The 144,179-nt window shown below is 43.3% G+C and overlaps 1 protein-coding gene and 2 pseudogenes across 1 annotated transcript; 2 read left to right on the top strand and 1 right to left on the bottom strand.

The window, feature by feature from the left end:
* Positions 1-13,430: 13,430 nt before the first annotated feature.
* LOC143674103 (uncharacterized) lies at positions 13,431-98,557 on the bottom strand. The gene is made up of 7 exons (XM_077149423.1): positions 98,453-98,557; positions 94,906-95,043; positions 74,736-75,582; positions 40,479-40,631; positions 37,557-37,619; positions 29,657-36,368; positions 13,431-29,353 (listed from the first exon to the last, which is right to left on the bottom strand). Exons 3-6 carry the CDS (start codon positions 74,819-74,821, stop codon positions 36,161-36,163), a joined length of 510 nt encoding a protein of 169 aa, XP_077005538.1. The 5' UTR covers positions 74,822-75,582; positions 94,906-95,043; positions 98,453-98,557; the 3' UTR covers positions 13,431-29,353; positions 29,657-36,160.
* Positions 30,192-34,739, top strand: LOC143674102 (golgin subfamily A member 2 pseudogene; annotated as a pseudogene).
* A 6,396-nt stretch (positions 98,558-104,953) lies between the features above and the next one.
* Positions 104,954-122,314, top strand: LOC143657664 (large ribosomal subunit protein mL65-like; annotated as a pseudogene).
* The last annotated feature ends 21,865 nt before the right edge of the window (positions 122,315-144,179 follow it).

Raw genomic sequence — 144,179 nt, forward strand, 5'->3', positions numbered from 1 at the left:
GCCATGGCCTTTAATCCTCATTCAATATTGCTGGGTGGGAAGATTTTTGACTGCGTCCCTGGAGATGTGATCCACCCAATTGTGGGTGGTAACTTTTGATTAGATGGTTTCCATGGAGATGTATCTCCACCCATTCAAGGTGGGATTGCTTACTAGAGCACTTTAAGAAGGAACAATTTTGGAAAACACTTTGAAGCCTCCAGAGCCGAGAGAGCCACAAGAGCCCATGCAGCCAGAGACTTTGGAGATGAAGTAGGAAAATGCCCCTGAGGGAGCTTCACGAAGCAAGAAGCCTGGAGCGAAAGCCAGCAGACATCGCCATGTTTGCCATATGCTTTACCAGTTGAGACAGAAACCCTAAACTTCATCAGCCTTTCTTGAACCAAGGTATCTTTCCCTGAATGCCTTAGATTGAACATTTCTGTAGCCTTGCTTTAATTTGGCATTTTCACTGCCTTGGAACTGTAAACTTGTAACTTATTAAATTTCCCTTTAAAAAAACCATTCCATTTCTGGTATATCACATTCTGGCAGCTTTCAAACAAGAATAATGTGGAATTGATGTTTATATTGTGATAATGAGTCTGAGAAAGCTCTCCAAAGGAACACAAATGCTACACAAAGATAACAGAATCACAGGTAGGATGAGCACCTACTCTGTAGATTAACCATGCTGCATGCATTTTTATTAAATTAGTGAAGTTTGGAGGAGGGGTTTTACTGCATTATCTCCAAACAGCCCAATGCTAGTGAATAAACTAAGGCATGAGAGAGTTAAATCAGGAGCCCATAGAACTGGAAGGGACCTCAAGACAGTACTGCTCTTAGAACCTGAAAGCTGGGGTCCCTTGCCTCAGAGGCCTTTGTGTTTTGGAACACCTTCTTCTAAATTTTCCAAGTTCTCCTTTGGTACCTAGGACTGGTAGGACAGGCAGCACCATCCACGTAGGGTGCTGCAAGCTTGGATCATAACCAATGTGGTTTCCTGTTCTTTTTCTCCCCTTCAGTGCCATCCCCAACCCACAAACCATCTCCCACATAGCCCCTGGAGTTGACCAGATGCTTGAGGAGCTCCAGGACCATTCCTACGGAGCATCTCACATTTCTAGGTGGGTGATCACTCTTACTGGCCAGCTCAGTGTTTCTTTCAAAGATTGGGCCAGCAGTGTGCTCATTTTGGGTGACTCTCACAGTCTTCTGCTGACCATTAAGCTTGAGTCATTTGTGTGGGTTCATGCCTACCCTTGCCTGCCTGTACTCCATAGCACTCGGGGGTGAAAAGGTGGTGCAAGTATCCTACTCCCTGTGGCTCCCTGCTTCTGGCACCTGGGCTGGTTAACCCAGATCCTCTGCAGCCTCCACATCTCATGTCAGGTAGTCCTCCAGGGTGACTGTCCTCCCAAAACCTTTGCTGCATTAGTCAATGGTCCTTTGATAAATACCCTCTCTTGCCTCAAACTAACCTAGTGACACTGTGTTCTGCAGGTTGGTTTTCTACAATTCCAGATGAGAGAGGGACATTCCTTGGATGAGTGAAACTGTTCTTTTCACTTGGCACCTTGCCCATCCTACCCACTGGTGTCAGTGTATGGAAGGCAGGGGTTGACCAACTTTGAAAGAGATCATACTCTTGGAATGCAGCCACCGTGGCCTAAAGGGATCAAGAGAAGACAGGGTTGGAAGATGTGCTGTTTTACATTTGTGCTATAAAAATTTCAAACAGTAAATTTAACCTGAGCAGAAAAAGAATTACAACTCACGTTTACTTACCAGTTTAGACTTACACTTATGGCCATCATCAACAAAGCACAATAATAGCCTTTGTGAGAGTTATTGGAACCCAGTATTCATGGATGGCTTGCAACTCCTGATGCAAGGTCAGGAGTAGTGATGTACCCCGCATTAAATACATGGTATCAGGGAGCTGCAGAGGCAAAAAGCTCTAAATCGTGTCAGCACAAACAGAGCCATGGCATAACCTCAGCAACAGAAACGCAATTATCCAGGAATGGCACAATTGACAAAAAGGAATGTGAAGAGATGGTTCCTGAGTTTGAACAGGAAGAGATGGGGCCCAGACACCAGAAAGAAGTTTTACATTTACTGACTGGACAATAAACACATTCATTAACACATCTTTTCTATCAATTATTCTAAATCTTCACAAAAAGAATCACTCTATCTCACCTAAGTCTATGAATTCTGTAATATATTTTTAAGTTGATGTTTATAATGACAGGACCCCACAAAAATTACTTTCCTGGAGCTCTGCATACCTTAGGGGTGGCCTTTCCTCAAGAGATCATCAAATGTACCCCACTACACACACACACACACACACACACACACACACACACACACACACACCCCTAAGTGGATTTCCCACGGTTTAGGGTCTGTGCTATTAGATGGAACCCAGGAGGCCTGACCCCTATACCTGACTCCACCAGTAGCCAGGTATGTGACAATCAGCAAGCTGTTTAATTGCATTAAGAAGCAGCCTGAGCAAAGAATGGGAGAAGTGAGAATCTAATACTTATGGGACACCTATTGTGTGCCCAATCTTTTAGTATTTTAGCTTTTTAAACCTTCAGAATTTCATTCATTCATTCACTCAACAAATATTTACTCAGCTCTCTTCCAGGTGCTTGGGATACATCAGTGAACAACACAAAAGATCCGTGTCCTCAAAGTTTCATTCTGCATAGGGGTGAGGGAAAGAGAGACAATAAATGAATAACTGATATGCTAGGAGGCACTAAGTATTATGTAAAATAAATAGAGCAGAAAAAGGACCATTGGGAATATGGGGTGGGGAGGGGATGAGTTGCATTGTTAAAGGGCAGCATAGTTGTCATTCAGAAGGTGGCAAGTGAACAGAGACTTGGAATTGTAGAGAAAATGAGCCATGCCAGTATCTGGCTGAAGAGGGGCAGTTATGAAGACAGGGGTTGTCTGTGGCTGTTCCCTGTCTATACCAAAGCCCCCCACTCCCTCAACCACACACACAAGGATGTTCTCATACAAAAATGAGATGGGAGGGGGGATGCAAGGGTAGTTCGATGGTAAAATTCTTGCCTGCTGTGCAGGAGACCAGGGTTCGATACCTGGCCCATGTGCTTCCCAAGCAAACAAACAAAACACCAAACAAACAAAAATTCAACAAATGGTGCTGCGATAAGGGGATACTTTCATGGAAAAAGAATAAACTGTGAGACCCGCCATACAGCACACAAAAGAGATAAATAAATTAAAGTTGTTGATATTAAACAGCAGGATTAAGGGGTAGGGGAGTGGTTTTTATTTTCTTCTTTAGGGAAACTTGTTCCCCAATTTTTCTTTTAAACAATGATTCTATTTACTCTTGCAATCTTGCAACAAAAACTATTTGAAATTTTATTTTAAAAATAAAAATAAATAAATAGTCCATATAGCATGTCTGGGAAAGGTTATGAGGGATGATGGGAAAGAAGATGAGTGTGCTGTGGACCATGAGAATGTTAACTATTGGGAAGTGGGCAGTGCTTTTCCTCTGAGAGGCATGACTCAGTACCACATGGTACTGAGTCATAATGAGCTTGCTCTGACAACCTTTCCTCACAGAGGCCCAGGTAGGGTCACATTGCAGGGGAAGCAACCTGCATCTTGCAAATCAGGGAGCAAAGAAATGTCTGAGTTAAAATAAGTAACCCGTGTGTAGGCAATTGAAAAGTGGACGAGGGGGTGGGCCACCATGGTTCAGTGGCAGCAGAGTTCTCGTCTGCCATGCTGGAGACCCAGCATCGATTCCCGGTGCCCTGCCTGTGCAAAAACAAACAAAACCGGAAGAGGCCTTGCACAGGAAAGCTTCGCAGTCTCTTCCTCTGGTCCCCGAGCTGTCCTCCCCAAGTTCCTTCAGGAGCTGTTCATCATGGGGGTGGGGGTGGGGAGTGGCAAAAGCTGGAGCCAGTGGGGCTCTAAGTGTTTCTCCTGCACCGCCCTTGCCGATGCTGGATCCTCGCCCAGGCAAGGCAGAGCCAGGAGAAGCAGAAAACTGATTTCATGTCCTCAGTAGACATTTCTTTGCACCCTGGTTTCCCATTTTTCTGATTTTTGCCTGATTTGGGTATGATTGTGTGTCAGTCCATGTAATGGATTGCCCTTTCTCTATTCTGGTGACATGATTTCAAATATAGCTTGTCCCCTGCTCTCATTCGAGCTGGAAGCTTGCCCATGGCTTGTGGTCAAATGTTAGTCCTGTCCATCAGTTTGTGTTCCTTAGACATTTATCTCACATTTGTCAGCCACCTACCACATGCATACTGGCCAGACGTTGGAAACATTTTGCATTCCTTCTTTAATAATTTGTTGCAATCCCAGACCTAATCCTCAGAAAACAAACACAAGCACATGCCTACTCAAGTTTACTCATAATTGCAGGGGCCTCAGGTACCCTCTGGGTCCATGCATGTGTAACTGAGAACCCCTGCTGTGGAAATAGAGTTGAACTAGATATTTTTTTCCTTGGAGGAAAACTGTTGATGAATGGTGTGTGTGGTCTGGGAGAATGGTGAAGTGTTGGGGGGATACTAAGTCATAGCTACTGATACTTCCAGATCCGCAGAATTATCCTCTGCATCTCTCCCATGAAGTAAATAGGACATATTTACCCCTGGGTTGCTGATTTGGATACTTGGGGCTCTATTGGCCTTTTGAATGTATTGCCCCTCTTTCTAGTCCTTTCTATAAGCTTAAATGGTTTTGACATGACTTGGCTCAATTCCTTCCTATTCAGGACTCATTGCCTTCCCTGGGGCGCCCACAACTGAGTCCTCCGTACCCCCAGGCCACTGTGCTCACTGAGCCTTCAAGTCTGAACTCCTGGCATGCCCTTGGATCAAATGTTCACCTTCTGACCCTCCACTCTCCACAAGCTCCACCCATTCCCTGCACCCAGGTCAAGGCCCACTTCATCCATTTAACTAATACAAGCTATATGTCATAGAAGTTTACCCCTTCTATTCCTTTGGCCCTGAGAGTCACTATCACAGTTGATATATCTTTTAGTATATTTTTAAAGTAACTTCTCAGTAATTTCAATACATGCCAAAGTTCAATTTAAATTTATCACCAGGGTATTATGGCCCCTAATAGTAAGCAATTTCAAAATTTCTCCTTTGGTAAAGACATGTGCTTGGAAAAAAGGGAAAGGTAAATAATCGTTTGATTGGATGTGAAAAAGAATGTCTACTTAAATTTTTTGCAATACAAGATTGGTTAAAGGCCCTTGATCAACTCCCAAGGCTGACAATCAGCTAGATGGGTTTTCTATGAGAGGTTTTTAAGCTCATTAAAATAAATCAGAAAATTGCTAGAGCATTTTGTCAATAATGTAAATTATTCCCAGAAGGAGCAGCTGCTCATGGCAGACCAGGAAGTTCTGCTCCAGCTCAGATTTAGGACAACTCCTTTTCCCACAATAAAAGTTAGGGCCAGAGTTTATCTGTGGCTCTATAATGGTGGGTAAAAAAAAATGCTGTTCAATGAAAAAATAAATGTTCAGTCTAGAAGCTGTATGAGCCATTGCTCCAGTCTGGATGGATGGAACTGGGTGTGTTTATAGAGGCCATCAGAGTTAGCCAACTGGGAGTATTTGCTCAATCAGAGGCCCTTCAAGCTGATCAGGTTTGGAGGTCTTCTGCCTTGTTGGGAATGCACAGATGAGGCTTGGCCTGCAAAACTCCTACTTTCTGATGTCCTGTCCAACCAAGTACTAATGTGACAAGCATACACAAATTCCTACTTCAAACCAAACCCGAAGAAGAGGATTTTTTTACTTATGGATATGATGCAAACTTGGAACCAGCTAGAACGAGGCAAAGAAAGAACAAGAAGTAAACAGGACTTGAGTCTCCATTTTTGCTTCTACAACAAAACAAATGGTTTCACTGGGAACTTGCTTCTGCTGGATCAGAATGGCTGTCATGTGAACAAGCCACATGCAGGGCATGTGGACATTAAAGACTTCATTTACAGGAAGCCAGAGAGATAGAGGGAGGGGAGAATGAGCTCACTGCTCTATAGCCTATGAAGAAACCCAAAATTTCAAGTTTTTCTTTTTATAAAGAGGACACTTGTGCACTATTCAGGAACCACTTTGAGTTCTCACTGATGCATGCCTGTATAAGGAGAGCTGAACAGACCCCTGCGGCTCCTTGGTTATCAGTTACAGTTGTGTAAGTAATAAATGGGTTATTTGCTTCTATCAATTTCAACATTAGCTGATATAATTAAGTTCAGCTCCATGTTCTCCTGAAAAGGGGTAATAAACTTTATGCCAAACACTGTTGGGAGCTGAACCACCCTCCAATCCCCAACACTTTCTCCTTTGTCCACCTCCATATAAAAATTTTTGAGAAAATTGAGAAATATTTTTTTTACCTCCTTTGTCGCCATTACTGGACAAGTAAGGTAGCTCAGGCCAATGAGACATAAACACAAATCTACTCTGGGAGTACTTTGGCTTTCTTCATTTCTTTCTTTTTTTTAATTTTCTTTTGTTTTATTGCTTTCTTTTTTATTAGCAGAGTCTGTGGCTTGGACTCTACCTCTACTTCCTGCCTCAGGTGGAATGTCTGAAGACAGAGCAGCCACCTTACAACCATGAGACAACAAATGTAGGGACAGGAGGCCAATAAAGAGACGAATGGTGGAGAGGAATGACATGAAAAACAACATGGGTTTTTGATTGGCATGTAGAGCTGCTAAACTTGTATGAATAATTGCCTGTTTCTGGACCTCTACTTATTAAGCACTATTAGTAGAGTTTTCAGACAGATATGTGCAGCTACAAACATTCCTATGTAACACAAACTCAGAGGCCAGAACTTGCTGCTATGCCCAGATGAGGTTAATGACTCTAGACCTTGGATTAATGAAAATATTAGTTTCAATTTTTGCATTGCTATTAGTTTTTATTTTATTTTCTAACAATATATTCCACATATATGTTGTGGTTCTGAGTGATACCTCTCTCTGCCTCCATTTTCAAGAATGCAGAAATTTAATTATCTTCTCTAGAGATTTTATAATTCTCCATATGTCTGCATATTTTTGAGCTGCTCTAAGAAAGCTCTGTATAACCCTGATGAGCTACACATCAAAATGCACATTGTGTGCTTTATATCATAGCTGTGATCCTAAAAAACTGAGTGAAAATAAAATCATTTCCAGTGTGCACTCCAGGAGTCCTCTATTGACAGTATTCCATAGTCAAGTAAAGGCTATCTCTATAAAATAAATAATAGAGTTAACATTCATACCTTCCAGTGATCGGTAAACTACAGCCCACCAGCCCAAACTGGACCACTGTCTGCTTATGTAAATAAAGTTCCACTGGAATCTAGCCAGGCCTATGAGTTTACATTTACTCTATGGCTGCTTTCATGCTACAATGTCAGAATGGAGAAGCTGCGTATGACCTGCAAAGCCTAAAATATTTATTACCTAGCCCTTTACAGAAAAAGTTTACCGACCCCCCAGTTATGCTATTCATTCAGACTGTTAATGCCAGAGGTGATAGATCTATGCTTGCATATTGTCTGTTTATTTAAAAATTTATTTTGGAAACATCTGCATTTAAAGCAATTATTTTATTATTTTTTAAATCTTGATAAACATACAAACATAAAGCAACTAGTTCATATATAATTTTATCATTGCTTTCCTACATGGGGGATGACTATCCAGGGACTTCTGAACATAATGATGCAAAAAACTTAGGCAACATATTTTATCTATTCATAATGAATATTAGGTAGAAAGTACCACACAGCCAATCTTGGCAATGGCTAGAACTGCCCATTACAAGCTTTGTCACTAACTGAGAAATGATAATAAAAATATATACTGTTGGCAAAATTTAGATCTGCAAAATGTAAACTTGAGACATTGGAACTGACTACAGAAGAAAACCCCAAAAATCATTAGCATAAACTTTAGACCTGATCATAAAAGAAAACTTTCACTTGTAGAAGCTACAGTCAGTAAAATTTGATGCAAAAAAAGCTAATTGATTAATCAGCTCTTCATTATGAAATTTAAGTGGAAAAGAATTTATTCTGATTAAAATTAATTTTGAGAGATAAAAATGGAAAATGTTTCATTAAGTTTTCAAAAAATAAAAATGATTTAACTATACTATAAAGAAATTAAGGAATTAAATTGGCTTGTTGGATTTTATTCCAGAAAATACTTTTACAAAGAATATCCATTAGCAGTCATGCAAATCTGAATAAAATATTCTTATTTAAAATGAAAAATTCTCAGGGTTCCTCAGATGGTTCTGTGGGTGCCTCACAAATTCAGGGATGGCCCTGAACAGGCCTAGGGTGCTATTTCCTTTGAAAACCTGGGTGACAATGAAAGCATTTATAATGCTCATTCCAACAGTTCTCTAGTCACAATATTTCACAGTCAATCCCATCAAGTAAAGGATATTTTTATAAAACAAATAATAGTGTAAATATTTATTTAGTCCATCTATTGTCTGTAGGGTCTATAAGGACTTACAAAAGTAGAAACAGAAAATATTGTTTGTGAATTTATTTTCTCCATTCAGACTTACTTGTACCTATCCTTCTGCAGAACTCTGGCACTGGCCCTAACTCTTGTGTTTGCTTTGGCGCCCACGGTTGGGGAAAGTCTACAAAGAATAATTGTGCTCACCCTTTAATAAGTTTAGATAAGGAATAGCTGTCTAAATGGAAAAACGCTGTAACCATTTTCCCACCCAAGCCCCTGGTTATGATGATTTAAATTGTGTCCTTGTTGAACTGAGATGCTATCTCTTACGAAAACTGAGTTCCAGAAATAACAGTTATTTGAATGTTCAGTTCTTCTTCCATGGAAAATATTGCAAAGGACTTTGGAAAGAAAAATATTAGTTAGTGCCTTCCCATGAGAGAAGAATTCAAAGTAGAACAAGGAGTTCAGTTATAGTAGAACTGCTGAAAAGGACTGTCAGAGACAACATTATAGTCGTTGGTTTGAATTCCTCAATCACTGTTAGAGCCTCATGCCAGCCATTATTTACAGAATAATTCATCCTGTCCTAATATCTGTGGGAAGAATATCCAGGACAGTTCATTTTTCATCTTATCAATGAAGAGCATCAGCTTGCTCATAAATGGTTCAATGACAAATGGTCATGCTAATTTGACACATAGACTTGGGCTAAGACATCACAATACTAGCTAGGGTGGGAGAGGGCCCTGTTTGGTTCCACTAATAATGTTAAAACACACACACACACACACACACACACACACACGCACATTGAGTTTGATCAATCATTTACTTTGTTTTATTATATCTTTAATCAACAGTAGGGAGGCTAATGAGTGAATTAATCTATCATTCTTCCTAAATATTCGTGCTCCATAGTTTAATGATAGATCTTCTGTGTACATTGTACAAACTTAGAGAGTCAAAAGGTTCCAGATAACCTCCATCATTAGTCACTTCATTCATTCTCCAGTCCTCACACTTTCTAAGAAGATATCTGTGCTGTCTGAGTGTTCTAGTTTGTTAGCTGCCGGAATGCAATATACCAGAAATGGAATGGCTTTTAAAAAGGGGAATTTAATAAGTTGTTAGTAAACTTTTACAGTTCTAAGGCTGAGAAAAAGTTCCAATTAAAACAAGTCTATAGAAATGTCCAGTCAAAGGCATCCAGGGCAAGATACCTTGTTTCAAGAAGGCCGATAAAGTTCTGGGTTTCTTTTTCAAGTGGAAGGCACATGGCAAACACAGTCAGAGTTTCTCTCTCATCTGGAAGGGCACATGGTGAACAGGCATCATCTGCTAGCTTCTTCTCCTGGCTTCCTATTTCATGAAGCTCCCTGGAAGGCATTTTCCTTCTTCATCACCAAAGGTCTCTGGCTGGTGGACTCTGCTTCTTGTGGCTATGTCGTTCTGCTCTGCTCTCTCTGAATCTCTTATTCTCCAAAATGTTTCTTCTTTTACAGGACTCCAGAAATGTATCAAGACCCACCCAAATGGGTGGAGACATGTCATCACCTAATCCTGCTTAACAACCACTTTTTTTTATTAATTTTTAAAAAAATATAACAAATGTAAATATTAACTTTTGATCATTCTGTTCTACATATACAATCAGTAATTCACAATATCATCACATAGTTGCATACTCATCATTATGATAATTTCTTAGAACATTTGCATCAATTCAGAAAAAGAAAAAGACAACAGAAAAAAATTCATACATACCATATCCATTACCCCTCCCTTTCATTGATCACTAGCATTTCAATCTAAATTTATTTTAACATTTGTTCCCCCTATTATTTATTTTTATTCCATATGTTTTACTCATTTGTTGATAAGGTAGATAAAAGGAGCATCAGACACAAGGTTTTCATAATCACACAGTCACATTGTGAAAGCTTTATCATTATACAATCATCTTTAAGAAACATGGCTACTGGAACACAGCTCTACATTTTCAGAAAGTTCCCTCCAGCCTCTCCATTACATGTTGACTAACAAGGTGATATCTACTTAATGCGTAAGAATAACCTCCAGGATAACCTCTCGACTCTGTTCGGAATCTCTCAGCCATTGATACTTTATTTGGTCTCATTTCACTCTTCCCCCTTTTGGTTGAGAAGGTTTTCTCAATCCCTTGATGCTGAGTCTTCAGCTTATTCTAGGATTTCTGTCCCACGTTGCCAGGAAGGTCCACACCCTTGGGAGTCATGTTCCACATAGACAGGGAGAGGGCAGTGAGTTTGCTTTGAACAATCACTCTTGATTAAATCACATCTCCAAAAAGATGATCTGATTACAATTTCAAACATACAGCACTGAATGGGATTATTCTGCCTTTATGAAAAAAGGGACTTCGATGAGAATATGGCTTTTCAAGGGGCCATACATCCTTTCAAACCAGCACACTAAGTAAGGGAGAAAAGTGGGAGAAGTTCTCCCCTTCTCCCTCTCTCCTAAGTGGTTATGCTACTGATGACCTCTAGAGACAAGATGCCACTTCCATTGTCTAGGTGAGAACATGATTAATGGTGGGACTTGCAGGCAATGTAGCATGAAATCAGTGCCTCTGCAACTCTAAGGGACACATACGCCTTGAAGAACTCTAAAATTACATCAGTGGTGCTCAGGTATGACCTTGATACCCAGAAAGGAATAGCTCTTCTCATAAAGCATTCTAGACAAGAAAAGAACACAACTTCATGCAGCTACCTGCTCCAGAAATTAATGACCCTGCTTGCCAGGGAATGTTCTTTGTACCTTAATGCTGTTTGGGTGGCCCCACAGAGCAAGGCAGAGAGACTGTTTCATGACACCAACCATCCAAATCATGAATGCTTGATGTACTCCCCAGGAGGCAAATATCCAGCTGCCTTCACTAGGTTATTCTGTGATCTTAAACTAAAACTCTCAATTACACTCTCACTCAACAAATATTTACTGAGCACTTGTTTTAGTTTCCTAGGTTGCTCAAGCCAAGTACCATGAAATGGATTGGTTTAAAAAATGGGAATTTATTCAGTTACAGTTTGAGGCTGGGAAAAAGTCCAAATTAAGGCATCAAGACCATGCTTTCCTCCTGAAGACTGTGGTATTCTGGAGCTGGCTGCTGGTGATTGTTGGTCACATGGCAAGGCACATGGTGGCGTCTCCTGGCCTCTCCCTCTTTTTCCAGGCTCCACTGATGTACAGCTTCTTGTTTCCTGTGGATTTTTCTACGTCTATCTGAATTTCACTTATAAATTATAAAGGATTCCAGTAACAACCCATCCTGATTGAGGTAGGCCACACCTTCACTAAAGCAGCCTCATCAAAAGATTCTACTTACAATGGGTTCACACACATGGGAATGGACTAAATATACTAACATGTTTTTCTGGGGGTACAAACAGCTTCAAATTACCATAACTTATAATCAGCATTAGTAATGTAAGAAGGAACATGACTACAGATACAAAGAGGACTAGAAAATTGTGAGAGAAGACAATATACATCTTTATGCTATTAAGTGAAAGTTCTCTAGCAAAATTCTAACGATCAAAATTGCCTCGAATAAAAAAAAATTACCCCAGATGAAAACAGAAACCACAAGTAAACAACTTGAGGAGGAGATATAAAGGCTAGTCAAAGTTCTACCCTGCAAAAGCTATAACACCTAAGTGAATATAGGCCAAGTTCTATTGTCCTATTTTCATCTTTTGTGGATAATTATTGAGCATTTACTATGCAGAAGGTCCTGACATAGAGCTGTGAGACATAGAATACACAGTTTTCCTGCCTTCAAGTTGAAGAGGTAATATTTATACAACTAGCAAAATAATAGCAACAATGATAAATGCCATTTCTTATTAAGCACCTGGTATGTATAGATCTCCCTATCAGGCACTTTATATATACTATCCTCTTTTTCATTCTTCATAACAAGATAAGTAGTGGAGCCTAAGAAAGGAAAAGGGTTTGTAGGTACTATCTGCACTTAGCTCTTTGAGTACATGCATTATTTTGCTATTGGATTATATGTTCCTTAAATTCAGGGAACACAATTTACATATCTATATATTCCATACAATTCCCAGTAGAAAATTCCTAACTCATAGATTGTTGTGAGGATTAACTGTTCAGATATGAAAACATTTAGAACAGAGCTTGTTTTTTTAAGTATCAGCTATTCTCATTTGTGAAAGATCTCTGGGGATATGGTTGTCAGCCAATAGACTGGCCAAGAGGGTTAGGTAACCATGGAAGTGACTTATCTAGGCTAATAGGCAACAAAAATACAAAGTGAACGTGTTCAAGGTGCTGAATATAAGCTTCTTCTCCAACCTCTTACATGTGACAAATCTATTTCCTATTTCTCTTTTATAGACTATCCTATATGAAATGGGGTCCAGGGCACATATTAAAGTTTGCTTGTGTATATGTGCTATATTTGTTTCATTTTAATTCCCATATTCAGGGTAAAACCATTTAGGACCCCAAGGTAGGAAATTCTAAAACGGTTTCACCTACCTCTAGTGAAGAATTTTACTCATAGCCAGTAAATACAATTGGCTGTGCCTATCCTCTTTTTGTTTTGTTTTGTTTCTTTTCATTCTTATCTATCCTCTTTTTTCAGAATGCAATTTTATTGAGTGATACTATATATTCACATACCATATATCATCCAGAGCGTGCAATCAGTAGCTCATAATATCATCATATAATTGTACATTCATCACCACAATTTTTGAACATTTTCATTACTCAAAAAAAATACATATAAGAATAAAAATAAAAAAAAAACACCCAAAACATCCCATGCCCCTAATCCCCCCATCATTTATTTATTTTTTGTCTTTATTTTCTTACTTTTCTATCCATATACTGGATAAAGGAAGCATCAGTCACAAGCTTTCCACAACCACATGGTCACACTGTAAAAGCTATATATGTATATATACAATTTTCTTCAAGATTCATGGCTACTGGAACACAGTTCAACAGTTTCAAGTATTTCCTTTTAGTTATTTGAATCTACTTAAAACTGAAAAGGGATATCTATATAATGCAAAAGAATAACCTCCAGAATGACCTCTGAACTCTATTAGAAATCTCTTAGCCACTAAAACTTTGTTTCATTTCTCTTCCCCCTTTTGGTCAAAAAGCTTTCTCAATCCCAGATGTTAGAGCCAGGCTCATCACTGGCAGACTTGTCCCACATTGCCAGGGAGATTTACACCCCTGGGAGTCATGTTGCACAAAGCGGGGAGGACAGTGAGTTTATCTGCAGCGTTGGCTTTGAGAGTGAGGCCACATCTGAGCAGTAAAAGAGGTTCTCTGGGGGTGACTCAGGCATAATCATAAGGAGGCTTAGCTTCTCCTTTACAGGAATAAGTTTCATAAGGGCAGGCCCCAAAAGTGAGGGCTAAGCCTATTAAATTGATGGTCCCTACTGCTTGCAAGAATATTGGAATTCCTCACGTGAGGAAGTTTAATATTTCTTCCCGGTCCCTTGGGGGGGGGTGTTGCAAATAATTTTTTATTCTCTGTGCAGATAACTCTGAGATGTACTGAGGCAGCACTCTAACCTGTACAAAGCAACAAGATCTCACTCCCTATTCAAGGGTCCATGTAATTATGGTGTTTGCATATACTATCTAATTTTAGATAGTGGGCTACAGAAAATATAAATTTTGCACCAAATAAACATCTCTTCCTTTATTCTTACACAAAAGTTGAAGTTTTAAAAACCGTCAATATCATCCTTTGCACTTTAGTCTGATTCACCTTACTCCTAACCAGATCTTCTTCATTCATATCTCTAACCGAAGTCTGATCTCCTTTTCATCTTTTTTTTTTTTTTAGAGAGATGTCTTTTCAGCATTCATAAGAGTTGCTTTTATGGGGTAATGCTGACTTTCAGAGTTCTATGTTCTCAGATTCAATTCTCAGACTTTGTACATTATTGTCATAATTAGTCCATATTAGTAAATCATTATGTTTGTCTTTTCTTTTCTGGCTTATTTCACTCAATAATCTGTCCTAAGGTTCATTCACCTAGTTGCATGATTCACAACTTCATTCCTTCTTGTGGTATATATACCACAGTTCTGCCCTTACCTTCATCAGTTGATGTACCCCTAGGCCACCTCCATCCATGCAAATACTGTCACCATAAACACCAGTGTACAATGTCTGTTCATACTCCTGCTTTCAGTTCTTCCTAGTATGTAACTGTTAATGGGGTTGCAGGATCATATACAAATCCTACGCTTAGCTTCCTGTGGAACCACAACATGCCTTCCAGATGAGCTGCATCATTCTACCTCCCTACCAACAGTGACTAGAGAACAGTACATCTCCCTCCACATTTTCTCCGGCACTTATATCTTTCTCTTTATTTTTTAAACAGTTTTATTCACACAGTATACCATCCATCCCGAGTAAACAATCAATGGTTCCCAGTATAATCACGTAGTTTTGCAATCAACTCCACAATCTATATGAGAACATTTCCCTTTCTTCTTCTTCAAAGAGGAAGAAGAAGAAAAAGAATAACAGAAAATAAAATAAAATAAAAAGGAGAGACAACGCCAAGAACCCTATACACCTCTTTTATACCCCCCTTTTATTGACATTTAGCTTTGGTATATTGTCATTGTTACATTTACTGGGAGCATATTACAATGTTACTGTTAACTATAGACTCTAGTTTGCATTGATTATATTTCTTATTTATACCATCCCATTTTCAACACCTTTCAAATACTGACAGTCATTTGTTCTCCTTCATGTAAAAGCATTCTTATATTTGTACATTTAATCATCATCATTGTCCACTCTAGGTTTTGCTAAGTCATACAATCCCAGTCTTCATCTTCTATTTTTCCTTCTGGTGTCATAATGGCCCTAGCCTTCCTCTGTTAACCATGCTCTCATTTATCTTTGTTCAGTGTACTTTCAATAATGTGCTACCATCAGATAGTATTGCGCTATTCATTTCTGGATCTATACAATCAATCCTGTTACACATTCTGCACTCCTTCAGCATCAAATGCCCAGTCTCTACCCTCTTTCTATCACCTGAAAATCTGTGATTTCAACTTTAACTCTCAAAGTTCATTCATTAATGTTAGTTTGTATTAGTAAGACCAAACAGTATTTGTCTGGCTAATTTCACTGAACATAATGTCCTCAAGTTTCATTAACATTGTTACATGGTTCATGACTTTACTCTGTCTTATAGCTATGTAATATTCTTTTTTTTTTCACTTCAACATTTTTGTTGTTGTTGTTGTTTTGAAATATAACATCTATACAAAAAAACCCAATAAATTTCCAAATACATTTTGGCAAGTAGTCATAGAACAGATTTTAAAGATTGGTATGGGTTACAGTTCCACAATTTTTCATTTTTCTTCTAGCTGCTCCAAGACACTAGAGATGAACAGAAGTATCAATATAATGACCCAGCAGTCATACTCATTTGTTAAATCCCGTCTTCTCTGTTATGCTCCTCCTTCTCTTTAAATAATATTTATATATAAGGCAATAAATTTCAAAGTACATCACAACAATTAGTTGTAGAACAAATTTCAGAGTTTGGTATGGGTTACAATTCCACAATTTTAGGTTTTTATTTCTAGCTGCTGTAAGGTACTGGAGGTACCGGAGGTTAAAAAAAGTATCAATATAATGATTCAGCACGCATACAAATTTGTTCTACCAGAACTTCTCTGCATAACTCCACCATCATGTTCTAGGTATACTTTATTTTTTAACGTTTTTTATTGTACAACATAACATAATACAAAGCAAAGAAAGAAAAAAGAAATACTTTTCAAAGTACTCTTCAACAAATAGTTACAGGACAGATCCCGGAGTTTATCATGGGCTACAATACCATCATCTCAGATTTTTCCTTCTAGCTGCTCCAGCATATAGGACACTAGAAGGAATAAATACTTTTATCATCACAATCTACTTCCTTTTTCTTTTTTTTGTGAAAAATAACATGCACACCAAAAAAGCAATAAATTTCAATAACAACAACAATTAGTTGGACAACATTTCAGAGTTTGGTATGGGTTACAATCCCACAATTTCAGGTTTTTACTTCTGAAATTCACTTCTAGCTGCTCTAAGATACTGGAGACTAAAAGAAATATCAATTTAATGATTCAGCAATCACATTCATTTGTTAAACCCTACAATCTTTGTATAACTCCACCATCACCTTTGATCTTTCCCCCACTCTTTAGGGGTATTTGGGCTATAACTATTCTAACTTTTTCATGTTGGAAGGGGTTGTCAATAATATGGGGTAGGGAGATGGAATTAGCTGATGTTCTGGAGAGGCTGAGCCCTCTAGGTTTCAGAACTTATCTGGTCCAGGGACCCATCTGGAAGCTGTAGGTTTCTGAAAAGTTACCCTAATACATGGAACCTTTGTAGAATCTTATATATTTCCCTAGGTGTCTGTTAGGATTGGCTGGAATGGCTTTGGTTGGGGTTTGGCAAGTTATGAGAGGTGGCAATATCTAACTGAAACTTGCTTAAGAGTGACCTCCAGAGTAGCCTCTTGACTCTATCTGAACTCTCTCAGCCACTGATACTTTATCAATTACACTTCTTTTCCCCGTTTTGGTCAGGATGGAATTTTAATCCCATGGCGAAAGCCCTGACTCATCCCTGGCAGTTATCTCCCATGCCACCAGGGAGAGTTTCACTGCTGGATGTCATGTTCCATGTGGTGGGGAGGGCAATGATTTCACTTACAGAGTTAAGCTGAGAATGAGGCCATGCACATAAGCTTTACAAGAGTAAACCTCAAGATCAAGGACTTGGCCTATTGATTTGGGTGTCCCTAATATTTGACACAGTATCAGGGGATTCCCTGATGGTAAAGTGTAATAGTTCCATATTTTTTTCTCTCATCCCTCGGGGGACTTTGTCAATACTTTTTGATTATCTGCTTAACATATTCCAGGATGTATCAAGGCATTACATTAAATTATACAGAATTAAAGGTCCTCATTCTTATTCTGGGCTCCCTGTATTTCAATTGTTCAAATGAGTTATCCAGATGGGTTGAGTTAGATTATGTGTTACAGAAAATTTAGGTTCCGGACAAAATAAACCTTTCTTCCTTTGGTCCCCAAAGTAAATACGGTTCTAAAATATAGACAATGTTTTCCTTACAACTGTGTTCTGAATTACCATAATCCCAATCTGATCGTCTTCATTCTTATCTCTAAATACCAGGTTATAGTTATATAAAAATCCTCTCAAAATCCAGAAATAGCAATTACCACTCTGAGCTAAATGTGTTTGCTATAAGAGCTTACAATCTAGGTCCTTGTTTTCTCATAAGCATTTTCTAAAGGAGACCATACAACAATTGTTCTTTCATTTCTGGCTTATGCTGCCTCACCAAATGCCCAACAGATTCATACACATCGATGCATGCCTCATGACTTCATTTCTTTTTGTAGCAGGACAATATTCGATCACATGTATACACCACTGTTTGCCAATTTACTTCTCAGTCAGTGCATCCTTCAGCCATCTCCAATCATTAGGCACCATGTATAATGTGCAAAGTCCACAGTCAATCAACACTCTCAATTTTAGATAATTTCATCATTCCCAAAAGAAAGATAACAAATAAACACACCCTCACCTAATAGGAAATCCAAACCTCCCCTTAACTCTTGTCCACCCCCCATTATTTACCCTTGCTGTTGCTGTGGTAGTGCGGATGTTTTCCTGTTAAACATAGCCCATAGCACACAACAGCAGTTTTCCCCCTGTACCCTGGACTTAAATACTCTTTGTACACAAATCATACCTTTGAAGTAGTTCTTGCAAGAACTTATTTATATTTCTAATGTTAATCAGTAGGACACACAGATCTATACAACCCCTTTCAATCTTGTTCACCTTCAATATGGTAATATTACTCATAGGTCCACTAGAAAACCACCTCCACATGAATCTATTCCCTTACATTGGAGTTCAACCGCATTACCTAACCGTTCACCCATACCTAGCTTCTATGTATCTCTCACGTCCCCTATATTCTGTAATATAAGCCTTTTAACCATGGTCATAAAAGTGGAGTCATACTGCATCTATCCTTTTGTCTTACTACTGAATAATATTCCATCGCATGTGTATACCACATTTTGTTAATCCACTTGCCTGTGAATAATACTGCTACGAACATCAATGCACAAATGTCTGTTTGTCACTACTTCAGCTCTTCTGGGTATATACCAAGTTGTACCATTGCTGGGTCATAGGGTAACTCAATATTTAGTTTCCTAAGGAACCACCAAACTGTCTTCCATAGTGGCTATACCATTATACATTCCAACTAACAGTGTATAAATGTCCCAATTTCTCCACATCCTCTCCAACAGTCATAGCTTCCTGTTTGTTTAATAGCAGCCATTCTTATAGGTGTGAGGTGGTATCTCATTGTAGTCTTGTCTGCATTTCCTTATAACTAATGAAAATGAGCATTTCTTTATGTGCTTTTGATCCATCTGTATTTGCTCCTCAGAAAAATGCTTATTCTTATCTTTAGCCCATTTTATAATTGGGTCATTTGTTCTTTTGTTGTTGAGTTGTATGGTTTTTTTTATGTACACAGGATATCAAACCTTTGTCTGATGTGTGATTTCCAAATATTTTCTCCCATTGAGTTGGCTGCCTCTTCACTTTTTTGACAAAGTCTTTTGAGGGACAGAGCATTTAATTTTGAGGAGTTCCTAATTATCTATTTTTTCTTCTGTTCCTTGTACTTTGGGTTTAAAGTTTAGGAAGCTACCTCCTATTACTAGGAGTAGGCCTGGCAGACATTCTGTTCTGCACACAGATATTTTTGAATATACCTGAGTAAGCCTGGACAAAATTAACCACATGGCAGACATCCTGTTTTTACTTCCTTCAAGAAAGTTTGCATTTATATACATTTATGAGTGCACAAATTCACAGAGTGATGCAACAAATACACAGAGTGATACACATAAATGCATAAAGTGGTACACATAAACTCATAAAGCTATACAGCAATAAAACTGAGGTTAGACTTATGAACTACCTCAGTTCCTCACTTTGCTTCTCTGGGCCTGGCTTACATCTCTTGACTTCCCTGGGCTCTCTGGCTTATTTAACTTCTCATGGCAACATCTGCTGGGCTCCAAGCATCTCCAAACATCCATGTCTCTGTTCTCCATGTATATGCATCTGTGTCAGCTCTGCTCTGATGTTTCTGTTAGCTCTCTTTATCATCCCATCAGCTCTGTTATTTCTGACTCTCTCCAAAATGTTTCCTCCTTTAAAGGATTCTAGTAAACTAATCAAGACCCACCCGGAACAGGGGAGAAGCAAAAGTTAATACCCACAATTGGGCGTGTCACATCCCCATGGAGATATTCTAATCAAAAGATTCCAACCTACACTGTTAAATCAGGATTAAAAAAAAAAGAGCTGCCTCCACAAGATTGAATCAGGATTCAAGTATGGCTCTTTTGGGATACATAATATTTTCAAACTGGCACAAGGGGTTACTGGAGTGGCTGGAGGGAATTACGTGAAGCTGTTGAGCTGTGTAGTAGTAGCCTTGATTCTTGAAGACAATTGTATAAAGATATAGATTTTTACAATGCGACTGTATGACTGTAAAAACCTTGTCTGATGCTCCTTTTCTCCACGGTATGCACAGATGAATAAAAAATATGGATACAAAATAAATAATAGGGGAGTGTATTAGCTAGGGTTTTCTAGAGAAACAGAATCAGCAGGAGATATCTGTAAATATAAATTTGTAAAAAGTGTCTCACGTAACTGTGGGGAAGTAGAGTCCAAGGTCTATAGGGCAGGCTGCAAGAGGGCAGCTACGATGAAGGTCCTCAATGAACTCTCAGGAGAGGCTGACTGGATGAAGCAGGAAATCCTTTTCTGAATCCTCCTTAAAAGCCTTCTGGTGATTGGATTAAGTACCTCTCATTGCAGAAATCACTCCGCTTAGCTGTCTGCAAATGCAAACAGGTGTGGATGAAGCCAACATGGTCATGATTTAAGTCCATGAAATGTCCTCATATAGCAACAGTCAGGCCAGCTCTTGCCCAAGCAGACAACCTGGTATACCACCTGACCAAGTTGACGCATGAACCTGACCATAACAGGCAGATAAGGTATAAAAAATTGGGTAGACTGAAACACTGGTGGTCAATGAGAGGGAGAGGTAAAGGGTATGGAACGTATGAGTGTTTTCTTTTTATTTCTTTTTCTGGATGATGCAAATGTTCTAAAAATGATCATGGTGATGAATACACAACTATATGATGATATTATGAGCCATTAATAGTACACCATGTATGGGCTGTATGTGTGTGAAGATTTTTCGATAAAAATATTTTTTTAAAAAGAACAAAAAAATCACAGCAAGATACCATTTTATACTTTCTAGAATGGCCATTATTTTTTAAGAAAAGGAAAATGATAAGTACCAACAAGGATGCAGAGAAAGAAGAACCCTCATACACTGCTGGTGGGAATGTAAAATGGTGTATCTTCTATAGAAAACTGTGTGGTGATTCCTCAGAAAGTTAAAGAGAGAATTCCCATATGAAGGGTAATCCCACTTCTAAAAATATTCTCAAAAGAATTGAAAGTAGGGTTTCAGAGAAATATCTGTATACGAATTTCATAGCTGCGTTATTCACAAAAGGCAAAAGATGGATGCAACTTAAATGTTCATCAACAGATGAATGATAAAATATGATATATACATATAATGGAATATTATTCAGCTAAAAATAAATGAAGTTCTAATACATGCTATAACATGCATGAACTTTGAAGGAATAATGTGGAGTAAAATAAACCAGACATAGAAGGAGAAATATTGTATGATCTGACTTATATGAAATAATTAGAATAAGCAAATTCACAGAGTCAGAAATAAGGATACAGTTTACCAGGGGCAGTGGTGGGGTGAGGAATGGGACATCAATGCTTAACTGGGTAGAGTTTCCGTTTGGGGTGATGGAAGGTAATGATGGAAGCACAGCATTGTAGAAGTACTTAACACCACTGAATTGTAAATTTGAAAGTGGTTATATTGTCTATATGCTACCACAATTTACAAAAACCTATAGACCCGTACAATATAAAGAATGAACACTAATGTACACTATGGACTCTAGATTATAAACAAGAATATTTTGGTTCAATTGCAACTAAGGTACCACACTAATGCAAAATATTAATAAAACAGGAAAGTGATTATGTGGGAGATTATTTGTAAACTAATTTTTGCATGATTTTTCTGTAAACATACAATTGCTCTAATAAAAAATAAACGTCAAGCCCCCCCCCCCCCCAAATCTCATTTGTTATCTAGGTTTCATGCCACATAAAGCTGAATTAGGCTGTTTAAATAAACTGACCATACAGGTTAAATTAGATAATGTGCCACAGAAAATTTAAATTTTTGACCAAAGAAATATATCTTCCTTTGGTCTCACACAGAAGCTAAAGTGTTAAAATACAGACATATCATTTTCTTAGGCAGTATTCTGATTTACTAGTCCTAATCAGATCAGCTTAATTCACATCTCTAATTGAAGTCTAATCTCTTTTTCATCTTCTTTAATGGCTGCTGAATGGAGTAATGTGACTCTCAGAGCAGGAGAAGTCTAAATCTGAGTCTCAGGTGTCACACAGATAACCAAAGTTCCAGGACCCCCCCCACGTAATACCAAAGAGCACAGCATCTTAGAATTTAGAAGTAGCAGTTAAAGCTCAGGAATGAATGTGACTGCTGTAAGAGACTACAATCTAGGTCCTAATTTTCTTATATGCCTTTTCTAACAGAAGATATTTTCAGAAATAAAAACATTTTACAGTTGATTTATATTGAAGTCATCAACCAGAAACCATAGCAGAAGTTTTGTCCTGTCTCACCTTTACACACTTACCAGGTGTTTCGGTTTACTGAAGCTGTCAGAATGCAATATATCAGAAATGAATAGGCTTCTACAATGGGGATTTATTAGGTTACAAATATACAGTTCTAAGCCCATGAACATGTCCCAGTTAAGGCATCAACAGGACAATGGCTTCCCTGGAGAAAGGCTGCTGGTATGTATGGTTCCTCCATCACAGGGGAAAGCACATGGTAGGCATCTGCTGGTCCTTCACTCCCGAGTTCCTTTGCTTTCAACTTCTGATTCCAGTGGATCTCGCTCTCAGCTCTCTAGGCATTTCTCTCTCATCTTTCCTCAGGTGTTTCTCTCTGTGCTATCTCCTAAAGGACTCCATTAAAGATTATGACCCACGTTGAATGGGGTGGGTCACTTCTCAATTGAAAGAACCTAAACAGAAGATCTCACCCACTGTAGGTCTGAACCAAGAATGGATTAAAAGAAGATAGCGGGCGGGCCACGGTGGCTCAGCAGGCAAGAATGCTTGCCTGCCATGCCAGAGGACCCGGGTTTGATTCCCGGTGCCTGCCCATGTAAAAAAAAAAAAAAGAAGATAGCCTTTTCTGGGGTACATAACAACTCCAAACTACACCGGGGTTATGTTAATTAACAGGTAGAATATAATTTACATACTTGCCTTGTTTCTGTTTTAAAGTCCCTGCATGTTGAATATATGTGCTTTTAGAGAAGCATTAGAGCAATGTAGTATAACTGACAAAGAAATTGGTTGTTTCCACAATCTATATCAATATCAGAATATAAAATGGACAGTGGGAACATTGTGAAGTCTTCAGGAATTTTGTACAATTTCTACATATACGATTAATATTTTGCCCATACAAATTTAGCTAACTGAAAGATAGAAAATCCATTTTAATTATTGGAATACCTCTCAAACACTTCCTATGTGTTTGACATTATCTTATGCAATATCACCTGACTTTTACAAGGAAAAGAACAAATTCTAAATACTAATAAGAAAATTGGGGCCTAGACTGTAAGCTCTTACAGCAATCACATTTAGTCCATAGCTGTAAATGTTATTTCTAGATTTTGAGATGTTATGCTATATATGTATAACCAGGTATCTCCCCGGAACCTTGGCAACCTATGTGACACCTAAGACTCAGAGTAGGAGTTCTGCAGCTCTGAAAGTCAGCAATGCTACATACAACAACTGTTAAAGAAACTGAAAAAGAGATCAGGCTTCAATTAGAGATAAGAACAAAGCCAACTGTGTCAGGGCTAAGGTAAATCAGAATACAGGTGTAAGGAGGACATTGTCTGTATTTTAGTACTTCACCTACTATATGAGACGAGAGGAAGAGAGGTTTATTTTGCCCAAAATCTAAATTTTCTGAAGCACATAATCTAACTCAACATGTCTGGATAGCTCATTTAAACAACCCAAATACAAGAAGCCCAGAATGGGAAGGAGGGCTTACAATTCTGTACAGCATAATGTAATACCAAGATACATGCAAGACTATGTTGAACAGATCATTTAAAAATATCAACAAAATCTCTTGAGGAATGGGAGAAAAAACATGGAACTATTAACCTTTACCGCCAGGGAAATCCCTGATACTGCCTCAAACATTAGGGACTCCCAGGTCAACAGGCCAAGCCCTTGATCTTGAGGTTTGCTCTTATGGAGCTTATTTCTGTAGCAAAAAAGCAAAGTCTACTTAGAGTTGTGCCTAAGTTACTTTCAGAAAACCTTTCTTGTTGCTCAGATGTGGCCTCTCTCTCTCTAAGCCCAAATCTACAAGGAAAATCATTACCCACCCCCCTACATGGAACATGACATCCAGGGGTGAAGGTCTTCCTGGTAATGTGGGACATGACTCCCAGGGATGAGCCTGGCCCTGGAACCATGGGATCGATAACATCCTCCTGACCAAAAGGGGAAAAAGTAATGTAACAAAACAAGGTTTCAGTGGCTAAGAGAGTTCAAATGGAATTTGAGAGTCTATTCTGGAGTCTACTCTTATGACCGCTTCAGTTAGATATTGCTAATTTCCAGGGTTTACCAAACCTCAACCACATCCATTCCTGCCAACCCTAAAGAACACCTAGGACTTTATCTGAGATCTATTAGTATCTGAGAAACAAAGGTTTCACGCACTAAGATTACTTTAAAAAACCTGCAATCTTCAGAAGAATTGCTAGTCAAACTAGCTCTTTAAAAAATTAAGATGGACTAGAAGATTGTTTTCATGTTCTCCCAAAATCCTCCCCAAGAAATGGCATGTTAACTCAGGGCCACTACTTATGCTTAAGATGGCAGCACAGGAGTGCAACTGGTACAGTTTATACATTTGGATAATATTTGACAAACACCCATTGCTGAATTAGTTTTAAGAAAACTTGAGACTGACAGAAATATTTCAGAGAATTAGAGGATACACATTTATACAACATCCACATGAGATAGGAAACTCTCCTGATTTTTGAAAGCAAAATGCATGAAGAAGCATGATATTCCTAAGAATTAAGCTGAGAATTAGTAAGTTAAGAATTAAGAACTAAGCTGAGAATTAAGAAGGCTATTAAAGAAGAATTGCCACGTTAGACTTTTGTGCTGCTTTGAAAGGATGTATGTACCCTAAAAAAGCCATAATTTAATGTTAATACTATTTTGTAAAGGCAGCCATTTCTTCTAATCCTTATTTAGTATTATATGTTTGAAGCTTAATTAGATCATCTCCCTGGAGATGTGACACATCAAGAATTAAGCTAGATTAGGTGGAGTTGTGTCTCCACTCTTTCTAGTTGGGTCTTCATTAGTTTACAAGAATCCTATATGGAAGAAAACATTTTGGGGGAAGTTTGAAAATTTCAGAAAGCAGAGAACAGCACAGCACCATGAAGCAGAGAGTCCACCAGGCAGCGACTTTTGGAGATGAAGAAGGAAAATAACTCCTGGGGAGCTGGAGAGGAAGCTAGCAGATTCCATGTTCACTATGTGTCTTTCCAGCCGAGAGAGAAACCCCGACCATGTTCACCATGCACCTTTCCAGATGAGAGAGAAACTGACCATATTTTACATGTCCCTATCCACTTGAGAGAACTTCATTGGCCTTCTTGAGTCAAGATATCTTTTCCTGGATGCCTTTGATTGCACATTTCTATAGACTTGCTTCAACTGTGACATTTTCCTGGCCTTAGAACTGTACACTAGCAACTTATTAAATTTCCGTTTTAAAAAGCCATTCCATTTTTGGTATATTGCATTCTGGCAGCTAGCAAGCTAGAAGAGATTTTGGTGCCAGAAGTGGAGTAATGCTGTGCTTTGCAAATACCAAACATGCTGGAATGGCTTTTAAAACGGATAAAGGAAATATTTTGGAGGAGTTGTGAGTGGCTTGACAGAGGACACCTGGAATGCTTTGAAGAGACTGGTGGTAGAAATGTGGACTCTAAATATACCTGTGATGAAGCTCTAGACAGAAATGAGATATGTGTTATAGTAAACTGGAAGGAAGGTGATCCATATTTTAAAATGGAAGATAATCTTGCAAAATTGACTAATAGCTTTGACTGAAAAGCAGATTTTAAAAGCCATTAACTTGGATACTTAGCAGAAGAGATTTCCAAATTAAATGTGGAAAGTACAGCCTGGTTTCTCCTTACAGCTTATAGTGAAATGCTACAGGAAAGAGATAAGCTAAGAACTGAACTTAGTACAAGGAAACTGGAAATTGATGTTCTGGGAAATTCTGGGCTTCCCAGAGGGGAAACCCCAGAGAGCAGTGCCCCACATGAGGATTTGTTCAAATGCAATACAGTCAGCCATTTCAGAGAAAGCCAGGATTGGACATGGAGTTATCCAGGAAGGATTTGTGGAAACTCCTTATGTCTGATGGGCATGATCCAAGGGTACTGCATAGAAAACCAACAAGAGTGCTGTGGGATCTGTATAAACAGAGCCACTGCCAGTTTGGACTGTGGAGCTCAGAGAAGAGACACATTGGGGGAAAAATAACTTCAGAGGCAATGCCATGGAGGCTGAGGTCTGAAGTCAAGAAGCCTCGGGCCAGGAGAGCACACCCACCCAAGCACATGCAGAGAGTGAGTTTGCCTCAAAGACAGAGGATGGGCCTTCCACCTCATCACAGTGGAAGAGTCATGTCTCCTCAGGGCTTCGAGAGGGGGAGGTACATTCCTTGAGATTTGGGGAGAGCCTGGCTGCCACCAAATGGAGGGGTTAAGCACATGTCCCGGAGACGGCAGACAGCCCAGGTGTAGCCAGAATCTTTGGAGGGTGGAGCGGAGAAAAAGGTGGTCTCCCCAATGTCTGCCAAGTAGCACTGGGAGAGAGGCATAGGCCGTTGGAAAGGGTGGGACTGCTGCTATCTAAAGCCCTGAAGATAAATGAATCTCAGACTTTGAAATTTAGTGGAATTTGCCCTGTGCGTTTTTGAAACTGTATGGATCCAGTGACCCCTGTGTTCCTTCCTCCCTATGGAAATGGATATATGTATCCTATGGCTGTTCCTCCTTTGTATGTTGGCAACAAATAACTTGCTTTGAATTACACAGGTCCAGAGCCAGATGATGATTTTGCCTTAGAACAGACCATGCATGTTAATTAACTGTGATAGGATTTGTACTGTTTCAAATGTTGTATTTCATTTGTACTGCTACTGAAATGGTTTAAGGACTTCTTGATATTGTGATGGAATGAATGCATTTTGCATATGGGGAAATATGTCTTTTGTAGGTGCAGAGGGTTGGAATGTGCTGGTTTGAAAGGATGTATGTAGCCTAGAAAAGCCAGGTTTCAATCCTAATCCCATTTTGTAAAGACAGCTGTTTCATCTAATCCCTATTCCCATATTGTATGCTTGAAATTTTAATTAGATTGTCTCCCTGGAGATGTGAATCAATCAAGAGGGTTTGTTAAATTGGATTAGGTGGAGATACGTCTCCACCCATTTGGGTGGGTCTTGATTAGTTTCCTGGAATCCTATAAAAGAGGAAACACTTTGGAGAATGTGGGAGATTCAGAGAGAGCAGAGGACAGACAGGAGAAGGTGAGAGTCCACCAGCCAGCGACCTTTGGAGATGAAGAAGGAAAATGCCTCCTGGCATTTTCATTTCATTCATGAAACAAGCAGCCAAGAAAGAAAGCTAGCGATGATGCCATGTTTGCCATGTGCCCTTCCAGCTGAGAGAGAAGCCCTGACTGTGTCCACCATGGACCTTCTCACTTGAGAGAAAAACCCTCAACTTTACTGGCCTTACTAAATCAAGATATTTTTCCCTGGATGCCTTAGATTGGACATTTCTATCGACTTGCTGTAATTGGGACATTTCCATGGCCTAAAAACTGTTAACTTACAACTTATTAAATTCCCCTTTTAAAAGCCATTCGATTTCCAGTGTGTTGTGTTCTCGCAGCTTTGGTAGACTAAAATAAGTTTATACTGCATACGGATGAATAGAATCTAAGAGATTTGAATAGAAAATGTAATGAAGTTCAAAACTGAAAAGCTAAGATTGAACTACTTGGGAGCCATGAGCCACAAAAACAACTCACTGACAATGCCCTATTATAGGAATGACCCCTACCTTGAGACTATGCACCTGCAGCATCTTAGGGGCAGCAGGCACTTTTGGAGAAGTCACAATAAAGCTGCTTTATTGCTGAATGCCAAGAATGATAATGCATGTTGACTTCTGTGTGTTAACACTTTTTATCAAACAACAGCCAAAACCTCAGCCTCATAAATTTCTGCCATCCTCCAAAGGAATATAGTGCAATTTAACATGAAAACTGTGAAATACCACAAGTTAGTGCTTTTTAGGATAACCAACAAACACTGTGATGTTTTCCTTGGAAATTTAAAATATCCTGTGGGTCTCCTTTGAGTTCTCAGGGGTGCCTCAAGGGTACTCTGGTGAATGGTTTGAGAATTGTGGGCACAAAGTATTTCTGCGGCATATCAAAGCAGAATGGTTGTCTTGAGGAAAAGCACTTTATGATAATTTGGGTCGCAGGCTGAACAGCCACTTTTCTCACAGAACTACTTTGATTTGAAAGATCAGCTGGCTGCTACAAACAATGGCTGCTTGGTCTTGGGTACATGGGTAGATATTGATGCCAAAATGAAGGAAATCAGCATGTTACATGATGGACAGAATTCTTACCCAGTGATAAAGCTGAAGCTTTCAGGAAAATATTGGAATTTGTAAATCTTGTGTGTGCCGCCATAACCTTGAAACACTGATATGAAGAAAGGTGATTTTTAAAATATTGCTTAACTGTGTCAATATTTTGAGCATCCACATAACTCGTTAACTAATATTTTTCAAATAACAAGTACAAAAAAGATGTGTGAGTTAAATGTCCATCGAAGTACAAAGTCAACAAATAGATTTCAATGGATTGGATTACAAAAACTTCAATTCCACACTGCATCTAGCCTTTCCAACTATATGCGCGGTGAGGCCATGTTTTCTCCATGTCCTTCAAAGAAAGTAACATATGCAACTGATGAAATGCTGAAGCAGACATGAGAATTTATTTTGTTTTCTACTGTTAGGCAATAAAGACATTACCAAAAATGTAAAAGAATGCCATTTTTCTCATCAAGATTTTCCAGTCTTTTCATTAAAATATTCAGACATCATCTAATCCTAGCAGCCACTGTGGAATTGCCTGATAAGGGCTGAGAGGAGATCCACTGCCATTGAGGATGGCGAGGATGGCAAAAGGTAGGTGTGTGTGAGTGTTGAGGGAGCAGGGAGCAGACATTCTGACAGGGGATCTGAAGGTCCTGTGGCAACTTATGGAAAGTCCTGGTTGAGTCCTGGAGAGGAATCTGAGGAAAAAGTCTAGTTAGGACTCAAGGCTGCTCTGGGAGGAAAGGGGTGCCAGGAGGCTGCGGGAGGAGGAGCAGATGGGAAGTAGAAGCGACTGGAACTGGATCCACAGGTGAGGGGTGGTAATGTACTTGTGAGATTATGGTAGTTATGGGCAATCGAAGTAGGGGTGTGGGGCGCTCAGAGGGGAGGGAGTGTCTGGTGGGACGGTGGAGCAGGGCTTTGAATGGGCGAGAAAGTTTGGAACCCTTGCAGAGTCAGGAGAAGGACTGCGAGGGGCTGAGCTGTCCCATTACGCCTACCTTGAGCCCAGTAGCCAGGGGTTCCCATCTCGGGGGAGTTTGCGGCAGAGGAAGGTCCAAGGTAAGAGCAAGGAATGGGCCATAGATCTGTGGAGTAACTGAAACCCTGAGTGGGAAATAAAGAATTGCACAAGGAGAGGGCAGGTCCACACCATACACCTCCCCGGAATACAAGGAGGAAGTGGCTGTGCCCCACACCCCCACTGGTGTGGAGGAGACAGCTATTGGGCCCCACCCCATCTGAGTTGAGCTGAGAGAACCGTCATGCCCCTCCCCCCAAGTAGGCGGAGACCTGAACCCACTGGAGTCCTCCCTGTCAGGCCCACAGAAATCTGATCCCGCCCACCTTTCTTTCATCTTTCTCACTGCCCAATGGGCTGAGAGATTTAGGCCACGCCCACATTCCATGCTGCCTAGCACCTCCCTGGTCCCTCCCTTCCCTGGCTCAATCACACATCAGCCTGGTAGCTAGCGAGGCAATTTCACAGTGGTTGCTGAATTAGATGATGTGGCTTCCCTGTTCCCTTCCCCTGACATGTCAGAAGAAAACTGACAGCAGAAATTGGCTTCAGCCAGAAAAATTTACTGGAATTTCAGCTGAAAAACAATCTTCCCATCCTTCCCAGGGTGAAAAAGGAAGAAAAGATCAAAAACGGCCCTGAAAGACCAACTTCTGGTGGCCATGAGCCTGATGATGTGCCCTAAGACCGCACCACTCTTGCTTCACCGGCCGATGACACCATCCCTCTTGGCACTGGACATCTCACCTGTGCTGGTTCCCCATGTACCAGTGGCATGGCATCACCTAAGAACTATCATGCTGAAAACGGTCCTCTTACCTTGGATGAAAGTGAGACTGTGTTATCTACTGGGGGTCTGCAACAGACTCCACGACCCCTCAATGGGCTCGTCTCTGAGTCCTCATCCTACGTCAACGGGAAGGACCAGACATCCTCCAACGACACGGAGAACCTCGAGAGCCGATACCGAGAGCTATCACGAGCCCTGGATTCCGGCGGTCTTACAAACGATCAACTCACTAACAAGATACAAGAGTTGAAACAAGAAAAGCAAGATGCCCTGAATCAACTGGACCAAGTCAAACAAGAGTTCGAACAAAAGTTGAGAAAGGAGCAAGGAGCTGTAACACAACAGCTACAGATACACATTCAGACAATCAGGATTCTAGTATCTGAGAAGTCTGAGTTACACACAGCCCTTCTGCATCCTCAACAGGCTGTCAGGCAGAAAGCAGGAGAGGCAGAGGATCTGGTAAGTCGCCTGCAGTCTTCAAGGCGATGTGGAAGTGAGCTGGAGCAGACGCTGTCCGCTGTCTCTGCTCAGCAGAAGCAGGTAGACAAAACCAACCCAGAGCTAACTGAAGAACATGATAACCTGAAAGCAGAGTTATCTAAGCAAAGTGAAAGCAATGAGGCCCTGAAGCAACACAACTGGGAACTAGAAGAGAAGCTTCGAATTTTGCTCTTGGAGAAGTCAGCCATGCAGTGAGGGATGGAGGAGCTGCACAGGAAGCTGGAGATGATACAACCTGTAAAACCACCACCGCTGCAGCCTGGAGATCTTAACGGCAACCAGCAGTTACAGCAGGCCCGGGAGGAGCGGGCACAGCTGGAGCTCCATGTGGGACAGCTGACAGAAACTCTGAAAGCTACACAACTAAAGAGAGACAGATTTGCAGAGTCTCTGAGAAAACAGCGTGCCATTTGACAGGAGCAGGTGCAGCAGTTTTCAGAATAGACAAGAACACTGAGAGAGGAAAAGGAGAGAAGTGTGAGTCAAGTGCAGAAACTGGAGGACGATTTGATGAAACTGAAGAACGAGATAGCTGCACCCCCACCCCACAAGCTCCCAGCCAGGCCCTCCGAGATGAAACAGCAGCTGCAAGCAGAAGTTAGCAAGCTGCAAAAGGAGCTGCAGCACCTAGTAGGGCACCTGCAGGCCTAGATTAAGAACAATGAGGGCCTAAATCATCTGAATCAGGAGCAGGGGGTGAGGCTGCTGCAGCTGGAGCGAGAAGCTGAGCTCTGGGAAGAGCAAGCCGCAGAAGGGAAACAGATTCTGGAGACCATGCAGAGCGACCGCATCACCATCAGCCGTGTGCTTTCCCCAAACCGTGAACTCAAGGAGCAACTGGTTGAACTGCAGAACGGCTTACAGCTTTCTCAGGCTGAGCAATGAAAATACGGCAGTGACCGGTGCCCTGCATTCAGAACAGTATGTCAAGAAAGAGCTGGCCAAGAAGCTGGGAGAGCTGCAGGAAAACCTGGCAGAGCTCAAAGAGATGATGGAATTCAAGAGCAAAGAGGCTCAGGGCTTGCAAGAGCAGCGTGACCAGTACCTGAGCCACCTGCAGCAGTATACAGCCGCCTGCCAGCAGCTAGCCACCGAGAAAGAGATTCTGCAAAAGCAGTTAGTGCTGCAGACCCAGCCTGCGGAAAAGCTGCAGCATGAGGAGGTTCAGAGCAAGGCCATGGCTGAGACGACATGGCAGGAATTGCAGGAGACACAGGAGTGCCTGGAAGCTGCCAATCAGCAGAACCAACAACTACAGGCCCACTTGGGCTTCATGACCCTGCCTGGGGAAGGAGATGCTCCTGAGAGTCAGCAAGAGGCACAGCATCTGGAGCTGAGCATCCCTGAAGACCTAGACAGTTGAGGGGCCACGGTGGCAGTTTTGAAATCGGCCTTAGCCGGTGCTGAAGAAGAGGGGGCATGGCTGTGGAGGCAGCTGAAGGATCAAAACCTACGCTGCCAGCACCTGGTATGCCAAGTGACCTTATCTCAGTGGGAGCCAGAGGCTCTCCCTCCCCCTGGGACTGGAAGGGAAAGTATATCAGGGGACATTCATCAGGCTCGGAAAGGGGCTATGGAGAAGCTGCAGCACTGCTTTGCAGACATTATGCAAGAGAAAGTGAATTTGAAGGATCAGGTGGAAGAGCTGGAGCATCGCTGCATCCAGCTATCTGGAGAGACAGATACAATCGGTGACTACATTGTCCTCTACCAAAACGAGGGGGCAGCAATGAAGGCGGTCACCGTGCACAAGAGGAGTACATTAACCACTTAGCAACAGACAAGGAAGGTATGAGGGTGAAACTGCTCGGGTTGCAGGAGCTCATCAAAATACCTGTTGGTGAGTGCAACAAATGGCATGAAAATTTCTGGCAGCTGCCCAGAGCTCTGCTGGTCGGGCTACAACAGCATCCCCAGCTCCCCAGGAGCTCAGAGCAGCCAATGGCCAGCACCTTCCCGAGGTGAACCTGGCAAATAATGTGGGATCTGTAAAGGGAGGGGCCCTCCAAAGCCAGATTGTTCCAGAGACTCCCACTGTCCAGCAGAGAATGCAACTGCTACATGAGATTCAATACTTCCAGGATCACCTTGGACTGGGCAATACGCCCTGCATCCCCTTCTACCGGACACATGAGAATGAAGAAGTGAAGGTTCTGATCATCTAATGCCTGTCTCTGGCAGGCAAAACCCGAGGAAGCAGGGCTGGGGGTTAGGCCCCCACTTACTCCCTACCACTCCTTCTCCACCTCCTTCCCGGCATCCCCCCTTTTCTACCACCCTTTATCCCTAAAGTAGCAAGGTGGGGTCCTGAGGGGCTATGTTAAGGCACGAAAATAGAACCCTTGCTACTGTGGCCAGGATAGGACTAAGTTGTAATTTCTAGGCTATGATTGTTTAGTTTCAATAAAACAAAAAAACCCAACCAAACAACAACAAAAAAAAGCAGACCAAAAGCATCTTAAAAATTTGAAAAATAATTAAAAACCAGACTAAAAAAATACATTATAAAAGGCAGGATATTTTCCTGCAGAAATCTGCTTGGCGAAAATAAAGTCATTTCAATTTCCAGGTAGAAGTATTACTGAGGTACAATTCAAGAATGATTGGGGATGAGCTGTAGGATTCCTTCCACAGCAGAATGAGCATAATAATTTTGTCTTTCTAGAATAAATAGGAAGACTTGAGCTCGTTAACTCTCAAGCCCAGAACTACCAGTCTGTGACCTTGGAACAAAATGCAAGACTGCAGCTACCCAGAAGCTCATATGCAGCCTTTAAGGAACACCAAATGCAAAAATATAGAATATTATTATAATGTTTTCATTCTTTGAATAGGAATAATACTATGTCTTTTGAGAAGACTAAGGTATAGCTATAAAGGAGAATAAAATATTTTCAATACAGATAAAAAATTTTCAAAAGACAAAAAAAACAAAAAGCAAAAAAAAAATTAAAACTCACAAAGACCAAAAAAGTTAAAAGTTAAAAAAAAAAAAAAAAAGAGCCACAGGCTCAATAAATGTAGCTTATTTGGAAGAACTGCCTCTCTGAAGGAGCCAAGGCTCACAGGTGGCCTTCACACCCTCTACCAAGATAGTCCCATACACATAGGGACTCATACATCCCCTATGTAGAGGGGCGAATTCATCCTTTATTTTGAGGGGCTCATATATTCCCTCTTCAGAGGCACTGGTGGGGACACTGGTGCCATTTTCTTTAGCTTCCCTATGGGGCAGTATTTACACACTGATTTAGGCCAGGGCATTGGCTGGTGGTGAGATTGATGTTCCCTCAAACTGTAAACACCGTAACAGTGTTAACCTTTTGTATATCCTGGAGGCAGGACAGCCCACTGTATAATAGTGGAGGCTGGGGCTGGCTAATGGAGTATGGCACTCTGTATTACAGGGATGGGGAAACTTATTTAATGGTATATAGAAAAGCACAGAGGAAGAAGGTGGGAATAGGATCTGTATCACCTTAGTGATAACAATATCTCTATTTATTGATACATAGAAAAGCACAGAGGAAAGAGGGTGGATAGTTTGTTGTACCTTAGTGGTAACAACAGATATTTTCATTTTATTTTTAATTTCTGAATGAATGGATTCAGCCATCAAAGAAACGTTAAGTGAACATGTAATAGACTTATAATTCAATTTTAAAAAATTTGCAAACAATTACGCTCCCTTTCCCATTCCTCCATCACACCCTTCCCTGGTAATCTGTAATCTGCTAACTCTGTGAATTTCCTATTGCTAGTAAATGCTTATAAGTATCATAACATTGTTGTCCCCATGTGTCTTCCTTGTCTCACTGAACATGATATTTTCAAGGTTCTTCCATGTTGCAGCACATCTCATAGCTTCATCTTTTCTTACGGCCAAACAACATTCTGTTGCGTGTATGTACTCATTCTGTTTATCTGTTCATTTATTGATGGACATTTGGCAAAAGGACATATTCCACCTTTTGGCTATTGGGAATAATGTTGCCATAAACACTGGTGTTCGAGTTAAAAAAAATAATGAAGGAACCAATCCTTTGCAATAGTTTTCAATAAAAGACAGCCTTTAGGGTTTGATTTGCGGAGGGGAAAAAATGTCAAAAGTTGTCAGGTTTGAACACGATATGAAAGAGGAAAATGGGTTATTGTGAAACAATAGTTGGTCCCTTATTTAACCAAAGTGACTGCAAAATGTCTTCTGAAATAAAGGATGATAAGGTCAACCTAACCTCCACAAGGAATTTTCTTCTGAGATGGCACAGAACCTTTGTCTTCTAGTCGGAGTACTCAGACGGTTAAGAAAAGCTTTTGATAATTTTTCATTGAGAGCAGACCGATAATCTGCATTATTTTAGCTGAGAAAACGAAACTCCAGATTTGTAGGAATACGGACGTTGATGCAAAGAACTCTCACAAAATACTGCAAGCAAGCCTTCAGTTTTTTGCTTAGCACTGACCACATCCAACAGAATTCACTTTCACAACCTTCTACAACTTTCCATATCAATTCAGGTCTTGTCTAACACATTGAAACCAGGCATTTACGAAACCACACTCCCTTAGACAAGCTTATCAATTTTGAGTCAGCATTGACCACGACAAAAAAATTCACTTCAACAAACTTTCACAAATTTCCATGTTAACCCAGGGTTTGCCCTCCACATTCTCAAGTATAAAGCTACACACCCTTCTTTAACAAAGGACATCCTGAATACTTTACATACCCACATACCTTAAGTTACCAAAAAGACTTTCAATACCGTCTTTAGACAACCTATAAAATATCATTAGTTTTAAAAGTAGCTTATCAAAGTAATAATTTCATTATACACAAAATTACATTGCTTTACCACCGTAAACATTTAATAGACATAATGCTCCTTTCCCTTTTGGAAGTTAAAGAACAATCTCTCTCTCACTCTCTCTCTCTCTTTTTCATAATATCTGAAAGTTTTGAACAACTTCAGAGGCATCAAACTCTGGAAAATGTACAACTGCTGTTTTTGTACAAAGCATAAATGCAGGAAACTTTTCCATAGATCCTCAAAGGCAATTTTTCTCTTTACTTAACCGAAATTTGACAGTTAGATATTATTCAATTCCCCCAACCTCAAGACTATCTGATTTTCATAATGATTTTTGTTTACTGTGGTTACTATTGCAAAAGCAATACCGGCAACATTATTATAAATGGGGAATTCTCTCAGAACGAACATGGTCTACTCCACAGCATTTCCTCTGTGCCAAAATCTCTGCCACCCACATGTCAGGAAGGGCTTTCATACAAAGCAAGGGGTCCTCTCTCCAACGACTCCATTGTTCCAGACTTGGTGACATCAGCTGAGGCTCAGCCAAGCTGTTAGTGCGAACAGAGCAGGTCTCGCCACAGGAGCTGGAAGTTCAAAACCAGAGTCTAACCGAATGCCCAAAGCCAGCTTCGTGGGGCTCCCCGTGGCCCTTTACATCTCAGTGCTACCTTTCTGCCCCAGCTGACCTGCCTCCTACCTTGTTCTTCCCAGGGAAGTGGGGGTAGAGGGAGGGTGAGAAGGATGTCTGCTTGTGTTGGGTGGTGGGCTAGAGTCTGGGGTGCTTAGTCCAAAGACCAGGCTGGGCAGCTCAGACTCTTTGGGACATGCAGGCTTTGTTTGTGGAGGTGGATGTCCAGGACAAGATGGGGTGGTCCAGCTTGGACTGCCCGGTGCCACTGTCCTCCATTAGATGTGGGGCTGGGACCCTCTGGCTTTAGGGGCTTTGCTGTAGCGGCAGCATGATGTGGGGTCCAGTGAGTGGGCTTTGTAGTCACACACAGCTGTATGACTCTGGCCAGATGTGTCACCCCTCTGGGTGTCCGCAGGCTGCAAGTGCCCTGAGATAGGTGCCATCCCTTCCTGCCACCTTCACAAGGAGGCCACCGGGAGTGGTTACCACAGAAATCCTCCCTCCCCCAACCCCCAGTGTTCTCCCCAGGGGGTGACAGAGATCTGGGACTTCTAGAAATACACAGTGGACCCCATTCCAGCTCTGCAGTCGGAGCCTTTTCAGGCAAAAGCTGGGTTTGTCTGTCATCTCTCCATTTGCTGAGAAGCAGGTGCAGTGTGGAGGGTCTGGAGGGAGCAAAAGTCACCTCAAGATACTTCCCAGGGGGCGTGGCATGCATTTTTAATCAAATGCTTGTCCCAGTGGTGGAAATGGGGCAGGTGGTGGGCTGTTGGGCTGAGTGAGTTGTTCTGGGCAGCTCAGAGTGGGCTCCGGGAGTTCACCTTGACAGGGACACTTGTGTCATGGGGGGCCCACCAGGTCTCCCACCAGCTGGGGACCCCACCAGCTCAGGGCTGGGAAAGACATTTAGATGAGGACTTGATCTCCTGGTTGGGTCATTAATACTGAGAGGCGAGACAAAGCCTGTGGAGACAGGCAGGCCTGGGTTCAAATCCTGGGATACCATTAAAGTGGCCATGGGGCACTGGGAGAGACACCTCATCTTTCTGGACCCTCATTTTCTCATCTCATGAAAAGAGAGATAGAGACTATTCTCAGCTTTCAGGGCACCTGGAGGTGACAGCCAGAGTCTCGTACTCACCCATGCTCCTGTCCTTCAGCCAGTGAAGCTGACCGGAAGTGCTTCAAGGGTGAGAAGACAGACCTGGTGAGACAGATGCAGCAGTTGTACGCCATGCTGGAGAGCCAGGAGGAGCAGCTCTGCAACTTCATCTGCAACTATGAGCTGCACAACAAGGTCAGAGGGCAACCCCTGCCCTGCTCTTTCCTCCCTTCCCCTCCCCTCCACTCCCATTTTTTCCCCTTCCTTCCCCTCTCCTCTGCAAATCCATCAGATCCCCAGGCTCTCCCTGCTTACAAGCCACCTCCTAATCCCAGCACAGGGTCAGGCCTTCCGAATCCCAAAATACAGACATGGTGCTCCTGCCACCTTAGTGCTTGCCTGGTGTAGCCTCCCACATGCTTGACCCCACTCTGGACAGAGATGAAAGTGGCCAAGCCCTGTTGGGGGAGCTCTGGCCCTCCTGAGCAAACAGCATGGGTAGAGGAGGGCAGGGGTATACAGGGTAGACCTTGGAATCAGGTTGGCCTGGGCTCAGGTGCCAGCTCTCTGAATGCGCCCTTGGGCATCTCAGCCTCTTAGAGCCACTGCTTTCCCTTCTGAAATCTGTGGTGCAAAGTGCACAAAGTTGCGATGAGGATTGTATCAGATGATGAATGCAAAGCACTGAGCCTGTGAAAAGTACTCAGCAAACAACTAGTAGCCATGAGTCATATTATTAGTTGCATTCATTCTTACTGATTTCAGAATGAAAGTGAAGAGAGAGTTATGAGCACAGTATCAGATAGCAGAAAATTTCACCAACAGGAGTGTGAATCTGGGAAGACTTCTCAGAGGAGGTGACATGAATTGGGCTCTGTGGGATGAGCAGGAGTATATGGCTAAGATAACCTGAGGAAGTTGATTCAGCACATATTCACTGGGTGGATGTGGTGGGAACATGCCAAAGAACTGAACAAAACATAAGGAAAGAGTCCTACAGCCAAACAGGCCTTAGTGAGCCATAGAGTTGCAACCTTCTGCTGTATAGGGAAGAAATACTATTAAAGCCACTGTTCAAGGTCATGACCCTGTGTGACAGAGGCTGTGACCAGCATTCACATGCACATAGGGGCGCATCACAGCTGCTGTCCCCGGTGGGATACTGGCCCCTGGTGGGGTATGGGCCCAGGGCCCAGGGCCAGGGGCCTGTGGGGTAAGGGGTCACCAAAACAACCACAGGTTTGGAATTGAAGATTCTCAAGCTAAGAAGAGTGCCCAAGGGCCAGGATGGCCCAGAGTGCTAGCCCAGGGGTGGGAATTCCTTGACTTCTCATGAGCCGGCACACTGAGGGAGGGTCTCCTGAATGGAAGTTTCTGGGATCTGCTGCCTGCACACCAGGCCTTCCCACAGCAGCTCAAGCTTAAGTCAGGCAAGGTGAGCTGGAGCCCTTGAGTGAATGCAGTGGTGCCTCCAACTGAAGAAGTGGGGGGAGTCTTCCCAGTAGGGGGGGGGGCGGGTGTCTCCCTAGGGAGGAGGGGTCAGGAATGTCCCCAAGAAGGAGGGGGGGGCATGTGTCTGCACAGGAAGGAGGGGTTGGGTATCTCCCCAGGGAGGAGGGGGTTGGTGTCTCCCCAGGGAGGAGGGAGGCAGGTGTCTCTCTATGGAGGTGGGTGGTGGGTTTCTCCCCAGGGAGGAGGGAGGTGGTTGTCTTATCCCCCACCGGGATCCTCCCAGGCAAGTGTGGGCAGAGGGTCTCTAAACACGAAGGTCAACATCAGGGCTAAGGAGTCCCGGCGGGGCTGGGAGGACCCTGGTGGGAGACAAGGTTCTCTGCTCTATGAGGATCTGGACATTGACTTCAGTCCAGTTCCCTGGTGGAAGGCAGAGGTGGCGCAGGCAGGGTGGAAGGTGCTCACTGGCCCTGGCTGCACCTCCCCTGCCAGCACAAAGCCCAAGGCTGGCACGAACATTCACTTCTGCTGGCAACGAGCAAGTGCGCAGCAGATGTCACTGTTCTCCGGTGGATGCAACTGAGAGAGTGTGGTCAACACAGGGACGACCAGGCCAGGGGGGCTCTCCTTGGGCCGAGTTCCCACGTCCCCTGCCACAGTGGCCAAGGCCAGCAAAGCAGTGGGAGCTTGGGGGTGGGGGTGGAGGGAGAGAGTTTACTTCCCAGCTTGGCCTCCTACGACCTCTGGATGGTGGCATCTTGCTTGGAGAGGGTCGTGGGAGCACCGTCCCAGGAGCTGTGCCCATGCAGCACCCCAACCACAGAACCCCAGGCAGGTGGACCCTGAGGCAGCACAGACCCCTAGGCATTACGGACCCCCACCAGGAGAGTCAGCTCCCTGGGGTATGGTACAAGGGTCCAGTGAAGATGGCTCTGCCCTGCAGGTGGACAGGACAGGCCCTCGTGCACCCTCACTTTCAGGGCTGGTGTCTGCAGAAAGGGGTGTATGTGAGGATGTCAGGCTCAAGCCAGCCTAGCCATGGCACTGTGTCAAGGGGGGCCCTCAAAGGAGGTATTAGCTCCATTCTGCAGACAACATTGAGACTAGAGCAGATGAGCTCCTGCCACTGGTCAGACACTTGTTCCTCCCTTCAGTCCACACCTATCGCATCTCTTTCCGGCACCTACCCTGGGGTGGCTGTCCCCACCACCGACGTCACTTTCAGCGCCAGGCCCGCTGCTCACCCCTTCCCCAAGAGAAGGTGTTTTCTCCATAAACACCAGACACCACCAGGTGTTAAATCAAAGCAGGAAGGGTCTGCCTGACACCGGCCACCCTTCCCCAAAGCAGGGGAAAGAGGAGTAGGGATATTCCTGCCCACTGTGCCCACATGCCAAGTGAGCTCCAAGGCTCCAGGCGGGAGCTTCGAGAGAGTGGGACTCCCCAGGCCGGGTCGCTCTGTCTCCTCCGCCAGGAGATAAACAAAGGTACCCCCATCCTCTCACTTACGGTAAGCACGATGCTCTGAAGTCACTCTTCACACTGCGCAGAGCCAGGCTTGACTTGACCACGGAGCCACTGCCCAGCAGCACCAGCTTGAAGATGGAGGGCTTGGCCAGGGAACCCCCAGGGATGGGGTGTCTCCTTGGCCTAAGCCACGGCCTGCAAGGAGACATAAGCAGGGTCACAGGGGGAGGGTCAGAGGCCAGATGACCCTGACAAGCTCAGCCCCTGGGGGCCATGTCCACTGTTCCAATGCAGATGGCCTGTGATGTGCTCTGGGAAAACCAGGCTGGCACCCAGCTCTATGCTGCTCTGGCCTCATCTGTAGCCTGTGGTCAGAGACACCTGTCGTAAGAAAAAAAAGGAGCAGCCGACTGACTGGGACCTTAAACACTTCTGCAAACATCTCGGTCCCTTTGCCATAGAACGTAACCGAACTACAGGTGGACCATGTATCATCATGCTGCATTCCTGCTCACATACAAGGGGACAGGACTCTATGGGGCCCATCTTACGATTCTGGGACCAAAGTGTCCAGGCTCCCAAAACCTACAGGGCGGGCACTCCCCATGCCAGGTGCCTGGGGTGGAAGGCTGCCTGCTGGCATGCTGCCGCCGGAGCAGGGAACACCCGCGAGCCTCAGGCTCGGAAACGATAGGAGCCCTGGTGTTCTGGCTGAGCCCAAACGAGCCGACTCGGGGTGTTGAGAGGCCAGACCCAGGGCACAGAGGGGCTGGGGCCGTATCTTTTCTCTGCCAATGGCACTCTGCAGGAAGGGGCTCCCGGCAGGCCTCTCCTTGAGACTGCAGGGCTCTACCGCAGGGATCCCGGTCAAGCCTGCTGGCCGCTTCCTGTCTCAGAAGGCAAGGCAGTCAGGCCATTCATTGGTTCCAAATCCCATTCACCTCAGTGGCATGATGCTTTGTGAGCCGCGATCATCATTGCTTCAGTAGGAATCAGACAAAACAGTGCATAAACACTTGCCTCCACTAACCATAGCCAATATGATTTTTATATGGTCACACTAATTTTTAACCTTCTCTCTGGGCATTGTGTCCCCTGCATTCACAGGCACAGTTTTCACTGCTACCATGCAATCAGGTCACCTGCAGGGGCACAGGTACTCACCTGCACATAATGAGCTTGCAAAAGTTAGAGAATCACAAAATTGGAGGTCCTTGGGGCTCATCTGTTCTGAGCTCATTCAGCATTTGAAAACCACTCAAATACCCCCACCACCTGATCCTTCAATCTCTGCCCAAATATCTGCAGGGACAGGGGACTTTCTGCTCCCCAAGACAGCCCATGCCCTTTGGATTCTTTTCCAAACACATCAGCCTTTGGCAACTGCCCTCCTGAAGCAGTTGTCAGGGCAGGTGGCAGATATGGGAAGTGCAGACCCCAGACCCATACCCTCCTTACTGCCTCTGAAGCACCCCAAGGTTGTTCAGATTGTCGGTGCATCTGCATCTCCTTCCTGGTGGGAGCAGCCAGTGACCCAGCTCTGGCCAGGACCTGTCCCGCCCCACTCCACCCCCACCATTGAACCTCTGTGCACTTAAGGAAAGAACTTACACTCTGACCCCTATCTTAGGTATGGTTTTTCCAGAAGGTTCTTATTGCCTGAGGCCTTTGAGATAAGCTAGGATGGTCCTGCCCACCGGAGAAGCCTTCTCCCTCCCTTGATCTCAGTGGAAAAGCCCATGGGAATTTCTGAGCACCCAGTTCAATTCCTCAGCTCAGCAATCATCTTGGTCAGTGGCTGGCCCCGGGCTAGATAGTGCGGGGGAGTTGGGGGCAGCAAAGGAAACAAAGAAACAAAGCACATCCTGCCTGAGGTGCCCAGAGCCCGGTGGGGGCAGGAACGGCCTACAGAGGGTAGATGGGAGCCCTGGCCTTCTACGAGGGACACTGGATGCAGGTAGAACGACTGCCAAACATTGGCCAGAAGGAGAAAAGGATCAAAGACAAGTCTCCAAGGAGGAAATTTTGAGACAGGGAGGAGGGATTGCTGGCTGGACAAGAGGAGGAAGGGTTTTCTGAGCCCAGAAAGCTATAGGAGGATCTTGTGGGAGGCCGGCCCACTGGGAGTGGGGTCAGGGGACACGGTCAGCAAACACAGGGTCTGAAGCAGGTGGAAGGAGGCTGATGGTGGAGAGGCGGGCAGGGCCCATGGGGGTCGTGGGAGGCCATGCCCAACTTAGTAAGAACCTCTCTAGAAAACTAACTAATGAAAGTAGCCGCCTTCTTCATGCACCTCCGAGGCAACCAGGCTCTGTGCTATTGACACCGAAGTGGTATTTCCCTGCACGAGGTGCACGGCAGCCAACCCACGACACCAGGGCTTCAGAGACAGTAAGTGGTGATGGCTGCTTGTGAAGCAGGAGAGGTGACCTATCGGCCCCAAATCTGTCACCCTAAGTCTGACGACTTCAGGGCCTTTATGGATGCAGACAAGTGGGGATGAGGTTGCGACCGTTACACCAGCAAACAGAAGCAGGGCTGAGCCTCACCCCACAGCTCCATACAGGCCTGAGACGAGAACTCAACAGCCCTCGCAGCTTGAGTATAAACAACAGTGAGGCTAGTTGTGTTCCAGTAATGTCAAGTATAAACTTCTGCCTATTCCACAACACAGAAAGAAAAGCATCGATAGAAAGTTTCAGAAACCATAATCATTTCTTAATTCTTGGTTTCTTGGTTACAGCTCCTCCCTTTAATGTTTGTCCAGTCCTCAATCCTGAGGGAGAGCTAGGTGATGGCCACTCTGGCTTCTTCATGCTGAAAAGGAGTGTTGGCATGAAGGGGTGGAGGAATGAAACTACCCATTGTTCGTGGACAGACTGGTACCTTTGGGTTTCAGGGCTCAGCTGGCCGAGGAACAAAGCAGACTTGAAGTCTCTGAAAAGTAAACTCAGTAAGTCAAACTTTTCTAGAGTCTCAGATGGAGCCTCGGGGATTCTTTAGTGTTTTCAGGAATACTGTTGGTTGCAGCTTGGCAGACCACAGCATTTTGGAATGACTGGCTGAAACCTGTGTAACCGAGAAATCAGGATTCAAGGGAGTATTTGATTACGGATGATTCCATAATGAATGAATCATCATATAGATAGTCCTTTTTGCTTTCTGGTATATTGGAGCAGACAGAGGGAAATTCTGAAATCTCTCAACTGCAATACAGCTGCCTTGATCTCTGTATAGCCCTTATCTTCTGCCCGTGATTGTAAAAACCTTGTGTCTAACCTTCATTTGTATCCACTTATATAGTTTTTCAACTTTAGAGTGTTATGATCACTAAAGAGAGCCGAATGTTTATTAATGAAGGGTCTTGGGTCAACCCAGAACTAACCCCCGCCAAGTCCAAAGTTACCTTGAGAACTGAGAGTGGAGCTAACCAAAACGCACCCACCTGACATGCACAGTAGCTTAGACTTAAACCTACAAGTCCCTTAGATCTCACTCTGTCTTCTTCTTACATACGTTCTTTGACTAAGCATGTGATCAATCTGTGTGGGTTCAGTAATTCCACCACCTCTAATTGCATCTGGGACCATGGTACTCATTATCCAAACCCTATCTTTTCCCTAATAAAACTGTCCAAGTGACCGAAGTTCAGGGAAACAAGAGTTTGGTCCCACAGGCCATCTGCTCTCCTATCACACACCCACTAATAAATTCTTCCTCTCTTCGAAACCTCGGTGCCTCAGGAATTGGCTATTGAGCACATCGGGCAAAAGAATCCACGGCCTTTGTCCAGGAACATGTGCATAAGAGGGTCCAGAAAGACCTCTCAACTCTACCTGAAATCTCCTAGCCACTGAAACTTAATGTTATTTATTTCTTTTCCCCCTTTTGGTCAACCAATCCCACAATGCCAGGGCTAGGCTCATCCATGGGAGTTCTGCCTCACACCACCGGGGAGCCCTTCACCCCTAGAGGTCACAACTCTTGTAGGGGAGACGGTAGTCAGTTTATCGGCAGAATGTGGCTTAGACAGAGAGAGCACATTCTGTTCACCCAGCAACATAGCATCCTTTCATTGATTTTAGGATTCTCTCACATTCTCTATACTCAAAGCACTCTTTCTCGAATTGTTTATTTTCTTCATATGACTCTACTACATTTAAGGTTTTAGGTATTAATTCAATGCCTATTTTTTTCTATTCCCTGCAGTTTGTTTTTTCTTTTCTAAAAAAAAAACAGGATTTTAACAGTTAATTGCTTATTAAATAGTTATTAAGTATTTCAGGCCACATAAAGTGGAGTGTGGCGAACAGAAAAGAGAAATACACTGGTTCTGGATTATTTCTACTAATATAGCTTATAAGTAGAAGAAGATTCATTTAAAACATTTTTTTGTGCACTGGTGATGCTTCTAATTAAAAAAAAAGTCTTTTCACTTTCTTGACAATGTCCTTTGACACACAAAAGGTTTTAACTTTGGTGAAGTCCTGTCTATTTTTTTCTTTCATTGTTTGTGCTTTGGGTGAAAAGAGTAAGGAAACATTGTTTAACACAAGATCCTGATGAGGTTTCCCCATGCTTCTTTCTAGGTGTTTTATAACTTTAATTCTTACAGTTATCTCTTTGGCCCGGTTTGAGCTAATTATTGTATATGATTTAAGGTAGGGGTCTACTTTCATTGTTTTCTGTATGGTCAGTGTTCTCAGTACTATTTGTTGGAGAGATTATTCTTTTTTCATTTGGTGTACTTGATACACTTGCCAAAAATCACTTGACCATAAATGTGAGGATCAATTTCTGAGCTCTTAATTGGATTCCATTGGTCACTATGTCTGTCCTTGTGCCAATGCCATGCTGTTTTGGTTTCTGTCGCTTTGGAACACATATTAAAATAGGAAGGAAGGTCTTAATCATCCATACTTGCTTGCTTTTTCAACATAGTTTTGGCTATTCATATTCCATATGAATTTGACTGGCTTTCCCATTTCTGAAAAGAGGGCTACTGGATTTTGATTAGGGTTGCACTGAATCTGTACATCACTTTGGGTAGAACTGACATCTTAACCATATTTAGCCTTCCCATCAATGAACACAAAACATGCTTCCATTTATTTAGGTCTTCTTTAAGTAACGTTCTGTGGTTTTCTGTTTACAAATCCTTTACCTCCCATGTTAGATCGATTCCTATACATTTGGTTATTTTAGTTGCTATTATAAATGGAATATTTTTCTTGATTTCCTCTACAAAATGTTCGCTACAAGTGTATAGAAACATTGCTGATTTTTGCATGTTGATCTTGTTGTACCCTGACACTTTGCTGAATTTATTTTATTTATTAGCTCTAGTGGCTTTGTTGTGGATTTTCAATATGTATGATCATGTTATTTGCAAATAGGGAAAGTTCTGCTTCTTTCCAATTCAGATGCCTTTTATTTCTTTCTCTTGCCTGAACGCTCCAGCTAGAACTCTCAACAGAGGGATGGTGACGGTGGGCTCCTTGTGTTGCTCCTGATCTAAGAGGGAAAGCTTCCAGGCATTCACCCAACATTGGTGGTGGACTTTTCATATGTGCCCTCTATCAGATTGAGGAAGTTTCTCTCTATTCCTAGTGTCCTGTTTTTATCAAGAAGTGTTGCTGGCTTTTGTCAAATGTCTTTTCTGTACCAACTGAAATGACTGTGTGTGTGTTTGTTTAATTCATTCTAATAATGTGGTGACTACATTAATTGTTTTTCTTATGTTGAACCACCCTTGCATTCCTAGGGTAAAACCCACATGATCATTGTATATAATTATTTTAATAAGCTGTTGGGTTCAGTTTGCTAGTGCTTTCTTTAGCATCATTTAGTTTATACTTTTGTTTGGCCATACAGAAATTTCTAATTTTCATGCAGATAAGAGTCAATTTCTTTTTTATCTATGACTTAGGAAATCATGTCTTTTATTGGAAGTTCTTCCTCACTCTAGATAATTTCACCATTTATAACCCTCTCTTCTAAGAATGTTATTCCTATTCGGTTGCTTCTCACGAAACAGAACTGTTATAAGTTTCACAAATGAATAAACAGTATAAATCTATTTATAGTAATATAATTAAATATTTATAAGACTTATAAATGTATAAGGTTCTTCAATGAGCATAGTATTCCCATAAATTTTTGGTGTTTTTTTTTTGTTGTTGTTGTTGACTCTAATCTATGTGGAATTTATATTTCCATGTAATGTGAGGCAAGAATATGTCTTCACTTTTGCTATATGGATAACTGCTTCTCCTTATATCATGTTTCTGTACACTCTGAAATTCTTGTCTTGAAACACCACATTGATCAGAAACTACCTGATTTTATGTGTTTGAGGGTTCTCTATGCTGTTCCATTAATTCATTTATACTTCCCTGTGCCACTTCCACTTGGTTCTGTTTTTATCAAGAAGTGTTGCCAGCTTTTGTCAAATGTCAAATGTTATAAGTTAATGTCTTATAACTCTATAGTGCATTTTGATAACTGGAAGGACATATTAATCATATTATTCTCCAACTTTTCCCAAGTGAGCTGTAGAATCAGCTTCAATGTCTTCAATAATCCCATTCTATTTTTGTTTTCTCTTTGAGACTTTGCAATTTACAGGTGCACATGGGTAGCAGGGTGCCCTTCCACCCTGAGAGCTGCACCCGCCCACCCGGGACGCCGAGGCCTCTGGCACCTCTCCACACATCATCTTTCCTGGCTCCCCACTGGTTGGGGGGCTGCCCCACCGCCTCGCCTCCCTGTGTCCCTCCTGGTGGCCCTGTGGAGACACTCAATCCTCCACAGTCCCCATCATGACCTTTCGGACTCCCTCCTCCCAGCCCCTCCCCGGGCATCCAGGCTCAGGAAGACCCACCCAGGCACCATCAGTCCATCGACTGATCTGTTCATCCGTTCATTCTCCCCAGGAGGGTCAATCTCTGTGCTGGGGGACGTGTTCCCAGAGACTTCTCCCAGCTGAAGCCCAAGGGTGGGATGCTTCAGGAAAGCAAAGTAGCTTTCCAAGTGGGGCAGGCCACCGGGGACGGATGCCAGGCCAATGTCCCTGTTCCCACAAGCTCCAGGCGGGACTTTAGCCTGAGGCCACGTGCCTCCCAGGGACCCATGCTTTTTTTTTTCTGGGGAGAGGAAGGCATACAGGGATATGCTGGAAGCCAAGCAGTCTACACATGGAGGGACAAAACAACCGGCTATAGGCCTGGACTGGGTCTCTGTGGTAGGTCCCTCCAGGAACAGGAACTGGAGGGAGACACTCTCCAATGCCCCACTAGATAGGGTGTCTCCGGGGCTGCCCTTCCACCCACACCCCAGGTCCGGGGTTAATGCCATCATCAAAGACTACAACCAAAACAGAGGCACAACACCTGGGTGGCTTCTTTGGATTTGTATAGTATACCCAAATGAGTAGTACACTTCATTTGGGTGTAGTACTCTGGCCCATTTATTTACCTAGTGACAAGAAAACCTGCTAGTTTGAGTGGGGACTGGAACAAGAGGAGGCCCTGTAACAGGTTCAGTCTCTTGTGCAAGCTGCTCTGCCACTTGAGCCGTATGATCCAGCAGACCTAATGGTGCTGGAAGTGGCAGTGGCAAACAGGGATGCTGTCTAGAGCCTTTGGCAGGCCAGTATAGGAGAATCACATGCCAGAACCTCAGGATTTTGGAGTAAAATCTTGCCTTTGCAGATAACTACACTCCTTTTGAGAAAGAGCTTTTGGCCTACTACTGGGCCTAGGTAGAGACCACATGCTTAACCATGGGACCTGAGTTGCCGATCATGAGCTGGGTGTAGTGTGACCCACAAGCCAAAAAGTTGGGCGTGCACAGTAGCACTCCATCATAAAGTGGAAGTGGTTTATATGAGATAGGGCTCAAGTAGACCATGAAGCTACAAGAAAGTTACACAAGGGTCAAACATGCCCGTGGCCCCACTCATACCACATGACCTTCTCTTTCCCAGCCTGTAGCTATGGCTTCAGGGGAGTTCCCTACCATCAGCTGACTGAGAAAGAGAAAACTCAGCCTTGGCCTGTAGACGGTTCTGCACAATATGTAGATACCATCCGAAAGCGGACAGCTACAGCATTATAGCCCCTTTCTAGGATGTCCTCAAAGGACAGTGGTGAGGGGAAAGTCACTGAGTGGACAGAACTTCCAGCATGCATTTGATTGTTCATTTTTCTTGGAAGGAGAACTGGCTGGAGGTACATCTGCATACTGACTCATGGGCCACTGTCATGTTACTGGATGGTCAGGGACTTGGAAGGAATAAGATTACAGGTCTGGGAGAGGTCTGGGAGAAGGGGTAAGTGGAAAGACCTTTCTGAATTGATGAAAAACACAAAGATATCTACATCCCATGGGAAAGCTTACCAGGGGGGAACTTCAGTAGAGGAAGGTTTAAATAACCACATGGATAACATGACCTGTCCCCTGGGGATACCAGCCTGCCTCCTTCCCCAGCTACTCCTGCCATTCTGCAATGGGCTCATGAACGGGCATGAGGTTATGCATGGGCTCAACAACATGGACTTACACTTCAAGGCTTACCTGGCTAGGTCACTTCTGAGTGCCCAATTTGCCAGCAGCAGAGACCCACATTCAGTCCCTACTACGTATGGCACCACTCCCCAAGGTAATCAGCCTGCTACCTTATGGTAGCATTGGATCACTTCCATCATGGACGGGGCAGTGATTTGTTCTAACTGAAATGGACACATACTACAGCTGTGGGTTTCCCTTTCCTGCAAGCAATGCTTCTGCCAAAACATTCATCCATGGACTTACAAATGCCTTACCCACTATCACGGTATTACACACAATATTGCTTCTGATCAAGGACCACTTATGGCTAAAGAAGTGCAGGAATGGGCACATGCTCATGGAATTCTCTGGTTGTACCATATTCCCCATCATTCTGAAGTAGCTGGATTGATAGAATGGTAGAATGCCCTTTTAAAAACTCAATAACAGGCAATATAGGGGGAGAATTCAACTTCCCCATTTGGAGAACTCCTCATATTCTCACAAGCAGTGGAGAAAACCAAATCAATAGGCTGAGCCCTCAAACTTGGGGGTTGTTCATATGAAACTTACCCCTGCAGAGCTTGGACTCAACCTCCTTAAAATTAGGCCCAAGACCTCAGTCTCTCTAAGCCCAACTCTGCAAGTGAAATCACTGCCCTTTCCCCTACATGGGACACGATCCAGGGGTGAAAGTCTCCCTGGTGATGTGGGAGATGACTCCCAGGGATGAATGCAGACCTGCCACCATGGGATCAATAATTCCATCCTGACCAAAAGGGGGGAAAGAACTGTAATTAATAAAGTATCAGTGGCAGAGAGAATTCAAATGGAGTTGAGAGGCTACTCTGCAGGCTGCTCTTATGCAAGCTTCAGGTAGACCTTGCTACCTATTATAACCTGTCAACCCCCAACCAAGACCATCCCAGCCAATCCTAAAGAATAGCTAGAGCAATATATAAGATTCCATAAGGGTTCCATGCATTAGAGTAACTTTCCAGAAATCTACAAGTCCCAGATGGTCCCTGGTCCAGATAAGCCCTGAAATCTACCCTAGCCTTTCCAGAACATCAGATAGATCCATCTCCTTACTTAATATTAGTGACGAACCCTGCCAATATGAAAAATTTAGAACTGCCAAAGCCCAAACACTCCTAAAGAGAGATACGGAAAGATCAAAGGTGGTGGTGGAGTTATACAGAGAAGAAAGGATTTAACAAAAGAATATGAATGCTGGGTCATTAAGCTGATATCTCTTTTAGTCTCCAGTAGTTGAGAGCAGCTAGAAACAAAAATCTAAAATTGTGAAAATGTAACCCATGTCAAACAATGAAATATGTTTTACAACTAATTGTGGTACTGTGCTTTGAACTTCATACCTCTTTTTGTATATATGTTATTTTTCACAAGAAAAAAAGAAGGAAAAAAAAAGTCGATTGTAATGGGCCACGGTGGTTCAGCAGGCAAGAATTCTTGCCTGCCATGCCAGAGGACCTGGGTTCGATTCCTGGTGCCTGACCATGTAAAAAAAAAAAAAAGAAAGAAAAAGAAAAAAAAAGTCGATTGTGATGATAAAAAAAATATTTAAGCCCTCTAGCCTCCTAAATTCTAGAGCAGCTAGAAGGAAAATCTGAGAGAATCATATGGTAGCCCATGACAAATGCTGGGATCACTCCTGTAATTACGTGTTGAAAAGTGCTTTGAAAACTATTGCTTTTTTATTTCTCTGCTTTGTGTATTTGTTATACTCACAATAAAAAAAGTTAAAAGCCAAAAAAAAATTAAAAATAGTATTGCATCAAGGTTAAAAAAAGAATTAGGCCTAAGATTTACCCAGAGAACCTCTTTTCATGCTCAGATGTGGCCTTTCTTTCTCACCCAACACGGCAAGCAAACTCACTGCCTTCTCTACACGGGACATGACTCCCAGGGGTGTGAACCTCCTTGGTGATGTGGGACAGAAATCCTAGAATGAGCTGGGACTCGGCATCAAGGGATTGAGAAGACCTTCTCAACCAAAACAGGGAAGAAAGAAATGAGACAAAATAAAGTGTCAGCGGCCGAGAGACTTCAAACAGAGTTGAGTGGTTATCCTGGAGATTATTCTTACGCATTATATAGATATACACCTTTTACTTTAAGTTGTATTAGTGAGGCTAGAAGAAAGTGCCTGAAACTGTAGAGCTGTGTTTCCACAGCCGTATTTCTTGAAGATGATCATATAGTTTTCGCAATGTGACTGTGTAGTTGTGATTACCTTGTGTCCGATGCTCGTTTTATCTATGGTATGGACAGATAAGTAAAACATATGCACTAAAAATAAATAAATAATATGGGGAACAAATGTTAAACTTAAAATATATATATACTGGATAGATGGAAATACCAGTGGTCAATGAGAGGAAGGGGTAGGGGTTATGGTATGTATAAGTTCTTTATTTCTTTTTCTGGAGTGATACAAATGTTCTAAAAATGATCATGGGGATGAATATACTACTAAGTGATGATATTGTGAGCCACTGATTGTACATCATGTATGGAATGTTTGTAGGTTAAGAACGTATGTGCTTATAAGTTGTATAGATAAAAATAGAATAAGAAAACACAAACTCAATTACAGGGGGTGCAAGGGTAGTTCAAAGGTAGAATTCTCACCTGCCATGCAGGAGACCAGGATTTGATTCCCAGCAGTGTACTTTCCCTTCACCAAAAAAAAATTTTTTTTTTCAACAAATGGTGCTGTAATTACAGGGTACTCATATGGTAGAAGAATGAAACGCGACACCACCATACAGCATACAAAAAAGCCAAACACACAAAAACCTCAGTTATGGCACCAACTGAGCGGCAATACCTTACAGGGCTGAGGCAGTGTTATCCAGAAGGCTGTGTATGCTGTGAATCGGCATCCTCTCTATGGTGCTGTTTCTCCCATAGGCAGGATTCGTGGGTTCAGGAATCAAGGGGTGAACATGGGAGTGGCACCCCTTCTCTATGATCTACTAGAAAAAGTTTTGCTTTCTGTCCCCATGACCTTAAGCTCTACTGGTCTACAGGTTTTAGTTTCAAAAGGAGGAGTGCTTCTATCAGAAGACAGAACACCACACCTGGCCACTTTGTGCTCCTCCTCCCTCTGAGTCAACAGTACTTCCTAGGCTGAATGATCCTGATTAACAAGGGGAAACAGGACTGCAACTAAACAGAGGTAAAGAAGAGTTTGAATGGAATACAGGAGATCCCCTATCTATTAGTACCACCAGCCCTGTGATTAAAGTCAATGGAAAAGTACAACCCAACCCAGGTAAGAATATTAATAACCCAGATACTTCAGAAATGAAGGTGTGGGTCACCCCCCCAGGCAAAGAACCACAGCCAGCTTTGGTGCCTGGAATGGGTAGTGGAAGAAGGGAATGATAAATACAAGCAAAACCGCATGAAACCATTGTATAAATGAGGACTGGAATGGCTATGAGTGTTTCTTCCTTGTTTTTTTTCTTTGTTTTTTTTTACATGAGCAGGCACCGGGAATCGAACCCGGGTCCTCTGGCATGGCAGGCAAGCATTCTTGCCTGCTGAGCCACCGTGGCCTTCTCGTCTTCCTTGTTTTATTATGAATATGTTAGAATACGTAAGTAAAGCAAATACCTTTGCTTTTCCCTATCTTGTCGCCTCACCATACAATGTGTTCTACTAGTTTTATGTCATTGCATTTAAGTTACAGGGTATCAAGTTCAAGAGTGAATATTACCCAAGGACTGGCAAACTCTTCGGGGGAAAAGGTTAGTAAATTTCCATTTGTACACAGGACAGCTTAATCATGTTAGGTGAAAGTATGACTGCTAATTGTTTTTATTTAGAAAGAAAATATGGTTTATGGAGATGTGTTTGGCACGTTAATAAGGGGTAGACTGTGATGGTTAATATCATATGTCAACTTGGCTGCTCATGGTATCCAAATGTACAAGCAAGCTCTGCCCTGATGGTGACCATGATGGTATTTCATGGATTTAGATCATCAGTTGACTGCATCTATGGCTGATTTCATCTACAATCAACAAAAGAGACTGCCTTCAGCAACAAATCTCATCCAATCAGTTGAAGGCCTTGAAGGAAGAACCGTGGATTTCAGCAGTCAGAGAGAATTTTTACCTCTTCCAGCCCGCCAGCTTCTACTGGGGAATTCATTCAGGGGAGTTCTCAACTTGCAGCCTGCCCTAAAGAATTTGAACTTGCCAATTCTGACAGTCACGTGAGCCTCTTCCTATAATAAATCTCACAATTTACATACATATAGATATAGATATATAGATACATATAACTGTACGACCCTGTTGGTCGTTTCCCTGGAGAGCCCTGACAGGGGGAAAGGAGGGACCAGAAGATGCTTCACAAAGCTAGTGAAGGTGAAGCTGAGCCTTGAGGATGAATGAAATTCTGCATGTCTGAGCAAGGTGGCTAGAAAGAATTCCTTGGAAAAAGAACAGCTCAGGCAGTGGCATGAAGACAAGAAGTCACATCCTATTCAGGCAACAGAAAATTTTCCTGGACTACTGGGACCAGGAAAGGGGAAGTAGGGGTGAGTTCAGCTGGGGTGCAAGACACCCAGCTGGAAGCAGTCAGAACAGCAACATGATGCACAAAAGTCAGAAAAACACACTTCCTCTCTGGGCAAGGCAGTGCCACGCTTACATGCAGACACAGAAGCACATGCTGGATGGACCACCAGCCAACTGGTCCTCACAACTGCATCACCCCAGCCCTGGACCAGGGTCACATGAGAAAGGGAAGGCACAGGGAGGGGGCAGGGATGGGGCATGGAACAGGGTGGGGCCAAGATAGTGAGGGGCCAGGGGTGGGATGACAAGGCTCGCAGGTATAGGGGACATGGGACACACAAAGGACACAGGGCAGGATGGGGACATCAAAGCTCACAATGAGACAGAGAGGGGAGCCACATGGGGGAAAATGAGACAGGACCCTCAGAGGCAGGACGCAGTGCTACCCATGCCTGCTAAATTTACCTGACTGGACTGTGATCATGCTCAAGGTGAGACCCAGCATCCAGGGTCTCACGTGCCCTGAGAGATGGAGCTCACACCAGCTTACATACAAGTCCAGCTGCCTGTGTGTTCACCCGGAGCCCATAGGCATGACCTTGTGCTGGCCCTGGGATGCCTCGGCACATTCTGGGCCAGCTGGCTCCCTGGCTTCACAGTTACATTCTTTTTTTTTTTTAATTAATTAAAAAATAAACTAATACAACATTTAGAAATCATTCCATTCTACATATACAATCAGTAATTCCCAGTATCATCACATAGATGCATATTCATCATTTCTTAGTACATTTGCATCGATTTAGACAAAGAAATAAAAAGACAACAGAAGAAATAAAATGATAATGGAGAGAAAGAAATAAAAAAAACACTATACCTCAGATGCAGCTTCATTCAGTGTTTTAACATAATTACATTACAATTAGGTAGTATTGTGCTGTCCATTTCTGAGTTTTTGTATCCAGTCCTGTTGCATAGTCTGTATCCCTTCAGCGCCAATTACCCATTATCTTACCCTATTTCTATCTCCTGATGGTCTCTGTTACCAATGACATATTCCAAGTTTATTCAATAATGTCGGTTCACATCAGTGGGACCATACAGTATTTGTCCTTTAGTTTCTGGCTAGTCTCACTCAGCATAATGTGCTCTAGGTCCATCCATGTTATTACATGCTTCATAAGTTTATTCTGTCTTAAAGCTGCATAATATTCCATCGTATGTATATACCACAGTTTGTTCAGCCACTCGTCTGTTGATGGACATTTTGGCTGTTTCCATCTCTTTGCAATTGTAAATAATGCTGCTATAAACATTGGTGTGCATATGTCTGTTTGTGTCTTTGCCCTTAAGTCCTCTGAGTAGATACCTAGCAATGGTATTGCTGGGTTGTATGGCAATTCTATATTCAGCTTTTTGAGGAACCGCCAAACTGCCTTCCACAGTGGTTGCACCATTTGACATTCCCACCAACAGTGAATAAGTGTGCCTCTTTCTCCACATCCTCTTCAGCACTTGCCATTTTCTGTTTGGTTGATAATGGCCATTCTGGTGGGTGTGAGATGATATCTCATTGTGGTTTTGATTTGCATTTCTCTAATGGCCAGGGACATTGAGCATCTTTTCATGTGCCTTTTGGCCACTTGTATTTCCTCTTCTGAGAGGTGTCTGTTCAAGTCTTTTTCCCATTTTGTAATTGGGTTGGCTGTCTTTTTGTTGTTGAGTTGAACAATCTCTTTATAAATTCTGGATACTAGACCTTTATCTGATATGTCATTTCCAAATATTGTCTCCCTTTGTGTAGGCTGTCTTTCTACTTCGTTGATGAAGTTTTTGATGCAAAAAAGTATTTAATTTTTAGGAGCTCCCATTTCTTTCTTTCTTTCTTCAGTGCTCTTGCTTTAGGTTTAAGGTCCATAAAACCGCCTTCAATTGTAAGATTCAAAAGATATCTCCCTACATTTTCCTCTAACTGTTTTATGGTCTTAGACCTAATGTTTAGATCTTTGATCCATTTTGAGTTAACTTTTGCATAGGGTGTGAGATATGGGTCCTCTTTTATTCTTTTGCATATGGATATCCAGTTCTCTACGCACCATTTATTGAAGAGACTGTTCTGTCCCAGGTGAGTTGGCTTGACTACCTTATCAAAGATCAAATGTCCATAGATGAGAGGGTCTATATCTGAGCACTCTATTCAATTCGATTGGTCGATACATCTATCTTTATGCCAGTATCATGCTGTTTTGACCACTGTGGCTTCATAATATGCCTTAAAGTCAGGTAGCATGAGAACTCCAGCTTCGTCTTTATTCAAGATACTTTTAGCAATTTGGGGCACCCTGCCCTTCCAGATAAATTTGCTTATTGGCTTTTCTATTTCTGAAAAATAAGTTGTTGGGATTTTGATTGGTATTGCGTTGAATCTGTAAATCAATTTAGGTAGAATTGACAACTATATTTAGTCTTCCAATCCATGAACACGGTATGCCCTTCCATCTATTTAGGTCTTCTGTGATTTCTTTTAACAGTTTTTTGTAGTTTTCTTTGTATAGGTCTTTTGTCTCTTTAGTTAAATTTATTCCTAGGTATTTTATTCTTTTAGTTGCAATTGTAAATGGAATTCGTTTCTTGATTTCCCCGTCAGCTTGTTCATTGCTAGTGTATAGAAACACTACAGATTTTTTTTTTTTTTTAAAGGAAAGACAGAGAGAAGGAAGGAAGGATAGAAGGAAGGAAGAGAGGAAGAAAGGGAAACATTTTTTAAACATTTTCTTGTTTTATTGTATTTTGTTTCTCCGTTTTCGTTACATGGGCTGGGGCCGGGAATCGAACCGAGGTCCTCCGGCATAGCAGGCAAGCACTTTGCCCGCTGAGCCACCGCGGCCCGCCCTAGAAACACTACAGATTTTTGAATGTTGATCTTGTAACCTGCTACTTTGCTGTACTCATTTATTAGCTCTAGTAGTTTTGCTGTGGACTTTTCAGGGTTTTCAACGTATAGTTTCATATCATCTGCAAACAGTGATAGTTTTACTTCTTCCTTTCCAATTTTGATGCCTTGTATTTCTTTTTCTTGTCTAATTGCTCTGGCTAGAACTTCCAACATGATGTTGAATAACAGTGGTGATAATGGACATCCTTGTCTTGCTCCTGATCTTAGGGGGAAAGTTTTCAATTTTTCCCCATTGAGGATGATATTAGCTGTGGGTTTTCCATATATTCCCTTTATCATTTTAAGGAAGTTCCCTGTATTCCTATCCTTTGAAGTGTTTTCAACAGGAAAGGATGTTGACTCTTGTCAAATGCCTTCTCTGCATCAATTGAGATGATCATGTGATTTTTCTGCTTTGATTTGTTGATATGGTGTATTACATTAATTGATTTCTTATTTGAACCATCCTTGCATACCTGGGATGAATCCTACTTGGTCATGATGTATAATTCTTTTAATGTGTTGCTGGATTCGATTTACTAGAATTTTGTTGAGGATTTTTACATCTACATTCATTAGAGAGATTGGTCTGTAGTTTTCTTTTTTTGTAATATCTTTGCCTGGTTTTGGTATGAGAGTGATGTTGGCTTCATAGAATGAATTAGATAGCTTTCCCTCCACTTCAATTTTTTTGAAGATTTTGAGCAGGGTTGGTAATTCTTTATGGAATGTTTGGTAGAATTCATATGTGAAGCCGTCTGGTCCTGGACTTTTCTTTTTGGGAAGTTTTTGAATGACTGATTCAATTTCTTTACTTGTGATTGGTTTGTTGAGGTCATCTATTTCTTCTTGAGTCAAAGTTGGTTATTCATGCCTTTCTAGGAATCTGTCCATTTCATCTACATTGTTGTATTTATTAGCATAAAGTTGTTCATAGTATCCTGTTATTACCTCCTTTATTTCTGTGAGGTCAGTGGTTATGTCTCCTCTTCCATTTCTGATTTTATTTATTTGCGTCCTCTCTCTTCTTCTTTTTGTCAATCTTGCTAAGGGCCCATCAAACTTGTGGATTTTCTCATAGAACCAACTTCTGGCCTTATTGATTTTCTCTATTGTTTTCATGTTCTCAATTTCATTAATTTCTGCTCTAATCTTTGTTATTTCTTTCCTTTTGCTTGCTTTGGGGTTAGTTTGCTGTTCTTTCTCCAGTTCTTCCAAGTGGACAGTTAATTCCCGAATTTTTGCCCTTTCTTCTTTTCTGATATAGGGATTTAGGGCAATAAATTTCCCTCTTAGCACTGCCTTTGCTGCATCCCATAGGTTTTGATATGTTGTGTTTTCATTTTCACTCGCCTCGAGGTATTTACTAATTTCTCTTGTAATTTCTTCCTTGACCCACTGGTTGTTTAAGAGTGTGTTGTTGAGCCTCCACGTATTTGTGAATTTTCTGGCACTCTGCCTATTATTGATTTCCAACTTCACTCCTTTATGATCCGAGAAAGTGTTGTGTATTATTTCAATCTTTTAAAATTTGTTGAGACTTGCTTTGTGACCCAGCATATGGTCTATCTTTGAGAATGATCCATGAGCACTTGAGAAAAAGGTGTATCCTGCTGTCGTGGGGTGTAATGTCCTATAAATGTCTGTTAAGTCTAGCTCATTTATTGTAATATCGAATTCTCTGTTTCTTTATTGATCCTCTGTCTAGATGTTCTGTCCATTGATGAGAGTGGGGAATTGAAGTCTCCAACTATTATGGTAGATGTGTCTATTTCCCTTTTCAGTAATTGCAGTGTATTCCTCACGTATTTGGGGGCATTCTGATTCGGTGCATAAATATTTATGATTGTTATGTCTTCTTGTTGAATTGTTCCTTTTATTAGTAGATAGTATCCTCTTTGTCTCTTTTAACTGTTTTACATTTGAAGTCTAATTTGTTGGATATTAGTATAGCTACTCCTGCTCTTTTCTGGTTGTTATTTGCGTGAAATATCTTTTCCCAACCTTTCACTTTGAAACTATGTTTATCTTTGGGTCTAAGATGTGTTTCCTGTAGACAGCATATAGAAGGATCCTGTTTTTTAATCCATCCTGCCAGTCTATGTCTTTTGATTGGGGAATTCAGTCCATTAACATTAACATTTAGTTTTGGTAATACTTTCCTCTACCATTTTGCCTTGTGTATTTTATATATCATATCTAATTTTCCTTCTTTCTATACTCTTCTCCACACCTCTCTCTTCTGTCTTTTCGTAACTGACTCTAGTGCTCCCTTTCGTATTTCTTGCAGAGCTGGTCTCTTGGTCACAAATTCTCTCAGTGACTTTTTGTCTGAAAATGTTTTAATTTCTCCCTCATTTTTGAAGGACAATTTTGCTGGATATAGAAATCTTGGTTGGCCGTTTTTCTGTTTTAGTAATTTAAATATATCATCCCACTGTCTTCTTCCCCCCCCCCCCCCCCCGACTGTCTTCTTGCCTCCATGGTTTCTGCTGAGAAATCTACACATAGTCTTATTTGGTTTCCCTTGTATGTTATGGATTGTTTTTCTCTTGCTGCTTTCAAGATCCTCTCTTTCTCTTTGACCTCTGACATTCTAACTAGTAAGTGTCTTGGAGAACACCTATTTGGATCTATTCTCTTTGGGGTATGCTGCATTTCTTGGATCTGTAATTTTAGGTCTTTCATAACAGTTGGGAAATTTTCAGTGATAATTGCTTCCATTAGTTTTTCTTCTCCTTTTCCCTTCTCTTCTCCTTCTGGGACACCCACAACACGTATATTTGTGCGGTTCATATTGTCCTTGAGTTCCCTGATACCCTGTTCAAATTTTTCCATTCTTTTCACTATAGTTTCTGTTTCTTTTTGGATTTCAGATGTTCCATCCTCCAGTTCACTAATTCTAACCTCTGTCTCTTGAAATCTACCATTGTAGGTTTCCATTGTTTTTTTCATCTCTTCTACTGTATCTTTCCCATAAGTTCTCTGATTTGTTTTTTCAGACTTTCCATTTCTTCTTTTTGTTCATCCCTTGCCTTCTTCATGTCTTCCCTCAATTTATTGATTTGGTTTTTGAAGAGGTTTTCCATTTCTGTTCGTATGTTCAGAATTAGTTGTCTCAGCTCCTGTATCTCATTTGAGCTATTGGTTTGTTCCTCTGACTGGGCCATATCTTCAGTTTTCCTGGTGTGATCTGTTATTTTTTGCTGGCGTCTGGACATTTAATCAGATTTCCCTGAGTGTGAGACCCAGCAGGTTGAAAGACTTTCCTGTGAAGTCTCTGGGCTCTGTTTTTCTTATCCTGCCCAGTATGTGGCGCTTGTCTGTCTGTGCATCCCACCAACAAAAGATGTTGTGGCTCCTTTAACTTTGGAAGGCTCTCCCTGCTGAGTGTGTGGTGGAGACAGAGGGAAGGTTGTAGGCTGGTTTTAATGGCTTCAATTTGTGAAGTCCTGGTATCTGAATTCCTTGAGAGAGGGATTCCACCTGAGTTGCGTTTCACCCCTCCCATGGGAAAGGTTCAGGTGGTAGAGAGCCCTGAAAGCAGACTGTTTCTGCCTTTGGGGCAGTTGCAACCTGTGTAATCCGGGCACTGAGTCCAGAGGCGACCAAACCTCCATAGAAACAGCCGCAGAAGGCTCTGTTTTGCCCCCTTTCCTCTTTTTCAGTTAGCCCAATAGGCGACTTCTGCCTTGATCAGTTTCGCCTGAGCTGGGGGCCTATTTTTAGTAGTCAGAATTTGTTTATTAATGCCACTATTGGTGTTTGGTTGGACTCAGTCCCTGCTACTGTTGTAGATTCTTTCCTTTCCCTCCAGGAAGCGGCCTGTGGGGGAGGGGTGTCAGTCGCCGGCCACCGTGGCTTGGGGAACTCACTGATCCGAGACTTGGGGCCGGTCCAGGAAGCCGCCCACGAGGGAGGGGTGCTGGCCGCCGCTGCTTGGGGAACTCACCTCTCCGAGACTCTCAGTGGGTCAGGGAAGCCACCTGTGAGGGAGGGGTGCCGGCCGCCGGCCACTGTGGCTTGGGGAACTTGCCTCTCCGAGACTCTCAGCCGTCCGGGAAGCCGCCCGTGAGGGAGGGCCGCCGGCCGCCAGCCGCTGCAGCCCGGGGAAGCGCGCGCCACTAGGGGAACTCACCGCTGCGGAGTCTCGTAGCCGGTCCAGCTGGTCCAGACTGGGGTACGCTGTGTGTCCGGTCTCTGTTGTGGCTCCAGGAGTTGTTCTGTACTGTTTCTGGTTATTTAGTAGTTGTTCTGGAGGAGGAACTAAGACACGTGCACCTTACTAAGCCACCATCTTGGCCCCTCCCCCACAGTTACCTTCTTTAGCTCAGTCAGAGGGCTGCCCCATGGACCATGCCAGAATGCCCACATGTGCCACCTTCTGAAAGGCATGTAGACCTGAGTGGCCAACAGAGGTGGCTGAGCAGCCGCACCTCCAGCCCACTGCCTGTCAGCCTGCTGGGACCATGTCAGCTTTTGCCACCCACTTGGTTCCTATCCCTGATCCTCCTGTGGGAGGAGTCCGCACACTGGGAAAGATGGGATGCTGGTCTACAGCCAAGGACCCTGGTCCTCCCAGAAGTGCCCTGACCCTCCCTATCCTTCATCCATTCGGGTCTTCCTGGACCCAACAGCATCTCCACACCCCTTTTCCCTGAAGCCACCACCAACCAGAGATAGTTCCCAAGGGGGCAGCTCAGCCACCTCTTCCCCATGGCCCTCATTCCAATGCCACTGTCCCTGGGTAGATGGCTGTAAGGTGTCAGCAGACCCCAAACACACCTGGAAGGAAGCTTCTCAGGACTTTTCCCAGAACGCTAATTCTCAGCATGATGTGGGTGGAGTGGAAGCAGACTGAAGCATCCAAAATGCCACACAGACCCACCTTTGGGTCCCACTCAACTGCATTCAAAACAAGCAAAGTATTTAAATCAAGCAACTAACTCCTCCCCACCAGGTAATCCAAATTCTTCTCAGCAATCACACAGCATGAAAAAAATTAGGAAATGCACAGAAGACAGTAGTTTGTGAGCAGAGAGAATACCAAAATTCCCAAAGGCTGAACTGACAGCAATGAAGAAAGCATAGCCTGTCGAGTCCTAGAACATCAGGGCAGGAGGGAAAAGGGAGGCCTGCATAGCTTGGAAACAGATAACTGTCACATTTATTTTGAAGCTCCAAAAACCTTCAAAAGGAGGTATGAACTGATGTTTGTCAAGAGGAAGGAGGTCTGCAGGCTCAGAAAGAGCATCATGGCAGGGAGGAAGCAGCCCGAGAGCCAGCTCCAGGCAGGTATGAGCAGAGCCTGTGCAGAGACTCCAGGCCAGGTGGGCAAGGGGAGACAGGGGGCCATCCCCATCCGACAAATGTTTCTGACCCAAACAAACAGGGCCTGGACAAACAGAGCTTCATTCTCAGGGTGAAAGGAGAGAGAACCCAGTTTGAATGAGCTCTCCGAAAGACAAAGGAGTGAATGGCGAGACACAGGCAGGCACCATGGAACATGGGCCAGGAGATGCCCAACACAAGCCCCCATGCAGCCACACCAGGGCTTCAGCAACTGTAGGACAGGAGACGTGCTCCGTCCCTGATCAGGAAGCCTCCACCTCTTCTGAAAGTATAACCCACTCATCACAGCAACTGGGGCACTGTGCTAATAAGCCTTCTCAGGGGCAGTAGGGTCCACACTGTGGGGCTGGGATTCTTGTGCCACTTTTCCCCAGGGATGCGGGCTTCTGTGCAGAGATGGTATTTAGGTGGTGAGTCTAGGTGAGACCCTGCAGGGCATGAGGCAGGAGGGTGCGAAGGAGGAGGGCCAGAAGGCTGGCTCCAGGAAGCCCAATCCAGAAGATCTTTGCAACAAACACACAATAACAAGTGCTGGCAAGGATGCAAGGAAGAGCTGGCAAAGATGCGGAGGAACTGGAAGCATTCCTGGTCGTGATGGAAACTGGCACAGCAGCTGAGGATATGCTGTGTGGGTCCTTGGAGGTTAAGCATCAAGTTATCAAACGACCCAGCAATTCCACTCTGGGTCACATCAAGAGAAATGAAAACGTACATCCATGCAAAAATTTGTACACTAATGCTCACAGCAGCACTATTCCTAACAGACAGAAAAGGAGACAACCCAAATGTCCAAAAGCAAGCCGTGCTCTCTCCCTGCATACAACAGAGCACTGTGCATCAATGAACTGCCTGAAGCACTGAGGACCATGCTCCCACACAGAAGAGCCCGAGGACCCCGAGCTCAGGGCACGAGCCAGACACAGAGGGCCAAGGACCGCACAGTTCCATTTATACGCAACATCCACTACAGACAAATCTACAGAGCTGGAGAGCGGGGCCGTGGCTGCCACGGCCTGTGGAGAGCAGGGATTAATGGTGATGACTATGGGGTCTAGGGTTTCCTTAACAATCTTCCAAAATCGTAGTGCTTGCTGCACAACTCTGTGATTATGGACCTGCACACTCTAAACGGGCATCAAGTAAGGTATGTGAACTTTATCTCAAAAAGGTGCCGCCTCTTTCATCAATGGAAACAAAAGTACGGCACCAATATTATAGCTCAATACTGGGGGCATAAGGAGTATGGGAGGATTTGGGTTTTCTTTTTTCTTCTTATTTCTGTTCTGGAGTAACAAATATGTTCTAAAGATGAGTAGGGGATGTGCACTGGTTTGAAATGATGTATGTACCCTAGAAAAGCCATGTTTTAATCCTCATACCATTTTGTAAAGGCAGCCGTCTCTTCTAATCCTATTCAGTATTCTACGTTTGAAACTTGTTGGAGAAGCCATAAAATATCGCTATTGTTGGAGAAGCCGTAAAATGTCGCTAACATGGCTGCCGTGGCTGATGCAAGGCAACACAAAATGGCTGACCTGAACTCTGCCCTCCGCCCTAGCAACAACAGTGACCAATCCTGGAAATCTGCCCTCCACCCTAGCAACAATGGTGACCAATCCCAGAAATCTGCCCTCCACCCTAGCAACAACGGTGACCAATCCCAGAAATCTGCCCTCCAGCCTAGCAACAACCACCACCAATCCCAGCCCGACACATGTCCCTGCATGCTTCCCAGCCTATATAAGCCTGTGCACTTCCTGAATAAAGCAGACGTCTTCCATTTTCCCCTGAGGGTTGTCTCCTGAGTCACGTGCTGTGTGCTCTGTGTCTGTGTCACAGACTCAGTACAGCCACTTACCCCCAGCCATCAGCTACCCCACAAGTGGCGCCCAGTGTGGGGCCACCCCCCCCTTTCGGCGGTTCTCCGTGAGTGCCGCCCCCTTCGGTGGTTCTCCATGATAGCCACCCCCTCGGCGATTCCTTCAGTGGTTCTCAGTGACAGCCACCCATCTCGAAAACACAGACCAGCCACTTTGGATCCCCAGTCGGCTGACCAAGCCTGCTGTGTCTAATGGACGAGCTCCCACAAACCCTGCATCAGCATGAACCGCAAGTGTCTTTGTCACCCTTCTCACCATTCTCTCTCCTCTCGTTCTTGCTTCTGCTTCTCCCTGATGCCTCCCTCCAATATACACCCTTCCCTTCCAACCCCCACCAGCCTTGGAAATGGACCTTAGCACGATGGGAAGATTCCAAAATCGTGCAGACCCAGGTTACAGCAAGCCGCCCCTCCTTCGTTGTTTATGCCTGTGATCTAGTTCTGCTTCTGGAGGGCACACCATGCCTTAACCAAGCCCAGTACTACATGTGCCCATCCTCAAACCCCGGAAAATGGTATTGCAATGCTCCCAACCAATACTACTGTGCATACTGGGGGTGTGAAACACTAGCCACTACTTGGAAACCTCCCTCCACTGATCATTACCTAACTCTAACATGGGCCCCTTTTGGATGCAAACCCTGCGACCACTCCATCAATCACGTACACGATAAGTCAAACTGCGAAAAACTGAACCTTACTGTACAGCTCCCTACTGATCCCTCTTGGCTGATCGGCCAAACATGGGGTTTCAGATATTATTTGGAAGGGGTCGACCCAGGGGGTCTTATCGTGATAAAAAAGGAAGCAATGCAGCAGACCTCTGCCATTGGGCCCAACAGAGTACTTGTACCCCCGCTTTAGGCTGTTTCTTCTCCCAATCCCCCTCCCATCTCAGCATTATCGCCCTCAAACAAAACAAGCTCTTCCTCTGCTCCCCCCACCCCTCTACCCCACTCTGGCCAATGCTCCAAGCTGCTTTCCTTTCCTTAAATTCCTCCTTTCCTAACCTTACTCGCAGTTGTTGGCTGTGTGTCACCACCCAGCCCCCTTATTATGATGCCATAGCTGTTAATGCCTCATTTACTACTTCTGATGAGGACAATCTCTCCCAATGTCCTTGGACTGGCAGAAAAATCAGTCTCACCATGTAATCCGTTCTTTACTCTGGGCATTGCATTGGCAACGTCTCCAACTCCCTAAATACGGTCTGTGCTCAATTGTCCTCTCCATCACATAGTAAATACTATATTCCCCCAGTAGGGGCGAAATGGCTGTGCTCTTCCACAGGGCTTACCCCTTGTATAGCGAAAAAGACCCTCATGGAGACGGGAGAACTGTGTGTCTTAGTGACTGTGTTGCCCCATGTCCTCTTTCATAAAGAAGAGGACCTTTATCAATACTGGGATGCGTGGCTTCCAGCCATGCTACGAGAAAAAAGAGAACTCGTCACAGCCGTTACTCTTGCCTCTCTTTTCAGCGTAGCTGGCCTAGGCTCCGGCATCGCCTCCATCACCCTCCAACAACAAGGCCTCTCCAGTTTAAGAGCTGCAGTAGACGAAGACCTAACCTGCATAGAAAGCTCCATGACCCACCTCGAAAAATCCCTTATGTCCCTATCAGAAGTCATTCTCCAAAACAGGAGAGGCTTAGACCTGCTTTTCCTCAAGTAAGGAGGGCTCTGTGCCGCTTTAGGCGAGGAATGTTGTTTTCACGCTGACCATTCCGGTGTGATTAAGGAGTCCATGACCAAACTCAGGGAAGGACTTGCGACCCGTAAGTGTAAGTGGGACACCCAAGAGAACTGGTACCAACAATTATTCTATAAATCCCCATGGCTAACCACCCTAATCTCTTCTATCCTGGGACCCCTTTTCGTCCTCCTTCTCCTGATATCTATAGGCCCATGTGTGATTAAGTGCCTCCTAGCTTTCATTAAAGCACGAGTTAATGCTCTCCACCTTATGGTGCTTATGCAGCAATACCAACCTATTCCTTCCCCTAGCTCTAGGTACGATGATGCTGCAACCGAAGTATGACAACCCCCCTAGCTTAAAGGCCTGTTGCTAAACCATTTGTTTAAGACTTATTGCAGACGCGGCCAAGAGGACATTAAGCGCTGGAGAAACATGTTGAAGATTTGTATTGCGAGCTGTCATTAACGACCCCCTGTGCACCCTTCCCCCTGTTCTCTCACTAGCTGCTGTGTACCCCTGAGTCCCAAGGAAGTCCTTGGGCTCCTTGAGGCCCCCATCCCCTTCCCGAACACTGGTGGTTTCTAGCCTACCCCCTCCCGCATGCACTCCTGTTGTCTGGGCTTTGCCTTTGTCATAAAGTAGCATCGCCTGCATCTCCACCGTCTCCATACTAGCCAGCCTAAGTTGCACATCTCAGTCCTTCTATGTGCAGATCAGTAGGCAGCCAGTGATGGGTAAGACCTCCTGGGGAGGCAACCTAAGACAGGGGCTGCTGCCCCACGCTTCCGGTGGCTTAACTGGTAGCCAAAGACGGGTAAGACCCCCAGAGGGGGCAACCTAAGACAGGCACAGTTACCCGGAAAGCTAAAAAACAAAAAAGGAGGAATTGTTGGAGAAGCCATAAAACATTGCTATTGTTGGAGAAGCCATAAAATGTCGCTAATATGGCTGCCGTGGCTGATGCAAGGCAACACAAAATGGCTGACCTGAACTCTGCCCTCCGCCCTAGCAACAATGGTGACCAATCGCGGAAATCTGCCCTCCACCCTAGCAACAATGGTGACCAATCCCGGAAATCTGCCCTCCACCCTAACAACAACGGTGACCAATCCCAGAAATCTGCCCTCCAGCCTAGCAACAGCGACCACCAATCCCAGCCCGACACATTCCCTGCATGCTTCCCAGCCTATATAAGCCTGTGCACTTCCTGAATAAAGCAGATGCCTTCCATTTTCCCCTGAGGGTTGTCTCCTGAGTCGTATGCTGTGTGCTCTGTGTCTGTGTGACAGACTCAGTACAGCCGCTTACCCCCAGCCATCAGCTACCCCACAGAAACTGTCATCAGATCATCTTCCTAGATATGTGATTTAATCAAAAGTGGTTGCTAAACTGGATTGGGTAGAGGCATGTCTCCACCCATCTTGGTGGGTCTTGATTAGTTTCTGACATCCTATAAAAGAGGAACCATTTTGGAGAAAGCTAGAGATTTCTGAGAGAGCAGAGAACAACATAGCCACAAGAAGCAGAGAGTTTATCAGCCAGTGATCTTTGGAGATGAAGAAGGAAAGCCCTTCCAGATGAGACAACCTCTGACTGTGTTCACCATGTCCCGTTCCGCACGAGAGAGAAACCCTGAACTTCACTGGCCTTCTTGAACCAAGGTATCTTTCTCTGGATGCCTCTGATTGGACATTTCTATAGACTTGTTATAAATGGAAATTATCTTGGTCTTAGAATTGCAAACTAGCAACGTACTAAATTCCCCTTTTTAAAAGCCATTCCATTTCCAGTATATCGCATCTGGCAGCTAGCAAACTAGAACAGGATGTATGTTCGACTACTGATGATATTGTGACTACTTACTGTATACTTCAGGTGGTTTGTGTGTTTCATGAATGTATCTAAAAAAAACTGCATTAAAAGAAAAAAAAGAAGGAGAGGGGCCAACAGCCTCAGAGGCTGCAAGAGCGGGGAAGGGCAGGACCAACAGCTGGTAGCTGGTCTGTGGACAGGTAGGTCCTGGTGGACCAGCCATGACAATGGCAGAAGCTAGGGGAGAGGGATGAAGACAGCAAGCACAGGGACAACCTTCCACGAGGTACTGCTGGAGTAGAGATCTGGAAGATGGAATCACAGCTGGAGGGGATAAGAGGGACAGAGGGTTTCCAGGGTAGCAGACACTGTAGTTTGCTCAATGCTGTTGGGTATGATCCAGTAAGAAGGTATAGCTGGCCATGCTGGAGAGAGAGCAGCAGGTACCATGGATGCCCACGTCCACTTCCTCACCTGGGGCAGCCCCACAGGTCCCAGGGGGTTCCCACAAGCTGAGTTCCAGAGTGGGGTCCTGTAGGAGCCAAGGGTTAAAACAAGACCTGCAGAATTTGTTGGGAGCAGCTGGCCCCAGGGTGGTGGCAGTAAACTGTGGAGATTGTTAAGTAGAACAGTCTGGGAGGAAAAGAAGGTTTACCCCAAATGGTTATGTTAAGTATGAAGGAAAAGAGCACTGAAAGATAAGCACTCTGTTCCCCCAGGAAATGCATGCATACCTTTTATCACCCTGCAGTACACAAACAAGATCTGGTTAAGAATAAAGTTGTCTGTTGTTTGTTAAAGTTAAGCTTCAGACCCCCTGAACCTGCCTGTCTCTTTCTTTCTTCCTTTCTTTCTCATCATTCCTTAATATCCTTTGAGCTCCATTTCAATAGGAAGCAACAGGGTCCCAAAAGTAGGGTCCCTAGGTGGGGTCCCATGAGCAGAGCCACGACAGAGTCTGACAAGCAGGTTTCCCAGGTGGGATCCCAAAGCAGGGTCCCTGAACAGGGTTCCCAAATAAGGTCTCAGAGTAGGGTCCTACCCAACAAGCAGGGTTTCCAAGCCAGTCCCTGAGCCATTCTGCTTTGCTCTCTACCTATCCCAGCACCGGCCAAGTAGAGTCCCTCTGTTGATTCAAAGACATTCAGCCCCTCCTTGTTCTTGCAGACCCTCTCTGCCAACTACTGCTTGCTGGGACCCATTTTAAGAACTTTTATACAATCCCCAGGTCTCAACAGAAGGTACAGACTGCTCAGGAGTTGACTCAGCAAAAAGGGAAACTAGTTCAAAACAATCCCTTAGCTATGGGTAATTAGCAACACAAAGAACCTGCAGGCAGACACCCAGGAGTACAAGCTGACCAGGGAAGGTGGGAGCACGCACACCAAGCTCTGAAATCAGCCTCCAAAATTCAGCTTTTCAATCCATTTTTAATAAAATGTAAAGAACCGAAGGCCAGGAACCTTACTTGCCAAAAAAAAAACCCAGCTACAGAAAGTGGGCCAGTCAAGTGTGGACACCAGGCTATATTACTACAAGGAAATGGACAGTGCAAGCAAGCGTCTGATGTGCGGAGTTAAGAGTGGCCACTTGGCCATTCCATACAGCTTTTCTGAGGGAAATTGGCAGGGACGACAAAACTGGAACCCTCACAAGTGCCGCCAGCCACATGCAGGCCTAGTGCCCATGGCAATGCTCAAGCAAGATCACCAACGGGGGCAGGGATCCTCACATCTGAGCTGAGGACCTGCAAGGCTCCTGGAGACCAGAAACTACATTCACAGTAACACTACAAAGTCACCTGTCCATCCCATTGTCTTTCTCTTCCCAATGAGCAGTAATTTTCCAGCGGGTATGCGACGTGTGATGACATTCTCATTTCAGTGGCTAATGTACCGTGTGCTCACGTATTTTTGTGGCTTAAAATGGTCTCAGCTTTAACTTCTAACATGATCAGTATTATAACCTACCGAAGTAAAAACTCTTTAAGGTCCTCAATTATTTTTAAGAATTTAAAAGAGGTAAAAAAAAACTTGGTAAGTAATGTAGGAGTAAGATATTCCACATTTGAAAGGGTTACCCTATCCCTCTGGGGAACACGAGCAAACAGAGAAAAGGATGTCCTGCAGAGCAAGATGTCCTGTCTGGTCCTGGGATGTGACAAAAGAAGCCATGGTAAACTTTACATCTGAAGCATTTTAACACAGGCCCCTGCTGCATGGGGGTGGGGAGTGTCCAAGGAAGACCTGCAAAATGACAGAAGCAGAAATGTCATGACTTGTGCAAAAAAGGAAAACTGTCCTTCAGCACCACTTGTTTCTTTCAAATCCAATACTCTTCTTCCCTGGCATCACACCCCTCTGGGAAAAAGGTCATGCAAGGACCCCATGCTAGAGCTTGGGTTCCTAGATGATAAAACTGGGTCAGAAAGAGTTCCTTTGCAGGCCCTAAACATGTTCAGAGAACGTGTTCATCAGCACAGATGCACTCTGTGCAAAGGCAAAGAGGGTGACCAGATTGATCTCTGGAAAGCTATTAAAAACCAAAGAAAAAATGTCATTTGTTCAGGAAGAATGTACCCCACAGGCACGACAAGGCCAAGCCTCAGCCCTGGACAGAGGTCCCAGGAAATAACGAGGGATGGGCTCACGGTAGGTTGGGGCCCAGCTGCCCAGGGGTGCATCCAGGGCCAACTTCGACTGAGCTCCACACATTAAGAAAGGTCAGTTATGGTACATACTTGACAACCAGGCCTTAAATCAAGAGATCTTGCAGAATTAACTGGTATACTGCTGATGAAAACAAATGTTCCTTTTAGATGTAAACATAATACAAAATTCCATGACACTTTTGAGTAAAAGGAAAATTCAGACAAAATGTTGCTAGAGAAGAGTAAACGAAGTTACCCATTTTAATGTCAACAGAGAGATATGTGTGTATACAGCTGAAACACAAGAAAAATTCCAGGACTCAGAGACAAAGATTGCTGGAAAGAATGTTTGCACAACAAATTTCTTTTTTCCTTTCAGAATAAAATGCCCCCTCACACTCAATTTTCCTGACATTTCGGAGGTTTTGAAGCCACAGCTAACGGATCTGAATCATCTGAGCAAAACCATGCTATAGTGGCATGTTACTGGAGAGCCTAGAATAGACTGCTAAATATATAGCACACACCCATACCGACCACTTTTGTAGAAAACGATCAAACCTAAGACTAGATAAAGTAGCCCGTGACAAAGTCAAAAGGAAAGCAGTTCATTTCTGACCAGAAGCCTCATACCTGAGTGGCTGCAGGTTAAAATGAGAAAATAATGAAGGCGGTACATATCTATGTCAATAACATCACACCTAATCTGCACATGAACTCAGCTTCAGGAAACCTTCACCCACCACTTACTGCCTGCAAAGAAAAGCTTGCAGAGAAACAGGAACCTTCTCCAGAAATCTAAATCACTCTTGTATCAGTTGTGCATGGCATGGAGCTGGCACTGTTCCAACCTGTTCATGGGGAAAGTAGGGAAGGGCTCAAAAAGCACGTGCCTGCACAGGTTGACAATGTGCCAGTACCTCTTTTTCCTTAAACAAGCAAGCCACTCAGAGCGGCATTCTGCTTGATGTGGGTTGGATGTTTAGGTGCCAGCAGCAGGGTGGCACCAGGGCTGCGGCACTGAACTAGGGGTCAGCCCAGGCCTGCCCCTGGGGGGCTCGAGTGCCCTGGGCCTCGGCTCCCAAGAGCTGCGGCAGTAGCCCAGAGGGATCTGGGACTCAAATCTGTGAGTGGGCCCTGGAAGGTAAAGACCCTGGCTAATCAGCATCCCTGCCGGGGCCCTGAAGACTTTCCCAGCATCCCTTCTTGAATAAAGAAGGAATAGCAAGTCCACACGGACTTGCAACAGTTGACCTTGTTTGAGAAGAAAAGAGACACTAAATGACAAGGTAATGAGGGCGCCCTAACCCTGGGGCACTGGTCAGTCTAGAAGGCTGGGCACCCAGCTGGCCAACACAGACCAGACAGCCAGGGGTCAAGCAGGTGTCAGCGTTCAGGGGTCAGGACTTGGGGTCAGGAGTGAAGGATTAGAGATCTTCTGCTGGGGTTTGGAACTTGGTGGCATTAAAGTTGGGGTTCACGACCCAGACTGATCCAAGTCCCAAGGGTCAGGGGCTGTGGTCAAGGGTCAGAGAACAGGGGTGGTTGTTTAGGTCAGAATTTGGGGACCCCAGCAAAGGATGCTCTGTGGTGCTGATTAAGTGAATAAATAAGCTGCGGGTCATCCCCACTGGTGTCCCAGCCCAGCGCTCAGACCCTCAGAAAAACCTCCCCTGCCTGCATCAACCAGCGCCCTGCTGACAGAGCCAGCCCTGTTGCTCAGTGCATGCCCCCTCTACAAACAAAGATCAGTTTTATTATGAAATATAACATATATATGAAAAAGCAATACATTTATATTTCAAAGGGCACTGCAACAAGTAGTTATAAAACAGATTTCAGACTTTGGTATGGGTTACAGTTCTACCGTTTCAGGTTTTTTCTTCTAGCTGCTCCAAAACACAGGAGACTAAAAGAAATACAAATATACTGATAGAGCAGTCATGCTCATTTGTTAAGCCTATCTTCTCTACTATAACTCTTCCTTTTCCTTTGATCCTTCTCCCAATCTTTAGGGGTATTTGGGCTGTGCCCTTTCTAACTTCTTCATGTTGGATAATATGGGATGGGGGAGGGAACTGGTTGATGTTCTTGGAGATGCTGGGCCCTCTTTGTCTTTTGAATGCAATCTCGTGTCTATGTGCCACCTTTCCCCCAAAAGTACCTCCTAATAAGTGTGTAAAAGCCCTGAGTCCTTAGTTTCAGGAGAGACAGGACCCACCAGCACATGGTTTCCAGCTCCCTCCGTCTCCCAGGAACACAGAGGGAGGCTCCAGTCCCAGCCACTCCACTGCTTAGTCTTGCTCCAGCATCCACTCATCAGATGGACCCAGCGCGCTTCCATCCCGGCCACCCAGCTGCACACTCACCCGGGCCCAGGAGGGGATCTGACCCTCATCTTTGTTAGACAACAGCATGCTGTAAACTTTCATAAAAGCCAGGCCGTATCCCCTCAATACTTACTTTAAGATGATAAACCAATATATTTATGGATTCAGAGCTATCACACACTCGAGAGGTTTGCAATTGGGATTCCTGGGGATGCCCACAGAATGGTCAAACGTCACCCTTCAGCAGATAGTTTGCGCTTCACAGTCACAAAGTCCATTCCAATCATTTAATAACCAACCGCCAATATCCCCAATGGGTACAGAGCAGCCTTATAGTGTTATATATAAAAACACTGAGGTTAAGTGATCACTCAAGATAAGTTTTGGTGGACAGACCACATGGCTAGACTCCTGGTGGAAGGAAGTCCAGGCCCAGACCTCTTTCTAAGGGCTGGACTAGGTTGCTTTAGCCAGAAATATTTCTGCAACTACAAGTGAATGGGGAACCTATTATTTTATCTGGAACTCATCACGGAAAGGGAAGTCTGTACTCCTATCTCAGCTCTGGAATATCCATCATTGTGCAGGCACCCGCTGTGGGGGAGCTCCTTCACGCTTCTAACCCACAGCCCAGATCCCACGCATGGAGGCCCCACCCATAGGGTCCCCCCAGCCTGACCCTGTGCAGGGAGGCCCTGCCCACAGTGTTCCCCCCTAGCCGGGACCAAGTAAAGGGAGGCCCTACACACAGGGTTCCAACAGCCTGAGCCCTGCTCAGAGAGGCCCCCCGACACGGTCCCCCACAGCCCAGGCCCCTCTCAAGGAGGCCCTGCCCACAGGGTCTATCACAGCTCAGAGCGGGGCTGGGAAGCCCTGCTCATGACATCTCAGCCCACAAGTGGCTGGAGGTGCCGTGGTCCCAGCCCAGGCCTCGATGAGCCTCTGCAGCAGGGCTTCGGCCTCTCAGGATCCATCTCCCATTTGGGCTGCGTGGCACTGAAACTGCTCTGTGATGCTGTCCCCGGTTCTCTCAGGATGCCCCACCCCACCACCTCACCACTGGGCAGAGAAGGTGATAATCATCCTGATGGGGGCCTGGGGCCCGCTGAACCCGGGGAGGAAGGGGCAGTGGACAGGGCACTGGGGGACTGGACTCCTCGCTTTAGTGGCTAGTTACTGGAGCATGCCTTCAAGGAGGACTGGAGTATGTATGGGCAGCTGGGCAGGTCCCAATCAAGCACATCATCTTCTCTGCTGACCCCAGGGTCAGCTGGGAGGGGTGACCAGAAGAGGGCTCTGGACCACCACAAGAGTGGGGAAGGATGGCCCCGTACCTCACGCCTGTGGCTCAGTACTGCACCGCCACCCCTGAGCCCTCAGACCAGAAGGGTGTTGCTGCCTGTTTTGCAGGGAAATGAGAGCGGGGGTGGGGTCTCAGGGGATCTGGGGACTCTGCACCTTGTTCGAGGCCACAGAGCCCCCTTGCTTAGGTTTTGGCTGGCAGGGCCCGGGGCACACTCCATGAGGATGCACCAGCTCATCTCCCCATGGCGTCCCCTCAAGCACCCCCAGACTAGGGCTGGCCACCTGCCGGGATGCCCTTTGCCTGGGGACCCCGTTCCTATACCTGCGGGACAGGGCTAGCCCACCTCTCCCAGGGCTGTGCACCAATTGGGACCTCCGGTGATCCAGGCACACCACCTGGGCTGGTGGTGAGGACGAGGGCTAGGCCTTCAGTTCCGTGAGCTGTGGGGCCGAGTCCCCTCACGGCCTCCAGAAGGGCAGGAGAGGCTGCCTGTAGACAGAGTACCAGGGAGGAAGAACAGACAGGCAAACTTGGGCAAAGAGAGAAAGCCGGGCCCTCTGTGAAAACAGAGGCAGAGGGGCAGGGGTGGAGCAGAGACTGCTAATTTGCTGAGCCTCAGCCCCCCTGCCTGAAGGCAAGGCCCAGTGCCTGGTATGGGAGAGATGCACGTGAGGGCCGCCTCACCCTCACTGGCACCTCCAGGGCACAGAGGATGGCATCTCTCAGGGGGGTCCCACAGGAGGGGTCCCATAGGGGGGCCTACAGGAGGGGACCCTGGGTTTGCAGTGCAGATGAGGGGCGGGGGAAGGCCTGACCTGTGACTTTAGGTGTCTGCGATGGGGCACAAAGGAAGGGGCCGCAAAGGCTGTGGGAGGTCCAGAGATGAGGAAGGGCTCGCAGTCTGACGCAGGCTAGTCACTAGACCAGAAAGGCTTCAGAGGGAGGTAACTCTGTGTCCAAGATGAGTAGCCTTTGGGCAGACACAGGGGAAGGGGGGCAGCAGTGGGGGTGACGATGATGAGGAAGATGACGGGAATACTCTTTACTGAGAGCTCTTGATGGGCTCAGCCGTCAGACAGACAGACAGACAGACAAGGCATCATAGGAGAAAAGCGTTCTGAGCTCAGAAATGAGCCCAGGCCAGGCTGCGGCCCTCGGACCTGCTCTGCGGCTGCTCCCTGTGCTGTCCCGGCATGGTGCGGGGAGTGAGAGAGGTTGGACAGGGGACCTACCTGGCAGCAGCAGCACCCAGGCTCCTGACCAGGCCTGAGGAGATAGTGCTTGGTGGAGCCACCTTCGGCTCATCCATCAGAGACATTTTCAAAGCAGAAAGTCAGAGATGATGTAAATAACTTCCACATTTCTCAAGTGAATATGCACATGGATCCCTGGCCTGCAAGAAGTATTTCAAATACTGCAAATCTTGACTGGCACATTTGGTGAGTTTACAGGAGGCTGAGACTGATGTTGATGTCATTTCCACGATGCCCAATCCAATCTTAATTAAATCTACACCCCACTGAGTCACTTTAACTATGATCTTCCAGCAGAAGGCATTTGTGAAAAATCCATTCTCCCTTATTTTGATCCTCTTTCATACTTTGCAAGTGGATATGTGAGTGGAAGCCTGTTTGTGCAGATGCAGAGTCAGATGAGACGTAGTGCTGGTACCCAATGCATTGGAAGGGGGTTGTGAATTGGCAGATTAAGTGGACAATATACATTGCCAAAAGTGACTCAGCTGAAGGTCTTAATTTCTCAGTTTCCAGAACTAAACACTAGAACACTGTTAAAAAAAAAAGTGACTCAGCAAGAAATGCAAACTCTGTGTTGAGAAGAGCACAGGGAGGAGACTGGCCACCACCTGGAGGTTTCCTCGGCAATTTTCAGACTGTCAGAGTTCATCTGGCAACTGGAGAGACTGTCCGATTTAGAATCGCGACAACCAGCAGATAGCGTCGTGTGTCTCCATCCTGTGCAGGTACGATTCCGCGCCGGATGTGCAGAGAAGCAAAATTCCAGCTCTTCTTCCAGGGAATTTCCAGGACACACACAATGAGGGGGGCAGCCGGACTCATGCTAGGGTGAAAATCATTCAGGGAATGCATGTTAGAAGAAAGCTAAGGCAGCTGTCATGCCTGAATATATGTGGAGAGTCTAATTAAATACTAGGGAACCAAATGGATGACTAGAAGAGGAGGACAGGTGCTCAACCCCGCAGGATTCGGAGGGAAATGAGAAAGTTCAACAGTTGCCGCAGCCCACCCACCTCAAAGGCAAACGTGCAACAGAGTGACAGTCCAAAGGTGGCGGAGCAGCACCACTGCCGGGTGGCAGGTGGCCTGTTGGGAAGGCCGACTTGAAAGATTCATGCAACGTCCACGGGAGGAACGTGTCTGCTCAGGACCCAGTAATTTGGTGCCTTGGGGGTTTGCAACAGAAATGCCTTCACGTGGGAACTGCCAACAGGAGGTTAAATACCAGGAACAGGATTCAGTAGGGAGGCAGGGAGGCTGGTGAGGGATGCTCCTCAATGAAGCAGGAAGTAATCCACACAGAAGAGTTACAGGACATTTGCTTAACATGGAAAATATAAATATACTCAGCATGCACCTTTTTCCAAATCCTTTTTCCCATGCATTTATTTGAGCCCTTGATATGTCAAAGAATGCCACTGTTTCAATGTTGTATTCTCTGTTGGTGGTGTGGCACATCTCCATGGGGCCGAGCTGTGAGGGTGCTTTGCCTTTAGGTTGTTCGGTTTCACCCTCCTTGGAGGAGCTGAGGCTGGTCCTTGTGCACCTCCTGCCTCCTCCATTGTGGATGGAATTGGGGGCTCAGCATGCAGCCCCCACACCCCCGGGAGACAGGACTTGGCAGGTGGTGTAAGGATGCGGCCAGGTGAGTGACCACGGGCTACAGCCCTCTGCTGCGCCACCCCCACCCCCTCTCCAGCCCCTCAACCCCAGCTGGGGCACATGGGCATGTCAGCAGGAGACATGGGAGGGGCAGCCACAAAGAGGCAGGATGTGGAGTGAGCGTGGCAAGGCCCCGGGACCCCAAATCACATGGTCCCTCACCCAGTGCCCAGGCCCAGGTCAGGGGGTGATGGCCGCAGCTGGGTCTGGGGAGGCCAGCTGCTGGGGGTCAGGGCTGTAGGCGACTCCCCACAAGCCATGAGGTGTCACGGGGAAACAAGTCTAGGCTGCCCGAGGGTAGGGTCTCAAAGGATCTGTTGGGGGGGGGGGGGCGATGAGAACACAGGGGGCCCTGAGAACTCAGGGTGGCCTTGAGAGCAGTTCCTGGGTCCCGGGTTGCCTGTCCCCGATTTCCCCGCTGCAGGTCTGCTGAGGACTCTTCTTAGACCTGGTACCTATCCCACAGGAGGAGCACAATCAGCACTGCCCAGGCCGCCGTCTCAGACTTCTGGCCTTAAAGCTGAGGGACAATTAATTCTGACGTTTCAGCCAGCCAGTGTGTGGTATCCATCACAGCAGCACTGACACAGAGACTCTCCCTCCTTTCTCCCTCCCTTGTCCCTCCCTGCTCACTTCACACCCTCCCTCCTCTCTCTCGGTCCCTCCTTCCTCCTCTCCCTCTGTCCCTCCCCCTTCCTTGTCCCCTCCTTTCCTCCCTCCCCAATTCCTCCTACCCTCTCTCCCCTTTCCTCCTCACTTACCTACCCCCTCCCCTCCTCCAGTTCCCTGCAGACCCTGGACTAGATGCCAGGATAAGGAAGGGGAAGAGGCTTTGTATTGCCTCAACCTACTGTGGTTCCATGTGTATATCTGAACCCTGTGAGGTGAAAAATCTAATTTCAAATTTTGCCCAAATAACAAACCAGTGTTCTCTGTATCATCTGTTGCGATCTCATTTACTGACTAAACAAACCTCAGCCTTGGTGTCCGCGCCTTCCTTATAATACTTTCAGGTGGGGGCCAGTTTCCACTAGGTGTCTCCCCGTTCCTACCCCCACCCCCAGGGCCTCCTACCAGCCGCCCCCTCAGGATGCTCTTTCAAACGCAACTATTTCCTGACACACGCCCAGAGCTTCTGGATACCTACCATTCCGGGACCATAGCAGGATTTTGTTACAATGCCATAAATTAATTTAGGAAAGACCCTTCCAGCCTACAGCAGAGTCTCTGGTGTCCATCCTGAGCCTGCTGCAGTGACTCTCAATGACCTGCCCTTGCTCCCTGCCTGCCACCTGCAGTGCTCCCTGGGCCTTTTCCTGGGATTCTGTCTGTCCCTGCACCTGTTACTGGGGCAGGCGGGCTGGGGCCACTATCAGGGCCTGAGGTGTGGGTAGCAGAAGTAGTCCACGGGGCCCTGCACGGGGGCAGCTGGAGGAGACGTGGGGGTTGGACGCTGCCCAGGCCCTTGGTCAGCCCTGGGGGACCCAGCCCATTGGCTCTGAACAGGCAGGGTGACAGGCAGGGGGGAGGTGGGGACACCCATGTCAGTAGGAAGCAGGTGAGGGCTCCACCCACCCGGGCAGCACCCACGGTGGCACCAACCCCGGGGTGGGATCTTGCTCACATGGAGGCTGGCCCTCACAGCTTGGCCCCCATCCCCAGCATCCCCCTGCATGTCCATGGGGCCTGCCGCACCTGCTCTATGCCTGGCCCCTTATTGAAGTCTGTTCCAACACCCCAGGCAGGTGCTCCCTGCCCGTGAGCCCACCTGGCCTTCCCACCATCCTGAACCCTAAGCGGAACCCAGACCCAGAGGGCACTTGTCGCGAGGGGGCCCGAGCACAGTCAGCAGGACAGCAAAGCAGGCCGGGGCCCCCGAGGAACTTACATAGTCTCACCGGGACAGGGCCATCTAGGCTCAGGCACTGGTGGGCACGCCTGGCTTGGGCTTTGCTGTGGGGGGCAGAGACACATGGATATGTAAAGAAAGGGCTCCTTGACTTGCCCTGTGGGGTACAGGGCACCCCAGGTCCCTGTCTTGCGAAGACCACTGGCACTATAAATGCTGTTCTCTGTGGGGGTAGCAGGGCTGAGGGCTCCTGCCGGGGGGGGGGGGGGCTGGACATACCACTTACAGGGAGGAGCCGGGATGCTCTACAGTGAGGCCCCTCTCCGGCATGGCCACGGATGGACTGGGATTCTGCAGCTGCAGAGAGAAGGGCCTGGTGGCCTAAGGCTGCCGTAGAGGAGGGGCTTCAGCAACATGCCAGTGCGCTCTGGGGACCCAACCCTGGCCTCTGTCCCTGACTCTGGGCCAGAAAGCTCCCATCCCATTTTGCATCTCTACAGACAGAAGCTGAGCTGGGCTAAGCAAGGACAGGCTGTACCCTCCCCAGTCCAGGGCATGAAGCCGCTGCCCCCCACCTGCCCCACGGAGGAGGCCCCACCGTGCTCTGCTGGGAGGGGTGTGGGCACTAGGGGCCACATGGCTGTTGCATCCTGGAGGTGCCCTAGAAGGATGGACGCACTGTGTGGGGTGGGTGCTCAGCTGCAGTATGCCTCTGTGGAGTCATTGGAGAATCAGAGGGCTCTTTTGAAGGAACCAGAGCTCCCCACTCCATCAGTGCCTGGCCACTGGGCCAGACCTTCGCCTGTCTCATGTCCTTGCCAGGCTCAGGTCGCAGAACCACCCGTCTCCTGCTGTGTCTAAAACTGGTCCCAAACCTCACCTCATAGTGCCCCTGGGACACCGGAGAGTTTGGCTTGCTCATGAGGATGCCAGGGGGCTGTGGGGGTTGTCGGGATTGTTGGGGGCTGTGGAGAGCTGTGGGGGTTGTTGGGGGCTGTAGGGGGCTGTCAGGGTTTGTGGAGAATGTTGGGGGCTGTCGGCGATGTTGGGGCTGCGGGGGCTGTCGGAAGCTGTAGGGGGATATCCGGGGCTGTGGGGTTTGTTGGGGGCTTGGGGCTGTAGGGGAGCTGTAGCGGGGCAGTGGCTGCAGTCAGGGTCACCCGAAGTGGCTGTGCCCAGAGCACAAACTGGCAGCCCCGCCGAGGGGCCTGCAGGAGACCGTCGTCACATCCTGGGAGCCAGAAGCCCCAGGAGAGGGGTGGCCATTGCAGCCAGGCGGGGAGATGCGCTGGGTCAGCGAGGGGCACTCCTGGGATGACCCCCGCTCCTAAATCACGTGGGGTGCCTCCGAGAGGTCTCCACGAGGCAAGGGACGAGGACTCGAGGCCCTGCAGCTCCCCTACACACCGCTCTGCATCGTGGAACCAACACAGGCGCCCCTGGCACGGCAGGTGGACACGCGGGCTGCTGCTCATGGAGAGGGCAGGAGGGGGCAGGACTTTCAGTTTCCTTTTCAACACCCGGCATCAACTGGGGCAACCCACCACGGCCTTCTGGAGAGCCCATAAGTCGATGTCCTGGGGAAGCTAACATAAACTGTGGATGCCCAGCCGACGACCTCAACACCCTGCATCTGTCCCCATGCTCTCTTGCATTCCTCGCGGGCCCCCTTGGAAGGACCTCCACCCCAGCTCCATGCGCCCCCACCCTGGGGCGCCTGCCCCTCCCACTGTGTTTTGTCCCACTGTATGCAGAGTTTGGCTCCTGAATCCGCCCCCCCCGACCCTGGGCAGTATTGAGGCCGCCCTCATTATCGAGTTGGTTTGGAGGGTCCCACCTGCAGGGGAGGGGTGAGGCTGCAGAGAGAGAGCCGGCAGGGCGGACAGACGCAGGGCGGGTACAGCCCAGGTGCCGGCGGGCAGGGAACAGGGGTCCGGAAAGGAGCTCAGGGAGGGTGGGGGCTGCGTTGGGGGCAGGGGTGGGTGGACCCAGGAGAGGCCCTTGGTGGAAAGGCCTGGTGACCCAGGTCACCCGGGGCAGCCTAGTCCTGAGGGGCAATGGGAAAGCTTCCTGCAGACGCTGGAGGTGCTGTTGCCTCTGGGTGAGGGGATGGCATCCCCGGGTCGGTGGCGGAGAGCGCAGGGCAATCTTGAGGACAGTCCAGAAGGCTAGGGACAGCAGGAGCAATGTGTAAGCCACTCCAGCCACCCTGGACTTCATGGACCTGAGATCCTGCTCAGGGCTGGGTTGCCAACGCCCCGCAGACCAGAGGGTCCCAAGCATGTGAGCTGCTGGTTTTCATCACACGACTTTCCCCCCAGCGACTTTACTCCCAGGGGGAAGAACAAAACAAGACAAAATAAAGCGTCAATGGCTGAGAGATTTGAAACAGAGTTGAGAGGTTATCCTGGAGGTTATTCTTATGCATCATATAGATGTCACCTTTTTAGTTAAGGTGCAATGGAGAGGCTGGAGGGAACTGCCTGAAAATGTAGAGCTGAGTTCCAGCAGCCATGCTTCTCAACGATGATTGTATAAGGACATAGCTTTCACAATGTGACTGCGTGATTGTGAAAACCTTGGGTCTGACGCTTCTCTCATCTACCTTATCAACACACGAGTAAAACGTATAGATTAAAAATAAATAAATACTAAGGGGAACAAATGTTATAACACACACACACAATTCCAACACCACACTTTAAAGACTGGAAAAGCTAACTACAAAATTCATATGGAAGACCATGAAGAGCTAAAAGCATCCTAAAAAAGAAGAACGGAGTGGGAGGATTAACACTTCCTGACTTTAAAACCTACTATAAAGCCACAGTGGTCAAAGCAGCATGGTGCTGGCACAAAGACAGAAGCATTAACCAATAAAATCAAATTGAGAGTGCAGAAATACACCACCAACTGTACTGGTCAACTGAAGTCTGACAAGGCCCCCAAATCGTCTGAACTGGGACAAAATAGTCTTTTCAATAAATGAGCATGGAAGAACTGGATGTCTATAGCCAAGAGAAAGAAAGAGAAACCCTATCTTACACTCTCCACAAAAATTAACTCCAAGTGAATCAAACACCTAAATACAAGAACTAGCACCATAAAGCTTCTAGAAGAACATGTAGGGAAACATCTTCAAGACCTAGCATTAGGAGGTAGCTTCCTAAACTTGACACCCAAGGCACAAGCAACAAAAGAAAAAATAGATAGATGGGAACTCCTCAAATTCAAATTGCTTCAGCACCTCAAAAGACTTTGTCAAAAAGGTAAAGAGGCAGCCAAATCAATGGGAGAAAATATTTGGGAAATCACATTTCAGACAAAGGTTTGATTTCTTGTATATACAAAGAAATCATACAACTCAACAACAAAAGAACAAATAACTCAATTGTAAAATAGCCTAACGATGTGAACAGACATTTTTCTGAAGAGCAAATACAGATGGCTAAGGATGGGTAATGGTGGCGCAGTGGTGGAGTTCTCGCCTGCCATGCTGGAGACCTGGGTTTGATTCCTGGTGCCTGCCCATGCCCCAAAAAATAAAAATACAGATGGGTCAAAAGCTATGAAGTGGGCTGGTCATGGCACCTCAGCAGGCAGAGTTCTCACCTGCCATGCCTGAGACCCGGTTTCGATGACCAGGGCCTGCCCAGGCGAGGAAAAAAAAAAAAATCACTAGAAGAGATGCTCATTTTCATTGGCTGTAATGGAAATGCAGATCAAGACTACAATGAGATACCAGCTCACACCTATTAACAAACAGGAAACTATAAATGTTGGAGAGGATGTGGAGAAAATGGGACACTTAGGCATTGCTGATGGGAATGTATAATGGTGCAGCCAATATAGAAGACTGTTTGGTGGTTGCTTAGGAAACTAAATATCAACTTGCCCTATGACCCAGACTAGCACTACTTGGTACATACCCATAAGAGGTGAAAAAGCAATGACACAACAGACATTTGCACACCAATGCCCATAGCAGCATTATTCACAATCACAAAAAGATGGAAACAAACCAAATGCCCATCAACAGATGAGTGGATCAACAAAATGTGGTATATACATATGATGGAATATTATGCAGCAGTAAGACAAAATGACGTCCTGAAGCACATGACGAGATGGATGAGTCTCGAGGACATAATGTGACGAGCGAAATGAGCCAGATAGAAAAAGACAGTTACTGTATAATTCTACTTCTATGACCAGCATAAAGGTATCATCAGAGGCTTATAATACAGAATATAGGGGACTTAGAGATACACAGAAGCTAGAGATGGGTGAACCATTAGCTAATGAGTTTGAACTCCAACGTAAGGGAATAGATAAGAGTGAAGGTGGCTCCCCAGTGGGTCTGTATATAATATGATCATATCAAAAATGAACAAGATCGAAAGGGGGTTGTATAGGCCTACGTGTCCCACTGATTAACACTAGAAATATGAATTAGTTTTCGCAAGAATAACTTCAAATATATGATTCCTGTACAGTGTTTAACCCATGGTACAGGGGAAAACTACGATGGCATACTATGAGCTATGTTTAAAAGGAAACCATCAGCACTACCACAGCACCAGCACAGGTAAATAATGGGGTGAGGGACAGGGGTTAAGAAGAAGTCTAGATGTCCTATTTCACAAGGGTGTGTTTATTGGGTTTCTTTCTCTTGGAAATGATGAAATTATCTAAAATTGAGAATGCTGATGTACTGTGAACTTGGGGCCCGATGCATGATGCCCAATCAATGCAGGGAGCTGAAGGATGCACTGATGGAGAAGTATGGGGCACATACTTAGGAATGGGGGTTGCTGCTACAAAAGGCAACAAAGTCAGGAGGCATGCAACGATGTCAATGAACATGTGGGTTATTAGGTGAGACAAAGTAAGCCAGAAACAAACAAACAAACAAAAACAATAGGTATGGTTACCTTTAGAAAATGCTTACAAGAAAACAGGGCCCAGATTGCAAAAAAAACAGACACATTAAGTCAGGAGTAGTGATTATCATCTCTGGATTGTGAGACACTGCTTTATATATATAACCTGATACTTAACGATAAGAACGAAGCCCAACAGCTTGGGGTTAAAGTAATCCAGAATGTAGGGGTAAGGAAGACAGTGTCTATATTTTAGAACCACACATACTCTTTGAGATCAATAAAGAAAGGTTTATTTGGTCTGGAACTGAAACTTTCTGTAGCGCATAATCTAATTCAACCTATTTGTATAGCTCATTTGAACAATTGAAACACAGAGACCCCAGAATAAGAAAGAGGTCCTTTAATCATGTATCAATTACTGTAATACCCAGATACATCCTAGAGTATATTAAGCAGATAATCAAAAAGTATTAGTAAAGTCCGTGGAAGGATGGGAGAAAGCTTAGACTACCTATAGGCATGCCTAAGAGGCATTTCTGGAGGACCTCCGTTGTTGCCCAAATGTGGCCTCAGTCTCTCTAAGCCCAACTCTGCAAGTGAAATCATTGCCTTCCCCCTATGTGAGACATGACATCCAGGGGTGAAAGTGTCCCTGGCCATGTAGGAGACCACTCCCAGGGATGAATTCAGACCCGGCACTGTGGGATCAAAAATTCCTTGCTGACCAAAAGGGGGAAAACGTGTAACTAATAAAGTATCAGTGGCAGAGAGTGTACAAATAGACTTAAGAGGCTCCTCAGGAGGTTGTTCTCATACAAGCTTCAATTAGACATTGCTACCTATCATAACCTGCCAAACCCAAATTTACACACCAACACAGGGATGTGACCAGCAGTAAGGCTCCGGAAAAGGCCTCGATTACTTCAGCAGACATGCTGTAGAAAAGAGACAACAAGCTGAAAGAGGCTGGGAGAGAGGAAGATGTGCAGGGGCAGCGCCACCTCGAAGAGACTTGAAGGCACTGCCCGAGTGCCAGCTCTGTGAGGGCAAGCATGGCCCTGGAAGCAGAAATGAGATGCAAAAGCAGCCTGCAGGCTCTGGAGCGGGTGGAGGGGTGCTCTCTCCTCCTCAAATGCTTTGCCCAGGGAGGCCACAGCTGTCGGTGCAGAAACTGCAGGAGAAACGCCACCATCTCCTCTGGCCACAGGAGATGCAAAGAAGGAAAAGAGGAAAGGGTGGCTGGGAAAGGGAGCCTGAACCCTGGGCCCACTTGGGGCTCACCATGCACAAGGGGACCTGCAGAAGGCAGGACTAAGCGTGCAGTCCAGATCCCTGCCAGCCACTCCCTTTTAAAAAGTAGGGAACATGGAACACCTGCAGAACGGTGCCCACACCAATGCTGACGCACCCCAAAGCGTCAGATAGAGAATGTGACGATCTGCCATGGCTGTGCCCTGTCAGGGAAAGTGCACCAGCCTGTGTGGATGATAGGGGAAATCGCAACAGAGAAACTGGCACTATAAAAGAGGAAAACAAAAGGAAATTTTAAAATTAAGAAAATACAAGACCTGAAAATAAACTATTGGAAGGGCTCATCAGCAGGACAGAGATGACAGAGAAAAGAGGCGCTGAATTGGGGCCGGATCAACAGAAATCAGTGAAGCCATGAAAGAAAAAATAATGTCTAAAATATGTGAACAGACCTACAGGGAGCTGTGGGGCAACACTGGAAGGTCCGACACACGCAAAACTGGAGAACCAGAGGAGACAAGGAAAAGGTTGTGAAAAAACAGTTAGCAAAAATGTCCCAAATGGAAAAAAAAAGCCACAAATTTGGTGACAGACATAAATTTACAGATTTCAGAACCAAAGGCATGCTAAACAAGACAAATTCAAAGAAAACCATACCCATGCAAATCATAATCAAACGGGAAAAAAATGAAAAAGAGGAAAAATCTTGAAGCAGAGAGAGAGAAAGAACCCCAATACATACAGGAGCACAATTCAAATCACCATGACCTGCTCACAGAAAACAGAAGCCAGAAGACAGCAGGACAACATATTAAACTGCAGATGAAAGAAAGGGCCAGCCCTGAATCCAATATCCAGTGAAGCCATCCTTCAGGAAGGAAGACAGAAGAGTAGCACTCATACAAAAGGAGGGGAAGAGCACCTCTGAGCAGCACAAATGCTCCCCACCCAAGGCCCAGCTATCCACCTAGGGCCCCTCTCTCCACCGAACCCTGCTCTGGACCCAGGGCCCCACTCTCCATCCAGCCCCACATTTTACGCAGGGCCCCACTCTCCACCCAACCCCACACTCCACCCAACCCTGCTCTCCACCCAGTCCTGCTCTCCAGCCAGGGCCCCACTCTCCACCCAGCTCTGCTCTCCACCCATCCCACTCTCAATCCCAGCACTGCTCACAGATCCGTGCAGTCTGAAACAGCAGGCACCAGTGCAAAATGCGTCTCCTGGCAAAAGGAGCAGTAGGAAATGCAAGGACAACAAGACATAGGCAGCTGTGTACTGACCTTCTGCCCACCCCAAAGGATACGGAACAAAAAAAAAAAGGAAAAGTGCATTCCACATATTCCACACACCCACAGAACAACCTGAAGAGAGTGTGGGAACAACAAGACAACTGTTTTCTCGCGTCCCCAGTGGGTGAGCCAAGTTGGGCCAGGAAACCGGGAGAAGGGCCAGGAGCTGCAAAAGCTGCAGCCAAAAAGCTGCAAGCCTGAACATCCTGAGGGGCTCCAGGCACTTCAGAGTCCAACCAGGAGGGGGACACAACTGAACTGATGGGGTAGCAGAGCCTAAAAAGATGGCACCGTGCAAAAGGCATGTCTTCTCGAGAAGAAAAAGGAAGGAGGAGCAAGGGGATATTAAAGGGAAAAGAAGACAATGAGCGGAAGGGACTTGCAAAACAGAGAACACACAACTCAGCGTCTCCACCACCCCAGCAGGGCCTGGACTTCGCATGGCTGCCAGGAGGGGGTGGCAGGGAGCCGCGGAGCCCACAGACCACTATCCTCTCCTAAAGGAAGGACCCCACAATGCAACTGCCAACGCGTAAGGAGGCAAGCTCTCATACCAGGAACAGGAAAATGCCCCACTCCAGGAAAACAACCAGGAGGCAGAATTAAACTATCAGTCCACATAGCAAACAAGCATTCAAGAAAAATAACAACAACAAAAACACTCTGAACCAAGAGTGCAAAATCAAGTGGAGATGAACCAAAGAAGAATGAAATGCAAATAGCACTCAGTGACTTCATGTAAGGAATGGAAGAAAAATGCAAAATCATTACAGAAAGGAAAAATGAATTACAAAGTGCCCAAGGGAGAACAGATTTAAATGATCCCCAACTAGGAACACTGAAGGCAGTAAAGCCACCATGACAGTGAAAATGAAATGACAAAAAAAAGAGTAAGGGAGGAAACATGAAAATGGAAGCCAGCAAAGAAAGAGGTACATTCGTACTACCCGAGTCCCTGAAGAAGAAAAGAAAAACAATGGAACAGGACTAATATTTAAAATTATGACACACAAGCTTTCCAAAAACAAAACAGAACTTATGTATTAGAAGAACTGATTGAGTGCCTGAGGAAATTAATTGAAAACAACCAACTCTGAAACACATCTTAATAAACCTATTAGATTTTAAAGAAAGAGGTAAAATCCCCAAGGACACCAGATAAAACCATACAATAATAAGAAAACTGAAACAGTTACACTGGTATTGGACTTTTCAAACTCTGCATGCAAAGCAAGGCAACGATGAAGCGGCCTTTTCTAAAAACTCAACACAATGAAGTCTAAACCAAGGATTACCCATTCAGAGACCAGCACGGGTATGAAAGAACAGTTCAACTCACAAACGTTTTAGAAATCCTGCGTGCAGCAGCCCTTTTTAAGGGATCTACCAGAGCAGGGCTGGGCAAACTTCTCAGGTAACAGCCAGAAAATAATAAGCGGCTCAGGTTCCGTGGGTGGGCACAGCCCGTGGTGACAGAGCCCAGAGCATGGAGGGCCTGAAGGTGCCAGGGCAGCCAGGCAGCCTGCTCCTAGTCAGTAAGCAGAGCCAGTGCCACCTGCTGGGCTTTCCATGGACAGCAGCCTGCAGGGGATTCTAAGATGTCTACATTTTATACAAGGGGAGGTAACATTAACTTAGGTAGATGATAAAACATGTAGGCCTATACATCATAAACCTAGAGTCGCCACTGGGAAAGAAAGCCAAAATGTCAGTACATAAAATAAAATGGAATGGAAAAAAAAAACCTTCAAATAATCCAAAGGAAAGTGGGAATGGAGGAACAAGGGGACAAAACTAGTAAAGGCACATACACAAAACAAACTAAAGCAACAGCCCCAAGCTCAGGAACACCCACAGTTACACTAAACGCAAATGGGTTAGTCCACTGCGGTCCACAGTGGCAGCCCTGAGTCATTAGTGGCCATTTCCATTTAAGGTCATTAAGGTTAAAAAGGAAACAAGTTCAGTTCCTTTGTCACACCAGTCACATTCAAGGGGTATTAAGCCACAAAGATGGTGTGCTGGTTTGAAAGGAAGCATGTCCCCTAAGAAAAGCCATGTTTTAATATAAGTCCCATTTCATAAAGGTAGAATAATCCCTATTCAATACTGTATATTTGAAACTGTAATGAGATCATCTCCCTGGTTGATGTGATTTAGTTAAGAAGGTTGTTAAACTGGATTAGGGGATGACATGTCTCCACCCATTTGAGTGGGTCTTGATTAGTTTCTGAAGTCCTATAAAAGAGGAAACATTTTGGCGATTCAGAGAGACTCAGAGAGAGCAGAGAATGCTGCAGCACCACGATGCAGAGTCCATGAGCCAGTAACCTTTGGAGTTGAAGAAGGAAAGTGCCTCCCGGGGAGTTTCATGAAATAGGAAGCCAGGAGAGAAAGCTAGCAGATGATGCTGTATTTGCCATGTGCCCTTCCAGCTGAGAGAGGAGCCCTGACCGTGTTCGCCATGTGCCTTTCCAGATGAGAGAGAAACCCTGAACTTCATCGGCCTTCTTGAACCAAGGTATCTTTCCCTGGATGCCTTTGATTGGACATTACTATAGACTTGTTGTAATGGGGATATTTTCTCGGCCTTAGAACTGTAAACTAGCAACTCATTAAATCACCCCTTTTAAAAGCCATTCAGTTTCTGGTATATTGCATTCTGGCAGCTAGCAAACTAGAACAGATGGACAGGCCAGAAGCAGAAAACTTCTACCAGTGCAGAAAGTCCTGTTAGCTAGTGTGTGGTGAGAACTGCCAATTAAAAGGCAGAAGGAGACAGGAGAGGTCAAATAGGAAGTGCATGCCTCCTACAAGAAGTCACACTTCCAAATAAAGACTCCAAGTGGAAGCAAATGAAGAGACCCTGACGCTATGCAAGCTGCAGCCTGTGCAGGCTGGAGCAGTGGAGCCACGAGAAAGGAGAACACAGCAATGGAGACACGGCTCACAGGGATGGAGCCATGGGAGAGGAGGGAGCAGCGATGGAGACACGGCCCACGGGATGGCGCCATGGGGGGAGAGGGCCCAGCGATGGAGACATGGCTCATAGAGAGACCTGCAACAGATACGTGTGCGTGGCTGGCACAACCTCAAAACGCATGAGGCAAAACCGATGGAACGAGAGAAACAGGCAGTGCCACAGCCCTCCTCTTAACAACTGACAGATCTGACCAAAAACGGCTAAGCCAGGACGCAGGCCCACTCTGCCAGCAACTTGGCCCACTGGCCCGGAAACAGGACCCCCAATGTGGAGGCTCTTTCGCCAGGCATAGGGCAAGCCAAGGATCAAAACCATGCACCGCTGTTCTCTGCCCATGGGGAGCCACCCACCATGTAGCACAAACAAAGCCAGGGAAGGACAGCACTGTGCACATGGCACCTGGAAGTGCCCACATAGCCTCCACGCAGTGTCTGAGCACAGGGAGAATGGGCAGCAGCCTGGGCAGCTGCAATAGGGGATGTTTCCTGGAAGTCATCACACCTCAGCTGGAAGCTGGGAACGGTGGGACAGGACAGCTCTGGAGGCTCCTGGACCATCCTCTCTACCATCACACGAATGTCTGAAATTCATCACAAGAAAACATTTGCTGCAGACCCCCAAGCTGAACCTGGCAGGAGCGTTACAGGCCGCGTCCCACTGCCCGGAGCCATGGGCCAGGCCGCCAGAGGAGTGCTGGGAGGAGAATATGCCTGGTCTCCAACCTTCTCCATGTCCTCACAGCAAGGCAAGGGGAAACAGAGGCAGCTGTTTCCCATGACCGTACGCTTTGGGGTGCAGCTCAGGGAGGCCAACACCACGCAGATAGGGCAAGCCGAGCCATCTCTGGTGTCTGCCTGTTTCTCAAAGGCAGATGATCACACGCGAATTAGAGATTTCATGTCAGAGGCTTCATCACTGCAGATGAGAAATTCAGAATGGCTCATGAGAAGATGATCCTTTATAGTGACCTGCCTTGGGAAACTTTCGGCTAACAGGGTATAAAATTCCTTGGTGAGTTATGCTGGGGCACTGCTTCTGGCACTGCCACCCCACCAGGCAGAAAAGGGGGCATGGCTGGGGCAGCTGGGCATCAGCCTCTGTCCGCCCTGGCACTGGGGACAGGGAGTGGACCCCAGCAGCCTCAGGCACCAGGAAAGCCCCACCTTTGTCTCCCTTGCCACCCGCAGGGTGGTCATGAGGGGCTCGGGGGGAAAGCTCAGGATGGCAAGGCCCTGGGATCTAGCGCTCCCAAGGAGGAACAGGGCTAGTCGCTCGAAGCCCAGGATGCACGTGGACATGGCGCCGAGGAGAGGAGTCCACAAAGCAAGAGCCCTGGGCTGAGGGTGTGTCTCCCAGCACCCCCAGGCCGTGCCTCCTCCACCAAGCACCTCTGCCCACGGCCCTGAGCCCCCTCCTGCCCCCTGGCTCATGGACCCGAGGGCACCCCTGCCCAGAAACTACACATTTGCTCCTCCAGAACCCCACAGGCAAGAAAGGATCAATTTCTAAGTCAAAAATAAGAAGAACAGAAAGACAATAGAAATGGATCTTTTATTATAACTTCCTTCAAATATATTTCTTATAGGAAGGTTCAAGAAAAAATATTCTGGAAAAGACCAAATTTGAAATGCTGGCAAGAAACAGCACAGGGAATTAAAGGCAAAACCTAAATAACACCAAACAAACTGAAGGCACGTCCCCTGCTTTCTGACTCCACAATTCCAAGAGGCAGGGCCTGAGGGAGGAAGCTGGCCTGGGGCTAAGGGCAGAGAAGCTAGCAGGGTCAACCGGCATGCTGTGCTCCCAGCCAGCCAGGCCATTCCCTGACCACCAGTGTCTGGGTGACCTATATCAGAACCAATGTGGAGACCAGACTGGAGGGAGTGGGCAGAAAGGATAGCCTTACAGGGAAAAGACCCGGGTTCAATTCCCAGCCTGTGCGCTTCCCAAACAAAAAACCAACAAAACAAACAGAAGAATTCAACAAACTGTGCCTCGATAAGGGAATACTCACATGGAAAAAGAATGAAATTTGACCCCTGCCATACAGCGCGCGCGCGCACACACACACACACACACACACACACACACACACACAGCCAAGGGTAAGACCCAGAGGTGTGCACTCAATTGCAATTTTAACACCGTATTTTGCTCTGGGATATCCCAGTTCTATTTGAGTTAATAGATTTTACACTGAGGTTGTCAACTCTGGCCCAAAAGGAGGAAGTCACAGGATCAAATGAGGCATCGACAAGCCAGCACCATGCCCCATCCAGGGCAGTACCAGAGCCACGGTGGCCACACGGTCACGGCCCTGACACCACTGGCAGGGCAGTGCCACCCCACCTCAAAGGGGGGTTTCAGCCAGCCTCACGGGGCCCACCCGGCACTCTTCACATCACTCTCCAGTGTCCCACAATGTCCCGTGCTCATGAGAGTTTTATCTTCTCTGTCATGCCAGCTTTCACTCTTCCCAATTTTGGGGCTCCCCTCCACTACAAAGGGCCCACCCTGAATCCCAGTGAGCATCCTCTGGAGTCCTTGTCCATACGAACCACACCAGGCTCCACCAAACACATGCTTCCCTCCTGGCTCCTAAGAGTGATCTAGAGAGTTATCAAGGCACTGCTGAGAACCCTGCAAACCCCAGCCTCGTGACCCCGAGACCCTGCCTGCATCGGGGGGTGCTGCTTGAGGTTTGCCCAGTCCTCTCTCTATCAGCAGAGGAAGTTGTGAGGCGAGGACCTGAGTGAGCCCTGGCTCTTTGCGAGGCTGCCCTTCCCCAGCAAGCCAGAAAGGCTCTGTTAAAAAGAACTGAAGGGTCCTCGCTTAAACGAGGATCACACTTTCATGGGAGATAAAACACAATGACAGGAGATCGACCTAAGATTAATTTCTAGGAAATTACATACCCACACTTTGGGTCCTTTCAGAGAAAGAGGACTTCAGGTTAATCAGAATAGTGAACCTTACGCACACTTGTCAACAATGATGAGAGGACTGAATGAAACCATGACCAAGCACACCTGACCTCTCCCATTTCTCTCCACACCCAACGGTGTCCTCCCCTCAGCCACTGGTCCCTCACTAACCCCCTTTCACATCACACCCAACGGTCTGCACAAAATGATGGGGGAAGTCCAATGGACATACAGCAGCACCTCGCTACCCTGAGAGAGACATCTAGAGCTCTTATGGAGCCCAAGACCTGCCAGGACTGCCGTGCTGCTGTCTTCAGCTTTGTCTCCTGCTACAACCCAGCCAACCGCACCCTCAAGCAGGCAGATTTCTAATCATGTCATCACTATTAATCCTGGAAAACATTCTTCTTCCAGCTTTCATGCATTCATTTATTTTGTAATTAATTCATAAGCACCTGCTAATCTGTCAGGCCCCAAGCTGGCAGCAAGGGATTCGAGGTGAACCTGAACCAGGGAGGAAGCTGTTCACAATTCCAGCCAGACAGAAGCAAGGACAAGCTCAGCAGCAGGGACACAAGTTCCCAGCAACCCAGAACAATGCCACACACGGGCTGCTCTGACCTCGGACACGGGGGCCCGAGCAGAGGCTTACCACTCAGGAAAGCTACGGAGGCAGCGAGGCCTCAGCCTTGCCAACCACCTTGGGCTCCTGGGAGCTCTCTGCTGAAGATAGCCCATCTGCCTCATCCCACTTGCCCCCGGGCCTGGCTGATGCCTGCCACAGCGCACACATGCAGGCTCTGGTGAGTGTGTGAACCTCTGAGGAGCAATTGAGCATGGCCAGCTGGTCTTCTCCGCTGAGCATGACCTCTGGGCAGTGCAGGGGCCAGGAATGCCTGCAACCCAGAGCTCTGAGTATCGGTCTGTAAAACGCTCAAGCACTAGGTCAAAGACATACTAGCAACAGCCTCACCACTTCATGAGCCTGCATGGAGGGCAGCTCCATTTGCCTCCATCACTGACAACATAAATAAAAGTTTAGAACTGAGAGAAAGAAACAATTGTCACGCACCAAACCATCTCTAAGCTGACCGTCCTCCATTTTACACTGCTACCAAGCCTCCCGAACCCTCCAGAAGGCTAACAACACCAGGTCAGAGAGGACAGGGGTAGAAGAGCTGCACGTAGGCTGTAGGACTGCGCAGTGATGTGGTCACTTAGGCAGTTTCTGAAAAGCTTAACATTTATCAACCCTGTTTATTAGTTGGGGTTCTCTAGTGAAACAGAATCGATAGGAAATATCTGTAAATATAAAATTTATAAAACTGTTCCACGTAACTGTGGGAACGTAGAGTCCAAAATCCACAGGGCAGGCTGTGAAGCTGAGGACGCCAATGGAGAGTCTAGAAGAACTACACAGGAGAGGCTCCCTGGCTGAAGCAGGAAGGGGGACTGTCTCTTCTGAATCCTCCTTAAAAGGCTTCCAGTGATTAGATTAACCATCACTCATTGCAGGAGACATCTCCCTTGGCTGGTTACAAATGGAATCAGCTGTGGATGCAGCCTATGTGATCGTGACTGAATTCTATGAAATGTCCTCACAGCAACAGACAGGCCAGCACTTGCCCAACCAGACAAACAGGTATCAGCACCTGGCCAAATGGACACATGAACCTGACAATGACAAACCCTATACGCTGACAATTTCATTCCTGAGAATTTATCGAAGGGACATGAAAGCCAGGTCCACAGAAGGCTTTGCACAAGAATGGTCACAGTAGCATTGCTCGTGACAGACAAAACTGGACACCACCGTATTCCCATCAGCAGGAAAACGGATAGGCTGCAGGATTCCCATGCCATGCCCAGCTGTAAAAATGAGTGAACTACAGATAAGGCAATGATATGGAATAATCTCAAAAACATTCTGCAGAGTGAAAGAAACCAAACCTAAGTGTATTTTCTGTTGGGTTTCCGTTTTTCAAGTTCTAGCACAGGCTAAGCCAATCAGAACTGAGCTGACTGGAGGGGAGAGAAGCCTCAAAGCCAATGTACTCAGCTAAAGCTGCCACTTGACATGGCACCTGCTCTCACCCAAAATGAAAGAAAGCAGGGAGCCGAGAGAGCTGCACCGCTTGGCGGGCTCTGGCCACACAGCCTGAGGACTCTCACCAGCCTACCAGGCCCCAAAGACCCCTGCTGGCCTCCTCCTGCCCCTTGCCTCTCCTGCCCAGACTCCCCAGGCCCCTCAGGCTGGCCCTCCCTCCACCACAGCCCACTACTGGTTCCTAGGCATCAGCACTGCCATGTAGCAGAAACTCACCCCACTGTGCCCTACTCAGCCTCCACCCTCGACCCTCTGAGGCACCTGGCAAGGCCGGCCAGAGCGTCCCACCATGCATGGTGGGTGCACTGCCTCAGCCATGGCCCTGGCTGCTACAGGTGTGCCACAAACTTATCCGCAGCCTTGCTGTCATCCCACCTGCACAGCCTCCACTGAGTCATGCCCGCCTCGGCCCCAAGACAGGATGGCCTGAAAGAGCTGGCCGGACACTCCAAACCCAACTCCGTGACTTGACCGCTCTGCCCTGCACCTCTGACCTCTGGATGGGGCACCCTCCCCATCCCCAGCCAGTCGCCACTGTTCTGCCGAGAGCCACAGTGGCCCCAGCCGTGCCCTCACACCACCTGCCCCTCCACCTGCGTCGTCCTCACCCGACCCCCACATCTTGAGTTTCCAACGATGCCTCCACCCTCACATAAAGGCAAGGCCCACACTCACGAGCCGCAACCCCCAAGGCAGCCTCTGGGGATCTGGAGTGTGTGCAAGGAGGGGAGATGAAATGGGCCTCCAGAGAACCCCTCCACCTGCTGCCCAAGAACAGTGACCTCGCCTCATTGTGGAAGAGGACTGCTCAGGAAGAGCGTGGGGCACGGGTCAAATGAGGTTGAGAAATGCCAGGACAATGTCCCAGTTCTACCCCCGGGCTCTCAAGGACCCACAGAAAGCCTGGCCTGCCTCCCCCTCCAACCTCGACCCCTGAACCCATAAGTCTGCAGAGGGTTGGACTGCAGGCAGATGTACTCGGATAGACAAGGGAATGGGTCTCCACTGCCTGAGGCTTTCTCCCCCTGGAGAGCAGCCCCAAGCACAGACATCCCCAAGCACACATGCTGGCGGCTGGGAGATAAAACATCACGTCTACCTTGGCCTCTCTGTGTGGCGTCCCCACCAGCACTTCCAGGGGCTCATCTACACTTTTGTTCTGCGTGCGTCACAGCCCTGAAGCAACACTTACCAGCAGAGGCTGCCCAGACCAGCCACCAGGGCCCGGCGGTGCTGCCCAGAGGAGTAGGGAGGCACGAGCACGCAGCAGCCGTGAGCAGCAGCTCACCTGATAAAACTCCCACAACCGGTTCTTCTGCAGGTTTTCTGACTGGAAAGAAGAAAACAGTGAAAAACCATTAGACACAAAATGCTCAACAGCTGTGCACAGACCCACATGTACAAACGGCCTCCACAAGGAGGTACCCCAACCTGGCAAAGGGCAGCCCCTAGACCCTGCACCCCGGCCCACTGTCCCCCACCTCCCAGGCGTAACTCAGGCACCTTGCCTCAGGGGCATGCCATGGGACCCTGAAGAGGAGGATGTGGCGGGGTACCTGGGGGGTGGTTAAGAGGCACAGGGACACTCAGGGTTCACCATGCAGACCCTGGGGGGGGGGGGGGTCATGGCAAGGACCCTGGAAGAGAATGCAGTGGGGACCAGGGGAGAGGTGTCACACTGCTAACCCATGCAGGCACCTGGTGGGAACCCTGGGGGGACGGATACCACAGAGACACTGGGGCTGAATGCACGGGGACCGTGGAGGGTGGACACCACAGAGACCTGGGAGTGGATACCGTGGGGAACCTGGGATGGACGCCGTGGGATCTACAGAGGGTGGAGGCCACAGGGACCTGTGGTAGACTCTATGGGGACCTGGGCTGAAGGGATGGGGACCGTGGAAGCTGGACGCTGTGGGGACCTGGCATGGATGGTGTGCGGACCTGGGAGCAGATGCCGTAGAGACCTGGGGTGGACGCCGTGGTGACTGTGGAGGGTGGATGCCGCGGAAAACACAAAAGTTGGATGCATGGAGACTGTGGAGGGTGGACGCCACAGGGAACTGGGGTGGATGCCATGGGAACCGTTGGAGGGTGGGAGCCATGGGGACCTGAAGATGACGCCTTGATGACCTGGGCTGGACGCTGTGGGGACTATGGAGGGTGGACACTGCAGTGACCTGGGGTGCACACCCTGGGAACCATGGAGGGTGGATGTCGCAGGGACCTTGGCTCCGAACAAGGAGGATATGCTCACCAGAGAACTGAGACGTTCAGAGTCCTCGCCTGCCCACTGGCACGGTGGGGCCACCTTGGAGGGTGGCTGCAAGGACATGGGGGAGGCAGTGTTGGGCAGTGGGCGCCCACCAGTGCCCGCCATGGACTGCTGGCCCTGCCCAGGCCAAGAAGTCAGGAAGAAGATGCTGGGATGTGCGTGAGGAGGCCTCAGGATGGGACCCTGGCACTAAAGCCCACTTGAGCACCAGCCCCGGATGGGACAGGCTCCAAGTACCTGAGATTTGGGTGGGTCCTGGAGGCCCCCTCAGGACAGACACACAGCCAGGACCCAGCCAGCAGATGTCACACCAGGTAGAAGGCCAGGAAGTGACCATCCACGTACCTGGGAAGCCAGGGTAGCGCCAAACTCAGTGCAGCCCACTCAGCACCAGCACCAGCACCAGCACCAGCCTCTCCTTCCCCCTCTTCACACATGGCTAAAACCAGCAGACACCATGAAAAGACAAACTACACAACTGAAAAGAGGCACGGGATATGAACACACTCAGAAGCCCAGGAAGAGATGTTCAGCTCACTAGTCACTAGGGAAACACAACCCAGACCACGAGAGACCACCTCATACCACTCGGATGCCCATAACCATCACCAGGACTTAACCTTTAAAAAAACAATGACACCACCAGGGAAATCCCGGATACTGTGAGGGACACCCAAGTCAGTAGGTTAAGCCCTTGATCCTGAGGCTTACTCTTGTGACGCTTATGTAGGGAGCAGAGAAGCTCAGCCTACCTACAGGCATGCCTAAGAGTTACTTCTGGAGGACCTCTTTTCTTGCTCAGATGTGACCTCACCCTCTTGAAGCCCAACTCTGCAAGTGAAATCATTGCCCTTCCCCTAAGTGGGACCTGACATCCAGGGGTGAAAGTCTCCCTGGTGACGTCGGAGATGATTCCAGGGATGAGCCTGGCCCTGGCACCGTGGAATCAACAACATCTTCTGGATCAAAACGGGGAAAAGAAGTGTTAACAAATAAGGTATCAGTGGCTGAGAGTGTTCAAATAGAATTGAGAGGCTCCTCTGGAGGTCACACTCACGCATGCTTCGTTTAGACATTGCTACCTATCATAACTTGCCAAACCCCAACCAAAACCATTCCCGCCAATCCTAAAGAACATCTCGGGCAACACATAAAAATAGACAAAGGTTCCATGCACTAGGGTAACTTTCAGTAACCTACAACCTTCAGATGAGTCCCTGGACCAGAGAAATAGAGAGGGCACAGCCCTTCCAGAACATCAACTAGTTCCATTCCCCTATCCCATATTATCGACAGTCTCTTTCAACGTGAAAGAGTTAAAAAGGGCAAAGCCCAAATAGCCCTAAAGAGTGGGAGAAAGACCAAAGATGATGATGGGATTATACAGAGACGTTAGGATTTAACAAAGGAGTATGACCGCAGAATCATTAAATCAATGTCACTTTTGGTCTCCAGTATCTTAAGCAGCTAGAAGTAAAAACCTCAAACTGTGGAATGGTAACCCACACCAAAATCTGAAAGCTGTTCTACAAATGTGCCTCGAAACTTACTGCTCTTTTCTACGTCACATTTCTCAACAACGACGATGACGAAAAAGCAATGACGAGCCCTGGCAAAGATAAGAGAACTGGCCGCTGCGGGAACCTGTGCGGTAGCTCGCGAAAGCAGTAAACAACTCGCCTACACCAGCACTCCACTCCCAGTGCGCGCGCTCCGAGAGCTGGAAAGCCGTGGCCGAGAACACCTGCACGTGGCTGAGCACTGCAACTCCCTCCACGAGGACCGCACGCGGGGGCCACGTGGGCGTCCACCACGGAGGACCAGCATACAAACGAGGCCAGCCGTAGGACCCAGCGCTGTCGCGCCACGAAAGGAGCAAAGGCCTGACACGTGCGGGAGAGAAGCGGATGCGGAAAGAGGGACGCCCTCAGCTCCAGGTACTGAAGCGCCCAGAGTAGGGACATCCTAGAGAAAGGGGCAGACTGTGGTCGCCAGGCCTGGGGATGACATGGGGTGACTGCGGGATGACAGTGTCCTAAAGTAGATTAATGTAATGGTGGCACGAGTTTGTAAAGACGCTCAACACCACGGCGTTGTAGGCTTTAAACGGACGCTTTTACGGTGTGTAAACTACATCTCAGTTAAAAGGTAGGTATACAGGAAATTTAAGATATAAATTTGCACAGCATTTAAGTAAAACAGGTTTTAAAAAACGGATGAAGAAAGAGGAAGGGAGGGTAAGTTTGGGGTCCGGGCTCCAGACTCCAGGGTCGTATTCCCGGGGCCGTATTCAGGGACCGGTTTTCGGTATCCGAGGGGGCCACGGGTCCTGGGCGGGGCAAGGGGCCCAGAGTTCGGGCTGGGAAGCGGCACTCCGGGACAGAATTCGGGGTTCAGAGCTCAGGGGCCCCGCGGCCCGCGGCCCCCAACCCCCGCCCGCCATCCGACGGCGGCGGGCACTCACGTGGTCCAACGGCGAGTCCACGTTGACGGTGACCAGCAGGACCGCGGCGCCCCGACGGCCGTTCGGCCCGCCACGGCTCTTCGGCGCTGCCCGGCGGGTCTCAGAGGCAGCCGCGGGGCGTCAGCCGCGCCCGGGGACGGGTCCGCGGCGCATCGTAGTGGGCGGAGGGCCCGGACCCGCGCAGCCGGCGCGGAGCCGTTAGATTCCTGCCGGGAAACTCTGACAGCCTTGGCCGCCGCCTCGTGCTGAGTGCAAGTCCCGCCCCTCGGGAGGCGGGGTCCTCCCTGGGCGCTCCGGTGTCTGTCAGTCCGAACCCCTCGCGGGCCCGGCCCTGCCCCGCCCCACACGGAGAGGAGACGCCCTTAAAGGGGCCGCGTGCGGAGGGCGCCTGAGGCCGGCTAGCTGCTCTGCTGCACAGATTCATGCTGTGGGTCTCTGGGGAGCTGCGGAGCCAGGCCGTGAGGTCAGTTTGGCGAAAGGGCAGAACCTCTTGCTCTCCGCTCTGCGGGGAGCAAACAGGGAAAGTTTTACTTCTTTCTTTCTAATTTGGATGCTCTTTATTTCTTTTTCTTGCCTAACTGCTCTGGCAAGAACTTCCAGGACAATGTTGAATGACAGTGGTGACAGGGGCATCCTTGACTTCTTCCTGATCTTAGAGGGACAGCTTCAGTCTTTTGCCATTAAGTTGGATGTTATCTTTTTATATTTGTTTTTTGTCATGCTAAGGAAGTTTCCTTCTATACCTGGTATTCCAACTGTTTTTATCATGAAGCACTGATGAATTTTGTCAAATGCCCTTTCTGCATCTGTTGAGATTGCCATATTTTTCCTTCTTTATACTAATGTGGTGGAATACATTAATTGATTTTTGTATGTTGAACCAACCTTGCATACCAAGGATAAATTCCACTTGAACATGATGCATGATTATTTTGTTATAATGTTGGATTTTGTTTACTAGTATTTTGTTGAGGATTATTTCATCTACCTTCATAATAGATATGACTGTATATTTTTCTTTTTTTGTGGTATCCCTATATGGCTTTGGTATGGGTGATGTTGGCCTTATACAGTGAATTGAGGGGTTTTCTCTTCAGTATTTTTGAAGAGTTTGTGCAGAATTGTAGTTAAGTCTTGGAAAGTTTGGTAGAATTATCCTGTGAAGCCACCTGGTTCTGAGCATTTCTTTGTTAGAAGGTTTATGATGACTGATTCAAACTCTTTACTAGAGAGATCTTCTAGTTCTTTGTGAGTTAACTTAGGTAGTTTGTGTATTTCTAAGCATTTGTCCATTTTGTATAGGTTATCTAATTTATTGGCATACAGTTGTTCATAGTATCCTCTTATAGTCCTTTTCTATTTCAGTGGAGTTGGTAGTAATGTCCACCTTTTTTCCTAATATTTATTACTTTTATCCTTTCTTTTTTCTTTGTCAGTCTAGGTAAAAGCTTGTCAGTTCTATTGATATTTTTCAAAGAAACAAATTTTGGTACTGTCGATTCATTCTATTGCTTTATTGTTTTCTATTCCATGTATCACCACTCTGATCTTTGTAATTTCCTTCCTTCTGCTCTCTTTGGGTTTAGTTTGCACTTTTTTTTCTAGTTCTGTCAGTTTTGAAGTGCAGCCTCTGATGTGAAGTCTTTCTCCCTTTTTAATGTAAACATTTAGACCTATAAATTTCCTTCTCAGCACTGCCTTCATTGTATCCCATAAGTTTTATGTTGTATTTTAATCTTCAAATTGACCTCAAGATATATCCTACTTTCACTTGTGATTTCCTTTTTAACCTATTTGTTAAGAGTATGTTGTTTAATTTCCACTTGTTTGTGAATGTTATATTTCTCTTTTTGTTATTGATCTCTAGCTTCATTACACTGTGTATGATTTCAATATTTTTGAATTTATTGAGATTTTTTTTGGTCCCATAATGTATTATCTCTCCATGAAAGTGAACCAGGTACACTTGAGAAGTGTGGATATTCTTTTTTTGTTGGTTTTCTTTGGTGAAGTGTTCTAAATATGTCTATTAGTTCCATTTGCTTTGGAGTATCATTCAAGTTTTGTATTTGTTATTGATCTTCTGACTAGATCCTCTATATATTATTGACAGTGGTGTATGAAAGTCTCCTAATATCAATGAAGAACTCTCAATCCGTCCCTCCAGATATGTCAGTATTTGCTTGATTTATTTTGGGACTCTGCTCTTAGATGCATAAATATTCAAAATTATTGCATCTTCTTGCTGAATTGACCCCTTTATCATTTTATAATGATTGTCTTTGTCACTCATAATTGTTTTTTACCTGAAGTCTGTATTACCTGATATTACTGTAGCTACCCCTGCTCTCTTTTGGTATGCTTCTTGTATGGTATTTGTTTTCTGTCCTTTCATTCCCAATCTACTTGTATCTTTGAACTTAAGATAAGTCTCTTGCAGCCAGCATATAATTGAGTCATGTGTTTTTATCCATTTCTGGCTTTTGACCAGATAGTTTAATACATTTACATTCAAAGTCCTGATAATGCAGGACTATCTACTGCCATTTGGCTTAAACACTTTTGCACCCCTCAGTTCTTCCATTAAGTTTTACTTTTCTATTTATTTGACTTTTTGATATGCCAAATTGTGTGGATTTACTTTTCTATCTGTATATATTTCTCATCTCTTTTCCTTGTGGTTACCATGAGGTTAAAAATTTAACATTCTAAATATCTAACAATGATATGTTATGGTTAGATTCATGTGTCAATTTGGCCAGGTGATGATGCCCAGTTACTTGGTCAAGAAAGCACTGGCCTAACCATAACTGCAAGGACATTTCATGGCTGGTTAATAAACTAGAAGGCTTGTTTATTAAATCATCAGTCAGTTGATTGCATCTATGGCTAATAGGAGAATGTCTTCTAGGTGAGAAAATTCAACCACTTGAATTTAATTCAAACAGTTGAAGACTTTTAAGGGAGAGGTGACAATGTCAGCATGCACGCAGAAGAGATAACTTTTATCTCTATTTCAGCCAGCCAGCCTCTCTTAGGGAATTCATCAAAGACCTTCATCGGAGTTGCCTGCTAGTGACCAGACCTACAGAATTTGGATTTGTGCATCCCCACAGCTGCATGAGACACTTTTATAAAATCCCATATTTACAGAAATCTCCTGTTGGTTCTGCTTCCCTACAGAACTCTAACTAATACACCAATTAACTTCAATAGTATACACATATACTTTTCTTTATCCCTGCTGTCATGGTCAGGTTCATGTGTCAAGTTGGCGAAGTGGTGGTACCTGTTTGTCTGGTTGGGCAAGTGCTGGCCTGTCTGCTGTGAAGAGGACATTTCATAGAATTAAATCATGATCACGTCAGCTGCATCCACAGCTGATTCCATTTGTAATCAGCCAAGGGAGTGTCTTCTGCAATGAGTGATGCTTAATCTAATCACTGGAAGCCTTTTAAGGAGGATTCAGAAGAGACAGTCTCTCTTCCTGCTTCAGCCTGCGAGCCTCTCCTGTGGAGTTCTTCCAGACCCTCCATCAGAATCGTCAGCATCACAGCCTGTCATGCAGATTTTGGATTCTGCATTCCCACGGTTACATGAAATACCTTTATAAATTTTATATTTGTGAGTGTTTCCTGTTGATTCTGTTTCTCTAGAGAACCCTAACTAATACACCCGCCTTCTTCTTTGTACTTGCTACCACTTATATGTTTGCACATTGTATGTAAAAAAACATAGATTTATCATAATTTCATTCATTTTTCTTTTAGCACTTGTAGGAAATAAGAAGTAAAATTACATACCAAACAATACACTAGCTCGGTAATACCAGCATTATAATTACCCGAATGTTTAACTTACCACAGGTCTTTATTTCTTTATGCTGTTTTGAACTATTGTCTAGTGTCCTTTCCTTTCACTTTGAAGAAGTTCATATAGCTTTGCTTGTAGAGTACATCTAGTAGTGACAAACTGCTTCACCTTTTGTTTATCTGGATATGTTTTAATCTCATTCATTTTTGAAAGAAAGTTTTGCCAGATACATAATTCTTGTTTGGTGGCTGTTTTCTTTCAGCACATTAAGTATTTCAACTCGCTGTCTTCTTTCCTTCATGGTTTCTGATGAGAAATAGAAACTCACATTTATTGGGACTCCCTTATACATTACACCTTGCTTTTCTCTTGCACCTATCAGAACTCTCTCCTTGTCCTTTGCATTCAATTATGTGATCAGTAAATGGCAGGGTGTATATTTTTGTTTATCATGTTTGGTGTTCCTGGGCTTTTTGGATGTGCGTGTTCATGACTTTTGCTAAGTTTGGGGAATTCTCTGTCATTATTTCTTTGACAATTTCTTCTGTCCTTTCCTCTTTTTCCTCCTTCTGGAACTCCCTTAATGCATATATTGTTATACTTGATGGTGTCTCAGAGGTCTCTTAGACTGTTTTCACTTTTTATCATTCTTTTTTTCTTTCTGCTCGCCAGTATGACTCATTTCAATTGTTTTGTCTTAATGTTCACTGATTCTTTCTTCTACCAGCTCCAATCTACTCTTGAAATCCTTCTGGATATATTTCATTTCAGATATTGTTGTTCAACTCCAGTAGTTCTGTTTGGTTCCTTTTTAAATTTTCTGTCTGTTTACTAAGATTCTCATATTGCTCGTTCAATGTTTCCCCTATATTCTTTTATTCTTTCTCTATATATTTTTTCAACTCCTTGAACATTTTTTTTTATTATTATTATTATTTTTTTTACGTGGGCAGGCACCGGGAATCGAACCCGGGTCCTCGGGCATGGCAGGCAAGCACTCTTACCTGCAGAACCACCGTGGCCCGCCCTCCTTGAACATTTTTAAGGTCATTATCTAAAGGTTTTGCTTACTATGTTTACATTCTAGTTTTCTTTAAAGTTGGTTTCTGGATTTTTTATCTTCTTCCTTTGGATTGACCATGATTTCCTGTTTCTTGAAAATTGTACATTTTAATTTTTAAATGTTAACTTTTGGATTCATTCCTTGAGATGCCTGTTTTGATTTTGTAACCAGCTGGTGATAAGACAGAGATTTGTTTGCATTTTAGCCTTTCTGTCTGGAACGCCTGTCAAAGGTAATTGTAGTGTGAAGGGTTTTCCCTACTTTAATGGGCCTGTGTCTTCTCCTGGACTTTTGCTTGTTAGTTGTTCTGAAATTCTTTTGTATGTAAGAGTTTGATTTTTCCTCAGTTTCCCAGGCAGCAAACATCCCTCTCCTGGCTGTTTGAAGCTGGCAAGTAGTTGCTCCTGAATGCTGCCTCTATAGTTTCTTACCCTCTTTTCATTGCTTCAAGCTATTTTTGCCTGGAAGTTAAATTCTGGGTTGAGAGACATGCCTGAGAAGACTTTCCCAAGTCTGTCTTTCCTGCCAAAACAGGGCCAAGGACCCATGACCATGGCTCAGAGCACTCCAAAATGCCCTGGATAGTGGATCAGGAAAGACTCCAATAGCCTCTTTCACAACTACCCAAAGCTGAGCTTTCTTAGCCTGCACAGCAAATGCAGCTCTTCATTTAACTGTCCCTGACAGCCCTAAGGAAGCACAGTGTCTTTAAGTTGCTGCCATCATCCAGGGCAGTTTGAAACAATGACTGTCACCACTTCTTCTGTAGGGGTAGGTTGAAATAATGGCCACCTAAAGATGGACCCCAGCAATCCAAGGTCACTAATCAAAAGCTGTGCTAAGTCATCAGCCATGCCCTACCTTCATCTTGGGGGAGAAGATTTCTACACCCCTTTCTGTTGCCAGCAAGCTGGACACCATGGTGACCTGTAATGAGAATGAGGGATGGGTGTCAGTAGGCACCATGAGGTAAGAGCAATTTTCTATTTTTTGTAAACATTTATCAGCCTCATCCTCCCACCCTTCCATGGGTATTATACAGTGTTCTCACCTCTGGAATTTCAAAATAGTTGTTTCAGACAGTTCCTACCTATTCAATAGTTTTTCTGGTGTAAGGACTGTGTCTTGGCTATCCCTACTCCTCAATTTTGTAAAATTCATTTTTGATCCAGCGATTTATCTCCTACATACTCAAGAAAAGTGAATGTCTAGGTCCATCAAACTCATGTATAGCAATTTTTTAATGAGACTTGTTTTCCATAGTAGCCAAAACCTGATAACAAACAAAATGCCATTATTAGAAGAATGAATTTCTAAATGATGAACAATTCATCTGATTGAATAGTACCAGAAACACACAAAAAAAGCCATATTGTTACACATATTGAATTGCCTGATTTTATATATGGTGAGCAAATAAGTCAGCTACAAAAGAATATATACGGCATGATTCTATTTTTATGAAGTTTCAGTATTCCTATTAATCAGTATCTGTGGTCAAAATAATGAATACTTGCCGGAGTATTAAACAAGGGAACAAAAAATATATATTCAGACAAGTTAAAGCTAAGAAAGTTCAAGACTATCAGCACAATTGTACAGGAAATGTTATCAAGGTTTTCAGGATGAGGGACAAACATCTCAGCTGGATATACTGGATGCAGGAAGGAATGAAGGACATTGAAAGGGTAAACATGTGGGTTCAGGAAGTTGAGAAAATATAGCTTGCAAAAGTTCAGAAAGCCTTTAATTGTAGTTTGAGCTATGAACATAGGCTTTTTGGCTGTAAAGGCAGTAACGTTAACCACAACTAATTTCTGTTTAGGGGAAATGTTGAGGATTAGGAGTTCCTCTGTGGGTAAGTTTTAATAGAAAGAAGCAAAATTAGTCTCAATAACTTAGAACTGTGACATTGATAAAATAATTTTGAAATTTCCTTTTATATAAGTCATCTAAATCTATATTTAAAAACAGTGATCACCTTTAAAATAAATCTATGGCCATGTACAATCATACGTGACATTTATTTGGAAAATTGTTCATATGAGTGATCTGTCAACTAATATTGGAAACAAGATAAAATGTAATAAATTGAAGATGGATATTGAAATTTCTAGGGAAATATATAAAAATGAGATAATATTTTATGACTGAAAAGTTACTAGATTATAAAAAGTAAAAATACATTTTATTTAATCTAATAGAAAAATTGGACAAAGAAAAATTGGAACAGAAGCAAACAGAAAGCATGATAGTAGACAGAAATTTAACATGTACTACTGAGCTGGTTTGAAGCTGTTATGTTCCCATAAAAGATCATGTTCTCTTAATCCATGCCCATGGGGGCAGACCTATTGTTGGGTGTGACCTTTTAATTGGGTTGTTTCCATGGAGATGTGACCCAGCCCATTCAAGGTGGGTCTTAATCCCCTTGCTGAGAGGATAAATAACAGGTGAAACTCAGAGCTACGGGATGCTAAAAGAGAGAAGGAAATGCCTAGAAATATTTTAGAGACAGCTATTGAAACCTGAATGAGGAGAGAAGGGCCAGCAGAAGTCACCATGTGTTTTTCATTGTGACAGAGGAACCCTGGGCGCCAGCAGCCTTTTTTAATAGAAGGTATCTTCCTCTTGATGCCTTAATTAGGACATTTTCATGGCCATAGAACTATAAATTTGTAAACTAATAAATCCCCATTGAAAACCCATTCCTGGTATATTGCATTTTAGCAACTTTGGCAAACAAAGATAGATTTGGAACTAGAAATGTGGGATGCTGCAATTTGCAATTTGCAAATTTCCAAAAATGCTGGTATGGCTTTATAAATGGATAAGGGGAAGATTCTGGAAGAATTGTGAGATGTTTGATAAGAAAGGTCTAGATTGCTTTTAAGAAACTGTTGGTATGAATATGAATTCTAAAGGTGTTTCCAATGAGACCTTAGACAGAAATGATTAATATGTCATTGCAAACTGGAAAAAAGCTGACCCTTTTTAAAGTGGCAGAGAATTTAGCAAAATTGACTCCCAGTGTCAGATGAAAGAAGAATTTGAAAGTGATAAGCTGAGATACTTAGCTGAAGAGATTTCCAAATTAAATGTGGAACATGTAGTCTGTCTTCTCCTTGAAGCTTATAATAAAATGTGAGAGAAAAAGAATAAGCTGAGAGCTAAACTCGTGGGTACAAAGAAGCCAGAACTTGATGGTTTGGAATATTCTGGGCTCCTAGAAAGTGCTAGTGCCCATGTGTGAATTTAACCAAATATAGGAGCACTAGTCAGCCATGTTGGTAGGAGTCAAGACTGGAAATGGAATTATCCAGAAAGGATTTGTGGAAAGTCCTACTGTCTGATGACTGGGATCCTTGTTTGCTGCATTGAAAACCAACAAATTTGTTGCAGGAACTATGTAAACAGAACCACATTCAGTCTGGACTAAAGGGGACATAAAAGGGACAGATTGAAAGAAAAATGGCTTCAAAGGCAGAACCATGGAAGCTAAAGTCTCAAGCCATTGAAAACAGAACCAGGAGAGAAGAATCAGCAGATGTCACTATGTGAATTTCCATGTGACAGAGGAACCCCATATACCAGCAACCTTTTCTCAGAGAAAGTATCTTCCTCTTGATGCCTTAATCTGGACATTTTCATGACCTCAGAATGGAAATTTGTAACCTAATAAAACCCCATTAAAAAGTCAACCCATTTCAGGTATATGGCATTTTGGCCACTTTGGCAAACTATAACAACTCCTAATCACATTAAATTAAAATAAACTAAAGAACCCAATTATAACAAAATTTATCAAAGTGAAATGAAAAAAATACAGCATATAAACATAAGTTTTTCACCAATAATAATATCTAAAATAAATAGAAAAGATAGACATTGAAATAATATTTTGAACAAGATGGAAAAATATGTAATGCAACACAAGCCAAAAGACAGTCATTGTAGCTATATGACTGAATTTTGTAAAACAATGTAAACCAGAGGCAGGAAGTATGACTTAATACATTAAGGAATGTTTCGTCATGAGAAGGAAACTGATTTAATAGAAAGACATACCAATTTCAAATTTGTAAACTTATGACAGCTTCAGAACATACTACATAAAATGACATAACTGAAAAAAGAATTTTTAAAGTTCTGAAATCATAGTTCATGATTTGGAAGTAAATACCATTTAGTATATACAACACTTGATTAGCACAGTTGACTAACTTGTCCTACTTAGCACATATAGATTATTACTCACAGGGTACAGAATTCTTTCCAAGTGCATTTAGAGCATATATCAAAGTGGTCCAACATATTCCAGCTGTGAAAATCGTGATTTTGTTGTCTGAGCACAGAATCAAAGTAGAAATTAATGACAGAAATGTAGTGGCATTTCTAAGAAATATGGAAGGGATTCTGCTTTCCTGGAGCTATCTGAAGCCAGTTATCTATTTAAAATTCTACATGGGACCCTGGGCAAAACTGGTGGCCATGTGTCAGAGATTTGTGCCGCAGTTGAGGGCTATCACTGCATGCAACAGCTGAGGTCGCCATCAGGGCTTCAGAAGAGATTGGACATATGTTGTGGTGGCCCCTGTCCCATGTTACCCACCAAGTGTGGCATCCCTGGCTGCCAAGAGCAAGGCAGCATGGTAGTGGTGCTGGAGCAGTGGTAGGCAAAGGTGCATGCAGTCCAGTTGGTGGATCAGAAACTGCAAATCAGCTCACAAAAATCTTTACCTGTTCCATCTGAAGGTTTCAGTTCTGAAGTGACATAGATGGGTTTGGTAAAAAATGGTTTCTTTGTAGGGGTTTCTTTTTTCTTTTTAGAAAGCATAATGCAAAAGGGTTGCTTTTTTAACACCTATTTGTGGAAACTTTGTTTATATTGTTAGTATTAAAACCCTCATCATCATCTTGTTGTCGGTAGTCTCCTTCATCTCCGGGCACCCAGCCCTGGCTGTCCTGTGAGTCCACACACAAAATAATGCCACATTGGTCAACCTTGTGGATGGGTGGATAACACCTGGAGCTAACCTCCATCTTCATCCTGCACTCTTATCTAACACTCCATATGGAAAGTAGTTGTCATTTCCTCAGTGATGGTGTATCTTACAGAGATGGTTGTAATGGTGAATGGCTAGTGTAATTTTTATTTCACTTTGTTTTGCTTTTTGATGGTAGACAAGATGGAATTTTAGCTGTTTAAGCACCAATCCAACTTAAAAGCATCTTGGACTTTGTTTTTCCTTCCAAACTAAAAGTAAGATCAAAGCATGCACTAGGCATAAGATTGATTTTTGCCTCATTTCATCCAACACGCATATTAGGAAAAGGTCTGTCACCTCCTAACCCTTTTCTCAGGGCTTGGGTTCTCTTGATGCAATGGAGAGCCATTGCAAGGTGCTTCTGAACTTTTCCAGCCTAGAAGTGAAGGATGACTTGGCCTGGTTCCTGCTATGAAAAGAGAATCAGCCTCATTTTCTCACTGCCTCAGAGATATAAGACAGGATTTCTAAACAGGAAATTTTAGAATTTAGAACAGTACCCCCAAAAGGTATATGATTGTGTGGCCACCTGTGTCCTCACCACAGTGGTTGCAGAATCCCATGTACACATGTAGAGCTGATACCCAGGCCTGACTCAACAAGCTGATGACTCAATCTGAAAACTATGTAACTTGCCCTGAAATGTTTCCCAATCAATAAGCTCACAGGGAATAGCTTGGTTTTAATGTCTTGTTGGGTTTTGGTTTGCTTCACATAGCTTAAAGTGCCCTTTCTTTTTTTTTTTTTTTTAACCATTTTATTGTATAGTATAACATATATTCAAAGGAAAGAAATAAAAAAGCAATAGTTTTCAAAGCACCCTTCAACAAGTAGTTACAAGACAGATCCCAGAGTTTTCTCAGATTTTTCCTTCTAGCTGCTCCAGAATGTAGGAGGCTAAAAGGTCTAAATATTTTTTTATCACAATCAACTTTTCCCCCTTTTTTTGTGAAAAATAACATATATACAAAAAGAAACAAAAAATTTCAAAGCACAGAACCACAATTAGTTGTAGAACATATTTCAAAGTTTGACATGGGTTACAATTCCACAATTTTAGTTTTTACTTCTCACTGCTCTACAATACTGGAGACTAAAAGAGATAGCAATTTAATGATTCAGCATTCCTATGCATTTGTTAAATCCTATCTTCACTGTTTAACTCCACCATCACGTTTGATTTTTCCATCCCTCTCTTTAAGGGTGTTTGGACCATGGCCATTCTAAATTTTTCATATTGGAAGGGTCTTCACTTGTATGGGAGGGAAATGGAACTATCTGATGTTCTGGAGAGGTTAGGCCCTCTAGGTTTCAGTACTTATCTAGACCAGGGACCTATCTGGAGGTTATAGGTTTCTGGAAAGTACTCTAGTGCATGGAACCTTTGTGGAATCTTATATATTGCCCTAGGTGTTCTTTAGGATTGGCTGGAATGGTCCTGGTTGGGGGTTGGCAGGTTATGATAGGTAGCAAAGTCTAACTAAGCCTGCATAAGAGCAACCTCCAGAGTAGCCTCTCAACTCTGTTTGAACTCTCTCTGCCACTGATACTTTGTGACACTTCTTTCCCCTCCTTTTGGTCAGGATGGAATTGTTGATCTCATAGTGCCAGGGCCAGATTCATCCCTGGGAATCATCTCCCAAATCATAGGGAGACTTTCACCCCTGGATGTCATGTCCCATGTAGGGAGTAGAAGGTGCCCTTTCTTTTTACTTTATTTTGTAAGACTTGTTCTGAATGTGGAAAACAAATCCAGAAGATGCTCCCACTGACTGTTACCTTTGCCCTAGGCTATCCCAAACTTTTATGCTCACATTAAGAAAGCAGATGCTCCCTTGGAATCTCTGGGGTCTTTTTTTGAGGCATTTGAAGTAGACATAAAGAGTGGTTGCATCTCCTTCCTTAATCTTCCTGGTGGTTGAATGTTTTTTATTACTTTTTTATTACTTATATGCTCTGCTGTTTTTAAATGTGAACTTGTGTGCAAATGTGCAGATGCAGTGTTCTTCTTACACATTGAAGAAGTGTTATTCACTCATCCACAAGGTTGACCAATGTGGCCTTATTTTGTGTGAGGCCTCACAGAACAGCCAGGGCTGGGTGCCTGGAGATGAAGGAGACTACTGACAAAAAGAAGATGATGCAGGTTTTCATACTAGCAATGTAAACAAAGTTCCCACAAATAGGTGTTCAAAAAGCAACTCTTTTGCATTATGCTTTCTAAAGGAAAAAAAAAAAAGAAGCTGCACATACTGGCGAAAATGCAGTTCATGAAATGCATGGTTTACCTGCAGACCTTCTCAAGGAACGCTGACCAGGGAGAACGCACCATGGCTTCACCAAGATTGTGTTTCTGTTGGGCCTGCAACAGCCGAGCCCCCGCGGAGCTGGTCGCCCTGAGAGCAGTTGCGTGTGGCTGCCCCTTGCAGGAGTTCTTCTACCTACAGCGCAAGCACCGCACGCCCATCTACCAGGCCAGTAAGGTCCTGCCTCCCTCTTCTTGGACCAGCTGGTAGCCACCTTAGCAGGGTGCTCAACCTATGCAACCCGGTGCTAGCCACAGCTGCCCTCAATTGTAAACGCCCAGTTCACTTTTACTGGTTGTGTAGCGAAGGAATTATTTCTCATGATCTAGTTAATACTTTGAAATACTAGATAAACCTTACAAACAAATTTGAATATCTAAGCTTCCAGAATTTGTGCCTCTGGATTATTTTTTTCCTATAAAAATCCCTGCCATGAATTGTAAGCCGGACAAATTTCCGTTATTCAAATAATATAAAACTACCTTAATCATTGGCTCGAAAACTGTAGATTCATGTTCTTATGATCATACCCTGTTTCATTTGTTACCTGACAAATTTGAAATGCTCTTGAAAAAACCCAGTCCCAATCAAATAAAAGTTGTTTTCAAGCTGCTGCTATTGCAAGCCTTTCTGCTTGCACTGGAGCTATGCATCAAGGATTCTGGAGTGAAGCAGATCTTAACCAATCTTCTGTCTCCCAGGGCCTGATCACGGACAGAAAATACTTTTCCTTTTTCTGTTTTAAGTTAATTACTTTGGCATTGACTGCAGAAGTTGATTAAAATAACCCTCGTAAAAAAAATATATTGGGCCCAACTCATTTGGGACAGAACAGTCTCTTCAATAAATGGTGCCTAGAGAACTGGATATCTATATGCAAAAGAATGAAAGAGGACCCATATCTCACACCCTATATAAAAGTTAACTCAAAAGGGATCAAAGATCTAAACATTAGGTCTAAGACCATAAAGCAGTTAGAGGAAAATGTAGGGAGATATCTTATGAGTCTTATAATTGGAGGTGGTTTTATGGACCTTACACCTAAAGCAAGAGCACTGAAGAAATAAATAAATAAATGGGAGCTCCTCAAAATTAAACACTTTTGTGCATCAAAGAACTTCATCAAGAAAGTAAAAAGTCAGCCTACACAAAGGGAGACAATATTTGGAAACGACATATCAGATAAAGGTCTAGTATCCAGAATTCATAAAGAGATTGTTCAACTCAACAACAAAAAGACAGACAATCCAATTACAAAATGGGAAAAAGACTTGAACAGACACTTCTCAGAAGAAGAAATACAAATGACCAAAAGGCACATGAAGAGATGCTCAATGTCCCTGGCCATTAGAGAAATACAAATCAAAACCACAATGAGATATCATCTCAAACCCACCAGAATGGCCATTATCAACAAAACAGAAAATGACAAGTGCTGGAGAGGATGTGGAGAAAGAGGCACTCTTATTCACTGTTGGTGGGAATGTCAAATGATGCAACCACTGTGGAAGGCAGTTTGGCGGTTCCTCAAAAAGCTGAATATAGAATTGCCATACGACCCAGCAATACCATTGCTAGATATCTACTCAGAGGACTTAAGGGCAAAGACACAAACGGACAGTTGCACACCAATGTTTATAGCAGCATTATTTACAATTGCAAGGAGATGGAAACAGCCAAAATGTCCATCAATAGACGAGTGGCTAAACAAACTGTGGTATATACATACGATGGAATATTATGCAGCTTTAAGACAGAATAAACTTATGAAGTATGTAACAACATGGATGGACCTTGAGAACATTATGCTGAGTGAGACTAGCCAAAAACTAAAGGACAAATACTGTATGGTCTCAGTGATATGAACTGACATTAGTGAATAAACTTGGAATATTTCATTGATAACAGAGACCATCAGGAGATAGAAATAGGGTAAGATATTGGGTAATTGGAGCTGAAGGGATACAGACTGTGCAACAGGACTGGATACAAAAACTCAGAAATGGACAGCACAGTACTACCTAACTGTAATATAATTATGTTAAAACACTGAATGAAGCTGCATGTGAGAATGATGGAGGAGGCCTGGGGACATAAATGAAATCAGAAAGAAAGATGTTAAAGATTGAGATGGTATAATCTAGGAATGCCTAGAGTGTACAATAATAGTGAAATGTACAATGTACAAATTTTAAAAATGTTTTTGCATGAGGAAGAACAAAGGAATGTCATTACTGCAGGGTGCAGAAAATAGATGATAATGAATACTTTAAAACGTCACCGTATGTGAGACTAAAGCAAAAAATGTTTATTTGTTACAAAATTTAGATTTTGACTAGAGCGTTTTCTAATATAACTCATGTAGATCGTTTGATTGAATGTCATAAGTACTTGGAATCTCAGGTAGCACATGAGATTTTGTTGGTTTGTCCACAGTGATCCTCCGATGAATCCCAGATTTGATCAGTGACTGGAAAAGTATTTGCAAGCCCCCTTCGGGGAATGGTGAGAGTGGGGAGAAATTCAACTTCCCCAAGTTGAATTCTTGATATTCTCACAAGCAGTAGGGACAACCAAAGCTATAGGCTGAGCCCCCAGTCTTGGAGTTTGTTCACATGAAACTTAACCCCACAAAGGATAGGTCAAGTCTACTTAAAATTTAGGCCTAAGAGTCACCCCCAAGAGAGCCTCTTTTGTTGCTCAGATGTGGCCTCTCTCTCAGCCAATATGATGAGCAGTCTCACCACCTTCCCCCTCTCTGCGTGGGACATGACTCCCAGGGGTGTGGACCTTACTGGCAACATGGGACAGAGATCCTGGAATGAGCTGAGACTCACCATCAAGGAACTGAGAAAAACCCTAGAATGAGCTGAGAATTAACATCAAGGGATTGAGAGAACCTTCTCAACCAAAAGGGGGAAGAGTAAAATGAGACAAAGTGTCAATGACTGAGAGATTCCAAACAGAGTCCAGAGGTTATCCTGGAGGTTATTCTTATGCATTAAGTAGATATCACCTTGTTGTTCAAGATGTAGTGGAGAGGCTGGAGGGAATTGCCTGAAAATGTAATGCTGTGTTCCAGTAGCCATGTTTCTTGATGATGATTGAACAATGATATAGCTTTCACAATGAGACTCTGTGAATGTGAAAACCTTATGTCTGATGCTCCTTTTAGCTACTATATCAACAGAAGAGTAGAACGTATGGGATAAAAATAAATAATAGGGGGAACAAATGTTAAAATAAATTCAGTTTGAAATAGTGGTAAATGAAAGCGAGGGGTAAGGGGTATGGTATGTATAATCTCTTTTTTTCTCTATTATCATTTTATTTCTTTTTCTGTTGTCTTTTTCTTTTTCTAGATCGATGCAAATGTACTAAGAAATGATGAATATGCAACTATGTGATGATATTAAGAATTACTGATTGTATATGTCTAATGGAATGATATTTAAATGTTTTGTTCGTTAATTTTTTTATTAATAAAAAATATATATTGGGGGACACAAAATAAATCACACAAAAAAAGACAAATCGCAGACTTTGGAAAAGTAAGAACAAACATTTGATTCAAGATTTTGGGAATACTTAAGAAATCTAATTGAAGGAACGATAAAAAGATTTGTAATGATGAGGATTGTAACTCTCAAGTGTTAACTGCATTAATCTTGAGACCAAAATTTCTCATGTTAATGTGTAATTAAGTTTTTCATTTTGCTAAAAATATGCCACTGAAAAGTTTTATTTTAGATAGCAGTATGCCGATTTAAAAGTAGTTATATTTATACCTGGCCAACTGATGAATGTTCTTCAATACCTCAATTGAGCTCTCTTCAATACCTCAGTGTTAACATGTTTAATTAAAAAAATTAATACAGGGGCAATCATTTAAATGCTTAAAAATAAAACAAAATGGATTTCCCCCTTTTTTTGGTTAACAGCATGGTATACAGTGTCAGAGGATTATTCAACCCCCCCAAAACATGGCAATATTTTCTAAGTATAGAAAACTCAGGCCAATAGAAGTTAAGTGACTTTCTCTAGATGTTAATAATAAAATTAATAAATTATATTCAATTTACATTCTTATCACCTATTAGAAGTAATGTTAGTTAACATATTTCATTTAGTGTCATTTGCTCTAACCCATAGATTAGTGAATTAGCCTCAAAATGTTTCAAAATCAATCGCCAGTTTGTTAAATTGTTAATTTTCTTGACTATTAAGGTTCATTCAAGCCATTTTTAGTGGGGAACAAAGTACCTTTCTATGATCATGCTTTTAATTCTTATTTTAAATAATCTCCTATTAAAAATATATAAACTACTTCATATTTATGATAATCATACAACAAATGTTTGCTGTTTTTAAGTTTTTCATTTATTTTTCTTTTTTAAGGTAGAGAATGTTTATTAATAGATGCTTCAGGCTAGAAGCCTAGGGATTGTTTACCAGAAATGATTGCTAAACTGAAGGACTGTCATTTGAAAGGCATAATTCAGTTTGTTTTAAGTGCTCTATCTTTAGCACACTACTTACAGTTTACCCAGAATTCCATGTAATTTTACTACACCATTCTTTTATTTAACCTGTTTCCCCAAGATTGGAATATTGTTGTCTACCCTTGGCACTGTCTGCACCAAACTGTCTATTACATCCTTTCATCCTTGAGAAAATGCAGAAATATAGAAATCTACTGTAGCATGCTGTAAATAAATGGTATATTTTAGTCTTAACTCTCACATTCTAATTTACCAGACCTCATGCAATTATAATTATACACTCAATTTCTTTTTGTAAAACAAAATAATAAAAGTATGCTTTATATCTGAAATCATCAAGGGCAGTTTTAATTTTAAAAATGTAATGTGAGAGCAACTATATTCTAATAAACTAGACAATGTAGATGAAATGGAAAACTTCATAGAAAGGCATGAGCATCCAACATTGACTTGAGAAAACATACATGACCTCAACAAACAAATCACAAGTAAAGGGATTGAATCAGTCATCAAGAAACTCCCAGAAAAGAAAAGTCCAGGACCAAAAGTCTTCACATGTGAACTGTACCAAGCATTCAGGAAAGAATTAGTACCAATCTTGCTCAAGCTCTTCAAAAAAAAATTGAAGAGGAAGGAAAGTTACCTAACTCATTCTATGAAGCCAACATCACTCTCATACCAAAGCCAAACAAAGATAGTACAAGGAAAGAAAATTACACACCATTCTTACAGACCAATCTCTCGAAAGAAGATAGATGCAAAAATTCTCAATAAAATATTTGCAAATCAAATCCAACAGCACATTAAAAGAATTATACACCATGGCCAATGGGATTTATTCCAGATATGCAAAGATGGTTCAACATAAGAAAATCAGTTAATGTAATACACCATATCAACAAATCACAGCAGAAAAACCATATGATCACCTCAATTGATGCAGAAAAGGCATATGACAAAATTCAACATCCTTTCTTGATGAAAACACTTCAAAGGATATGAATAGAAGGGAACTTCCTCAATACGATAAAGTGTATATATAAAAAACCCACAGCTACCATCATCCTCAGTGGGGAAAGACTGAAAGTTTTCCCCCTAAGATCCAGAACAAGACAAGGATGTCCACTGTCACCAGTGTTACTCCACATTGTGTTGGAAGTTCTAGCCAGAGCAATTATACAAAAAAAGGAAATAAAAGGCATCCAAATTGGAAAGGAAGAAGTAAAATTCTTACTGTTTGTAGATGATATGATGCTATATGTTGAAAACCCCGAAAAATCCACAACAAAGCTACTAGAGCTAATAAATGAGTACAGAAAAATGGAAGGGTACAAGATCAACAATCAAAAATCTGTATTGTTTCTATACACTAGTAATGAGCAATCTGATGAGGAAATCAAGAAAAAAATTACATTTACAATTGCAACCAAAAGAATAAAATATTATTTTATTATAATAAAATAATAAAAATATAATAAAATTTATTAGGAATAAATTTAACTAAGGATACAAAAGACCTATACATAGAAAATGACAAGGAATTGCTAAAAGAAATCATGGAAGACCTAAATAATTGGAAGGGCATAGTGTGCTCAGGGATTGAATGACTAAATGTAGTTAAGATGTCAATTCTACCTAAATTGATTTATAGACTTAAAACAATACCAATTAAAATCCCAAAAACATACTTTGTAGAAATAGAAAAACAAATAATCAAATATATTTTGAAGGGCAGTGTGCCCTGAATGGCTAAAAATAACTTGAGAAAGAAAAATGAAGTGTGAGATCTCACATTACCTCACTTTAAAGCATATTACAAAGCTCTAGTGGTCAAAACAGCATGGTACTGGCATAAAGATAGATGGAATCAAATAGAGGGCTCAGATATAAATCCTCTGGAACCAATGGAATCAAATAGAGTATTCAGATATAGACCCTCTCACCTATGGTCAATTGGTCTTTGATAGGTGGTCAAGCCAACTCACCTGAGATGGAGCAGCCTCTTCAATAAATGGTGCTTGGAGAACTGGATAGCCATATGCAAAAGAATGAAAGAAGGTCCATATCTCACACCTTATACAAAAATTAACTCAAAATGGATCTAAGACCTGAACATTAGAGTTAAGGTCATAAAACTTTTTGAAGAAAATGTAGGGAAATATCTTATAAAACTTGTAATAGGAGGCAACTTTCTAGATCTTACACCCAAAGCACAAGCATTGAAGAAAGAAATAAATAAAAGGGAACTCCTCAAAATAAAACACTTGTGCATCAAAGAACTTTGCTGAGAGGAAAAAGGCAGCCTATATAATGGGAGACAATATTTGGAAACCACATAACAGATAAGCTTTAGTATCCAGATAATATAAAGAGATTCTTCCATTTAACAACAACAACAACAAAATTTTGCCCAATTTAAAAATGGGCAAAAAACATGAATGGACACTTCTCAGAAGAGGAAATACAAATAACTAAAAGGCACATGAAATGATGCTTATCTCCTCTGACTATTAGGGAAACACAAATTAAAACCACAATGAGATATCATCTCACATCCACGAGAATGGCTATTATCAATAAAACAGAAAATGACAAGTGCTGAAGAGGATGTGGAGAAACAGGCACACTTATCCATTGTTGGTGGGAATGTAAAATGGTGCAACCACTGTGAAAAGCAGTTTGGTGGTTTCTCAGGAAGCTAAGTATAGAATTGCCATATGATCCTGCAATCTCATTGCTAGGTATCTATTCAGAGGGTGTGAGGGCAAGGACACAAATGGACATTTTCACATCAATGTTTATAGCAGCATTATTTACAATAGCCAAGAGATGGAAACAGCTCAAATGTCCATCAAACATGGACATGTTTAGCTTGGCTAAAAAAGCTGTGGTATATACATACAGTGGACTGTTACACAGCTGTAAGACAATAAAAGTCATGAAGCATGTAACAACATGCATGGATCTTGAAGACATTATGCTGAATGAAATCAGTCAGAAACAAAATGGCAAATTCTGTATAGTCTCACTGACATGAACTAACATTAATGAGTGAACTTGGAGAATTGAAGTTAAGAACACAGATTATCATGAGATAGAAATAAGGTAGAGATTGGGTAATTGGTACTGAAGGAATGCAGATTGTGTAGCAGGACTGATTGCAAAAACTCAGAAATGGATAGCACAATACTACGTGATTTAGCACAATAATGTAAGTACACTGAATGAAGCTGAATTTGAGTACAATAGAGGGAGAAGGACATATGGGTGCATATGAAATCAGAAAGAAAGATAAATGATAAAGACTGAGATGGTATAATTTACGAATGCCTACAGTGTATAATGATGGTGATTAAATGTACAAATTTAAAAATTGTTTTGCATGAGGAAGAATAAAAGAATGTTAATATTGCAGGGTGTTGAAAATAGATGGTATATGGGGAAAAGTACAGTCAATGCAAGCTAGGGTCTATAGTCAACAGTAAGATTATAATATGCTTCCAGTGAATGTAACAAAGGCATTATGCCAAAACTGAATGCCAACAGATGGGGGAATTGGGAAAGGGGTATGGATTGTTTGTGGAAGAAAAGGAAATGTCTTCACATAGAGTATGGTGGTGAAGGCATGACTATACACTTAGGCTGGATTGTATGATGTGTGAATAAAACTATTTAAAATGAATAGAGAAACAAGTGTAAAGAAAATGTGGAGAAAGAGATGTACCTATTCACTGTCGGTAGGGAAATGAAAGATGCTGCCCCTTGGAGAGCAGTGTGGTGGTTCCACAGGAGGCTAGGAGTGCCTTTCCCATATGATCCTGAAACTCTGCTGCTCTATATCTACCTGGAGGAGCTGAGTGTGGGGACACACTGGTGTCTCTGGTGGCAGTGTTTGTGCTCCACAATGAATGGAGGTGGCCTAAGGGTACAATGAATGAGGAATGGAAAGGGGAACTATGGTGTACACATACAATAGACTACTGAGTGGCCACAAGAAAGAATGAAATTATGAGGCATATGACTAGATGAATGAAACTTAAGAGCTGTATGTTGAATGAAATTTCAGAAACAAAAAGACAAATATTATCATGCCTCAATCATATGGATTAATTATAATATAAAAACTCGGTGAACTAAAATTGAGAGCATGGGATATCAGGTTGGGGCATATTGTAAAGTGTCCTAAATTGTAAGCTCTTACAGTAGTCATAAATATTCAGGAGGTGTAACCATTAATTCTAATTCTCAGCTATTGAGATGCTTGTGTATAACATAGTCTTTCCAGAAACTTTGGGCTTTTATGTGATACCTAAGACTCAGAGTTAGAGCTCTGAAACTATGAAAGTCAGCAGTACCCCATACAGGAACTGTTAAAAAGCTGAAAAAGGGATCAGACATCAAATAGAGATATGAATGAAGCTGATCTGGATACGACTAAGGTATATCAGAAGACTGTGTAAAGGATGATATCATCCATATTTTAAAACTTCAACTTCTGTGTGAGACTAAAGGGAGAAAAGTTTATTTGGTGCAAAATTTATATTTTGGCTAGTGCATATCCTAATTTTACTTGTATGGTTAGTTTGAATGAACACCATTAAGTGCATGAAATCTTGAATAAGACATGAGATTTTTGTTGGTTTGTCCAGGTTAGTGTGATGCCTGGATAAATTCCAGAGTGATCTGGACAGTAAATAAAAAGTATTTGCAAAGTCCTCTTGGGGGAATGGGGTAAAAGGGGGAAATATTCAGTTTCCACATTTGGAAAATTTCTGATATTTTCACAGGCAATAGGGACAATCAAATCAATAGGTCAAGCCCTTGATCTTGGGGTTTGCCCCTGTGAAACTTATCCCTGCAAAGGATAGGCTAATCTTGCTTACAATTAGGCCTAGGGTGGGCCAAAGTAGCTCAGCAGGCAGAGTTCTCACCAGCCAGGCTGGGTTCAATTCCTGACGCCTGCTCATGCAAAAGAAAAAAAATTAGGCCTAAGAGTCACCCCAAGAGAACCCCTTTTGTTGCTCAGAAGTGGCCTCTCTCTCTTTTAGCCAACTTGGCAAGTGAACTCACTGCTCTCCCCCGCCTCTCACATGGAACATGACTCCCATGGGTGTAAATATCCCTGGCCTGGGATGAGCTGGAACCTCACATCAAAGGATTGAGAAAACCTTCTGACCAAAAGGGGGAAGAGAGAAATGAGACAAAATAGTGTCAGTGGCTGACAGATTTCAAACAGAGTTGAGAGGTTGTTCTGGAGGTTATTCTTACACCTTATATAGAGATCCCGTTTTTAGTTTATACTGTATTGGAGTGCTAGAGGGAAGTACCTGAAACTGTAGAGCTGTGTTCCAGTAGACATGCTTCTTGAAGATGATTATATAATGATACGGCTTTTACAATGTGACTGTGATTGCAAAAACCTTGTGTCTGATATTCCTTTTATCTAGGGTATGGACAGATGAGTAAGAAATATGGATTAAAAATAAACAAATAGCAGGGGGAACAAAGTTCAAAATAAATTGAGCAGGTTGAAATACTAGTGGTAAGTGAGTGGGAGGGTTAAGGGTTATGGTATGTATGAATTTTTTCTTTATTTCTTTTGCTGGAGTGATGCAAGTAATCACAAAAAATGATCGTGGTGATGAATACATAACTTTGTAATGATATTGTGAATCACTGATTGTACACCATGTATAGAATGTTTGTATATTTGTTTGTTAAGATTTTACAATAAAAATATTTTTTAAAAAGTCTACCCCAGATATTTAAGAGTAGGGTGGACAGCTGGTCATAAGATGATACTGAACTTTCTATTGTGAGCCAGATTTTCAGAACTGGCTTTACATTATTGAATTTTACCATGCTATGGCAGGCTTTTCCTGTAATTATGGCAAAGTTCTAACGATAGTTAATGTTCTCCTTCCTCAAACAATATAATTTATATTAACTATTAATTTCTATATCTAGGGAACTATAAATGCCATTTACAGTGTAAAAAAAATGTAATGTGAAATACATCTTACTGATTTGTCAGAATTATAACAGCTACAGTCATAATTTCCACCCTCTTTCCCTTGCTGTGCTAACCCCACAGCCTCCTCCATGACAAAAAGTAATCAGCACAAGTCCATAAACATATGCCAGTATGATGGGGACCCAAGACCAATGCTAACTGCAGCAATAGCTGCGTGGCAGACAAACTCACTCTGCCTGTAATAACCAAATTCCTCTTGTGCTTGAAGGTTTTCCTTTCCTCACACCTGCTGAGGATCTTCCTCCCAACACAAACAAGAATGCCAATGACTGGCAGGAAAGGTGATGCCAGCAATGAGGGATCAGAGCATCAACGGGTGTGCCCAGTGGCCAAATAATTTTCTTCTGGCTCTCCAGTGTCTTCCCCAAAATGTGCCACCAGCAAGGCTGAGGTATTACAAGTCTGAGCTCTCTCGCAGAGTAAGCCAACAAAATCCACAATCACATTTTGTACAGATCATGCGGTTACAGCCTGTCATTCATCTTGATGATGTCAATGCTGCATGGTGGCCACCACCATGTCATCTGGTCCAGATTCTTGCCCCTATCTGAGACCTGAAGGGTGCTTGATCCTTGCCTGAAAATTCTACGCCCCCTGCTGACTCGCCAGTTTGCTGGTCTGCTGGCAGTGGTCGCAGCCTTGGGCAGATGGCATAGCCACAGACAATGACAGCATATCGCAAGCCTGGGCCGGCCTGCGGCAATGGGTCAGAGGCCAGTTTCCTCTCAGTAGGAGCTCCTCATACCTATGCACTAGCAAGCAGAAGGCGGGTGTCCTGCGAGTGGAGGCACTCACTGCACTAGGGTGGGTGATGGGTGTCAGCTCTCACTGGTCTCCAGGAACCGGTAGAGACAGAAGCGCTACAACACAATCGGCCGGGCAACCAAAGAGGTCCCGGCCAGCTAGGGCGCCAACCGCCCTAGGCTCGGCGCATGCTCCATTTCCTCTTGACCGAGCCGCTGCACGCTCCGCTTCCTATCCTCCAACGCAGGCGACCCGCCACTGCAGTTCCTGGGGCGCTGCTCTGTGTAGGGACCTGGAGCGTGGGGACTGGAGTCCTTCTCAGGTCTCGTGGCTAGGAGCGACAGAGGGATGAGTAGCGCCCAGAGCCGCCCCAGCTCTGGCCACCTCAACACCCTTAGAAGGCGCCCCAGCGCTGCCCAAGCCACCCTCCAGAATATAGACGGTCGCAGCACATTTTAATTGAAGGAAATGACCCAGTGTCTGATGAGGATTCTGGACATTTTCCATCTCCAGTACCTTAATATTACAAGGCTGACAACCTAATTATTCTTTCAAGATTGAAGTTAATTTTAATTCGATTTTAAGTTACAAAACCAATAATAACATTGCAAAAGAGAAAATGTCTACATCACCACAAATTACTGCCAAATTATCTGTTTATCTGTTTCTTCATCATTGTGATATACATACATGTTAACACTATACAACAATTATGACACCTCATCTTGTGTTTTACATATCTCAGTAAATATTGAAAGTTATTTTCTGTTTCAACCTAGTGGTCATAATTTTGCTTAGAGTTGTATGACAAAATAGAAACTGATCAACCTAAATAGAATTTTCAGCCACAGCTTTTACTTTATAAGTATTTGCAAGTACTTATCATTGTAAAGAACTTTGACTTCCTTGCCTACTATTCATTACAAAACTCTGCATTCAGCAGTCCCAGATCACTTCACAATCTTACATTTTAATTTATTTTTCATTAGTAAGACATTAGGCAAAATTCTGAATTCATGGTTGAATTGTGTGATAAAGCATTCCTGTTAGATGTTTTTCACTGTCTGATATTCCTGATGTGAACTCCAGCTAAACGCTTTTTCAGTTTGACTTTAGGGTTAACACTGATGAATAAATTCAAAACCACTAAAGACTTTTCTTCACTCTAAACACAAAGAATGCTTTTTATGATGTGCACTTCACAAATATTTCACATATTGTCTGTAAGTAAAGGATTTGTTACATTATTTCATTGAAGAACTAGTCCATCAAAAATGGTCTCTTCTAGTTTCCTCCTCCTGGTAAAGTCTACTATCCGGATTTCTGGTTTAGGAGTTACTCCTTCTCTGAGCTATGCTTATGCACACCAAGGTTGGGGCTCAGTTGAAATCTATTACAGAAAATTACAGACATAGGGTTCCTCTTAGGATAGTACAATCATGCTGCTTAAAGATAGATTGCAAATGATGGCATTTCCTCATTGATTACAATGACATAGAATTACACTCCAATGTGCGTTCTTTCATTTTTTTAAAAGGTTAGTACTTTGGCTGAAAACTCTTCCATATCTACAACATATTTAATGAGTTCTTCTCATGTTGTCTGATGGCAGAATAATGTCTAAAGGCTTTCCCATATAGATGACATTCATATGGTTTTTCCTCAGTGTGAGTCCCCTCAGTTTCCCTAAGGGGAAAACACTGACTAAAGGTTTTCCCACATAGATGGCAGACATATGGTTTCTCCCCAGTGTGAGTTGTCTCATGTCACCTAAGGGTACAGCATTGACACATGGTTTCTCTCTAGTGTGAATCTTCTCATGTCATCTAAAGTTAGTGTTATTAGTGAATCTTTTACACATGGGTGGCAAGCATATGGTTTCTTTCTAGTGTGAATTCTCTCATGCTGTCTAAAATTAGCACCATTAGTGTGGTCTTTCCTACATAGATGACGACAGTATGGCTTCTCTCATGTTGACTAAGGGCAGAATTATTTCTGAAGGCTTTTCCTTCAGTCATATTATTTATGTCTGGTATGAGTTTTTTTATGTCAACTCCAGGATAACTAGTGATTGAGGGCTGTTTGAAATTCATTTCTCACATAGGACTTCTTTCCCATGTCAGTGAACATGAAGTGAATGAAATCTTTTCCCAAACCATTACTTTTAAAGGGATCCCCTCCAGTGTAAGATATCAGCTGTTGCAAATGACAAGAGAGAATGTTAAGGGTGTGTCCACATATATTTATTAATTCAAATTCTCTAACTAATCATTCAATAAGTCTCCAGTTAAAATTTATCACTTAGTTGCATGCATATCATGTACTGCTTTCTTGTATGAAGAGATTTTCTCTTTTATAGCATCTCAATTGCAGAATTATCGAATTAATTTTGAAAATGTCATTATGTTTCAAAGACTAGGTAGATGAACAATGTTTATGCAATTGTCCTTTTATAAGGCTTCAGGTTATGGTTTTCAGCTCAAGTTAATTTTTCCCTTAATTGGAGTTATCCAAAACTTTTTGATGGGACAGTGTTTATGCCTGACTTTAATTACAGTCAGATAATTGCACTGAACTCCTAAATTATTCAATCCCAGGTCTCTATTTGGAAGAGTAGTGCTCACACTCATGAAGCTTACCTATAAGTGGATAGTAGATGTGTCATTCTTGCAGATATGGGGCATGGTTATCATTTATTATTTTTTAATGATCAATTTCCCTGACTGAAATAATTGTTAAAACATTGATAAAGTGGCACTTTAGAAGAAAAATCTGAAAAAAAAAACCAATGCTCGTGGTTTTATTTCAAATATTGTCACTTAAATGGGGAAATAATGTAAAATTAAGGTTTATGCTAGGAAGTAGCAACACTTTTCTGGAAATTGACAACTAAAATATTTTCAGCATTAAAATAATGGAAAATAAAAAGATTGGATGTTGGGTGGTAAAGAAAGGAAATCCCCAAAGAGGAGGATCAGAATAAGGGCTATTATGTGAAATTTAAACTCCAGTATGTACACTTTCCCTAAGCCAAAGACAATTATAGATGGACACTTTTAATAGAAATTGACACGTGTATGGAATAATTACCAATTTCAGAATGTTTCCCCCAGTGTCTTAGCTTACATTTCAGAGAATATCACTCAATTAAGGAACTCTCCAGTTGATATTTCTAAGGACCTACTCATTCATTGAACAGACCCCCCATCATTGAATCACAGGGTCCTGGAACTCACCTGTACTCTGTCCTTGGAGAAATCCAAATTCTTCTCTCCATAGTTCCTTTCCTTGTTCCTGGGAAACAATTTCTGCTTTGCAGAGCTGATACCCTATTTCTGATAAAAAGGAAACATGGATTTGAGTTCTGTGTCAATACCAGTCCATGATCATCAAGTCCAGGGCAGACTATGAAGTACGATAAGATAAACTCTGAAGGTCATCAAAGGGAAGTGTAATTTAAACACAGGATATTGGTAGTCATTTTCCAGTAAAGGATGATTCTTGACCTTCAGCCAAAGGCATTAATGACAAGTTGATGTCCATGCTGAAACTTATAAACTACAGTTTCCTCAGCCTTTTCATAGGAGAAATTATAACTCCACAGTGGTTGAATAGTACTTTATTAAAAAATCTAATAACAATAAGCTCCACCAGAACAAACTGTTCTATATGGAAAAGTGTATGCCTGTTATTTTAGTATTGTGTTCTGAAACCTCACCATAGATCTTAGAGGATAATATTTACTTAGAGAATATTTTCCATTTACTTTATCCTAAGAAATAATATTCATTGATTTCTCAGGACTATTATGAGTAATGGAGATTGAGCAGCAAGAAAGACATGAAATTTTAATCAGGAAAATTATATTCCACTGAAATAACAAATGAGATGTAAATAAAAAGGGAAGAGACAAAATTTTTTCCAGGTAGTCATAACTGTTATGAAAGAATCAGGGCAGAGATCAGAGTGGCATATGGTTAAGTTAGTCTAGATACTTGAATAGATTGATGATAGATTATATAAATAATGATAGAGAGATAGGTGTAAAAAACACTGAGAAACTCGCCTGCTGACACAAAATTATTGATATTCTCCATCATAACACCACTGAATAGCTTTCTCTGGGTCCTATCCAGCAGGACTATCTTCCTGGTTGAAGTCTATAGCTACATCATTGACGGTCAATGATTTCTAAAACATCACAGGCATTTGTGTTCAGACAGGGCCATCTCTACCAATATCCAGAGTAGATTGGGTGAAATGACAGCACTGAAGAAGGGAGGGTTTTGTGTAAGAAAGCTCAAACTGTGTTTGGGATTACAGTTAGATCATTCTCAGTACTAACCTGACTTTTTTTTTCGCTAATCTGGCATTTATCTTTCAGATACACTCGCAGAGACATACACACTCCATACTCTGAATACATTAAAAGTTCATCTTAAGGCAATATTACATACCATATAGTGTAATATCACCTGAAAATTTGCAAAAAAAATGATAATAATGACTTCCAGGTGGTGACTATAAAATTTGTGCTTGAGAATTCATAATTAAAACTCTCTTCTCCATCAATTTCAAGTAAACCCACAGACTCCCATCACAAGGGAAGCATTATTCATGATCTCCTACTTTTTAGCATGACTATGGTTTGATTATCCCCCTTTGGTCTATCAAAAATTTTTATGTTTTACCTCAGTGTTCATCTTACTTTTGCTAAGCCACTTCCCTCAACACTGACCTTTGGCCTAGTCAACAGTTTTCCAACCCTTCAGATTAAACTCCCTACAATTCAAATCTACATCTGGGGCCAACACTCACACCACATGCTTCATTCAGAATCTACATTTGGCTATAATTAACAAGGTAATCACAAAACTCGGACCCCAAGTCCTCTTTGCTTTTTACAAGTAATTGATTTAAACTAACCCATCCTTGACTCTTGAGGAAAAGCTACTAACCTACACTCTTGGACAACATTAAAGGGACAAGCCCATGAGTCCCTTTCACTCTTCTTGAGTGTTGCCTCCACACAACCAGGGCTGCTCATGCTTCCAATTGATTCTACATGTCATCCCTCTCTCCCTAAGATCTGTGAGTAATGAGCAACTTTTTTTCATGTATTATTGTCTCACTCCCCAATTTTGTGATACCTGACATCCACCCAGACCCAAATTTAAAATCTATGAACTAATCCAAGACACCTGAAATGACCTGAGGTTCCTCATCAATGAAATGGTTTAGCAAAGTTAAAATTGTAACTTATAACAAAGTTTCAAGTTTTGAAAAATCCAATGAGCTGATGTATAAAATTATTCCTATCTAACAACACTTGCTAAGTATAAGTGATAAATCTATTATTCATGAAAATGCCAGATAGATTTGAAGCAATGTATAGAATTCTGCAGACCTGACTAAAATTTATAAATTCATGAAGAGCTGAATAAATTTTATAAATTTATAAAGAACTGAATAAAATTTATAAAGAACTTGAGAACAAAACTCAGGTGTTTATTATGAGAGATGAAAGATTGTTCAGTGGAAAAAAAATAGACCCTTTGACACTGCCGTATTGAAGTACATTCCTAGGCTGACTCTTCCTGTAGTAAGAGGCCTCAATAGTCTCGTGGACCTCTAAACTTCAGTTTTCATTGTCTGTCTTGTATATTCATCTTGACTCTCTGTTCAAGGATAAAATAGATTCTTTATTGGTACTGGTGTCTCTCTCTCTCTCTCAACATTTTTACAGGTCCTAAAATTTTAGTTTACCTATAATATTCCTCCTGTATGCACAGCTTAAAGTAAGGAAACAATACTCTCAGTTCATTGCTTCCACTTTTCAAACTTGTAAAATAGTTAAACGAGGACAAGATGGTAATGAGAATTTCAAACATCTTTTCAAAATCCTTCTATCAAAACAGTAAGAAGTTTACTATTGGGTAAAATAAATAAATTACTATTTACTGCCTTTTCTGGCCTCTTTCTCTTGCTGTCTTCAACATGGCATAGGCTTCACCACAGCACTTATAGCATTGGATTGATTTAACTCACCTGATAAATCCCCTGCCTTTCTATTGGACTGTTAGTTAAGTTTGTAACTACTCATCTCTATCCCTTGTATTTACCTAAATCCTGAACACATTACTACCACTAACACAGTAAATGAATTACTTCCCCACTGAGCCCATGGGCTGCGTGAGGAAAATAAATCTTTTCACATCTCTTTTGTGACTATACAGCTTTAGTAGAGACTGGAACAAATTAGTTGAAGGTTTAGTTGAAACACTTAGTTGGAAAGGAAGTAAGCCCCCAGTCCAACCAACAGCAACATATACTGTTACTCTCCTCTCCTGGGCTCAAGTATAAGAATGCAATGGCTATTGTTGCTGATAATGAGAACTTAACTAGTTATCTTACAAATAAGAATATGAAAATAGTTGAGTTTTATGTATTAAGTATTCCATTGTGCTCTTAGTTTTACAATCCCCTTCATGATTCAAAAATAAGTATCCCTAACTCATGCCACAGGTGAGTTTTGCCTCCACCTGGAGGTAAATATTGTGGAAGTTCTCAGATTTAAGTATTCTTGGTTTATGCACTAGTATTGGTTCTCCAGTATCTATTCCCCAGTCTGGGCCCTCACTGTGTTCCTGCTCCATCCTGTTTCTGCCCTTCTGTATGCACTTGCCCTAAATCATCTTGGTTCAACTCCTCCGGGTTTCTAGAAAGATCATTCTGTCAACCCCCTCAACACTGACTTTTAGATATATCTTCAATGAGTTTGGATATCAATCATGCAACTTCAAAGTTACTTCATCATGGAGTTAATCAATTCAAGGACTAATTTCATTTGGAGCAATCAGTGATGCCCATCCTCTAAACTAAGACCTCAAATTCCCCTGCATAAGAAAGTAGCAGCAGTCATAAGGTTTGGGTCATAAGGGTCATAAGGTTTCAATCCTCAGAAGGCAAGGAGGCACAGAAAATACAGAATGAAGGGGTCTGCAAGGATATCTAATGGTTCCATCTGACAATTTAGTGGTTGTGGAAATCCTGTCCCATATTAATCATCATTTGGGGAAATAACTATGCACTTCTCTTTCTTTTTCTGAATATGTGATGTATGTGTCTGTGTAAAGTATTAATCATTTATAGACAGTAAATTATCCTCTAAATCACAATAAATAATTAAATGCATTTAATGAACAAATGATGATAGTTTCTCATAAACAATCATATAAACAATAGTAGTATCAACTTGCCAATTTGTATCTGAGGTCCAGAAAAAGAAAAGGTGTATTATGTAAGACTATGTGTTTTGCTATGTGATTTGCTGTATTTCTTATTTAATCTTCACAATAATTTTGCTGTTTATAGTTTGCCTGTTTAACGCATGATATGAAAAAGGTTCAGAAAATTTTAGTATTATGGCAAAATTACATGGCTAGAAAGTAATACAGCTACAATTTGAATTTTGCTCTGCCAGTCTACTAGGCTTAAATTCTTAGAGTGTTAAACATCACTCATAGATTTTACCTGGAATGTCCCTCTTGCATCAAACATCAGAGCGCCCACCCTATGACCAGAATCTCCTCTTTCAATTGTTCCACACAAATGCAACTCATGCCCATGCCCATACCCATGCCCATGCCCATGTAGACATGGGGACCTACAGTATATTGACTCTTCTCAACAAACATCATCTTCTATCTCTCTTCATTTTTATGGCTCAGTTTAGTCCACAGTTACACATTTCAATAGACACTTATCAAAAAGAACATTTTGGCCCTCTGGCTATTTACTGCATCTATCACAAGAAACTCAATAGTCAGATTCACAACTCCTAGAGGTTTTCCAATCTACCTGGCAACCATACTAAGTCGCTAGTTAAATCATTCCTGCATACTTCATTAATACTCTGAATTTTCTCCATGCCTTTTGAATCTCTTCATTTACAATAGATGAAATTACCTCCTCCTCAGCACATGGATTTTATAATTTCCAATTTACACTGTAACACCATAATATCTTCAAATATTCCTGGATTCATGTGTATTAGTTATCTATCTCCTATTAAATTGAGAAGTCATGTTACCTCTAGCTAAGTACAATGACTCCAATTGATCTCTGTCTCTCATGTTTTGTTGTGCACTACATTACTGATTACATATTAAATCTCCTTTTTCAAAGACCTCTTCTTCTTTTCACAATCCATCTTAACATTAAACTCATTTTTGTCTTCCTTCTTGACAAAAACTCCTCTTAATGCATTTTCTCTCAAGTTTCTGCTCTCCAGATCCTCTTTTGACAAACTGTAAGTGCATCTACCATATCCTCACACTCATCTTACCCTTTAACTAGCACAACTCAACACAGATGTCCTCATAGTATACATAACACTTGGAGATCACTAATGATCTCCCCATAAATGAATGTGTACTTGGAACCAAAGAACTGTGCCATGATCTCATTTTTGGAACTTTCTTTTCCTCACTTTCTCTGACAACTCCACCTCCTGATTGTCTTCAAACTACTCCAGATGCTTCTTCCCCTTGTCCCCTTGCAAAGAACTTCTCCAACAACACTATTGGAACATCTTGAAGCTAAAAACTGACCCTTTTTTTTTCTCATTTTATACACTGTATTTGTATATTCACATATTTATTCAATTTCTTTAATTTTTCCCATTGCTATCTTTAAACTGAAAGTGACAAGAATCTTGTCTGGATTCTACTTCTGAGCTATCATGGTTATTTGCTTACTTATATGCAGAAAATGAAATATATCTCCAGCCATTGCTCTCCTCTACCCAAAATATAAATATTACTCCTCTCACAGTCTTTCTGTTAGTCAAAGTTCTCTAGAGAAACAGAAGCAACATAAGAGATCTGTGAATAGACTTATAAAGGTGTCTCATGCAACCATAGAAAGGGAAGAGTGAAAAATCCACAGGACAAGCTGTGAAGTTGGAGGCTCTGTTCAAGGATCTGTACAAACTCCACCAAAGAGGTTTACTGGCTGAAGAAGCAGCGAGTAATTCATCCCTCAGGTAATTCATCCAATTTGTCATTATAAGCTTACCTATCTATCCCTCTTTCTATTTATGATCTGTTGCTGAGACCAGCTCGGTACAAGGGGTTGAGGAAGGCACCACCAATCTGAAAATAAAGACACACAGGACAACAGGACAGTCTTTTAAGATTAGAGCAGGGGATTCATGTCTTAAAGGACAAGAGCCCTGAACACTTGCTCAGCACCATATTTATTTTCTCAGTAAAGCAGGGAGTGCACAGAAATAACTTTTTGTTTTTGTTTTATTCTCTGACAGTACATGCAGACAGAGAGAGTGCCTGTTCCTTCATTATCGGGGTAATGATTATGGGACAAAGCACGTTTTGCTCTGTCTTTATTAGAATGATAGCCAAGTGGATGTTTCTCAACTCTGGCCAACTTCAGTGTTCTAAAGTTAACATTCCATCATAACCCACAGGTCTCAGTGTTCTCCATCTGCAGATGTTTTGCAAAGCTGTTGCTTTGACGTCTTCTCTTATTTTCCCCTTCATTTTCCCCTTTTTGTTTATGAAGGATTAGGAAGGCAGTTTTGGTGACCTGTCTCTGTAATATTCTTTCAAGGGCATTTTGCATGCATCTGAAGACTGTGCAGGTTAAAAGGAGAAAAAGAAATAACATTACAATACTACTTAGCAACCCACCTCCCATTCTTTAATCCACATAAGTGGATTAAGAGTCTGAAGCCCATCTGCTATGCCATTCATAGTCTCTGAGAAGGATAGAAGTTCTACATGGGCATGTTGTATATCAGAGACTAATGCTTGGAGGTAAGCTATATCCGAGCTTAAATTATCATGATGTCCAGTTATATGATGGTGAATTTTCTCCCAGCAAATATCAGAAGCATTATATACATAAAGAGTTACACAAAAACTCGATATATTCCAAACACACTTCAAATGCATTTGAAGTTTTAAGGATTCCATTTCCTCTCCTAATAAAATTACAGCATTTTCAACATCAACTAAATGATCATTAATTTCTTTGTCAATTTTAATTTGTTCTTCCCATGCAAGACTAGCATTTTTATGCCACTTTTCTACAAATTCAGAAGTATGAATACTTTGTTGTAAAGCAACACTTGATACTGCTGCAAAATTGTTAAAGCTATAATACCAAAAATGGCTGCAATTAGTAACCCTATAAATTGCTTGGTTCTTTTAATAACTTGATGCAGTACAGATAATAATGCATGCATATCTGGTGTGGATTTCTATGGCTGTGTCTGAGTCACAGGAATCCATAATCCAATACAGCATCTCAAAATCATATAACTACTATTAGAATTGAATATGGTATTATTAATGCAAGTATACAATTTGCAAGAATTACAAATTACCTCTGAAGAGTTTTCATTGAGATGGAACTCTCCTGTCAAGAATACAAAAGGATCCCTAACACAACTTTGTAAAGAAATGTTTTTGTTATTTTTGAAAGACAAATTGTACTGTTTATCATGAAAACATTTTCCATTCCAAAGTTTATGGGCTGTAGACATAAAGGAATTTTCCATAAAGAAAACTGTGTAGGCCCATTTTCTAGTTGAGGTAATGGAGGAACCATACCCATACAATGCCAGATAATGGGGTAATCTACTTGTGTGGAGATCACAGTATGGTTATATTGTGACACATGCCATTTTAAAGCTTTTACAGAAGAGCATTTAGATATGTCACTACAATTCTGGGCTGCATATCCCTTAGGGGACCAGTCCACTACAGTTCCATAGGAACTATTAAGTAACCACACCCCATGAGATCCTCTACATTTTTTCCAATATATATATTCACTTTCAGGGGTCCATACATGACTATAAGTACAGGTGATCTATCAGGAGGATTCTTAGTTAAATTACTCTGAAAAAACTTTAAGCTCAACCCTGACAGCATGTGTAACTGAGCTACTGAAACATTGCCATGTTTAGGGGTAACAAATAGTCATGTTTGGGATGACAAGTTAACACAGCCCTCTGCCAGACCTACACATATAGGCTATGTGGAAAAACCTAAAGGCAAATTAAATAGTGCTCCTTCTTCATTAGGGTGTTGTGGGAGCCGAGAATCCTCAGGCTCCAGGATGCAAGAGGAATCACTGATATAAATTAAAGGAGGGCTTAGTTTCCAAGAAACAGGGTGTAAGAGAGGAAGATTGGGAATATAAACCCAATAGGTATAATTAATTGCAGCGACAACAGGTAGGAAATTTACAGTCACAGTGATTATAACCATCATAAAGATAAGCATGTTAGGTGATGTTACAGGCTTCCCTTGATTCTTTAACTGCTGTTCAGATTCTTGGCAGAGTTCTTAATTTGTCCCCACGTTGGTGGGCTTGCATATTTAATGCCTGCAGTCAGTTCCAGTCATGTTGTGGTCAGATTCAGTCCTTCCATAGAATGGATGACTGGAGAGGTCACTTCCCAGAATAGGGGAGGGGGTGGACTATTGTTCCAGAATTTCCTCTTTTTCATGTCACTCATGGTACAGTTTTATTCTTTGGCTAGGCACCCACACTAGTTTCTCTCCTGTTTCTGGTGAGACACAAGTACACTCTCTTCCCCATGTTAACAGTTTACCCATATTCCAAGAATTAGTTAAAGGATCATTCCACCAAATCTGCAGAGTGTCCTTAACATTCTGGGTATTTGCTTCATTCTGCTTATAATGTTTTTCTGCAGTAGTACCGCAATTTTTTAAATTCAAAAAATTTCAGGTAAATAAAGCTTTGTGTAACTGACTCTGAGGCATTTCCTTATCTCCCCCTTTTTGTTTTTTAAGTATAACCTTCAATGTCTGGTTAGCTCTTTCAACTATAGCTTGTCTTTGGGGATTATAAGAAATACCAAAAGAATGTGAAATGTTCCAGTTTTGCAAGAATTGTTTAAGAGCTGCACTTGAATAAGCAGGGGCATTATCAGTTTTGATAGTTTGCAGGAATCCCATAATTACAAAACAAGCTAGATGATGTTGTTTAACATGCCGTGATGTTTTCCTTGTTTGTGCTGTAGCCCATATGTAACCAGAAAAGGTATCCACAGTTACATGGACATAATTTAGTTTTCCAATTGAAGCAAAATGAGTAACATCCATTTGCCATAGAGAATTTAGTTTTAATCCTCTAGGGTTAACTACTGGTTCAGTTTGTGCTAGGTTGTTCAAAATTTGACAAGAACAAGTTTGGACTATATTTTTTGCTTGGGCCCAAGTTAATGGATAATGGGCTTTAAGTCCAGCAGCATTTACATCGGTCAAATATGAAAATATATGGCATCACTTAAAACTGGGATAACTAGTTTATCAGCTAATGCATTGCCCTGGGCTAAAGGGCTGGGAAGATTCATATGAGACTGAATGTGAGTAATATAAATGGGATGGCTATGGAGGCACACAACAGATTGTAATTTTTGAAATAGCTGAAATGAAAGATTTAAGTTTTGCTTGAAACAGCAATTTCAATTAATTCCACCACAAACACCACATATGCAGAATCAGATAAAATATTAATTGGCTTTGAAATGTCTTGAAGGGCAGTAATTACTGCTAGTAGCTCAGCTTGTTGTGCTGGGGTCAAAATTTTCTTTGTTTTAAAACCTGAATATCCTGCAGTGTCATGTCCAGAGCTATTAGTGAAAATAACAGGAGGATTTTTTGTTATATTGGGTAATATCCATTGAGTTCTTTTAAGAAACTATGACAGAATTATTGGGGAAATGATTGTCAATTTTTCCCACAAAGTCAGCAAAGGGAATTTGCCATAACAAATGGTTCTGAAAGCAAGCATCAACCTCTCCCTTTGTTAGAGGAAGTATCACATGAGAAGGATCCTTTCTAGTAAAGAACATGTACATTCTTTGCCCTTAAGAACTATTTGTGCAATATGATAAAGATATGGAGATAGAAATTTTACTACATTATTAGGAAGAAAAATCTATTCTGCTATTCCTTCACCTTGTATCATTAATCTTGTCGGGAGATGATTGGAGGGAATGATTATAAATTGCAATGCATCGTTAGGGTTAATGCATTATAACTGGGCTTTTTGAATTTTCTGCTCAACTAATTCTAACTCCTTTTCAGCTTCCTTATTCAGGGAATGAGTATTATTTAAGCTTGACTCTCCTCAGAGCAAAGCAAAGGGATTGGACAACTCATAAATTGCGATACACACTTTTGGTCTGAGCCAATTAATATCTCTTAAAAGCTTCTATAGATCATTTAGAGTTTTTTTTTTTTTTTTAAGAGAGAGGGAGGAAGGGAAGGAAAGACAGAGAGAAGGAAGGAAGGATGGAAGAAAGGGAAACATCTTTAAACATTTTCTTGTTTTATTATATTTTGTTTGTTTGTTTGTTTTTTACATGGGCTGGGGCCGGGAATCGAACCGAGGTCCTCCGGCATGGCAGGCAAGCACTCTTGCCCGCTGAGCCACCGCGGCCCGCCCCCTCATTTAGAGTTTTGATAGACTCTCTTCTAATTTGCACCTTTTGTGGTTTTATAGTTGTTCTGTCTACCACATATCTTAAATAGGACATAGGAGTGATTGTTTGAATTTTTTCAGGATCTATTTTAAGCCCGGAATTTGTCAGATACCTCTCTAGATCCTTATATAATGATATTAACTCCTCAATGGTTTCTGCTGCACAGAGAATATCATTCATATAATGAATTAATATAATATTGAGAATATCATTGTCTTATTGGACTCAAAACTCTAGTGACAGTTCTGACACATAGTGGGACTGTTCATCCCTTGGGGTAGAACTTTCCATTGAAATCTCTTCATTGGTTCTTTGTTGATAGAGGATGGAAAATGCAAATTTCTCTCTATCTTGGACAGCTAAAGGTATATTTAAAAAGCAGTCCTTTAAATCTATAACAATCATTAGCCAGTTTTTAAAAATCATTCTAGGGGAGGGTAACCCTGTTTGCAGGGTGCCCATGGGCTGAATTACCACATTTACAGCCCTGAGGTTAGTTAATAACCTCCATTTACCTCATTTCTTTTTAATAGGAAAAACTGGAGCACTCCATGGGCTAAAGGATTCCTCAATATGTCCTTTGTCTAATTGTTCCTTACCTAGTAACTGAAGTGCCTCTAAGTTTTCAGCTGACAAAGGCCACTGCTCAACCCATACAGGAGTGGAGGCAGTCCAGGTGAGTGGCAATGGACATGGAAGGTTTAAGAGGCTAGTGCGAGCAGTGGTCCATACCTAGACCCTTATGGTTTTTATAAGAGGGGAGGGAAATAGGGTCTACTATACCATGATGATATTTTCCTAACCCTATTACAGGAATATGCCGTCATTTTTGCATTATTTGTTGGCACTGCTCATTATAATTATTAGGTTTAGTAATATATATCTCAGTTTGCCATTGTTCCAACAAATCACAGCCCCATAGATTAATAGGTAAGTTAGCGACATATAGCTATAAATTAGCCAGTTGTCCATCAGGCCACTGGCATTGAAAAATGTTAACACTTTGTTTTAATCCTCTTGGAGTTCCTGGTCCTACTATGGAAATTGAGGCTTCTTATAGTGGCCAAGAAGATGGCCAATGTTTAGTACTAATAATAGAAACACCAGCCCCAATGTCTATAAGACCTTTAAATTCTGTATTCTGAATAGTTATTTCAGAATTGTCCCTATCTTAGACAGCTAAAGGTATTAAATATAAGCAATCCTTTAAATCTAAAATAATCATTGGCCATTTTTTTAAATCATTCTAGGGGAGGGCAATATATGGGTCTAGATTTTAAAATTTTTTCATTTAAAAACACTCCAGCCTTTCCTGTGCTTCCAAAGCCTTGACAACCACATACTCTATCACTCCTACCCCCTGTCACATAAGGGAGAATAAGAAGTTGGGCAATACCTTCACCTGGTGAAGCTTTTCATGGTGTGGATGATGACATAATAACCAAGATTTCTCCTTCATAATCAGAATCAATAACTCATGTATGAACTCTTACCCCCTGGGAGATGAGACAACTCCTTCCCAATATAAGGGCTACAGTTCCTGATGACAAAGGACTGACAATGCCTGTTTTAACATAAATAGGTCCTTCCCCCGGGGAGTAACAGGATCAGCAGCAGGGAGGTCTATTGCTACATTTCCTACAATGGCTAGATATAAGTCCAGGGCACAGTGCAGTACTACCTGGGTGGCAACACCTTTTAGTCATTGACTTGGACTGAATACACCCCCTTTAGGTTCAGGGCTTGGAGTGTGCCCCACTGGTAATTTCCCTGCAGCAATCTACCATCCTTATGAAATATAGATTTGCATTGAGTAACCTAATGATATCCCTTTTGGCATCTGAGACATAGTCCAGATGGTTTAGTATTACCTGATTTTTGTCTATCTTCTGTAACAAATCCCTTTATTGTGTACTTTCTACAATCCTTCCTAGCATGGCCAGGTTTTCCACAATTTTAACATTTTCCTGAGAAGGAAAAACTCAGTTTTAACCCTGTCATCACCTGAGCCATCATACTAGTCTGAGCCTCAGCCATCATTTCCATTTTATGACTTTCTGTCCCAACAAGCTAGTTTAATATAGCCTGTTAAAATCCACTTTCCCTTTCATTATACTGATAGCCTTTTGACAGTCTTTATTTGCATTTTCATAAGCAGAAAATTGTAGAATAGCATCTGCAGCTTCTGAGTTGCTAATTTGTTTCTATTTATAGCTTCTTGCAATCAAGCAATGAATCCAATATAAGGCTTTTTAGTTCCTTGAACTATTTTTTGAAACGAGGCTTTATGCTCCCCTTTGCTTTCAATTCTTTCCTGTGCTTAAGACAGCATTTACAGACTTGGTCAATGGCCCGATCTTTCATGGTTAATTGGTTTTCAATTTTTCCCCAGGACCTTCTCCCTACTAGTTGTTCTAAAGAAATTGGTATGTTCTGTGCTAAATTTTGGTTAGCTAAAGCATCTGTATGTTCTCACCACCAAGTTCTAAATTGTAAATATTCTCTTGGACTAAGAGTGATTTTTGCTAGATTATCCCAGTCAGCCTGGGGCAAGCAAGAGCCTTCAGCCAACTCTTTTATCAATCCAAAAGTAAAAGGAGAATAAGGTCCATTTTGCTGTACTGCACTTTTTAGTTACTTTAAAGTTTTAAAAGAAAAAGGCTCATGCCTGACTTCATAAACCCCATCAGGATTGTTAGCATCTACTCCTGGAGCAATTTCTTCATCGGTTGTTACAGGGAAAGCCATCTGAAGAGCATTTAAATTGCCTTCCCTTTGAGCTTTCAAAATTCCCTGTTGAATAGGTGCTAATATTCATGGGGGGGCCACAGGGGAGGTTTAGAGAATCATCCAGGTTCTCCCTTAGATTGTCTCAGTTGTCAATTACTTCCTCATCCTTCTCATCTTCAGTTTGTGAAGGCTCAAGGACTGACTCGATTATAGTCCAAGTGGGCCAAATGGTTACAGGAAGTGGCACAACCTATACATGGAATTTTTATGCTCTTTTCCTACTCCTTCCCAGTCACCTAACTCTAAGCTGCCTAGAGTGGGAAACCAGGAACAATATTTCTCTATTACTTGTAGAAGTTCTAAAAGCCAAGCCTCGCTGGTTCTTGTTCCTCCTGTTTTAAGTAATTGTTTAAAAAGACAGATATAGGGGTGGTATTTTGTACTGCTATCATTATTCCCCATTATTATCCTACTTATTTTACACAAGAGCATCCATACCTTTAGTTTCTGTTTCCCAGACTTAAGATGTCTCTAATTCCACTCAGGGATTCATGATGTGACAAATTTAATTTTTGCTCTAGTGAATCTTCTTCTTTGAGCCCCACGTTGGGTGCCACTTGCTGAGACCAGCTCAGTGTGAGGCAGATGGCACCACGAACCTGAAAAATAAAGACACACACACAGAAGAATTTTTTAAGATGAGAGTAGGGGACTCATGTCTCAAAGGACAAGAGCACTGAACACTTGCTCAGTGCCATATTTATTTTCTCAGTAAAGCAGAGAGTGCACAGAAATAACTTTTTGTTTATGTTTTGTTCTCTAACAGTATGTGCAGACAGAGAGAGTGCCTGCTCCTTCATTATTGGGGTAATGATTACAGGGAAAAGAGCATGTTTTTGCTCTATCTTTATTGGAATGATAGCCAAGTGGATGTTTCTCAACTTTGGCCAACTTTGGTGTTCTAAAGTTAACATCCATCATCATCATAACCCACAGGTCTCAGTGTTCTGAGTCTGCAGATGTTTTGCAAAGCTGTTGCTTTGACTTCTCTTATTTTTCCCTTCAGTCTGTATCCCATGGTCTAAATGCAGAAAGAGCAACTTCTGAATTTTAAAATCAGTTAAGTTTACCCTTGGCCACTACCTATACATTTAAAATACAGAGAAATATCATATTAACAACTTCCTAACCTACCCACAGAATGCCTGACCCCAAATACCTAAGATTAAAGACTTATCTTATGATTAAATTTTAATTTATGAGAAAAGGATGTCTGTTTCTCCTGGTGAAAATTCTTTTCAATACTCACAAGAACCCAAATAGATCAGGAAAAACAATGAAGTAAGTCTCAAAAGGGTGAGATTTAAGTATGCTTCTCTACTCTTTGGAGTTCAGGGCTTCTTTTTTTCTCTAGCAAAAGTACTGTTGTGAAGGTAAACTCTCTCTTTATGCCATTGATAAACTTCAGGAGACATGTAATTTGAGGAACTGACTTTGATTAAATGGAATGCCAATTATAAGTCAAATGAAGGTATTGCTATTTCTAAAATATTTATCCTCTGATTAGGTAAATCATGTAGATGCAATAAAGGAAAACAGATTGTTTTTTATTTATGCCATTCTTCTAATGGTCCCAAGATAATATTTATGTATTTTCTCAGCAGCATCCACTTTTGTGGACTTAGGGTGTTCTGGGCAGTACCATAAACAATCTACAGCAAAATGATCCTTACTCTTAGAAGACTTGCATTCTACCTACTTTCTTTTCAACTAGTAGGCTGTTGTCATCAGTGTGTCTCGATATAAATAGAAATATTTGTGCCAAAAGTTTTTTTCAAGGAAAGAGTATGTGTTCTAGTTTTCAAGCTGCCAGAATGTGATATACCAGAAACAGAATAGCTTTTTAAAAGGCAAATTTATTAGGTTGCAAGTTTACACCTCTAAGGTTGTAAAAATATCCAAATCTAAGGGCCAGGGAAAGATACCATGGTCGAGGAAGGCCAGTGATGTTCAGGGATTCTCTCTCAGCTGGAAAGGCACATGGAGAGATCTGCTAGCTTTCAGCTTCCCCAGGGCTTTGTTCATTCTGTTGTCACTGTCAGTTCTGGTGGCTCTCATGGCTCAAGCTCTTTCCAAAATTGTTCCCTCTTAAAGGGCTTCAGTAAGCAACTCCACCTTGAATGTGTAGAGACATATCTCAATAGAAACCATCTAATCAAAAGTTACCACCCACAATTGGGGAGGGGTCATATCCATGGAAACAATAAAGAAACTCCTACCCAGCAATATTAAATGAGGATGAAAGAACTTGGCTTTTGGGGGGTAACCAATTCAAACTGGAACAGCATGTTTCACCATTCTAGAATGTACATATTTTACTACCAAGAAAGAGAAAGGACATTCAGAGTGGGCCTCTTCAAGTCAGATTTAACTGGTGTCTTAAGGGCTGGAAGGCGTACAAACTTCAACATCTTGAGAGACTTCTGGGGAGATAATGGAATAGGATAGGCTGAATTCAGCCCTATGCTGTGGAAAAATCAAATAAATGACAGAAAAAATGACTGAGACAGTGGTCCCAAATTATAAATGACCAGAGAGGGAATTCTACATTATATAGGGAGAACCTGGATGAAAAAACTGAGAAATTACAATTGAGAGGATGGGTTGAGTTTACCCAGTTGTGATTGCACCTGGGATGAGCTGTAATGTGAGGCCAGAGCAGGTGCCAAAGGAGTGCTGCATTCCCACACTCCCACTTTTCCTCCATATCAGCTCAGAGGATAGAGTCTCTCTCAGCTCTGCAGCTGGGAGCTTGCATCAGGAACCCAGAAGCCAGCAGAGTTTTTTTTACCCATACACAGAGTGTTTACTTGCCTTCACATAGGCAGGATGCTGTGGACACCTGGCTTTGGCTGAGATTGGGGATACCTCCCCTTGGGAGGAGAAGGGATACACAGCAGAGCTGATTTGACATTTGGCCATGAAAAAACTCCCTGCATCTTTCTACCTCTAGCCTTTTTCCATGGAGTCCTGGAGCACTCATGCATACATGAACAGAGAAATAGGGATAAGGTAGAGAGCCACATTGCACCACCAGGCACTCCTGGGCTGGCTGTGAGCAGGGGTAACTGAAATACTCAGTCCCAAGGCCCAAGGTCATTCCATGTGGGAGCCTGGGGATCATCAGACCCATCATACCCACAAATAGATTCTCTGCTAAGGTGCACACTGCCCAACCCCCAGCTCTGGAGTTGGCAGCTTTCAGTGTTCACTGAGACCTGTGGCCTTGACTGGATTTTCACTTAATTGGGCCCCACTTAGTTAAGTTAAGACTTCATCAGGGAGAGGTGGGCCTGAGGGGAAGAGGTCGCTCGAGAGTGTCATCTACTGAGAAGATATGGAAAGTGCTGTCTGGCAAACTCCCTTTCTGCCTAGTTTTTAACAGATTTTCAATTAGAATTGCACCTCCTACATGAGACCCCAGCCTTGGTTTTTTTGGGAATAACTGCAAAACAAGTGCTAAAAGAGACTTCCAATAAAAATTGAAGCAACTGCAAAAGCTTAGATGAGCAAAGGATATCAACTTTCAAAATAGCTTTATCAAGATAGTCAAATGCTTGAAGTCAGCAGAAAATCACAAAGCACATGAAGATGCAAGAAGATATGGCCCAGTCAAGTGACTAAATTAAAACACTGGTAGAGATACAGAATTTGGAACAACTAATCAAAGATGCTCATACAAATCTCTTAACTAAGTTTAGTAGGTTGGCTAAAGACATAAAAAAGACATAAAGACACTAGAATAGCATAAAGAAAAAATTTAAAGAATAAATAGAAAAATAGCAGAGCTTATGGAAATGAAAGATACTATAGATCAAATTAAAAATATGCTAGAGACACACAACAGCATATTTGAAGAGATAGAATAAAGAATAGTGAACTAGATGACAGGATAACTGAATTTGAACACACAAAAAGTAAATGGTGAAAAGGATGAAAAATTTGAGTTGGATCTCAGGGAAATGATGGACAATACAAAGTGCACAAATGTAAGTATCACTGATGTTTCAAAAAGACAGAGTAAAGGGCGAAGCAAGATTATTTCAGGAGATAATTGGAGAAAACTTCAAAACCTTTATAAAAGACATAAATATGTAAATCAAAGAAGCCCAACAAGTTCCAAATAGAATAAATCAAGCAGGCCCACTTGAAGATACATAATAATAAGTTTGTCAAATTCTGAAGAGAAGCTAAAAGTTCTGAGAGCAACCACAGACAAGCAATTCACCACACATAAGGGAAATCAAATAAGACTAAGTCTGGACTACTTAACAAGCACCACAGAGGTGAGATGGTAGTTGTTCTTGTTTGCTAGCTGCTGGAATGCAATGTACCAGAAACAGAATGGCTTTTAAAAAGGATATTTAATAAGTTGCTAGTTTGCAGTTCTAAGGCTGAGAAAATGTCCCAATTAAAACAAGTTTATAGAAATGTTCAAACAAAGGCATCCAGGGAATGATACCTTAGTTCAAGAAGGCCGAAGAAGGTCAGCGTCTCTCTCTCAAGTGAGATGGCACATGGTAAGCACAGCCACAGTTTCTCTCTCAGCTGGAAGGGCACATGGTGAGCAAGGTATCATTTGCTAGCTTCCTCTCCTGGCTTTGTGTTTCCTGAAGCTCCCCAGGATGCATTTTCCTTCTTCATCTCCAAAGGTTGCTGGCTTGTGGGCTCTCTGCTTCTCATGGTTATGTCATTCTTCTCTGCTCTCTCTGAATCTCCTTCTCCAAAATGTTTCCTCTTTTATAGGATTCCAGTAAACTATTCAAGACCTACTCCAATGGGTGGAGACATGTCATCACCTAATCCAGCTTACAACCACTCTTGATTAAATCACATCTCCCTGGAGATCTAATTATAGTTTCAAACATACAGTATTGAATAGGGATTATTCTGCCTTTATGAAATGGGATTTTGATTAAAACATGGATTTTCCTTTCAAACAAGCACAGTAGTGGTATGATATGCTTAAGATTCTGAAAGAGAAAAATTTCCATCCAAGAATTCTGTTTCCAGCTATGTTGTCCTTCAAAACTGGGGGACAGATTTAAAAGTTCACAAACAAATGCTGAAAGAATTTGTTAATTTCTTGCAGGGACCTGCCCTGCAAGAAATACTAAAGGGAGTTCTGTCAGCTGAAAAAAAAAGACAAGAAAAAGAGGTCTGGAGGAGGGCACAGAATTGAAGAGTATTAGTAAGGGTACCAAAAGATAAAAAGAGAGAGTGGGAAAAAAATCTGACAAATAAAAATGAAAGGATAAGATGGTAGATTCAAGAATTGCCTTTAGAATAACAACTTTGAATGTTAATGGACTTAACTCACCAATCAAAAGACACAGATTGCAGAATTGATTTTAAAATATGGTCCATCTAAAAACTGTTTACAGGAGACTAATCTTAGTCCCAAGGATACAAATAAATTGAAAGTGAAAGGATGAAGAATGTATGTTATGCAAGCTGTAACCAAAATAAAGCAGGAGTAGCTTTACTAATACCAGACAAAATAGACTTTAAATGCAAAGATGATACAAGAGACAAGGAAGGACACTACATATTAATAAAAGGGACAATTCTCCGAGAATAAATAACAATCATAAATCTTTATGCACCCAATCTAGGAGCTCCAAAATACATGAGGGAAACACTGGCAAAAATGAAGGAAGCAATAGATGTTTCAACAATAATAGTGAGAGAGTAAAATACACTGTCTTCTAAGGATAGAACAACCAGACAGAGGTTCAAAAAAGAAATAGATAACTTAAACAATGTGATACATGATATAGACCTAACACATATATATATATAGACCAATACACCCCAAAACACCAGGGTATATATTCTTCTCTCGTGATCATGGATTGTTTTCCAGGATAGACCATAGTCTGAG

The sequence above is a fragment of the Tamandua tetradactyla genome, chromosome 2 (genome assembly GCF_023851605.1).
Source record: "Tamandua tetradactyla isolate mTamTet1 chromosome 2, mTamTet1.pri, whole genome shotgun sequence".
Lineage (NCBI taxonomy): Eukaryota > Metazoa > Chordata > Mammalia > Pilosa > Myrmecophagidae > Tamandua > Tamandua tetradactyla.

Excerpts from the sequence above, each read along its gene's own strand:
- LOC143674103 (XM_077149423.1), bottom strand. The coding sequence starts at position 74,821 with ATGTCTCTGATGGATGAGCCGAAGGTGGCTCCACCAAGCACTATCTCC. Across the intron at positions 37,620-40,478 it reads TTCAGAGCATCGTGCTTACC|GTCTGTCTTCTCACCCTTGA; the intron begins GTAAGTGAGAGG and ends CTGTCTCACCAG. Across the intron at positions 36,369-37,556 it reads GCTGAAGGACAGGAGCATGG|CTCCTGTGGCGAGACCTGCT; the intron begins GTGAGTACGAGA and ends TTGAACTTCCAG.